At 33.6% G+C, this 144,179-nt stretch overlaps 7 protein-coding genes and 4 long non-coding RNA genes across 24 annotated transcripts; 6 read left to right on the forward strand and 5 right to left on the reverse strand.

The window, feature by feature from the left end:
* The first annotated feature begins 13,433 nt into the window (after window positions 1-13,433).
* Window positions 13,434-24,067, forward strand: LOC112291880 (DNA ligase 4). The gene is made up of 29 exons (XM_024539829.3): window positions 13,434-13,924; window positions 14,338-14,429; window positions 14,580-14,665; window positions 14,908-15,044; window positions 15,253-15,327; window positions 15,456-15,547; window positions 15,658-15,729; window positions 15,901-15,980; window positions 16,209-16,246; window positions 16,599-16,605; window positions 16,805-16,963; window positions 17,180-17,255; window positions 17,527-17,651; window positions 17,816-17,850; window positions 18,175-18,233; window positions 18,506-18,589; window positions 18,872-18,964; window positions 19,135-19,183; window positions 19,385-19,472; window positions 19,942-20,133; window positions 20,534-20,659; window positions 20,811-20,910; window positions 21,209-21,314; window positions 21,428-21,567; window positions 21,810-21,974; window positions 22,140-22,265; window positions 22,515-23,069; window positions 23,207-23,257; window positions 23,410-24,067. Exons 1-29 carry the CDS (start codon window positions 13,583-13,585, stop codon window positions 23,951-23,953), a joined length of 3,894 nt encoding a protein of 1,297 aa, XP_024395597.1. The 5' UTR covers window positions 13,434-13,582; the 3' UTR covers window positions 23,954-24,067.
* A 4,389-nt stretch (window positions 24,068-28,456) lies between these two features.
* Window positions 28,457-38,265, forward strand: LOC112291310 (uncharacterized). Of its 5 annotated transcripts, none has more exons than XR_016506242.1 (17): window positions 28,457-28,690; window positions 30,162-30,946; window positions 31,290-31,459; window positions 31,737-31,892; window positions 32,465-32,581; window positions 32,814-32,898; window positions 33,047-33,155; window positions 33,564-33,631; window positions 33,833-33,955; window positions 34,101-35,169; window positions 35,293-35,557; window positions 35,948-36,154; window positions 36,617-36,677; window positions 36,810-36,929; window positions 37,091-37,204; window positions 37,394-37,580; window positions 37,941-38,265. XR_016506242.1 is itself a non-coding variant. In XM_090255648.1 (17 exons), the coding sequence occupies exons 3-17, from the start codon at window positions 31,344-31,346 to the stop codon at window positions 38,001-38,003; spliced, it is 2,757 nt and encodes a 918-aa protein (XP_090111774.1). In that variant the 5' UTR covers window positions 28,457-28,693; window positions 30,162-30,946; window positions 31,290-31,343; the 3' UTR covers window positions 38,004-38,265. The 5 variants fall into 5 exon arrangements, 4 of the variants coding, with proteins under 4 accessions (XP_090111774.1, XP_090111775.1, XP_024394268.1 ...); XM_090255648.1 differs by having other exon boundaries at window positions 28,457-28,693; window positions 37,497-37,580; XM_090255649.1 differs by having other exon boundaries at window positions 28,457-28,693; window positions 37,497-37,580; window positions 37,948-38,265.
* A 3,005-nt stretch (window positions 38,266-41,270) lies between these two features.
* LOC112291917 (uncharacterized) lies at window positions 41,271-42,812 on the forward strand. 2 transcript variants are annotated; one of them, XM_024539906.3, is made up of 2 exons: window positions 41,271-42,227; window positions 42,411-42,812. In XM_024539906.3, the coding sequence occupies exon 1, from the start codon at window positions 41,410-41,412 to the stop codon at window positions 42,205-42,207; it is 798 nt and encodes a 265-aa protein (XP_024395674.1). In that variant the 5' UTR covers window positions 41,271-41,409; the 3' UTR covers window positions 42,208-42,227; window positions 42,411-42,812. The 2 variants fall into 2 exon arrangements, with proteins under 2 accessions (XP_024395674.1, XP_024395673.1); XM_024539905.3 differs by having other exon boundaries at window positions 41,271-42,200.
* Window positions 42,813-68,856: 26,044 nt separating this feature from the next.
* LOC112291206 (glycerol-3-phosphate acyltransferase 9) lies at window positions 68,857-71,817 on the reverse strand. The gene is made up of 8 exons (XM_090255535.1): window positions 71,156-71,817; window positions 70,891-70,948; window positions 70,531-70,582; window positions 70,157-70,272; window positions 69,965-70,050; window positions 69,593-69,712; window positions 69,305-69,397; window positions 68,857-69,138 (listed from the first exon to the last, which is right to left on the reverse strand). The coding sequence occupies exons 1-8, from the start codon at window positions 71,338-71,340 to the stop codon at window positions 69,078-69,080; spliced, it is 771 nt and encodes a 256-aa protein (XP_090111661.1). The 5' UTR covers window positions 71,341-71,817; the 3' UTR covers window positions 68,857-69,077.
* A 1,023-nt stretch (window positions 71,818-72,840) lies between these two features.
* Window positions 72,841-73,887, reverse strand: LOC149987805 (uncharacterized). Its single transcript, XR_016506245.1, has 2 exons — window positions 73,752-73,887; window positions 72,841-73,548 (listed from the first exon to the last, which is right to left on the reverse strand). It is a non-coding gene; the product is annotated as an uncharacterized LOC149987805 (long non-coding RNA).
* Window positions 73,888-74,003: 116 nt separating this feature from the next.
* LOC141046151 (uncharacterized) lies at window positions 74,004-75,985 on the forward strand. Of its 2 annotated transcripts, none has more exons than XR_016506243.1 (2): window positions 74,004-75,158; window positions 75,354-75,985. It is a non-coding gene; the product is annotated as an uncharacterized LOC141046151 (long non-coding RNA). The 2 variants fall into 2 exon arrangements; XR_016506244.1 differs by having other exon boundaries at window positions 75,359-75,985.
* A 979-nt stretch (window positions 75,986-76,964) lies between these two features.
* Window positions 76,965-79,648, reverse strand: LOC112291217 (uncharacterized). Its single transcript, XR_002972374.3, has 2 exons — window positions 78,011-79,648; window positions 76,965-77,740 (listed from the first exon to the last, which is right to left on the reverse strand). It is a non-coding gene; the product is annotated as an uncharacterized LOC112291217 (long non-coding RNA).
* A 5,968-nt stretch (window positions 79,649-85,616) lies between these two features.
* On the forward strand, window positions 85,617-87,574 carry LOC112291754 (uncharacterized). The gene is made up of 2 exons (XR_002972507.3): window positions 85,617-86,160; window positions 86,412-87,574. It is a non-coding gene; the product is annotated as an uncharacterized LOC112291754 (long non-coding RNA).
* A 3,363-nt stretch (window positions 87,575-90,937) lies between these two features.
* On the reverse strand, window positions 90,938-93,994 carry LOC112291950 (tRNA-specific adenosine deaminase TAD2). Of its 2 annotated transcripts, none has more exons than XM_024539980.3 (9): window positions 93,764-93,994; window positions 93,374-93,450; window positions 92,989-93,064; window positions 92,848-92,885; window positions 92,575-92,641; window positions 92,057-92,222; window positions 91,639-91,738; window positions 91,393-91,514; window positions 90,938-91,226 (listed from the first exon to the last, which is right to left on the reverse strand). In XM_024539980.3, the coding sequence occupies exons 1-9, from the start codon at window positions 93,854-93,856 to the stop codon at window positions 91,183-91,185; spliced, it is 783 nt and encodes a 260-aa protein (XP_024395748.1). In that variant the 5' UTR covers window positions 93,857-93,994; the 3' UTR covers window positions 90,938-91,182. The 2 variants fall into 2 exon arrangements, with proteins under 2 accessions (XP_024395748.1, XP_024395749.1); XM_024539981.3 differs by having other exon boundaries at window positions 93,750-93,946.
* Window positions 93,995-94,015: 21 nt separating this feature from the next.
* On the forward strand, window positions 94,016-98,665 carry LOC112291948 (uncharacterized). 5 transcript variants are annotated; one of them, XM_090255650.1, is made up of 12 exons: window positions 94,016-94,153; window positions 94,727-94,989; window positions 95,212-95,307; window positions 95,502-95,591; window positions 95,742-95,816; window positions 96,091-96,171; window positions 96,276-96,420; window positions 96,623-96,863; window positions 97,082-97,262; window positions 97,367-97,450; window positions 97,554-97,946; window positions 98,105-98,665. In XM_090255650.1, the coding sequence occupies exons 2-12, from the start codon at window positions 94,864-94,866 to the stop codon at window positions 98,309-98,311; spliced, it is 1,719 nt and encodes a 572-aa protein (XP_090111776.1). In that variant the 5' UTR covers window positions 94,016-94,153; window positions 94,727-94,863; the 3' UTR covers window positions 98,312-98,665. The 5 variants fall into 5 exon arrangements, with proteins under 5 accessions (XP_090111776.1, XP_024395745.1, XP_073395006.1 ...); XM_024539977.3 differs by having other exon boundaries at window positions 94,073-94,433; XM_073538905.2 differs by lacking the exons at window positions 94,016-94,153; window positions 94,727-94,989 and adding exons at window positions 94,304-94,433; window positions 94,561-94,645.
* A 12,451-nt stretch (window positions 98,666-111,116) lies between these two features.
* LOC112291235 (ABC transporter A family member 2) lies at window positions 111,117-118,928 on the reverse strand. 3 transcript variants are annotated; one of them, XM_024538377.3, is made up of 21 exons: window positions 118,842-118,928; window positions 118,354-118,558; window positions 117,259-117,530; window positions 116,873-117,101; window positions 116,445-116,614; window positions 116,083-116,268; window positions 115,811-115,906; window positions 115,437-115,637; window positions 115,110-115,269; window positions 114,766-114,884; window positions 114,509-114,616; window positions 114,244-114,304; window positions 114,051-114,107; window positions 113,733-113,809; window positions 113,497-113,586; window positions 113,152-113,295; window positions 112,731-113,033; window positions 112,437-112,517; window positions 112,012-112,185; window positions 111,662-111,896; window positions 111,117-111,505 (listed from the first exon to the last, which is right to left on the reverse strand). In XM_024538377.3, the coding sequence occupies exons 2-20, from the start codon at window positions 118,490-118,492 to the stop codon at window positions 111,675-111,677; spliced, it is 2,889 nt and encodes a 962-aa protein (XP_024394145.1). In that variant the 5' UTR covers window positions 118,493-118,558; window positions 118,842-118,928; the 3' UTR covers window positions 111,117-111,505; window positions 111,662-111,674. The 3 variants fall into 3 exon arrangements, with proteins under 3 accessions (XP_024394145.1, XP_024394147.1, XP_024394146.1); XM_024538379.3 differs by having other exon boundaries at window positions 118,354-118,675; XM_024538378.3 differs by having other exon boundaries at window positions 118,809-118,928.
* Between the last annotated feature and the right edge of the window lie 25,251 nt (window positions 118,929-144,179).

Raw genomic sequence — 144,179 nt, forward strand, 5'->3', positions numbered from 1 at the left:
TTTGACTTTTATCAGAGCAGTGTTAAAAGTTTTGTGAAAAGCCATGAGTTTAGTATAGCCAAATCGATACTTTTAGGCACAAAAGCTTTTTTGCACATTGCAAAAGAAGGACCGTCCTTTGTTATTTATGCTACACCCATTTTTAATGATTGAAAGATTCTAAGTGGTATTTCAAATCAATTTTAAGATTTTTAAGATGCTTTTAAGAAGAAAAATGTGGATATTCTTCTGGAGCATTGTCCATATGATTATTCAATTGACCTTAAAAAAAAAGTCAGCCACCATTTGGTCCAATCTATAGTTTATCACAAAATGAGTTAGTTGAATTCAAGAGGTACATTGACATGAACTTATCTAAGAATTTCATACATCATTCATAATCTTCTGTTGGAGCTCTTATCTTATTTGTGAAGAAAAAAGATAGATTACTACAAATATGTGAAGATTATTGAAGACTCAACAAGAGTACCATCAAAAATAGGTATCCTTTCTCATTGATATCTAGACTTCTTGATCTACTAAATCAAGTTGATATCTATATAAAAATAAATCTATAAAAAATATACAACTTAGTCCACATTAAAAAAAATAAAAGACTACATTTTGAATAAGGTATGGATATTTTGAATATAATATTATACCTTTTGGACTCACAAATGCACTAATTGATTTTAAAAATCTTATGAATTATGTTTTTTTATTGAGTTTCTAGATGATTTTATTGTTTGTAACTTAGACAACATTTTAATCTATTCTAAGAATACAAAAGAGTATAAAGGTCATGTTTGTCATGTGTCATAAAAACCTAGGGATGCGTGATTATATGCTAAGTTGAAAAAATGTGTATTCTATACTATTTAAGTTAACTTTTAGCATATATCATTTCCAACAAAGGACTTATGATGGATCCAAAGAAGGTTCAAACTATCATAGATTGAAAGATTTTAAAAAGAATAAGACATATCCAATGCTTTTTGGACTTCACCAATGACCATCAAATCTTCATTAAGAATTTTTTTAAAGTTGTGGCTCCTCTTACATGTCTTATATGCAAAGACAAACTTAATTGGAGTAAAGAAATTGAAGCATCTTTTGAAGCCTTAAAGTCAGCATTTATTTTTACACCAATCTTATATTGTATTGACTTTTTGAAGGCATTTTTTATGGAAACACATGCATCAAATTTTCCTATGGCTGTTGTTTTGTCACAAAAAAGAGAAGATGAAAAGCTCCACCTAATAGCTTTTTATTTCAAGAAATTTTTAGTAGCCAAGATTAACTATGAGATCTACAACAAAGAACTTCTTACTATTATAGATTCTTTTCAAGATTAGCATCATTATCTAAAAGGTGCTTTTGGTCTTGTCACCATATATATTGATCATAAGAACCTCAAGTATTTCATATTAGTACATGTTTTGAATCATTGCTAGGCTTATTGGAGCATGTCTTTGTGAAGATTTGAGTTCAATATCACTTTATTAGCCAAAAAAATCATAAGATTTATTTGATGCTATTTTTAGATATTCTTATTTTGTATCTAAAGAAAAAAATGTAGCTTTTAATCAACAAAGGATAATTTTATTGAAGCCAAAACAATTTCATCTTTAAGTAGTGAAATCAACATTTATTGTTGATTCAACTTTTCTCAAAAAAATTAAATCAAGTATGTCCTTTGATATTCTTATTCATGATATCAAGATTACTTCTTCTAAGTCTCATAATACTTCTAAGTTTAAGTTTAAGAAAAAACTACTTTATTTTGTAAGATGTTTATATATTCTAGAAAGATAAGCATATTTATGTGTTCTTCAAGCACATCACGACTTTCCAACATCAAGACATTTTAGATATAATAAGACTTTGGAGTTAACATCTAGACACTTTTAATGGCCTCAAATGTAAAAGGCTATAAAAGACTTTGTTCAGTCATGTGATATTTATTTAAGGTCAAAAACTCCCAATCATCAACTTTTTGGACTTCTTTAGCTATTATCTATTTTAGAACAACCATGATCTTCTATTTCTATGTATTTTATTATAGATCTTCTAGTCTCAGGTTTGTGTGATTTCATATTTGTGTTAGTAGATTATCTTACCAAAATGGAAGATTTTGTACCATGCACAAAATCTATCAGAAGTGAAGAAACTACCAAGCTTTTCTTTGACAATATCTATCAGTATCATAGATTACTGAAAGATATTATATTAGATAGGAGATTTCAATTTATATCAAGATTTTAGAGAACTATTTTTAAGATATTAAAGGTAGATAAAAATCTTTTTCTAGCCTTTCATCTTCATACTGATGGACGGATATAGTATATAAACCAAGTTATGGAGTAATATTATAGGTGTACCATCAGTTATCAACAAGCTGATTGGAAAACCTTCTTGCCATTGGTAGAATTTGCTTATAATAATAAAATGCATTCTTCTATGAAACAAACACCTTTGTTTGTCAATTATGGTTTTTATCGATGATTTGATACTTTTAACTTTTCAAAAGTTGATAATCTTGGAGCAAAAGATTTGGCAAATCATTTCTTTGAGTTACATGCAACAATAAAGGTGCAATTAAAGGAAGCTCAAAAACCACAAAAGTTCAATGCAAATGCATATTGAAAGGAACTATCACAATTCAATATAGGTGATAATGTATAGTTACTTTTTTGTAATATCAAGACTACTCATCCTTGTGATAAGTTAAGTAACTGCAAGCTTGGATCTTTTTTTATTTATAGAAAAATTAACTCACATATTTATTGATTATATCTATTAGAATTAATGAAGATCTATCTTGGCTTCCACATATCTCTTCTTGAATCATACAAGATTGTGAACATATCAAAAAGAAGACAAGTCCCACTTCCTCTTATAAAAGTAGACAATAATGAAGAGTTTAAAGTGAAAGAAGATTTAGGCTCAAGATGGCTCCAAAATAAATTAGAATGTCTTGTCTATTAGTGCGGATATGATATTAACAAACGTACATAAGAACCAGCAAAGAATCTTTTAAATGCAGCAAAGATAATATTAACTTTTCATCAATGACATCCATCAAAATCAAGATAAAGGATAGCAAACATTTATTATAAATGAAATATAATTCGAGAAAGATTACATTCTACCTTCTATTTTTATTTATAATTTTTATATAATTGTGGCATTAAAGAGATGGAGAATCAATAATCAGTAAATTCAAGATGAAAACTTCTCCTAGAAAAGAAAGAAGATCTAGATAAGATAATATTCTACTTTCTATCTTTGTTATAGCTTCTTTGTATTTGTCACACTAAGGAAATGGAGAACCAACAACCAATGGATTCAACTCAAGAGCCATAAGTTACTGACTTATTAAACAAGATATTATAATTATCACAGCCTTCAAGATGATGTAATAGAGATGAAGACCTTTAAGAATGACATGTTTTTCTTCAAATAGATGACAAGATACAATGCATTTGATGTCACAATCTGAGAAAAGAATCTTATTATTTGGTGATTTTATTGGAAGTAGGTACAACTCCTGATGGTGTTGTAAATTTTTTATTTGAAGGAAGCTATGAAGGTTTCAACAATTCTCAAATCATAGGGTAGTCTTCCCACTTTGAAATAAAACATTATCGATTGTTGAGACGACCTATCAATTGTCTTTAAAGGGAATAAAGATCAAAATACATGACAAATATAATTTGCTACATCTTAGTCTTCTTCAACATATGATCATTGCTTCTTGTGAAACTTGTTTTTAAAAAAGGAATAGTATCACAAATATATATATATATATATATACTATAATCATTACGTAGATATGTAGAATTAGGTAAAAGTAGATTAATTTCATAATATCTTGTAGAGAAGCTTTTTAGAAGCTTTTTAGATGTTGTTTTGACTTTACATATGTTTGTAGTTCATTAATAGGTTAGAAACTTAGTCAACATACTATCCATATGTTACATGTATTAGTAGCTTGAAGAACAAGCTAACTATGTGATGTCCATATAGAAAACTTTCCTTGCAAGTCAAGATACATGTCATACAAAGTCAAGACGTTTTTGAAGGTCCTATAGAATATTCTTTCATAGATCTTAAATAGATGATATATATAAAAGCATAAATGAAGCTTTTTTCACTCTTTTTAACTCCTTTCTTACTTCTAGTCTAGATCAAAGTGTCTCTCATTTCCTTGTCTTTTAGTAATAGCCATTTTAGTAATTTATATATTACTTTATTTCTATTTTATGACTTTTTTTAATACAAATTTCTCAAATTTATGCATTTACTTTCAATTCATATCTTTGATATAAAGCTTAGTATGTTAGAGAAGTTTGATGGAACAAGATCAAAATTTCAAAGATTTTTGCAACAAGTCAAGCTCTATCTAAGATTGCATTCCTTCCAATATCTCAATGGATTTACTTAAGTTGGATTTATAGGTATACTTTTATCAAAAAGTGCTCTCTCTTAGTTTGCAACTTTAATGAAAAAAGATTTGTAACTTTTTTATGATTTGAATTCATTTCTAGAAGTGTTTATAGCCACATTCAAAGAAAATGATCAAGAAAGCGTAACAAAGACCAAGTTCTTATCTTTATGATAAGAATTATGATCAACTACCATATATGCTACTGAATTTCAAAATCTAGCTTACGACCTTGACTGAAATGATAAAATCCTTATTAATCAAGTTTGATATGGATTAAAGAATAATATCAAAGATTTATTACTTACAGTACCAAAGGCAAAATCTTTGGAACAATTTATCACTCAAGCCATAATATGTGACAAATGATTATTTGGAAGTCATCAAGAATAAAGATTTGGCTAAAGAGGAACAAATCTAATAATGACAATAGTTCTCAAGTTTTTAGAAACTTATTCATTGATGGTAGAATTAATAAAAATTTATTCAGTACATTTTAAATCCCTCATAGAGTAGGAAAAGACTTAATGATGTGAAGAAGATTCATACTTTTATTATAGAAAATCTAAACTTAGTGCTCAATATTATCCAAAGAAACAATGCAATCAAAAAATGAGAAGTATGGTTGCCAAAGAGGATGAGGTGACAAAAAATAAGTTTCTTCAGCTACAATACGAATCATTGTTGTACTATAACACAACTAATATGTTAAAGGAGTGAAGAATCTATTATATTAAAGAAGATACTACTTCAAATATTGTAGCAAATTATCTTAGTAGATAGACAATAATAGAATTAAAGATTTAAATCCTATCTTTTGATAAAGTAGGCTTCTATTTATTTTAAAAGACCACAAATAAGATAAAATAAGATAGATTAGAAAAATAAAGAATATGAATATATATAAGAATAAATTAAAAATTGATTGGAACAAAAATTAACTCAAAAGGATAAAATTTAATATCTAAAGAAGACTGGTTATCAACTTGGATCGAAATCAGATCCTAAGGCACAAAATTGAGTACCTATAGTAATTTGGAGACAATATGGTAAATTAGAAAGTAGAGTTTAAAAGCAAACTTGGTAAGGTTTCTTGTAGCATTAATTTTGAGAGAATTAAATGTATAATGTATTTGCAAGAACTTTACAAAGTTATAGTTGTTTTGGGTGACTCTAGAATTTGTGAAATAAAAAGAGTATAAAGTTTTGGAGAAATTTGTGAATTTGGTAGTAGATCTATGGTTTAAAATTGGATGTCTTGTGAGAATATTTATCTAGAGTGTATGTTGTAAGTTTGAGCTTGATCGAATAATTGAACTAAAGGCTATCAAATTTCAAGTAGGTTGAGGTCTCAAAAATTTGACTTTGAAAGATAGTTAGAGTTTCTAAGATTTTTAACAATCTATTAGTTGAATTGGGATAAAATTTATATTTGAAGGTAATAGACTTTATTTTCTATAAACATTTGAAATTTGAGAATAATTAATTAGTTCAATAAGAAAATATTAGTACTTAAAGTTCAACATTTAGATTGGAACAAGAGGTAGGCCAACACCTAAACAAAATTTAGAATTTTTCTTTTATTTAGTAAGTGTGATTATCTTCAAATTTTGTATGCTTATTTCGAACTTAGTTGTTCAAATTTTGTATGCTTATTTTTGAACTTAGTTGTTCTAATGATATTAAATACTACAAAACTATTATGACCATTGATTATTACTTCTATAGGAAGGGTTTCATGAGTAATATCTCCAAAAGACAATGGAAGACCATCTATGACTTCTACATGAACAGGTTTAGTTTTCTTTACTAAAGATATTGTATGTCTTTTAGTAAATTCTTCATTTAAAAAACACGCTTAGGCTCTCGAATCTAATAAGGCAGAGACTTTGTAATATTTAGGTCCTAAAATAATATTTAATGTAAAACAAGGAGAGGGCTTTGAAGAGAGAATAGGACCTTTACTAGATGTTGTGCAAGGTTCCAGCCGCACAATCTCTATTATAGCTGGACAAACTCGTTTTCTGACATATTGTCTTCTTTCACAGCCATACTCCTTATTTTGTGATTGCGTCGTTTTTTTGGACATTGTTGAGTAGTGTGCTTTGATTCTCCACTATATAAACATAATCCTTCTTGATGGTGACGAGTCTTTTCTTGCTCAGTAAGAAGTTTGAAACGTACTGCATCAATTTGCATATCCTCTTTTTCCGAATGTATGTGTTCAAGAGATGTTGGTGTTGCCATTGAATTATAGTAATGTTGAGGTTCTCTTGTACAGTTCTCAATTTGGAATTCAAAAAGGTGATTATCGCACTTCACAACAAAGTCAATTGCTTGACTCAATGTTTGAGGATCAGGTAAGTTGAGCATTAATTTTTTTTACCTCATATTAAAATCCGTAGAAAAATTGGCTAATAAGTGTAGCATCATCTCACTTGATATTAGTTGCAAGTTGTCAAAATTGTGAAGCATATAACGTTACTAATCCATTGTCTTGTCGTAAAATATGGATCTTATTAGTTGCAACACGAATTGCATCATGTTCTCCATATATGGATCAAAACTCCGCCAGAAAAGCCTCTAGATTATCAAATATTGGATCTCGTCTTTCAAGAAAAGATGAAAACCATGATAGTGCTGAACCTGAAAGAAGCGTACCAATGCATCTAACTTGTGATCCTGGAGTTGGATAGCTTTAGGATTGAAGTTCAATCACAAGTTGCACTTGATTGATAAATCCTCGAAACTTGGATCTGGTGCCATCAAACTTCTCGGGTAGGACAATTCTTAGTTCTCTAACACTGGAAGGGTGTTCCACCATAGGAGAAAGGACATGGTTTGGTGCAGATGTTGAAGCAGCTCCAACCATTTCAATATCTTCACTTCCTTCTAATCTTGTTGCTCCTTGTGGTGGTAAATTGAGTTGATGCATCGCAAGCATTAACTCCCTCAATTGCTCTTGCATTTGTGCCATTGCATTCTTCAGTTCAATAAGTTCTACTATGATAACACTTAAAAAAGAGAAGATATCTAATATTGCTCAAGACAAATAGAAGAGAGGACTTGAAGACAAAGAAAATTCTAAGGACAATATCAGTTTAGAAGAGGGTAATCCGCAACTTCTAATATGCTTATATCTTATCAAGAAAAAGGGGTAATCCAGTCTTAATCAAGATTAGACAAAGCTGTGATATTGAAGGTATACTCTTGTCAATCTGTCGAGGACAAGAACTCGATGAAAAAGTAATTCAGACAAGTGAGCCTTCACTCAAAGAAATGTAACAAAATATAAATAAACAAGTATGTATATTGAAAGAGAAACTGGAATGGCTATTGCCAAAAGACAAAGAAATTAGAGACCCTTGAAACTAGACTGGAAGTAAGAAAGGAGTTGACAAGAGTGAAGAAGACTTCACTCTTGTCTCTATATATACTATCTAACTAGGGACTATGTGGCGATGTTCTATAGGACCTCCAATATGTGTTGACTTTGTAGGATAGATGCCTTGACTTACAAGGCAAGTTTATCTATGCATGGGCCACATAGTTAGCATGATCTTCAAGCTAACAACATGTGTGGCACATGGCTAACTTGTTGACCACGTTTTTAATCCAAAAAGTCAATTAAAGATACCTATGAAGTCAAAGCAGTGTCTATGAAGCTTCTAGAAAGCTTCCATATTAAATACTATAGAATTAAGTTACTTTTACCTATTTGTATATGTAATTACTAGCTTACATGAATATGTCTGTGATAATTACTCAATCAAGTCTTGAGATAAGAAAGACCAAGTTTATATAAATATATAAATATATATATAAATATATATATATATATATATATATCACTTTAAGGAATAATTATACAAAATATATTAGTCCTAAGTTTCCAAAAATATCCAAAATTTTATTAAAAACTCTAAATCCTTATACATCCTTATGGAGTATTATTTCCAAACTTCAACAACTCATATCTCCCAATTAGACCATTCAATCATACTCAAATTTTACATGAAGTACTGATATACTTTTAAAAATTATCATAGCAAATTTCAATTGCAAATTTATCATGAATCTTAAGATATTGCCAAAACCCTACCAGTAGCTCTAAATCCAAGTTTTTATATACTTGCATGCAATTTTCTTCATATCTCACAATCTAAGTATTTAAATACCACAAAATTTTTATATATAGCTTTTTAATATAATAATCTACCATCTTCAAAAGGTTTGAGCTAAAACTTCATCTAAAAACTCAAGCTATGGTTCTAACCATTACTATGAAAAAATCACTTACTTACTGCCTTTGATTTAGATGCACTGACTTCAATTCTCTACAACTTCTAAATCCAAATCCTAAATTCATCAAATAGTATATAAAAAGTGTAGGCGAGATACCAATTATACATCAAGACTTACAAGCATGATATATATTTTAATTAATTTTTTACATACTATAAGCAACTGTAGTATGACAATAAATGTGTGTGGAACTATCAAGGATTCAATAAGATTACTATTAAGAATAGGTATTTTCTACCTTTGATTTCAAGACTTTTTGATCAACTAAATTGATCAAATGTCTATATAAAAATAGATCTACAATGAGTATATAATGTGATATGTATTAAAGAAGGAGGTGAATGGAGAATTGCATTTTGAATCAAGTATGGGTATTTTGAATATAATGTCATGCCTTTTAAATTTACAAATGTACCAATTATTTTTTAATATCTAATAAATGATGTCTTTTTTGAGTTGCTTGATAATTTTGTTGTCTATTATTTCAACAACATCTTAATCTACTAAAAATATAAAATAATATGAAGTTCATTTTTGTTGAGTATTACAAAAACTTAGAAATGCAGGATTATATATAAAGTTAAAAAAAATACATATTCTATACTACTCAAGTTGACTTCCTAAAATACATCATTTTTAATGAAAGGCTAATAATGGATCCAAAGAAGGTCCAAACTATCATGAATTGGAAGATTTGAAGAATAATATGAGATGTAAAATATTTTTTGGACTTTGTTAATTACTATTGTATCTTTATTAAGAATTTTTTACAAATTGTAGTGCCACTTACATATTTGACTTGTGAAAACAAACTTAAGTGGAATAATAAAGCCAAAGCATCATTTGATGCTTTAAAAATGGATTTACTTTTGCACCAATTTTATATCGTGTTGATTTTTTCAAGGAATTTTTAATGGAAACAAATGCATCAGACTTTTCTTTAAGTGTAGTATTATTACAAATGGAAGCAAATGACAAATTCTATTATATAGCTTTCCATTCTAAAAAAATTTTAGCAATGAAGATTAATTATGAAATCCATGATAAAGAGCTCTTTGGAATCATGGATTCATTTTAGAATGGCTTCATTATTTAGAAGGCACTTCAAGTCTTGTCATTATATATACAGATGACATAAACCTCAAGTATTTCATGTTGGCACATCCTTTAAATTATTGCTAAGCTCATTGGAGAATGTCTTTATCAAGATTTGATTTTAAGATCACTTATTGACTTGAAAAAGAACAAGGTTTATTGGACATCATTTTTAGATGTTCTTATCTTGCACCAAAAGAAAGAGATGTATCTTTTGATTAAGAAAGAACAATTCTTTTGAAGTTAAAACATTTTTAGTTTTGAGCAACAAAATCAACATTGATTATTGATTCAATATTTGTCAAGAAAATTCAATTAAGTATGTCTTTTGATCCTCTTATGCATAATATCAAGAATAATTCTTTTAAGTCTCATAATACTTTTAAATTTGAATTTAAAAATAATCTAATCTATTTTAAGAAATAATTATATATTATTAAAAGTGAGACGTGATTACATAGTCTTTAAATTCATCATGACTTTCTAATAGTTGGACATTTTGGATACAACAAGATTTTGGAGCTAAAATCAAGAGAATTTTTGGTGGCATCAAATATAGAAGGCAGTTAAAGACTTTGTACAATCATGTGATATTTTTTCAAGATCCAAAACTCCTCGCCATTGACCTTATGGACTTTTTCAACCATTATTGATTTCAAAGCAACTATGGTCTTTTGTTTCTATGGATTATATAATAGATCTTTCAGTCTTAGGTTTGTATGATTTTGTATGTGTAGTAGTAGATCATCTTACTAAGATGACATATTTTGTACTATGTGTAAAATCTATCAAAGATGAAGAAATGGCTAAGCTTTTTTTTAACAACATCTATCGCTATCATGGATGGCCTATAGATATTATATCACATAAGAAGATTCAATTTATATCAAGATTTTAGAAAATTTGCCAAATCTTCTACGATATTGTTGGAGTTACATGCAACAATTAAGATACAGTTAAATGGAGTTCAAGAACAATAAAAAATTAATGCAAATACCTATTGCAAGAAACAACCACAATTCAATATAGGTGATGAAGTATGATTACTTTGTTGTAATATCAAGACTACTTCTCTTTGTGATAAGTTGAACTGTTATAGATTTGAGTCTTTTCCTATTAGTGAACAAGTCAATCATATTTTTCATCGATTATATCTACCAAAGCTTATAAAGATCCACCTTATATTTTGCATGTCTCTTCTTGAGCCATATAAGACAGTGAATATCTCAAGAAGAAGAAAAATACCACCTCTTTTTATAGAAGTAAATAATAATCAAGAATTTAAGATAGAAGAAGTCTTAGATTCAAGGCTACACCAAAATAGGTTGGAATATATTTTTCATTGATATAAATATGATATTAATGAACATGCATAGGAGCTAGCAAAAAATCTTACAAATATAATAAAGACAATTGAAGCTTTTCATTGACAACATCTATCAAAATCAAGATAAAAAATAGTAAATCTTTGCTATAAAAGAAAGAAGGTCAAAGAAAGATAACACTCTATCTTTTATCCTTCTTTGTAGCTTTTGTGTATTTATAACACTAAAGAGATGGATAAGGAACAATGAGCAAATTCAACTCAAGAGCTTTTATTTACGGACTTACCAAACAAGACATTGTGATTGTCACAACTTTCAAGACAATGAAATTGACATGAAGATCCTCAAGAACAACATGTCCATCCTCAAATAGATTGTGAGATACAATACATTTTGTATCACAACCTTACATGAGACTCTCGATGTCATTTTAGTTTAATATTATATCATCTTTGAGTGACTTTTTAGTTATTTTCAAAGATACAAGAGTGTATTGAGGATTTTTTTCCTTCAAGATTCAAGTCCTATATATATATATATATATATATATATATATATATATTTGCTTATATTTAAAAGAATTAAGTAGAAATAAATAGAAGTAAATAAATTTAGTAATATCTTATGGATAAGCTTTTTAGAAGTTTTTTAAAAGCTTTATAGATAAAAAAATTTGATTTTATATGTATTTATAAATAATTAATAGGTTAAAAAATTAGTTGAAAAGTTGATCATGTATCACACATGTTAGTGACTTATGATACAAGTTGGCCATGTGGCATATATACAAGAAACTTATCTTACAAGTTAAATATGTATTTTGCAAGATAAGTACATGTTGGAGGTCTTATAAAACATTGCTATATAACTCTTAAATAGATATTATATACAGAAGCAAAAAATAAGGCCTTTTTATTTTAATAAATTCCTTTCTTATTTTTAATCTTATCTCAAGAGTCTCAAATCACAATAGCCATTTTGATTTGAATGTTATATTATCTTTAAGTGATTATCTATTCTTTTTTAGTGACTCTTTGTTTCTTTGTAATTCATGTCATTGAAAAAACTTGAATTGATTCTAAAATTAATAATAATTATTATAGTAATATTTTTTTCATATTTTTTTTAAAAAATCACCTCATTATTTATATTTTATTTGACATATATCTTTTTTTAACTATTAATATTTCAATAATATTTTATTACATTAGAATCATGATAAGACATAAATATGATAAGAAAATTTCAATAATTATGTAAGAAATTTGATAAAATTTTAAAAAAAATACAAGGTTTCGTTTTTCATATAATTTTTTTTTAAGGGTAATTGCACAATTAATATTTTGTGTTCCATACATGACACAAAAGTTTGTGGTTAAAATAATACTACTATTTGCAAAAATTCTAAAGAATTATATCATAGATGAAAAAAAATTAAATATATTTTTTCTATTTTAATAATTTACATGTGATAACATTTAACTTAACAAATGTGTAATATAACTTAAGTTTGCAATGATCACTAATGAATGAACAGGAGCTGTTCACAACCGAAGGAAAAAAAGAAGAATGAATAACACATCCATTCAAGCACATCCAAACCCTTCATCCGTTCTTCATTTGGGAACCCAAGTCGGGAACGTGGAAGGCAAGTAGCGCGTGGTAACCGAGGCTGTGAGACGTACTCTTAAAGCTCCACAAGACACGGTCTCCTACACCCGCGTCCAAACGGACCCTTGACCCGTCGCTAAATAGAAAGCATTCGAAATCCCCCCTATACCCGCAGATTCGCGCATGGGTACCGGTCTCATTCAAACCCCGCCCCACCACCACCCAACGTTTCTTCTCCCCCCAATGGTCGCCCACTCACTCCCTCGGACGGTACTGGCCGACCCCTGGACACTGCCTGCATCCTCCAGCGGCCCTGCCAAGGCTTGGATGCCTGAATGTCTGCTTTCAACCATGAAACATTGCCTCGAAGGAATCGGTTCCTCATGGAGATGGGGAATTGTAGACGGCTTCAATTGCGGGAAAACGCTTCCCGACAATTCATGGAGTCCGTGCGGAACTGGGTTAAATTGAGCTGAACTCCGTGCGTGTCTTCTGCAGCGTCTGGAAGTCTTTCACTGAGACGGCTTTTTGGTTGTTTGGTTTTTTCTCTTATATCTTCAGAGGTTATTCGAGGATGTGTACTTGCAGGTGCGGTCGGTGTGGGTGTTCATGTGCCAAACAGCGAAGTTGAAAGATGGCAGTCCTTTCAGGTCGAATGATCGGGTGGATAGTGCTCTGGTAGTGTTTGGGTTATGGTTACAATGGTTGTGGAGGTTATTCATGTAGGTTGGTTGATTGGACGGTGGTGTTGATGAGGGTGGTGAAGCACGCAAGAGATTATTGTCCTTGCTAATAAGCCGACCAGGCTGTGGAAGAGAAAATGAAGAGGATGGAGGAAACTGTGGAGTTCGGAGTATTGTGTAGCATGTTTGAGGCCATCGTTAGGTGTAAGAAGGGAGCTCTGAAGCGGAAACATGTGCGGACGTTTTTGGAGCATGTTTACAATGGCCAAGAGCATTTTAGCGCTATGCGTTTGATTCTTCCCGACTTGGATAAAGAGCGTGCCAACTATGGACTCCGCGAGGCTGTGTTGGCCAAATTCTTAGCCGATGCTCTGGGGCTGTCTAAAGAATCTGAGGACGCTAAGAAACTTATCAATTGGCGTAAAGGAGGCCAAAGAGCCGGCAGCAATGCCGGCAATTTCTCTATGGTTGCGTCTGAGGTGGTTTCTTTTTTCCTGTTATGCCTTTTGACAACTGAGTACTCTTGGGCGCCACTATTGAACCCCATTTCACAGTCCCCGATTCGTCTAATTGAACGTTGGCGTCTAGGACAGCAGTGGCATTCATGGCCGTTAAACTTAATATAGCAATCGTACGTCATGGCCGAAATACGTAGTCCTTCGTCCACATGACATGATTTAGGCTCTGAGGATGAAGCCAACTCCCAAGCCATGCAAGTCAAACAGATGCTTTTACCTCATTCCAATTTGAAGTCACTCTATGAATATGAATCGATTAGCCTCGACCCACTTTCTGTGATCGAAAATTTAGGTGCTTCTCAGTACACAGAAGTGCACACTGATTGGCTTGATGGCTTCTTCTAAGCTATGGTGGTCGTATTGCTGGACTGCAGGTGCTCTGCAGGAGGCAGAAAACAGCACCTGGTGGTCTAATGATTAAAGAGGTCAATGATCTTCTCGATCGCTTAGCGGCAGCACAAGACAAGTACGTGTGGTCGTAGTCGGCCCCAAAAATCCTGGATTTTTTGTGATTAGTTTTGTGGTAGACAGAGTTGGAGGCATCCTACATGGGTAACAGAGCTTATTATAATCGATTGTTTTAAACCACGACTAAAATTTCGAACGTGCTACACAGGGAAGAGAAAACAGCTGTGCTAGCTGAGCTCATCAACAAGACAAATGCTCAGGAAATGAGGTGGATTATTATGATTATTCTGAAAGGTGAGGAGAATAATGCAACACTAAATCTTCATCTCTTCATTTCTTGGCGCTCTTTCATCAGTCTTCGAATCTACGTACACCGCGCTGTTCCTTGCTCACTGAAATGATTTCTATTGCCTTGTTTCTACCTTGGTAAGGATCCGAACGTCAGGCACTTCTAATGCCCAGGTTTCTAATGAAATGTCATGCGTTTGAACTTACTGCACTTAGCAACTAACAACTCACATGATCAATCGTACTAGATTTGAAACTCGGGATTAGTGAGAAGACAGTTTTCAGCGAGTTTCATCCCGACGCGGAAGATTATTTCAATGTCACATGCGATCTGAAGTTGGTTTGTGAAAAGCTTCGTGATCGCAGCATACGTTACAAGCGCCAGGTGTTAACCAAACTGAACTTGCTAAAACTCTTATTAGGGACGCTGAATCGCGTTCAATCTTGGAAGAATCTGGACAGATTTGATGTGAAGAAGCTATTTAGGATCATTCACAGTAGTCTCCACTTCCATCCTTTGAGAAGATATTCTCTGACGTCCCAAATTTGCAACTTGCCACTCATAGCATGCATGTATTTTCATTTATTGCCAGGATATCGAAGTGGGGAAGGCAGTGCGACCACAATTAGCCGCAAGGGCTGCCAATGTCGAAGATGCCTGGAAGAAGGTTGATCTCAGAGAATCGTCGCACATACTTACGACACCTTGTCAAGTACTTCAATGACTTTGCATTGGTGTTTAATTGAGATTGTCTAGCAGCAAAGTAAGCCTCGCATGTTCCTGGTTGAAATACAGATGCGAGGCAAAGACGTTGTGGTAGAATGCAAGTTTGATGGAGACCGTATTCAAGTGCACAAAAATGGAAATAATCTGAACTTCTGGTCAAGGTAACTAACTGCATCTGCAGAACTGATTTCAACACTTTGGTATGATCATGCATAGACCATGAAGCCCTCTCATGCGCACCTTCTGAGCATTGACCAACTCTTGGGTACAGGACGTTTAATGACCATCCAGAGTTCAAGGAGGCTATTGGTGACGTATTGTGTCAACGTATCATTCCCGAGAAGTAAGCGAGCATTTTAATGGATTTTTACTTGAAGATGATTGTGAAGAGATAAAATTTCTCTTTTTGAGTCGAGCTGCTACCCTCAGTTGCCTCTAGCATTTGAAGCTCACAACATGGTTTCCTTGATATTGTGGGTGTAACGTACATTGATTATAATACAATTGTGTATAGGTGTATACTTGACGGAGAGATGTTGGTTTGGGATCGAGTGTCGCAAAGATTTGCTGAGTTTGGCTCTAATCGTGGAGTTGGTAAGGATTTTTTGTTTTCGTTTTTCTTATTGCTACTGGAATGTATTTGTGGAACGAATTTGCCTGTCAGAGAATACGGGTGCTTTAAAACTGTATCTATGACTTCTGCGCATGGAACATCTGTGAATCCATGGTGGCATTTGGATTTTTGGTTTTGTCCTGAAATGCTAGGTCACAGTCTTGCAAATGTTCTTATATCTGAGATTTTCTATAAATTTTCTTGTACAGCAAAGGCTGCTAAGGATGGCTTGGATTCTGATCTTCAGGTACTACAATGCTGCTCTTACTGACTCTAGCACTGGGCACTGCCTCGCTCTGGAGTCTGATTTCGTGCCAACATAGCACCTACTCCGTAGTTGTTTGTTGGGGCCCTGCGTAGATTTGAGAGGGACGTGCTTTATCGTGTCTTCCCTGTAATTTTCACACGGCGTGAATGTTTGTACCTCATCATTGACTGTTACCTGTCTAATAGGCATTGGGATGCTACTGTTGTTTGTCGGTGAAGTCAAATTTAAGGCATTCCCAATCTCTATATCGCCTTCTAGCTGATACGTGCAAACTGTTGTTTAAAAGCTGGCATTTTGAGTGACAATTCTGTGCTGTTTGTTCCCCTTGCAGATTTGTTGTATCCTTCTTGGCCACTAGGAGCATCGGTGTTGGAACAGATGTCTGCGTGTTTTCTGCCAATACGTTCACTCAGGGTTATTACCTGAAGACTCAGATTTACTCAAGCCGCGAAACTTCAATTGAATGAATTAGTTTAGTAATCACACTCTTAATGAAAGAGCTACACTTAAGCTACTCTTTAACGACCAGGCATCCAGATGTTGCATTCGATATTCTGTATGATGGTGACAGCAGTGTTATCCATCGTCCGTTGCGTGAACGGCAACGGCTCCTTCAGAACGCTATTCGTCCTCTCAGTGGCCGTCTGGAGGTTCTTATACCTGCAGCCGGAGGGCTTAATGCAAAGCATGCTGTTGGTAAGTTTGCTTTGATGTTTCTCTATTTGCCAACTCAGTGTATCATCTGACTGATCCAGCCAATGTTCCATTTGTATATCAAACTAGTTTTTAATGGGAACAATCATACGTGTCATGGTAAGCACCTTAAAATGTTAGTTACCCAGAGCAGCTCCTGATGATGGAGCTGTCGTGAATCCGAATCTGGGTTCTAAATTACGTCGTTAATATGTGTAGGAGATCCGAGGTGGTCAATCTTGGCCACAAGTCCCGAGGAGGTGGAACAGTTTTTTCAAGAGACGATCGACAATAGGTTAGTCGTCAGTGAAAAGGTCTAAAGATGTATTTTTTAATAACTGTGTCCATAAATCTAACCAATATACCATATATATGTTTTTGGAGGAAACGAACTTTTCAAATTTAAAAATTTGATATTGACAACATAGAATTAATTTAACTGCAATAAATACTACTTATCATTTGAAGGCCTTCATGAGGTAGTGAACTTGAACACATTTGAATGTGTCTTCCGCCATAACGTGAAAATGAATTTGGTGTAAGCTGGGGTACATTTTCGCACGCAGGGAGGAAGGGGTTGTGTTAAAAGACCTAGATTCCAAATGGGAGCCCAGTGATCGTAGTGGAAAATGGCTTAAACTCAAGCCTGATTACGTTCACTCTGAATCTGACCTTGATGCGCTGATAATAGGTGAGCACATGGTCACACTTTATCGTTCCCTGTATGCTTTTGCTGGAATATCAGAAGCTCATCAGAGGTAGTTTGTTAAAGATCTCATAATGTTCTTTGTTTATACTTTTTTGCAAAATCCTTTGTAAGCTGTTAACCTTGATCATTTTAATCGAAATTCGCAGGTGGTTATTTTGGAACTGGACGGCGTGGTGGTGAGGTTAGTTGACAGTTGCAGCTTGTTCATCCATAGCTTCCACTTTAGTTTCTGTGATCTATCCACGACTGACTCAGTTTTTAGTCATTGCTGACTCCATTGCGTTGTGAACTGTTCTGGTGCATGCCTGCAGTGTTTAACAGCCCTGAATATCTCAATGCCTCATGTAATGTGCTGGTTACAGTTAACAACTTCTACAGTCACTAAGCAAGGAATTCGCAGAATTGTTCAAGTATTTGTTAGATATGCAAGAAAATCTTGCACACGCTACTATTTCACTTGATTTTGGAAACACTGTTTAATGCAAGGCAATCACAAATTTTTCAGGTTGCTCAATTTTTATTGGGATTGGCTGAGCCGTCAGAAGTGGGTGGCTACCCTACAAAGTACGCATTTTTAACTACCGTTTATTTCAGAATCTTTTGTATTGTGTGGATCTCTTCTATGTACGTATGTGTGTATGCTCCCGATTCATTCATATCCTATATGTAAATTTAGATTTTATGATTTGTTATTGAGGCCTTCATTTACATGGGGGCAGTGGTCTTTGGGCTATGATAAAGTAGATCTCAGAGTGGTGTACAGTATTTCTGGACTTTTAACATTCTCAGGTCAAAGAAGCATGCCGTCGGTAAGAGCTTACTTGCTGTTTGTGCAGATTTCGTTCCTTCTGCAGAGTGGGTACAGGCCTCACTGATGATGAGGCTGAGCAGTTAGTGCACAAGCTCAAACCCCACTTCAGGCAAGTATAAATATGAAACTATGGAAATATTGCCTTTTTGACTAGCACTCTTCGCTTGTTTTGTTTCTTATATGAATCAAATCCGGAAATTTTCGCGGGCACGAACTGAAATTAAGTTTTAGTTTTCCTACTGTAGGGAAACATCAATATGAGTTACCATAAGGTCCTACTCTAAGTATTGCTAGTTTTCTAACATGAAAGGAACGTCTGCTTTCTACCCTGCATGATCCTTCACGTCTATCCGCTGATAGGGACACATTAATTATACATGTTTGGTTACAGGAGGAATCATAAAAGCACCAAACCACCGAGCTGTTATGTGCTGACTAACTCATCCAAAGAGCGGCCTGATGTCTGGATTGAACGACCTGAAAAGTGAGTACCATTTGTCTAGCATCCCCTTCCCTATTTGTCAAAACGTTCCACTTACTGGCAAGTTATACATCAAGCTGTGCTGGATCAGAGAATTGGTGCAAATTTTAAGCATTTCAGGTTTTTCTTGTTCTGATAATTTTGAGTTCATTCATGATTTCTTCTTTCGACAGGTCCGTAATACTTCAAATCACAAGTGATATCCGAACCATACGCTCTGAGGTCAGTTTGAGGTTAAACCTGCCCCCGACTCTTGAGCAGAGCGCACTCATGTTCACTCTGAGCTTCAGAGCCAGGGACAGGGGGGGATATGTTGGACATTTTCTGCAGCTTCTCTTGTATTGGACCTTGAGGTTTTGACCCGAATGTCTTATTCGTGGCTTTGTTTAATACACGTTTATGTGCATCATTTTACATGTCCAGGTATTTGCAACGCCGTATAGTCTACGGTTTCCTCGAATCCAAAGAATTCGATATGATAAACCTTGGTATGACTGCCTCGATGTTCAGAGTAAGTATGTCTACGACTTCATGGTCAGTAAGAAAGACTGAGCTTGAGTTTTTGTCCGTCAAGAGTGGAGTGTGGTGTGAAGATAATTGTGATTATTAGTGCAAAGAACTAGACAACACCTGTAATATTTATCTTTTTCTTTCTCTTATCGTGTAGTTTTAAAATTGATTTTTTGGCTAGCACAACAGTCAGTTCAACATGTTATTCTTTAAGGGTGTTATTCTTTTAAGTATCCATCTGCACAGCTTATTCTTTGGAGTCTCTGCGGTTCTATTGTTAATGCAATCCTCTCTTGCTCAAGCATATATGCCTCCTGATAATCTCAGCTTTTGAAGATCCGGACAGGTAGCTAAGGAACTTAGATCTTCAAGTTGTAGGAGATTTATTAAGGCGACTAGTTTATGTGTGTATCTGCGCACATGCTGATCTTCGTGTTTTTTTTTTTTTTTTTTTTTTTTTACTGTGGCAGCATTAGTAGATACGGTACATGCAAAGAGCCAGAACGATGGTCAAGCGGAAGGTGGGAATCAATTCAAATATCGAGCAAGACGGGCCAAACAGGAAAAGCCTGAACGAGCATCATTGGTCCCCTCCCACATGTTGGTAACAGACGTATCGCATGTAAAGCAAGCCACTCGCATCTTCAAGGGCCTTGTCTTCTGTATCCTCTTCCACTCATGTTTTGCAGGTCCCTTAGCACATATTGAAGACATGAGCATTTATTCACGAGGCTTGAAATTGTCGAACATGATTGACCTTGGCTCTAGAGTCCGGATAGTTTGCGGTTGTATTTTCATTCCTCACCGAATCCAAATATGCACGGAATGTAGCAATCTTAATCTGCAGTTTGTTGCAAAAAGGATAAGCTGAAATTTATCCCGTTTACAACCCTATATGTACACGTGATATGTGCTACTTCCATTTTCATATGTAGACGACATTTCTTTCATTTCTGGTGGAGGAAGCAATTATTTGTCGGAATGACTGTTAAGCATACAAACTGTTGGAACCACGTGGAATTATGACCGTTTTCGAATAGATTGTCCTTGACTTTGTTACAGACGTTGCCAACACTTCCAGTGAGTACCCAGTTGAGAAAATTCACAAATTGGTTGTAGAGAATGGAGGCACCTTCTCTATGAACTTGAGCAGTACTGTTACTCACGCGGTCGCATTCGAAAAGAAAGGTATGAAGTCTTTTTAATGTTTTTTAATTTTGCCGGCGCACTTAGGAATTTATGCTTTAAAGTTCATGATGTGCTGATACGTACCCGCAGGTTTTGAGTGTACTAAACGGAAATTTCTCAATCGTCTGAATGTACTTGGGCTCATGTTCAGGACTCAAGTATCAGGCATCTTTTATGAATGGGGATGTCATTCATCTATCATGGCTTTTAGACTGCATGGCTCAGAAAGTACTCCTTGTAGTAAGCCCCAAGTATGTCGCGAAACTCTCCACTGATAGTTGTTGTCCAGGATAGTTTCTTATAGGTTTCGAAGATCATTTATATGGATGGGACACGCTGCTGGGAATCGGTTAATTGTTAATCACCAATGGTTTTTTTGTTGATCTAATGTTATCATGAATGGACTGAAGCAAGTTTTAGTATCTTTTTGCTACATCGGTGATGGTTGCAGAACAGGTGCTGCTATCCATTTCCTATCCTTACTGCTAAAGATGAGTATTGCAAGGATCTGTTTGTGCTTCTAACATTAACAAGGGGGAATTTGGACAGGTATTACTTGAATATGTCAGATGCCACAAAGGAAAGACTGAAAGGTGAAGTTGACGAATTTGGAGATTTTTACTGCAACGAAGTTGATGAAACTGACCTTACACAGGTACGTCAATTTGATTGACTGATTCTGAACAATGAACAATTCTTGAATAACTGATTTTGTGGGTGGGGAAATGTGCGAAGCTATTCTCATTATGTTGTCCTTCACGGGTGCAGATCTTCGAAAACATAGATGTGAACAAGCAGTACCACGACATTGACAGAGTGAATTACTACATCAAGAAATATTCCCCATCTCCAACTTGGTGCCTTTTCTCCGGCTGCTGCGTCTTCTTTCTCCGTCCTCTTCACTCCGCGTACAAAATTTCTCAGACTTTTGGTGTAGTTCAATTCTGTAGTTGGGATTTTCTGTAAACTTGTACTTTGTCTGACCGGAAGTGGAGGGTGGACATGCTGCAAGGTCACGAGTCTTATCTGTACGTGAAGTTTTTTTTATCAGTAGCAGCATCGGATTCCTTTATCTGTAGCATGTTTGCCAATCTGGACTACAGCAACAAAAACTTCCTTGGAGTGAACAAGCATTTTATGGTGTTTGCAGGAATGAAAATACTCTACAGGTGGCAAACCTAACATTGAGAAGACTTGCACTCGAGGTGGAGATGCACGAAGGCACCGTTTCTGACAAATTGACGCGTAGCATCACACACGTTGTGATGTATGTACCTACGGAAAGTCCCGTATCGTTCCAGATTATATTACGAAGGTATGTTCCAATAGGATGCGTGAGTTGCATCAGGATGTTAAGATACGATCGCTCTGCTCTCAGTTGGAGTAGGCACAAGAAATAAGTGTTTTTTTCTGGTTCTCAATTATTTTGATGACTACCGTTTTCTGCTTGAGTGGGATTCTAACAAGTTGATGAGTGCAGTGCGTCATCGGAGGAAAGAAGGCTGCTATTATCGAAGCGGGTCAAAGTTGTAAGCCATCGCTGGATAGAGGATTCTGTTAACAGAAGTATCTACCGTCACCCCGCAGACGAAGAGTATGATCTCAGGTTTGTATTCCAATTAATTCTTATTCAGATGATGTCATTCGGATTCTGAAACTTGAGAATCTTGTCTTCACCTTCCCATTGATTATGAATGGCAGACTACTCACTGACACTTTTAAATAGATTCTAATTCCTAGACCTACATGACCAGCTTGCGATTTCATGTGACACTGATTTAGGATCTGTTCCATCAAGCTCATAGGATTGGGGGTTATAGTTCGGCAATATTTTAACCTCTCGTGAATTCTTTAGCAGGACTGGAGAAGTGCTTTTGTCCGATGAGGAAGAAGAAGAGCTGGTGTCAAAAACTTCAGTCCCCATAAAGGCTGACTCGATGGTACCCATCACCCCAGACAAGAGGGTTGTACCTAGATCTCTTCGAAAACCAGCTACGCGGAGACGAGCCCTGAACCTTGGAAGGCCTAGTAGAAGATCCAAAGGAACAGAGGAGGAACTTCCAAGAGTAGAGGCCCAAAAGTCGGGCAAAGAAGAGCACGTAGAGGATGACAGAGCACCAACAGAAATAACCAATAAGGGAACCAGGAATGATCCGAAGGCAGTGGAACCTTTTCAATTAGATGATTCTGCTTCTCGTACACCAGAAAAGAGAGTTCTTAGAGTTACTCGAAGCAGGAAAAAAGACAAACCATCATCTGGGAATGAGCGCCTACCTTTAAAACGACGTCTCATTCATGATGAAGGTGAGGCATCTCTGACCCAACCTTCAGACAAGGCACTCACAGGAGCGGAACCTTTCATACCAAGAATGTCGACCAGATTGGCTGAGAAAAGAAAAGCATTCGAAAGGTACGGAGTTCTATTCACGTTATCTAGATCCTTCACAGTTACGAAAGTTTGCGATAACCATACTCATGCAGTCATGATAGGTAAAGCCTATGCTGATTTACCAGTCACTGAATAATTTAAATTTCAAACATGTGCAGCAAGAGAGAAGCCGACACATATAAGCTAGAATGTACTGCAGCGGATCTTCGGTTTGTGAAACTGAAACCTTAAGACCTACATGTTCTTCGCTTTTCTACATCTTAGCTTTTAGGCCGTGATACCAAAAGAACTACTGGTCTCACATCAACATCCTACCGCTTCCGAGGCCTTTCAGAGTTAATTAATTATGGTTGGTTTGCAGTGAGGAAGACCAAGAAGAGCCCGTGGAAGCTTCAGAATTCGAGGGGTTGCAGAACACCAGTTCTTTGAAAGAGCCAACTGGAAGGGACGACAGCAGATTACATTTCAACGATTTCGACCATCAAAGCCCAGCCATTGATGATATGATCAATACTCTACTTCCAAATTACGCCTCATCACAACAGGCTAACTTATCTCAACAAACGAACAGAGAGAGTGCCTTGCCCTCAAGGTCGAACTCATTTTTTATCAAACCGACGTTGGCCCCACAACCCACTCAGGGAGTTCTAGGTAGCTACTCTCGACCATATCTCCCTTCACATTGTGCATCTGAAGCCCTCCAGCCGGTACCAGATGCTCCAGATAACTCTGATTTATTTTCATCAGTGCATCGTTTGGCAAGTTCACAAGACCACTTGACTGGGACTGTGACGGTTGAATCATCCTCACAGGGGTTGGCAACTTATCTACCTCCGACCAACAACCCTGAGAAGAAGAAAAGAAGCTTTAAGGATCTGGTCAACCAGATGCTCAACGGTAACTGATTCTGAGTTAGAATTGTATATTACTTCCAGAGAAGACAGTTCTTGTACATTATGAAATGGCGAACGTTTCATTCGCCAGTTCGTTCTCTGAAATAAACACGTTATTCTTGCTAACCGAGTCATCCCCATCCCTTCGCTGATATAGTAATATTGTAGTACAAGAAAATACATTTGAGCTGATGACATATATTTCTGTGTGTGTGTATATATATTTATATATTTATGTGTTTATTTATCTATGTTTATATTTATTTATTTATTTATTTATTTATTTATATATTTGTGTGTGTGTTTAACCATGACTAGAGGAGTTTAAGTAATATTTACAATTGTGTCTACCCAATTGGTCTTCATTAAGTTTCTGTGAAGATTTCAAGTTTGAACAGATGCAATCCAAACTATGTCCCAACTTAAGTAGAAAATCTAGTATGATAATTAATGTTTCATGCAGCATCTCAATCCACACGATTGCTGACTTGGCTGGTTCAAAGATTCTAGACCTGAGAGCAAAGACTGGGTCCCAACCATCAAGTGTGAAGTTGTTTCACCTAACTAATCTTTTCCTGGCTATTGCACCACCCAAGCAGTAATGGTCTCCACTGTGAACACAGGCATTTTATTCAAGGGATAGAAATTTTGGTTTTACTACTCAACCTCGTTACTGTTTAAACGTTTTTCTCACATCTTACAATGGGAAAAAAATTTACACTCAGTGTTGCAAATGTGTATTGAAAAAATTAAATATATTTCAAAAAAAATTATTAGTAAATATGGTATTGAGTGTGTATATCATACTCTGGAGAACTCATTTAGGTGCTTCGTTTGGATCTGTCCTAAATCATGAACCATACCAAATTGCTCGAAAACAAACTTTCAACACAATTTCTTGATTACATAGTCATTGAAGTGTGTGTTTTTATACATGTACCCAACATTGATGTTTTTTTTTTTTTTTTTTTTTTTTTACGAATCTTCAAAAGAATAAAAAAGAATAGAAATATATAGAGAGAGAAGTAATAGGATTTTCTTATTATAGATATGTAATTCACTTAACTCAAATCAACATTATGGATTTTTATTTTTATTTTTAACTTGCTGGTACTTGCATCAATAGAAACATCTAATCCACCATTTTTCAATTTGAAATATTATAAATCTCTAGAATTTTCTTTTGGTAGTTGGTGTATCATTGTAATTATGCAAATATTGCTAAACTTTTTTTTGAAGATTTTTTTTTGTTATCACATTTTCTTGTTAATGCATGAATTAAAATTAATTTGTATAAATAATAATTTAGTTATCTGTCTAAAAAATAAATACCTTTTACAATATTGATTTTACAATTTGTGGTGGGATCTTTTGATGGATCTAATTTTATGCTTACTAAATTACTTATAAGACATTTAGATGTAGTTGATTAAACATAGGGTATTACAAATGCCACTATAGTTTTACTAGTGTCACCAAAATCTGCCATCCACCACATGTCATTACAATTTTTGCTATTGCCACCATAACCCACAACCTAATTGAAATATTTTTTTAGTTACTTATATTCCTATCAAAATTTAAAATATTTTTGATATATTATTATTTATAAAAATTACAAATTTTAATAATTTTTTAAAATTTAATAAGAAAATACATATATATATATATATGCACTTAATTTTTTAATTAAATAATAATATTCTTATTGTAAAAATATATAAAATATATATGATTTAAGCACACACACACACACACACATATATATATATATATATATATGCTGTTTTAAAAAGGGTATAGATGGCATGTGGTAGATGGGTTGTGGTGGCAATAGTCAAAACTATGGTGGCATTAGAAAATATCCTAAATATAATTTGTCTTCAAATACCTTTTAATTTCCCTTACTTCTTTTCACATTAACTAGTTAGTTTTTTTTGTGTTGCATAGCAAATAGATTTTAACCAAATTTATACTTTTGTAACTTATAACATTATTTAAAATAGCATCTTAAGCTTCATCATTTTCATCCAAATAAATCACTATATTTTTTTTTTTTTCCCTTTAAAACGTACATGCAAGAAACAAAACCATTCACTTTAACAACAACAACAGTTTCATAAAAATCCAAACTAAATTGTATAGTTATGAACTAACATAACTCACTTAAGTAATGCTAAAGAGACATGATTTAAGATGTTTGTTTTGTTACTTCACTGTTTTACTTACAGTTTAACAACAATATATTTATTATTTTCAAAACCATCAACAACTTGATATGAGTTCATTTGAAAGAATATAACAGTAAATTACATTACAAATGCCTATTTAATCATGTGTGTATTTGCTACATATAAAAATATGCTATCTTTTGCATGAATAAACAAAACACACACTCACACAAATACATGCATACACACACATACATAGCACCAAAAAATTCCTCTAAAGTGATGTGGAAATTATAAACCAAATCACAAACCTCAATTTCCTAAACTCATCAACAAGAATAGTAATAGTAGGAATGTGGGTTTGGAGTGCCCTACTCTCAAAGCTTCCAGGCCAAGGCAAGACATGGTAATTAAAGTCAGCATTAGTGGTAACCTCCATAAATTCGCAAGTACAACACGTCAACATTCCAAGTCTTTTATGTGGGGGTGGGGGATATATGCATGCACTACTGATCTAATTGGCATTATCACAACAACAAAATACTTACTTATGTGCATGTGGCATTCTATGTCCTCATCTCATGAATGGAATTTTCACACTTTATTCCTTGTGAGTGGTGAGTGTATCATTCATGCCTGCTGTGAATTGTTTTAACCACAATTTATAGTCAATTATTAAAATACAAAAATAGAATGAAATAAAATAAAACAATACACCAGGGGACTTGTTGGAATATTTTTAAAATGATTGTGAAAAATTGCCTCAAAATGTGCAGTATGTAGATATTATTATTATTATTATTATTAATTATGCATGATATTGTGTGTGGATACATCTATCTATCTATCTATATATATATATATAAATATATAGTGCATACACATACTATTCAAATATCATGATACTCATTTAGAACTATGCATAAGTCTGGTTCAGATAACATGAATGTATTTTTAGATTTTGTGTGTATGATTATAGCTTTTGGGATGCATCGCAGGTTTCTGTACGAGTTTATATTTTGCAATAAATAATGCATTTGCTCAATAGATTGGACATTCTTTGTCCAAAATGTAGGACATATTCTGGATTTTACTAAGATTTGTTTTGAAATATACAGAAGGGGTTTTTATATTATTAATATTATTACTATCACCATTTTAAAAATAAACATAACAATACAAATAAATTTATTTACCAAGTATAATTGATGATATTATGTTGGAATCCTTAATGAAACCTAACCAAGAATAGAAAATCCATTGAAACTTTGCACAATTAATAATAACATGCCTTATAGAAATCAAAATGCTCTATATTATTGTGGAGATGCAATAAAGTGCGTTGAAAAAACTCATCGGCTAATTTTCATGTCTTGTCATTAAAAAGTACCACGTGTATTATCAAAAATCATCAAATAATAAATTTTAGGATGGATGGCACAGAGTTGTATTTTCATTTTACTTTTTCTTTCTTCTATCAAATTGTACACTTTTACACACAAATAAAATTAAAGTAAATGCATCACTTAATTATCATAACATTGTAATATAAATTGCATTAAAGTATATGTGTCATTAGTGAATTTATTTATTCTTTTTTTTATACCACGCTTATTAGATTTCAACTTTGTAATTGATTTTGAACTAAAAAACGCACCTTTTCATTCAGTAAATATCTACACACAGATACCACACAATACTGATGCAGTGGATAGAATAATGTACTATTTTCTAAGTACCAAAGTGGTTACAAGTTTGTGCTAACAACTTCTCAACTAAACACCACTAATTATTTATTTTATTTATTCTTGTGTATTTTAATTTATTGTTATTTGTTTGTAACAACCCTTGCCAGCTCTAGCTTCAATGACTCTCCCAATCCCCCACACATGCACCCCATTCTCCACCCCCTCCTCATCCTCCCCTTCTGTTCGTTCGATTTATCATCCATCTATACGATCGGGTTTTTGTATGTTCCAATCGGATCGCTTAGGGGCACTCTTAACACAGTCACCTTAGATCGCCATATCATCATAGAACGAAGAAACTCATTCTCAGTTATATAGATCATTTTAACTTGATTCAGAGATAGATATGACCCTTAATCTACGTTTTAGCCGGATAGGAAATGAATCTGTTCACGCTTAGCGACGAAAACCGCTGTCGTTTTAGTGGAACTGTTAATCAAACAAGATGTAAGAGGGTGAGATGTTGTGGCGTAGTACATGAAGTTTGTGAAGTGTCGGTTTGGGGAAGAAAGTGAGGTTGTTCTGGCAGTGGCTCTCTCTCCGCCCTGGATCTCCATGGCCATAGCCACGACCTCTTCTTCCTTGCCCGTGCGTGTTGCGGGTCTCGCCCAGACCATCCTTCCCCACAGCCGCATCTGCTCAACGTTCAAGGCACGTGGTTTGCGCTGCGGTGGATTCGGACTCGGACGTCGATTTGAACGCGTTGGAGCTTCGTTCGGTGTTGGAATCTGCCTTCAACTTTGTTGCTGAAAACGTGAAACCTATGTTCGTGACAATATTATTGCCGGATTCAGGAGCGCTGCGAGTGGAGTCGGTGGAGGAAGTGAAAGGTGGTAGAGTTCTCTCCGTCCTCTCTTCGTTTTTGTGGCTGGTGCGGAGTTATGCTGGCTATCTGTTGTTTGTTTTAAATATATATTTTTATATTTTTTAGATAATTTACGAATAAAATCTGTTTCGATCAGTCGGAGTGGGAAGAGGCGGAAAGTGATTGGCATCAGCTTCGGGTCGAACCTTGAGGTTGTGTCTGCCGGTACTAGTTGTGGCAGGGATTATGCAAGAGAGATTCCTGCGTGGTGAATGTCAAGTAGTACGTATGTATGATATTGATTTCATATTTTTTGAAATTGTTATTATTGTTGTCATTGAAATCATTATTTCCTACGGTTTCTCGTTCTTTTTGTCCATCCTAAGTATTATGGTGGATTCTGCGATGTTTGGAAGGAGATGGAGATCTTGATGTGATCACCTCGCGTCGCCAGAGAGTCTTTGCTTTTCCTCTGTGACCTCCTCCGTTTTTTGGTAGTTATATTCCATCTCTCCCTCTTTCAGTATTGGGAGTAAAGCGACCCTGAAGCTCTCTACGTGTTTCAGAAAATTCCAGACTTCGGAAATAATTCCTCAGAGTGAACTGTATTAGCAGGTTTTACCTTGTTGGATTGTTGTTTGGAGGATCACACTTCTCTTCAAATTGTGACAGAGTGAAATTTAATGAGAAAACAGCTGTCCGCATGCGCACCGATTGTGTCCCTGAGTGCTGTACATATTTTTGAACCAGTCAAAGTGAATCTGTTCTAGATATAAATCCAAGACCGTTAGTATCTTTACCTATCTTTTCCAGAAACATCCACAGTAAGAAGCACTGTTTCTTACAGAAAAGGTGGCTTTCGCAACTCGTATCTGTTTATTCAACTTCCTCTATTTCTCTCACGGTAAGTGGCTTCATTCAAGCGCTTCCTGTTTCGCTGTGAACGGAGCCGTTCAACCAAACTGTATTTGATAGTAAGTAGTAGACACTATTCATGACTTATATACAACAGTCTTTAGTAGCTTTCAAAACACAGGTCGAGATGGAGAGTTTCGCTGTTGTCATTGCTGATGGCAACCTTGATGGCAGCAGGAACGTCAGTCGGCGTGGTATGTTTGTTTGATTGACTAAATCATTAAATGGAGGGAGCATTTCCATGGGGTTGGCCTTGGGGTCATGATGAGCAGGTCAACTTGTTTTTGGGTCTTGGTCATGGTATTGGCTTGCTACCGTACCGCAGTCGAAGCTGTTCGAATGCTCAAGCGAAATAATTTACACTCTGAAAATTTGAAGTATCACGACGCCTTTTAAATTCAATTCTTGGTGTGGTATAATGTGGCTCATTTACTGTGATCACAGTAAACGCAGGATTATTAAGTTTGTCAATTCATTAGTGGAAACTGTTTATTACAGATTATCGCGTGCATGTCAAAACGATGTAAATTCGTATCCATACTGTAGACGTTAATGACTTTTTTTGTTTGGTGCAAGTACAGGAATCGCGGTGATGAGCATTCTTTGAATTCGGCACTACTGGATTGATCTCGTGCATCCTGTTTGGTCATTTGTAGCTTCGTGATCCACCTGGTCGAATGTGTACACAACCAGGCCAGAGATGGGTGGTGCATTTTGGCGTATGTTTTCATATGCTGCATCTATTGTCCATGAGGAATCAGTGATTTTGTAGTGCTAGCCGGGCTGCACCTACAATATGTTGAAGTTGTGAAATCTTTGGGCGGAATTATCCTGAATTATGTAACGGTACTTCCTTCGACAGATTAAAACAAGGTCACACAGCATGATATTAGAGAAGCGTTTGTTTTGTATGGAATCAATATTTTTATGCAAATTAGCTTGGATAACTGAATAGCAGGGGATGCTGCAGTATCCTAGCTGGCTCCAGCGTAGGTTGTTCATTGAGAGTGATTTTATTAATTTTTGCCGGATGGGAATACCTGGCGGCACACTTCGATGTATGACACGCATGCGTGACTTAACTGAGATCAACGCTGGGAACTCATATGCACAGTTGTAGCGAGGAGGCTTCTGATCTGTTCTGGTATTATGGTTTGAGTTACTGTTGTGTCTGAAAGGTTGGTGCCTATCGTTTGGCCACCGTCTTTGGATTTTGCCGCCGAGGTGCTCACAAATAGCTACCGAGGCCCATATTGGCATACGATCTCAGTGAAAACAACCGATGAGACAATTTTCGTATTCAGCAGGGCTAAGATTTTCACATTCCAGGACCGGAGGGTTGTCGATGACGCTTGATCACTCACAGGTCAGAAACACTAATACCTTGTGTTCGTCTGCGTGGAATTTGTTTCTGTGAATCTTGCCATAACCGATCGCAAGAGGAAGTTGTGTTATGGCACGAGAGATGCTACTCGGCATTCAGTTGTAGATCCTCGCAGCTTCTGCGCCTAAATTAAAGTGAATTGAGAGGATTGAAGCGACAGGATGTATACAACACGTAAATACGCAATTGGAGATTCGTACATATCTTATCTGTTCATGGGTTCGTGGGGTTTATTATTATTATCATTATACTCTTTCTTATTCGAGAAACTGTTTTTTGCTGTCGACTTAACATGTGCAAATGAATGATATAATTCTTGAAACAGGCTGCATTGATGTTTTAGCTAGTCGAGGGTAAAGAAGCGAGTCACAGTGTAGGCATGATGCCTTTTTGGCCGGATGAGTCAAGAGGATCCTCAACTACCTCAACCTCAAAATCTACCCACCACTCACTACCATGTGGTCGATATCATCCTTATTCTCGGAAGAAACAATTGTACGGTTTTCTATCACCTTAAGCTGAAAGATTTAAAATATTATTCTTATCTGTTTGTATTGATCCTGCTTTAAGATCCCAAAAGTCTTAACCGTCTTCTATCTTTAAAGTTAGTCATATGATAGCTGCGGGTATCTACACTTCTTTCAGTTCTTCCTACATGAACTATGTTTGTGATGTTTTTCCAGCATGTGGACTATTATGCAATAAGTCCCAAGCATTCATTCACCAATAAAATCGGACCTTGTATTTATGCTATATGTATGGTTCATTACAGAGTTGGAAATGTGACGTCGTTGTTAGCATGGAGGGAGGTAGCACCAAGGGTTAAACGGCCTGCCAGGAGGCTATGGGGGGAGGCTGCTTCTGGAATTGTAGTACACGCAGGACCTCGGTTGGAATCAATCAGTGCGGAGTTGGCGCTCACGTCATGGTTAGCTCTTCATCTGCTTGTCCTACAGTCAAGATTTCACATCGTTTAGAATTTCAGCCTAATCCATTTTTTGGTTTATGGTATCGATGAAAAATCCACGCTTTTCTTAAAGTCGCCAGCTTTTTTATTCATGAATTTCTTGTTGTTTCAGGTCGTTATTGCTTCTGTGTGCTGTTAATTTAATTAGGGTTTTTTAGTTAGTATTTTGATTCAGTGTTGGACCTCCTTTATTGAATTTCAATCTCCTGCTTCTTTTCATGCGCTATTTTTCAAGCTCTTTCATTAATTGTTCAATTGAGTTTACGTGCTGACGTTAACGAACTAGCTAAATTATACAATATTTGATGTGGAATCAAGTTCTATTGATTTTCACCTTCGTCATTTGTCCTGTTTCTAGACAAAACATTTGCATTGCCAGAATATGGTTTCTGTACTGCTGCTGCATGCTTGTTGCTGCAAGCAGTTTGTTGGTCTTTACTTGAACGTTCAGATACGGTGCAGGCCTATACGGTTACGAACTAGAATCTCAGTTTGGTCTTGTATTTTTTAGCTGACTCGCACAGGTTCTACAGGTTGGAGGCCGAATCACTTCGTCATTGCACTGCCAAATATTGCCCTCTACAACCAGCCCCACGGTCTACTATAGCAGCAGCTTTCAGCCCTGATGGCAACACCTTGGCCTCTACACAGTAATCGCCTAAGCTGTCGTTCTTCATCTCTGTAGATGCACAATGCTATGTCGATGAATCTGTGTGCTAGGCCGCCATGGCAATAAAATTAAATTTACTTTGAGTCCTTGTTCTCAGTGTATTTTTTTTGTTGGAGTTAGAACTTCAAAGACGAGCAGCATGAAAATCTTACGTCATGACATATTTGTTTATGCGGAGGACCACCCTTATCAATTTTAAATGCTCTGTGCAGTGGCGACCACACAGTAAAAATTATCTGCTGTAGAACTGGCCAATGTTTGAAGGTTCTAAGTGGACATCGGCGAACACCGTGGGTGGTAAGTATTTTCGCGTCTTCTAATTTTAGCCTGTTGGAAAAACATTATCTTATCGATGCCTACTCGAGTTTGAAACAGTTATGTTAAAAATTATGAACTGAAGTGCACGTTACCATTGGTTTGAATATTGTTGTGTTTATTTCGGTAGGTGCGTTTTCATCCAGCAAGCTCGGAGGTGCTAGCTAGTGGGAGCCTTGATAATGAAGTGCGGTTATGGAATGCCAATACAGCCGAATGTGTAGCGTCTCATGACTTCTGTGAGCACTTATGATATTTATAATCAGTTTTTTGTTTTGTTTTGTTTTGTTTTGTTTTGTTTAGTTTTTTTTACTTTTTTTTGTATCCTTTATATTTCTTTCTGAATTGTAGATTGATTGAAGCTGGTAACATTTTAGTATACCGTTGTAAGCAAGTTGTTGCTTTGTTGAAGACGTTATTGTTTATTATGTTTAATGTTATTCCTAATGTTCGTAATTTTAGTTTTAAATCTTGTCTTTCTTTCTTGGACTACCTTTTTCCGTGGGTTCAATTTTATTTGTCTCAACAAAGGAAATCCTCAGCTGTCGTATGTCTCACCTTCAAGTAGGAACACATTTTTTTTTCGATTCACAGTACCTATATTCATCTCTAACAGGTAGTTGTCATGTGGCGTTTTTCTGATGTAGATCGACCAATAGCCTCACTTGCCTTTCATGCACAAGGGGACTTGCTCGCTGTTGCATCTGGACATAAGGTAGATTTTTGTTTCCCTCCAGGTTGTCTATATTCTTTTCAATGTTCGATGTGTTAAGCCTTAAATGTTATCCTGAGCTTTGTAATCGCTAAAAATTACTCAACTGGTTTATTAATTACTTGGAATTTATTTGAGTTCGAAAGTTGGCTTTTTCTCTATGTCTTTTGTTCTTTCATCTAAGGTGTTTCAATCTACGCGCAGTTGTATATATGGCAGTTCACGAAAGGAGGGGGTGCTGCACCGACCATTGTCCTTCGCACTCGCAGATCTCTGCGGGCTGTTCATTTCCACCCGCTTGCTGCTCCTCTTTTACTTACTGCCGAGGTGAGCTGAATTCTGTTTATTTTATTTTGTTTTATTTTATTTCTCTTGCAACTAATTTTATGTATCCCATCTGGTTGTTCTGTTTATCCTTATCTTGTTTTCGAAATTCTATTCATGTTTCTAAACCTGTGAGTTACTTTGGCAGGTAAATGATTTGGATTCTCCAGACTGTCCAATGACTATAGCCACATCACAAGGCTACTTGCACTACCCACCCCCAGCAATTCATTTCACTCCGTCCACATCAAGTACTCTGCCATCCAACTCGTCTCTGTCGAATCAAGCTTCTTTTATGCCATTGCCGAGTTGGTTCTGGCCGGTGCTAGCAACTGGCTCGGACCTGATGTTCCAGTCAGATCCTACTGTAGCTGTTGAAGTTAGAGATGATGGCAATACAGAATTTGCAGAAGACTCTGTAAGCCCAATCACTGAAACCGAGTTGAATATAGACACAGGTAGGCCCTCGCTGCTGACGGAGCTTCAATTTCCCGATTCTTCGTCGCCTGCCCCCATGGACATCTCTCCGCGGCCTGTGCACGATGATGTTTTTGGCGATGCAACTGCTAATGATGTCTCAACTAGTGGTCGGGAGCCCCTAGAGGAAGGTGAAATAATGGAAAACAATGTTACAATAAATGGCTTTGATTCTCAAGGCAGATCACAGGCACATGATCGCGTCCGTGGAGCTCCTTGGGATTTGGAAGGTTCTCATCCTTTTACCAGCTCGGCTGGATATAATAATACAGGCTCAGCAAGGGGTCATTCCAGCACTCCCATTCCTATTCCCACCTCCACATCTCCTCGACAGGATAATGGGGTTGAAACGCCAGGACCAACTGCATGGCCTATGGGTGCTTTTTCAAATTTGAACGCTCAAATACTGGCAGGAGCTTCTGTAGGTATGCCATCCTTTCAGAATTTTCTTCCAGTCGGAGAGTATCCAGGTTGGGAGTTACCATTTCTGCATGGATGGGTTCAAGGTCAACAAGCACAAGCTGGAACAGCTCCATCGGGACCCCCATCAAGCGTCCCTGCTCCAGGGCCTTGGCAAAGTGCCCAGGAACAGCAACAGCAGAACGCAGCTGTATCAGTTGCTTCTGTTGCAATTGCAGCAGCAATGGCTGCTGCAAGGGCAGCTGCTCGAGCAGGTGCAGGAATGGTAGGAGCAGCAAGCGCTAGCTTGGGGGCTGGAATCGGAGCACAGATTGGAATTGGCAAGTTTTTCTCTTTTAAAATTTCTTTTGAAGAGTTTGGAGTCTGGAACTTCATCCAGTTTCTGATAGAAAGAATTCATCCTGTGTCTTGTAATCTCATGAATAGTAGCTGTCGACCTACAGGTACTCCAATGGGGGCTGCGACAGGATCAGGAGTTAACGCGCGAATTGGTCCAAGTCACGGCATAGCTATCCCTGGAAGAGGAGGTGCCACCATTGGTGCTGCTGAGGCTGCGGCTGCGCAAGCAGCAATGGCAGCCGCTGCTGCTGCAGCTGAACTTCCCTGCACTGTGAAGCTGAAGATATGGCCTCATGATATCAAGCGTCCTTGTGCACTATTGGATCCTGCAACATGTCGCCTTGTCATCCCTCATGCTGTCTTGTGCAGGTAATTGCTAAAGAGATTTTCTTTCTGAAGTTGACATTTCATTTACTAACCGGGGCTATCTCCTGAAGGAAAAAACTTTGTCTTGTAACTTCTCAAAATACTATTGCTTAAGATCAATATCGAGCACTTACAGTGTGAAGTTATATGTTTACTCATTTGGTGCCTTTGTATGTCTAAAGTGGCCATTTGCATGTTGTAAGTGGCGTTTGCACGTCTTAAGTTATGAATGTCATAATGCTTTGTTGTCAATATTTTATACTTGCGTGCTTGTTCTGTAAATCTCTTGGTGTTATCATGGTAATCAGTCAAGCGTGTATTTTTGAGAAAATTTGTGATAATTCAATCTATTTGATACCTTTGGTGGTTTAATATTGTGTGGTGTGGGAGCAGTGAAATGGGTGCGCACTTTTCACCGTGTGGTCGGTTTCTAGCTGCGTGTGTTGCTTGCGTGTTGCCTATGGTTGATTCTGAGTCACGTCGTGGAAATACGACGGGTTCGCCAGCTCCTGGATCGTCAGCTCACTCTCCCACTCAGCATCCTATCTCTTCACAGCAAGTCATATACGAACTACGAGTATACTCTCTTGAAGAAGCCACGTAAGTTAGCGTTGTCTAGTTATTAGCTATTCGTATCTCTTAGTGTCATCCTGAGTCTGGGCTTCAGTTTTTACTGTCCTCTTACTTTGAGTACAACCTATTTGTCTGAACGAGTTCAAACACGGAGTGCCTACAAATATCATATTACTGTCTCAAAACAACATATATTTGTCCGGAAGTGGTTGCTTCGATGTTAATTATGGATTAGGGATTTTATAGGGACTTGATCATATGAGATTAGGGACTTTGTTGTCAATCCAGAAGCTTTTCCAGCTGGAAGATATGAAGATACTAGTGACATTCTTCATGTAGGCACCGTGAAATAACAAGTTTGTTATCCTGTTTCTTCTTGTAGGGTAGATATCACATGTTCTTTATTCATATGATTTTACGAGCTTTGGGTGTGATTTTTTGAACCCTCTGATACTTTTTCTATAATTTATTTATATGTTGATGTTTCAGATTTGGACAAGTTCTTGCTTCAAGAGCTGTTAGAGCTGCCCACTGCCTCACCTCAATCCAGGTTTGTTGTTTTTGCCTGTGAACTATGTGTGATTTTACTATTTTTCCCACCGGCTGCACTGCTTACCATATTGTGCTGAACTTGTTGATGGTGTCACCTTTTGACATTAAGTTTGTGGTGCTGAATGTGTAGTTCTCACCCACCTCAGGCCACATATTGCTAGCGTATGGTAGACGTCATAATTCACTTCTGAGAAGTCTTGTTGTAGACGGCTCAGCAACCATTCCGATTCGAGTCTATACTATTCTCGAGGTTTGGGATTCTTTTCATTCAACCCAATAGTCTTAGTGGCAAGTAACTACTTGTGTAACTTTTAAAAAATTTGACAGTGAACGTCAGTTCTATATTCCTGCTTGATTCAGTTAAGTAATTTTACTTGGGCCAACCACTGTCTCTCTCTTGTGTTTTAACAGGTTTACAGAGTTTCAGATATGGAGCTTGTGAGGGTATTACCTAGTGCTGAAGATGAGGTGAATGTGGCGTGCTTTCATCCCCAAGTTGGTGGTGGTCTTGCATATGGAACAAAGGTGAGTTGTGATTCCTCTGTTTTTCAAGCCAGTAATAAGTTATCACATTGTAGGAGTCTCCTTTTGTTAGTAGATTTATTGTTTAAGCTGGAATATTTTGACGTAGTGGATAGCTCGGCATGAAAATGCTCACAATAAGTTTCTCTCCAGCATAAATCATATTATCCCTCTTAATGATGTATTTCACAGGACAGTATCAGTCATAGAATTCTTACTTCAAATCCAAGCTGAGATTCCTGTTGGACGTACGTGTAATTTGCGTGCTTATGCTCAAATTTCGGCTTTAATACAGGAGGGAAAGCTTCGGATACTAAGACATGACCGAACACCGTTGCATTTGAATCCTCGCTCAGGTTTAGAAGATGAACTGCTTGAGGTACTGCAACTGTCTTGAGCCCGAAAAACGTCTGTATCCTAAACTTGCTTTTGCAATTGTCCTTATATATATATATATATATATATATATAGAGAGAGAGAGAGAGAGAGAGAGAGAGAGACATAAATTCACACACATACATAGTTATTGCTTCCGTCTCCGTGCTTGTTTTCGTGTGTTGGCTTGGTCTGCACATTTTGCTGGCCCACCAAGTGTACGACCTCTGTTGGGTTGTATATTTCCTTGAATTGTGGTGGCTTCTGTTGCAGATTTTCATTCAGCTTCCTTTAAGACCTTGTTAACGTGCTGTTAAATGTTCAGCAAAAATTTATAGCTATTTATGAGTTTGTGGTACTGAAGCTTGCAGAGACTTTGGATCCAATGAGCTTTGGCATGGTCCCCGCCGTCGAGGATACCCACTGATGGAAAATCTGAACTCCCAGTATTCTTGTGCCAGAAAAGTGCATAGGTGTGTATACTTGCCAGGTCTGGTGACTCCTTTTTTGAAGTAGGCTTTGTTTGTTTTAGGCTACTGAACACACCCCAGGTGAAGGAGCTGTATCGGGAATGTAAAAGTTCAGAATGTAGTATTATTCAGAATATTGGACGCAATGTCTATCAAGAAAAAGAGAAACAAAAAAGAACGCAATGAAAAGGGTTGGAGCACAATGATCTGATTACAGCATTATGGCCTACTAAGCTGCATCAAATACCTCACACTATCCATCATTTTGTCTGATGCGCTATGCTGAATTTTGTTACTCTCAATTCTGGCACTGTAAAGGTCTTCGATAGTCTCCCATGCACCACGCAGGCTTGCGAGTTGTACGTAGAGCTTTGCTTTTATGTTTTCCGAAAGTACATTGACTTTATTTCACAGGAGTTGAACTCGAGAGAAATTTTGTTCTTCACGAAATCGTAGAAGGTGTAGTTTTCGTGGTTCATATGGTACGCCTGTTTCGTACACCAAAAACTACACATATGGTTCTCGAGATAATGTTCGGGCTTATAACAAATCTATTCAAGATGTTTATGATCTCGTACATTCTTTCCAAAAGGTGGTCTAAGGTTTTGGGAAGTATCCCAGTAAGTATGAAGCATCTAAGTTAACGTATTTTATCGAATGAAATCCGTACTGAGTGAATATTATGGTGTCGTTGGATATACCACTTTAGCAAAAGGATTTTGTGAAATCTTAAGAAGCTAATAATCCATGGATTATAAAACTGCTCCAAAATCACCCAAAGTAATGCTCAAGTTTTAAAATATTGGATAGTTATATCTCCTAAAACTGAAAGACTCAACTTAGATTTCAAATTTTAGAAAAAATGGATGCAACCAGTGAATTATAGAAGATTGTGACTAAATCCGTTTCTATACAAAACAAGATTATTTCTTCATTTTGATCATATGAAAAATCCAAATTTTGCCAATTATTCAAGAATACGTCAAAAGTTAAATTTTGACATAAAATGTTGCTGGAAAAAGACATTAAAAGTTTTGCATAAGAATAAATTCTGTTCGAGAAAATAAGATTGGTTTATAAATAAGACATTTAGTGACTGGTTTTGAATTTTAACAATGATTGAGAAGATGAAGTACATAATACAAGATTTAGTTATATAAAAATTTGTTCAGTATTATAAATCTCAACTGAAATTACAATGAAGAGACTTGAAAGGTACAAAAAAGATCGTGGAGATGGTTGATAGATGAACAACTATAAGAATATTATGCCAGAATCAAATCAAATAAGTGATGTATTTGAATGTAAAAAGTTTTTTTTTTGGATTTTTTGAAAAAAAAAGAGAAAGCTAAATTATACTAAATTAAGCTAAAATCACCAAAATGATTTATTAATAAAATCTAAGGAGTTTCTATTTAAAGAAAATTGAAATAAATTACATTTCTGTAATGACTTTTGTTGCTAGTGTATATTTTTACACACACTAAGATGTTTCTAGAACTTGTGCTTTTAGCCTAAAAAAATATCCAAGTTGGATAAATAAGTTTAAAATTTGGGCCTTTGAGAAACTGTTCAACATCTTAGTTAAAGTTTGTCATGGGATTTCGCTTATCAAAGTGTAGCACATCATCTTGCTTCTTGCCAAACAATCAAGTCCTTCTGAACTTGTACTAGAGTCTTGGGGGCTTTGCATTGTTTTGCAAGATTGTTTTTGTTGCAGTTAAGTTGTTTTGATAAATAAAATAATAATTTAATACAAAAATGTGGTCATTTTCAAATTGTTTAAGGCATGATATATAATGTTGGGCTTGCTTTAATTTTTCTTCTAGCAACAACTTTGTATGTATATTTGTCTCTAATTCTTAATATGTAATGACCTTGTTTGGATAGTGGCCTATGACAATACACAACAATAACACACAATTGATGTATCTTTGTTTGTCAAGCATTAAAAGTTCTATTACAATATGTTATAATTAAGTCTTTTGTGTGTCAATTTTATTGTAAATAAAATTGTGTACCTTTCAAATCTTCAATGCAACCTTCACCACTTTTATTTTATTTTTAAAGACAAATTAAAGAGACACCACATTGCAATGTTTTGATCCCTTGAATATTCAATTGGAATATACTTATATACATACAAACTTATATTCAATTATGTAATTAGATATGTTAGAAAATTATAATTATCAATAAATATAAGGAACTAAAGCTAACATATATATATATATATATATATATATATAATAAAAAACTAGAAAACACAATATACACTTTGAGGTTTAAAATTTTAATTTTTCTTCTAGTAATACTTTAAATATTTTTATTATTTTTGTTATTTTTTCAATATTTTTACTAATTTTTTTCAATTTTTAAAAATAAAATAAAATGTAGATTAATGCAAATTATGATTTTTTTTTTTTTTAAATTTTATTTCCTTAGCAATTTTTTGTAAAAGAAAAGAAAAAATATCAAAATATGACCACTTAAGTATATATTTTTTTATTCATCAAATAGTAACCATATAATAATATTTATTTTTATTATTTTAATTTAATTAATACCACTAATTAATATAACTCAATTGTTTGAAAATTATAAATATAAAATAGATTAAATATTATTGATAGTTTTATTTTCTAATACTTTTGATTTGACAGTAATTCACTACCTTTCTCCAGAATGCAAACAAAAGAAAAAAGTAGAAAAAAGTAGAAAAAAAGAACCACAATAAAGTCCAAGAGAAATTTTCAACTAAAAATATTTAAGATATATGCTAAAGAATTAAATCAATGCTAAGCCTCTACTTATGAACAAATAAATCTATTTCCCCATAGATACATTTTGAATATTCACCCAAAAAAATTAAATTATAATAGATATATTATTAAAGCATCCAAATTAAACCTTTGAAAGGCATATTATTTCGAACTGGTTTTTATTCCATGAAAAAAACGAAAGGGGTAAAATATAAAAAAGTGAGAAAAAAATCGATCAAAGAGTATCTGCATTCGATTGTCCTACTCGACATGCTTTCCACAAAAGGTCATGCCAGCTGGTCTCTGACGTGTTCACAAGATTGCGGACTTCGAGTGGGGACCCCATTGGGGGACCTCGACCCACATCTCGTCATCTCGAACAGCACACGGAACGAGACCTCGAGTCCCGTCCCGCAGCCTTCAGCGGAGCTGTGAGGAATGAGGAATCCGAAGGCGAGGCGAGTCCAGTCGAGGTTTGTTTGATCTGCTCGAGGGGAGATTGTCGCAGTTGTTGCTCCAGGATCACAAAGTAAGTGAGCTACGAAGCATTAGACGAGGTGGGTTTTTGTTGTCTTTTGCTGTGAGCGGAACAGAAATAAAGATGATGGCAGTGTGGATGTATCCCATCTCGGGATTCTATTTCTTCTTCCGGAATGTGCATCGTTTGTGGTGGCGCGTCGCGAGGCTAGTGCTGGAGCTTGGGGCCGCAGTTGTGGGCACCCTCTTTTTCCTCTTCTGGGGTACCTACGGTGGACAGCGAAATTTTTTGCTGAGGTTTCTACCTCACTGGATGGGGGCGCCCGGCGCGATTGGTCTCATCCTCCTCGAGACCGCGATTACGATCGTGGTTTTGTTCCAGTATCGGGTGGAGAGCGTGCAGCGGAAGCTCTTCATCGACGTGCTCGCGATCCGTAAGATTACGGTGGAGCCAGCCACGCCTGATGAGCATGCGTGGTTACAAGAGCGGCTGATTCCGCAGCTGGCTGGGGTGCCGACTGAAGCCCCGATGACGCAAGTGTCGCGGAAGAAGAAAGCGGAGAGTTATTTGAGCCAAATTTTGACGGAAGATGAGCATCCCATCCTGAATTTCCTGATCACTCTTCCGCTCAATTTCTTCCCTGTCGTGGGAAATGCTATGTTTTGCTACTTGAATGCGTTCCCCACCGCCATATCCTTGCACCACTATTATTTTACGGAGATGAAAGGGTTGACCTCTGAGGAGTTCTCCGCTGTGGTGCATGCGAGGAAGCCTCATTACCAGTCCTTTGGTTTCGTGGCCTCTGCGCTTAGTCTTATTCCCGGCCTGGACATCCTGCTTATACTCACGAACGCGGTTGGTGCAGCATTGTGGGCTGCCGACATGGAGAAGACGCAGGGAAGCGTCAAAACCAAGTACTGAACAAGACTATCTCCCTCCCTGTACATACATTTAAACCTTTGGATGCCCCTTTGTTTGTAAAACCCGTTTTCTTCTTTTGTCGATCATCTCGCGTAAGGAGCATGTTCTTTCGTATGCACTCTCCATCTTCAGGGCGACTTCATCATGTGGAATAGAAGTATGCAGTTGAATGATAGAGGGATTTTGTCCTTGTCCATCTGCAGATGGCGATTGGATTGGTTTGACAAGCATGTGAAGACTTACGGTACTTTCAGCAGTGCCTCGTCGTCAGGAGAGTCATCCCAAGTCTAAGCCAAGCTTCAGAAAGACCAACGTGGGATCTCATATGAGCGATCTGGGTTAGCTGATCTGATTTGAAGATATCAGAGCTCATGAACTGAAAAAATGGCCCTAGGAAAGGAAGCGGGGGTAGAAGGATTCTTCCTTCGTCTGTTTATGTTACGAATTTCGATCAGCTTAGCTCCACCGTTAGTGGGGTCGACTGCTCGCTTTTGTAAAATAGCATTGTTGAACCGTGTAAATCTCTGGGTTGGTTGAAATCGACTGTGGCCAGAGGCTCGGTCCGTTATTCATTTTATGATTGGAAATGCTAGTCTTTTTCTCAATTTGGTTGCAACCAGACCTCCTGCCATGGGATTAGGGTTAGGTGTCGAAGCGTAATAACTAAGTTTTGTGTGTGGTGTTTCTCATTCACAGGAGGTTGGAACCGCTGTGCGTATTTCTGAGATGCTGCCCCTCTTTCTTAAACGTCGATATTCCTTGAATGTTGCTTTTGGTCTTCTTCTAGCGTTGTCAACTAGTTGTTTTTGTCTATGATTGATCGATGAGTTTTCCTTATGGTATATGACTCCGCTATGGTTTCACCTGCATATTTATTACTGGTTTCTTATCAAGCAGTTTATTTATTTATTTATTTATTTATTTATTTTATTATGAACACTAGAATAAGATGGGTTGTTGCTCCAGTGGTCCTGTTTTACTAACGTTCTCAAGAGTGAGTTTGTCTTTAGTAGTCTTCCATTGAGCGGTTTTGTGAAGTTCTGAAGCTATAGGCCAGTTTCACTTTAGAAAAGATCATTTTTTGGTCGTATTATTGTCAATGATTACTGTCAAAATAATATGTACAATGTAAATCTTATATCTCAAACTACGCTAACTGCTTCAGTTCTGCAGACCTCTCGCGTGTGACCTCTGATCAGGAGATGAAGAGCACCCTCAGGTATTTGTTGCAACACTCAATCAACTACAATTATTTTCTGTTACATGTTCAACACCACTAAATAGACATTCTATGCTCGGGCGTTTGCTACGTCAAGATGATGCATAGAATGTCGACGCTGGAGCAAGTTAATACCCTGTGATAGAGATTTTTTTTAATATATCGACCAGATTACTTGTCTCTACCACTGCTTTGGGATCATACGAAGCTCCAATGCATGCTGTGGCTCGAGACATGATCTAATTTATGGAAATAAAAGTGCTGATTACGGTGTCAGAATTGTGAATTATTTCTCATTGAATGGGGCACATCAATTTGTGATTCTTATCACTCTGGTGAAGTAGATTCTTGCCTCCTGGTTTAAGTGCTGGGGCTTTTACAACAACACCAATTTTGACATCCTTGTTGACAAGTAATGCTTCTGTCTACATGGGTGAAGAAAATCATGAAAATTGTAGTTTTTATTTGTACTTCTGACACAATTCTACGTAACCAATTCAGGACAATAGTTGGAGGATTTTGACACATATCAATCCTAGAAACTATCTCTGAACATTATCTAAAATAGTTTTATACAAAGACTCAAGAAAACTTAATTTTGAACTAAATTTTGAATTAAGATTGATATTAGTCCTGTCGACTCTTTTGACATGAAATCATGGCCATGCTTTTTTCTTTGTTGACGATTTAATAAATCTAGAACCAATTCTTTTTGAACTTCAAATCTTAAAGTTTAATTATTTCTTTTAGGAGTATTTCACCTGCGATTCTAAATTTGAATTAGTCAATTATCTGTGGAATATCCACATATTTTCAAGACACAAGGTATTGTTTTTTGTTACTAGGTGTCCCATAATTACAACAATTATCATTAGTTAGGTAGAATGATAAAATATTTTAAATTTATAAATGACTTAGTTAAACAATTTAGAATTATATAATAAAAATAAGTTTTATTTTAAAAAATTTAATTTAATATTTTAAGACTTCTTTAATAATAGCTAATAAATTTTAAACATCTTAATAATTAATTTGGCTTGGCTTACATCATAATAAATCAACACTACAAGTATAGGTTTGTTCAAATCTTAATCTAAAATAAGTTTAATTAGTTCTAATTCTAATTTTATCTAGTAAGCCTTAAATTGAAACAAAAAAAAAAAAGGAAGCAAATAGCAAAACAACAAAAAAAATGTTCAAATGGTTTTATTGATTTACAATAAAACAATATAAAAATAAAAATAAACTATTAATAACAATTGTAAATCAATATCAAAAGATAAAATTTAAAGACATTCTTAACAACATCAAAAGCATGTAAATTAGACTTATTATGAATAAAGTAGTTATACTAAGTAATTAAAAGAAATAAATACACATCAATAGATTAAATACAATAGTAGCCATATTGTATTTGTTAAGATTTTGTATTTATTAGATATCAATCAATAAGACTCTTAAGACCTCAACAACACTTCTAACTTTTTAAAAATAGTCAAAACACTTAAAGTATTACAACTTTTAATGCTTTTTGTTTTTAAAATGTTTAGTATTAAAAAACAAAGAATTTACTAAATCTGAGTTAATTTGGATCCAAGTTGCCTCCAATCTAGTCATACTTTCATTATCTCTTTTTTCACCTTTTTTTTTCCACTTTAAAAGAAAATCTAAAATACATACATGTGTATATATATATATATATATATATATATATATATAACACTGATTTTTTTCATTATACTATTCTTGCACTCCATTCTTTGAAAATTGACTTTGTGATATATTTCATCTATAAAACAATTTAAAATCATTTCTTTCTACCCATCTGTTTTCATCTCTTTATTTTTGTTTTTATTTCAAATTATAAAATTTTAATATATTGAAAAATTAAATTAAATTTAGCAAGAGTACTATAGTTGAATTCTTGGGAAATCTTTGGCGATCACACTGTTTAAAATAAACATAATCATTTTTATTCAAGTAAAAATATATATACATATATTTTTTATAATTACGAGTAATTAATTTTTAATTGATAAATTTAATTGAAATTTTTTTAAAATTAATTGCTAGACATAACCAAACTATCTATAGAACTTTATTCATTCCAAACTTCAAAAAATTTATTGGCAAATGCCTATATTACCACAGTTTAAACTAAAGACTTAATAAGTAGATGTCTAAATTTTAGATTAAGAGATGAATGTAGTGTCAAAGTTTGGATACAAGTTCCTACAAGTACATGTTTTATTTTTGGACTAGAAGATATTTATTTCTTTTTTCTTCTTTAGTTTTTTTTTTTTTTTTTTTTTTTTTTTTTATCTTTTGAACTAAAAGTGTATTTAGATAAAAATATATTTCTAACAAGCATAAATATCTAGGTAAGTATTTTTTAAGAAATGGTATTTTTATATAATTAAGAAGTAATATGATGGATTGAGGTTTTTTTAAAAAGAACATTTAGAATAACTACTACCAAATACATATGCATATATAAACAATAAATTTTATTTATTTCTTTAGTATAAAAATTTTAATATATATTTTTTTTCTAATATGGTATATCTAAAGATAATTATAGATCTAAAGTACTTTTATCAAAATATTTTAATTTTTTTTTCAAGATACAATCTTTCTTATAATTTCTATTTTTATATTTAAAAAAATAATATAGATATTTAAATTAAAATAATAAATATAAAAAATATTTAAAAAAATAACCATATATAATTACAAAAACAAAATAAAAGATCAAAAAAAATAAATATTACTAATATTTGAAGCTATTATAACTCTTTGACTACAAAAATGCTTATTAAGTATATGTGGTCTATTCTTACTAATTACATAGTTATAAGACAAAATTATAAAAAAAAATCCAAATCAAACTTAAATTTTTATATTTTACTATCATTTAATAATTTTAAATTTATAAATAAAATATATAATAGCTAAAAACATACATTAATATAATTTTATTATTTTTGTTTTAAAGGTTATTTTAAGTTAAATCTAAATAAAAATTAGTTAATTTTAAAATTAAAAAAATCATAAAACTTAATTTTGGATTAATATAATTAATAAAAAAATTCCAAATATTTTTTTTATTTTTTTAGGAAATTAACTTAAATTTAAATAATATCATTGAAAATAATTTAAAATTATATTCTTCATTAAAGCTAAGACTATTGTGTACACAATCAGATTTAAGTCTTGTAATTTTTTTTATTAATAATACTTGATTATGTATTTATCCTTTCATAATTTTTTTATTTTAAGTTTTTATATATCACTCCAAAGTAAATTAATTTTTAATGGCTAATTTAATCTTAGTTTTTTTCTATTATGTTATTTAATTTTTTTATATCATAGATGTATGAATTAGATGTTAATAAAATAAAAAATTACTATATAGGAAGATTGATTTGAAAATTTAAATAAAAATTATCAGATTAAATTTCATATGATTTTATATGAATTAAAAATTAAATATAAAAATTTATAAAAATATATACTTTGATAAGATTTATTAAATATTAAAAAAATTATTATTTATAAAATATTAAACCAATTTATAGATTTTTAGAATTATAATGTATAATTATATCTATTCATGCACCAAATAACTTCCATCTACAATCTATCTTTATAGTATAGGCTTTTAATCGTATAAATATTTCTTTATTTTATTTTATTTATTAATTGCTATAAAAATTTAGTTGTATTTTGTGAACTTGAATTCAGTTAGCTTCATAAAATGTTAATAATCCTATTTGTTTCTATTAAAGAAAATAGTATTATGTTGCATTATGATTTTCTATTTACATAAATTAAAGCTTAAAAATTTGTAATAAAACATTTATTCATTTTTACAAGTTACAATTAGAAGTCTATTTTTTCTATTTATTTAAAATATTAGCTCTGTATTACATTTAAGAAATCTAATTTCAAGAGAAGAGATTGGTTAGAATATTTGACCCAAATTATGGATTCTTGAATCACAAAAATATTATCTAAGATATATCTTAGAGACAAGAAAACTATTTGATTTCAGTTTATAAATTTTGTAAGGATTTTTTATAGAATAATTTTGGCAAAAATCTTATATAATGCACTAAGTAATATAATCAATGTTTAATTAATAAAAGCAACTATATCTTTATTCTTATATATAAGAAAAATAAATTTTGTTAAAAAATATATTTTTAGAATTTTTCTTTAATTATATATCATTATTTATATTAAAAGAAAAGCCTATTCTAATGACCTCTTAATCAAATTTAAAAATTCTACCTTAAAGTCATTTACATGCAGTGATTTTTGGTTTATTATCTCTTTTATTATTTTGTATAATTCTTCTAGTTTAATTGGTTATATAAGATTAATAGTTATTTTCTTGAATACCTTTAAAAAAATCTATTTTAAAATAAATACTTATATATCTTTTTGATAAAAATATATTTAATTAAAGATAAGATATATAAGAATAAAAATTATATTATATTTTATTAAAATTAGTTGTTTTTTAATTATTTTTTTAAAAAAATTCATCATAAATTTAAAAAGATTTAGAATATTATCTTCTTTCTTTGAAAATCCTAAAAATATGTCTTAATATATTTATTTATTTTTAGTTTATAAATTATTTGTATTAAAATTTATTAATATGTATTTTATATTATATCAATATGAGTTCCTTTAGCAGATTTTGCCTACCAATTTTTTAGTAGCCTTCAAGAAAGGTTCAAAGAAATGACAAGATTGTTAAAAAAATAGTTCATCCCTCTCCTTAGCAAAGATGCCAAGGCAGTGGTTCTATGTATTCTTTGATAAAATCAAATTCATGTGTATTCTATAGTAATCAAACCTTGAACTTTGAAATGAACTACTTATATTTTGTTTGTCTTTTCCACTAGATTTTATGTGTTTTTTGTATGAGCATTTGTACTTTATTCTAATAATTGATATGAGAGTGTTTTCACAATCTAGTGGTAAAATAGATTATTTAGAACAAGGATGTAGCAATAAGTGTGTGGCAAATACTAGGCAATGGACTGCCATTAGGCCTATGAAGTTGAGGTGTTCCATTATGATAGTGCACTTGTATGTGACAATGAAGAAAAAAAAGGATTGGATTGTGACAAAGAGCTTCACTATTAGGCTAAGATAGTTTTTGAAGAATGTTGTGCCAAAGTGCACAAAAATAGTAGTGTTGATATATATATATATTTTTAATTAAAAAAAAAATTAAGGATAAAAGGAAGGAAGAATGAGAGGTGTTTAGTAGTAAAATTTAATAAGAAAGAGGTGCTTACAATGGAGTATTAGATTCCAAATCTTAGTCAAGAACTTAAATTTTTAAAAAACAATAGTAGCAAAGCTCTCAAAAGTAAAATTTGAGAAGGAGAAATTCAATGAAAAGAATATTTTTGAACTTTTTTCAGCTGAACGTAAAAGATTTGCTTATACATCAACAATTGTATAAGGCATTAGAAAAGAAACTTACAAATGAGACTAAGAAAAAATAAAAAGAGATTCATTTAAAGACTACAAGTACAATTTGCCTAAATCTTACAAATGAAATAATGTAAAATGTCATGAGCAAGAGCTAAAAATCGAAATTGTAGACAAAACTAAAGAATCTATATATAATCAAGTCCTTGAAGAATCAACTATATTTGAAGCAATAATTCTATACTTTGCAAATAAAGAAGAGCACTAGTATTTTAAATCACTTAAATACCTTCAACAAAGTTCTTTATAAATTGATCAATATTGTTGTCAAATTAGAAGATGAAGGTAAATCTTTATTGATATTGACTTCATTACCTCTCTTATTTGAGCATTTTATTACTATTCTTATATATAATAAAGATACCATTGTATTGAAAGTGGTCTATTACCACTCTTATTAAACTAGATAAAAAAGAAATCTAATAATAAAACATCACAATCAAATGCCTTATTTGTAAGAGGTAGGACTATACATAGAAAATAGAATATATGTATATTTAGATTGAAATTTCGATTTAAATTTGATAAATTAAAGATTGGATGTTTTAAATGTAAAAAATTAAGACATTACAAAAATAAGTGTAAAAATAAAATATAAGATTTAAGTAGAAATAGAATTCAATTTTTTAATTAAATTAGTATTGTTGATTTTGATAGAAAATTCAATAGTGTTCTTAATGTAACTATTATGAAGTATAGATTTCAAGATGCATAGATTCTTGACTTTTAATATTTATACCATATGTATCCTTAAAAATATTGGTTCTATACTTATAGTTCATACAAATGTAGAACTATATTAATATGACTATACTTCTTTAAAAGAAACAACACTGCAAGTACTATCCAATCATGGCATACGTATTTGAATTATATGAGTGAAAAAAGACTTTTGGAATTGCATAAGTACTAATTCTTAAAGAATATAAAATATTGTAAGTTAAACTTTTACAAATATTGTGTATTTAGAAAGCATTGTAAAGTAAACTTTAAAAAAAAAATCCATCAAACTAAAGGTATATTAGATAATATACATTTGGATGTATGAGAATAAACATCAATTGCTTTCAAATCTAGAGTATTGTACTTTATTTTATTTTTAAATTATTCTTTAAAAAAATGGATTTATATGTTGAAGCAAAAATTTGAGATATTTTCTACCTTTAAATAATAAAAACTGATGTTAGAAAAGCAAATTAGTAGGAAGCTGAAGCGTCTTAGATTTGATAATGGATGCAAGTAAAACTCAAATGAATTTGATACTTTTTACACAATAAAAGAGATAATCCATCACTTCATTAATCTTGATATTTCTCAGCAAAATAAAATGGCAGATTAGATGAATAAGATCTTGTTAGAGGAAGATTGAAGTGTATCAAATAATGTAGGATTAGAAAAGAATTTTTGGTTAAAAGCTATAAACATAGCAAGAATGTTGATAAATTTTATCTATCTACAATTACTGATTGTAAGACATCAAAGGAAGTTTAGAAAAATAATCTTATAAATTATTCAATACTTAGAATTTTTGGATACCAAACATATGTCCATTTGCAACTAAAAAAGAGATCTACATTGAATTTTGACACTCAAAAATGTATCTTTTTAAGTTATAGAAAATCTATAAAAGAATATATGATATAGGATTTAAATAAAAACAAGATTATGATGGGAAGAGATACAAGGTTTAATGAGATCTCTATATTGAAAAACATGCACTATTATAGAAAAGTTAGATTAGCTACATCTAATATGCTTGAGGTAGAGTTTGATATCTCTAAACCAATATATTCATAGAAGAATGTCTCAAATATTTATGCATTTGAGATGGTCAAAGATGAGAATTTACAACAACCTCAACTTTGGATGAAGCCATAGATGATAAATGTCATCAAAAATCAAAAAATAACAATAGAAGAAGATATAGAATTTCTTTGTAAGAACCAAACATAGAATTTGGTAAAATTGTCTATAAGAAAGAAAGAAATTAGTTATAAATGGATATACATGATGAAATAATGATATCTTGAAGCTAAAAAAATCAAAGAAAAGATTAAGCTTTTAGCAAAAGAATATATTCATAAAAAAGTATTGATTTTAACAAAAAAAAAATCTTGTAGTAAAAAAAACTTCTATCTAAATTGTACTAATTACTATTATAGATTATGTATAAAGGATAAGAACTTGATGAATAAAAATAAATAAGTGAGACATTTTTTAAAGAAAGAAGAATATATATATATATATATATATATTCAAAAATAAATTAGAATGATAAAAATACCAAAGATCCTTAAAACTAGATTAGAAGCAAAATAAAAGTGATAAGAATGAAAAAGACCTTATTATTATTTCTATATATACTACTTAATTAAAAATTACATAGTGGCATACTAAAGGATCTTTTATATGTGTCCAACTTGCAAGACACATGTCTAATTTGTAAAACAAGTTTCTTAGATGTATACTGCATTTCCAACTTGTATCTTAAGTAGTTAGTATGTCAATACATAGCCAACTTATTGGCCAAGTTTTTAACCAATCAATCACCTGTGGACACATATAAAGATAAATTTGTATCTATTAAGCTTATAAAAAAATATCTCATAAGATATTATTAAATTTATCTACTTCTATTAATTCTTATTTATTTATATTATCTAGATAATTATTAAGATAAATATATATATCCGTGATGTTATCTCCTTTCTAGGGATGAGTTCCATAAGGAGTAATGATTACATATTGATAAAGTCTAAGATGCAATAAATTATATTTGTTACATACTTTGATATTTGTTCTTTGTAAAGTTAGTTGATAAGTTTTTTTGGCTATTATTAGTATTTTATACTAGCACAAAAAGACCACCTAAATATTTGATTATTATTGAAACCTTTATAACTTTCAAACAAAACATTTGAAATACCGTCAAAAGTAGTATCTACTTTCAATGATATCATCAAACATTAGAAGTCTCTCCTAAGGTTATAATATCAAATGCATTGTATCTTTAAGAAAAAAAATATTGTTTTTGGGAGTCATCTTTATCACATTATCTTAAAGGTTTTAATTATTGCAATATTTCATCTAATAAGTTAAGAAATAATAGCTCTTCAGCTAAATTTTTTAGTTTTTGATTCTCTATCTTTTTAGTAATACAAATATGAAGAAACCTTAAACAATAATATAAGATAGAATGAAATTTCTATTGAACTTATTTTGCTCTATAATAAAGATTTTATTAACTCCTCATCTTGATTTTGATGGATATTGTTAATGAAATGCATTGACTTGAATTACTTTATTTGCAAGATTTTTAGATGGCTTTTATGTGTATTCACTAATACCATATCCGTACAAATATATAAGATACTCTAACATTTTTTAGTACTGCCTTGAATCTAAGATCTCTTCTATCTCAAATTTTTTATTACTTTTCATTTCTATAAATATATATATATATATATATATATAGAATTTGTCTTATTTTTAATTTATGTATTATCTAATAATGGCTCAAAAAAATACACAAAATACAAAATATATTTTTATAGATTTTGATAGATATAATCAATAAACAATTAGATAGATTTATTTACAAATAGGAAATGGTCTAAGTCTATGGTAATCCAATTTGTCATAAGACCAACTAGTCTTTGTATTATGACAGAGTGTAGAATATGTAAATAAACTTTGTGATAAGTTACTAGTTGGTTATTGATAACCTTGAGAATTACACTGATGGTTAGGTAGTTTAGTTGATAACAGTAGGTTGTTAGTAGAATAAATGGTTAAGAATTCAAAAGGTCATAACCTTTGGAATCTACTAGCCGACGGATCATCTTTTTGGTAGGATAAGGAGGTTGAGAAAAGAGAGATTAGAGCCAGATTGTGGTAGTCGTAAGCCGGAGCAAGCTTGGTGCTACCTCTTTTTGTTTCTTTGTTGTTGATGAGTAATGGATAGTTTCTAAATACTAAGAAGTTAGTCTAGAGTGTCAGACTGTGAGAGTCATAAGCCGAGAATCAAACTGTGATAGTCATAATTCTGTATGATGAATTGAGAAACTGAATACAATAAGTAAGCTAGAGATCAATAATTGAATATATATAAACTACAAAGAGAGTAAGAGGGAGATGAACAGATAAGAATATGAAAGTATTGTTGAATTGATAGTCGTAGAATGGATTATGTGTTGAATTAAGATGGAAGAAGTAAGCCTTGATGTTTTGTAGTTTGATAGTTGATTTCAAATAGCTAGAATACAGTCAATTGTGACACTAACAGACCCAATTCATATAACCAGTCTTTTCCTGTGTTCGAATCTACTTCTATTAGTTCAATTGCTTTGGTATGTTGAAGCTTGAACACAATAAGAACAATATTTTGGCACTGCTGCTGGGGAAATAATAACAATATGAAATATTAGAAATTGATTGTATGAGAGATAGAATTATATATTGAATGAGAACGTGAGAAGAACCAATTTTAGGATTACAAATATGTGAGTTATAATTTTAGGCAGTATTGATTTTATAAAGAAGAATGAAAGATTATGAGTGATAATCATAAAGGGGAGGATTATCAAAGAATTAATCGACAAGCAAAAAAAAGACATGATGATTATGCATAAGAAATCTCCTACGGAAACGACAAAAAAGAATTGTAGGTCCAAGTAAAACCAAAGGAAGAAAAATTCAGATTCAAATAGTAAGGAGACCAGTGATAACATCAATGGCCACGAGAATGCAAGAAGTACCAATTGTGGTACAAATGGAAGCAGTAGGAGACCACACCACAAGTGTGGCACCATTACCTATTTTTAGTGGTTGGCCGAGCTCTAATCTCGATCACCATATATCTCAATTTTTGACAGTCTGCGTGGCTAATAATGGTAGAACTAAAGACATTTGGTTGAGATGGTTGCCAACAACTTTAAAAGATACAGCTTTTGAATGGTATATCCGGCAACCACTCAGTAGATTTCTCAATTGAGAAACCTTGAGGAATGCCTTCCTAATCCATTTTAGACCAATTGGATTTAAAGATCGGGTTAGAGAAAGTTTTATGAATAGTAGGATGTTTGCAGAGGAATTAGTAGAGTCCTATTATGGCCGGATCACAAATATACTTCGTAAATGGATAAGTAATCAAATGCCAGATGCGTTTATATTGTCGATATTAATCAATGGTTTGCATCCACCAGAATTAAAAATATTTGTAAAAGAGGCTCGACGAGCTACGGTAGAAGCATCGTTAGCACGAATAAAGGTATGGAAAGAATGTCATTATGACCAATTGTTAATAGTGGAGGCCACGATGATTTCAAGTTCTAAAAGCCAACAAATACAATCGGAAAATGTGTCAATGGATAATTATCCACAAATGGCTGACTCCAACATAAAGAATGTTATGTTGCAACAACCAATTAATGCTACACCACTCCAAGAAATAGCGCCAATAACAATGATATCTTATTTTACATTGCCAACCTATCAACAACTGGAGTTGTTTACAAATGCAATACTTAAAGATCCAAATGAAGCCTTCTAATTAAATCTAACAAAGAAGATGGAAGAATTGATTCTGAATTTGGCTAAAGATAAGGAGAAACGACATAAGCCTTCTAATACGAGACCTAATGTATGGTGTAATAATTGTAAGGGACAAGGACATTTTGATACGGAATATCCATCACTTAGACAAATAGGTGTTCAATGTACATTTTGCAGAAGAAAGCACCCTACCCAAAATTGTTGGCATTTACAAAAGCAACAACAATTCAGTAATTAGACCATGATTCCACTGACTTATTGAGAATTCAATCAAGTTCAAATGGAAAATACATATGGATGGAATGGAAATCGATCTAATTGACAAAATTGAACATTCAATAACTTTCAAAGTGTGAATTTTAATCACAGATCTGCATCAAACTCCCAGAATTACGGAAAGGAGCAGCAGAGGTATCAACAATATGTTCCACCAATGTCATCGAACCAAGTACCCTCCGTACTAGTGGAACAACCAAGATCACTTTCTAATCCTACATGGAACAAGCCTAGTAGGTATATACCAGTGGAGACACCCAATATGCCAGATGGAGGTACAAGAAGACCACTTCATTGTTTCCGTTGCAGGAAAATTGGTCATTATACCAATTAGTGTCCCAATTCCAGAGCCAGTGATGATTATGTACCAGTGTGTATAAATTGCAAGCAGTCGGGACATACTTATCAGCAATATATTGCTCCATTCAATTTCTATAATCAAGATTAGCAAATTCAAAGCCAAGAAAATATGGAGGAGATAAATCAAGGTCCTTAAGATTCACTAATTCATCGGGTAGAAGTAGTCCTAGCTGTCCATGCAAGAAGTCAGCAAAAAAAGAAAGAACCAATTCAACATTTGGATGATCCTAAAGCGAAGGACCAATTGGACCCAATTATGGGGACATCCAATCCAAGTCTTGACATGGGCCCCTTACTCAATATAATACCTCAATCGGTTATGCATCCTAATGAGGTACCAATTACAGAGGCTTCAATTCTGTGTCAAGCTATTCCGTTCTCTACACAGTTTCAAAAAACGTCCTTTTCGTTGAAAGATCCTCTCAGAGACATGAATTCCAAAAAACCAATATCAGCCCAATTAGGAGAACAATCTTACTCGTTGAAAGAACCGATTTTACAAGCTCTATCAAATTCAGTTCTAGTAGCTTTACCAATTTTCAATATAGAGAAAACCAATTTACATGCGTCGGTGTCTAGGATTGAGAAGAAGAAACGGACATTAGAAATTATCAATAATACAAAACCATATAATATTCTAAAAGATTTGGGCACCATACAGTCCACAATCTCTATGAAGTAACTATTGGAGATAGCACCTAAGTGTCAAACTATCTTGAATTCTTCATTAATTTGTCACAGATCTCAAAATAAAGAAATCCGAGAAGTAAGTTTGAATCCCGATCCAGGTGCACCTACGATTGATGTCTCAATTGATAAAGTATTATTATCAGGAGTGCAAGTAGACGGAGGATCTAGTGTAAATCTTATGAATGCCAGTACAATAGAGGAGTTGGGTTTGGATCACTTATTGCCTACTATAGTAGTTTTAAGAATGGCTAATTCCACTTGAGTTAAACCTATAGATATTTTATGAAGTATTGATACATTAATTACAGGGATTACCTAAAAAATTGATTATATTATTTTTTGATTGCTAAGCTCTATATTGTTATATCCAATTTTATTGGGGTGATTGTGGTTGTATCAAGCTAAAACTCGAAATGATTGGGGCCGTGGTACATTGACAATTGTAAATGATAAAATTATGCTTCAAATATACCCCATCCAATATCATGGAGAAATTCAAGTTGCCAGTTCAAAATTCACGTCGGATTGTGAAGATGAGTCTATAGAAGAAGAAATTGGTGCACGTGACCTAATTTATGCTGATACAAGGCAAGTTGTTGAGCATACTAGAATGAACTACCAGTACAGGGGATTGGAAAAGTACTTAGTTCCTCCAGATATTATTGATGATTCTGATCATATGATTGCATATTGGATGAATAGACAGGATATTAATCACGTTAGTTCTATGGAACTAGAGTTCAAAAGTTCTAATGTGTTGGATTTTATAAAAGATTTTGAAATTGAGCAAAACATTATTCTCGAGACTCTTGAAATTCCACGATGTCAATCAATTAATTTAGGTATAGGAAAGGCTTCCCAAATCATTTAGATTTATGACGGTATAAAAGGCAAGGAGAAAGAAATTTGGGTGGATTACTTTTTAATGCATAAAATTATTTTTACATAGTCATATGCAGATTTGAAAGGAATTCTATCTAAAGTTTGTGAGCATCGAATTATATTGGAGGAGAACGTTATACCAGTATGCCAAAGACAACATCGACTTAATACAAAATACTCACTTATGATAAAAGAAGAACTAGATAAATTCTTAGAGGTTGGATTTATCTATCTAGTTCTTTTTAGTGAATGGGTTTCACCAATTGTTATGGTACCAAAAAAGAATGGAAAAATTTGAATCTGTCAAGATTTTTTAAAATAAAAATCCTGCTACCAAGAAGGATTATTTTTCTTTACCATTCACGGATAATATATTGAATGTTGTCATTGGATATGAATGTTATTCATTTCTTGATGGATTCTCCTGTTATAATCAAGTTAAGATTGCAAAAGAAGACTAATTAAAAACTACTTTTACTACGGATTGGGGGACCTTTGCCTATAAGGTTATGCTGTTTGGGCTTTGTAATCCACCAACTATATTTTAAAGAGTAATGATACAAGCGTTCCAAGATTATCTACAAATTTTAATGGAAATATTTCTAGATGATTTCTGTACATTTAGTATGAGAGCTAGGCATTTAGAATGTCTCGGTCAATGTTTAAATCAATGTGCCAAATATAGAATCTCTTTAAATTCAGAAAAGTACCAATTTGGTGTGCCTTCTCATAAATTATTGGATCATATAGTTTCGATGGTAGGTATTGCTACAGATCCAGATAAAATAAAGATTACAATAGAATTAAAGCAACCAGACACTTTTACAGGTGTTCGAGCATTTGTCGTCCATATCAGTTATTATTAGTGATTTATCTATCTATTCGTAGTTATATGTCTTTTTTTCACAAATCTCTTGAAGAAACCACTAACCGATGGGACCAGTCTATTTTGGACAAAAGAATGTACAATTGCATTTGAAACATTGAAACAGAAATTGGTTTCAGCACCAATATTGGCAGCACCTTGTTGCACAAAACCATTCCAAATTTATGTGGATGCATCTAATGTCATGATTGGTTCTATGCTAAGCCAGAAAGATGACCGGGGTTTTGATCACCTTATTTATTATGCAAGTCGTCAATTGGTAGTAGCTGAAAGAAATTATACAACAACCAAAAGAGAAGCATTGGGAATGATTTATTTCATACAAAAGTTTCGACATTATCTTCTTGGTTATAAATTTCTTTTCCATGTCGACCATGATGCTTTAAAATATATGATTAATAAGCCTCAATTAAGTGGTCGTATTGCACGATGGGTTTTACTCTTCCAGTAATTTGACTTTATTATTCAAGTAAGACCAGAAAAATCACATTCCAATGTGGACCATTTATCTCGGTTATCCAATATATTGGGTAATGAATCCATTAATGATGCAATACCTGATGCGGAAATGTTTATGGTAGATATAATTACTCCGGAGTATAGTGAAATAATTCAATACTTGACATTTCAAACCTTCCCACTCAATTTTAATGAAAAGCTTAAATAACGCTTAATATTAAAATGTGCACTTTATACGATGATTGATGAAGCTTTATATAAACAAGGCAAGGATGGAGTTTTGTGACGCTGTATTTATCAAACTGAAGTACATACTATATTGGAAGGTTGCTACTTGGACAATTGTGGTGGACATTTTGCAGGGGACAGCACGGCTCGTAAAGCTTTATAGATTGGTTATTGGTAGCCAACAATGTTTGCAGATGCCCACCAATTCGTCCGTCATTGTCACCCATGTCAGAGAGTGGGTCGACCTACTGGAACTTCAATAATGCCATTGGTACCAATTCTGGCTCAAGTATCTTTTGAAAAATGGAGAATTGATTTTGTGGGACCAATTGCATCAGCCTTGAGAAATGGACAAAAACAATATAAATTGGTAGCAATAGATTACGTAACAAAATGGGCTGAAGCCGTAGCTACAAAAAGCTATAGTGTAAGTACAGTAGCAACTTTTTTGTATGAACATATTATTACATAGTTCGGTTGTCCACAAGAATTGATTAGTGATCAAGGAACTCATTTTATAAATAATACAATCGAAGCACTTATGGCTAAATATGAGATAAAACATCGTAAGACTACACCGTATCACCCTAGAGCCAATGGACAAACAAAAAAGACTAATGGCATTTTAGGTAAAATCTTAACAAAAACAATTTCAAGAGCGGGAACAGATTGGGACACTAAGTTGTTCGCAGCTTTATGGGCAGACCATACTACATATAAAGTTACTACCAATGCTACCCCTTTCCAATTGGTTTATGGCTAGGAAGCAATATTACCTATTGAATTGGAAGTCCAAAGATTACAAATTGCTATAGATAATAGATTGGGAGATCAGAATTCATTACGGCACCATTTAGAAGAATTAAAAAAATTAGATGAAACTAGAGCCAATGCATTAATGATAATGGAAACTACACAAAAATGAAGGAAGACTTATTATGATAGTAAGCTTAGACCAAAGGCTTTTATGCCAAATGATTTGGTACTTCTTTATGATAGTCAATTTAAAAAATTTCTAAAAAAATTTCAAGTTCGATGGCATGGGCCATATCGAGTTATTGACGGATTTCCAAATGATTCAGTACAATTGGAAGATTTTATGGATACTAAATTTACAACACGGATCAATGGCAATCGGCTTAAACTTTAATATATATAAACTTGAGACGGGTTTTCTGTTACAAAAGGAGGGGGGATAAATAATGATGATGATAGGATATTTCATCATGATGAATCGTGGAAAATAAGGGAGAGTCGACCCAATTGATTGGACCATAGTCAGAAGTAGGAAGGGGACTCTTGACAAGCATTGTGTTTTCTTTTGTGGTTAAGGAGAATATGGCAAACATGGTGTCTGAGAAAACAAGGTTGGAGACCGATTGGAAAGAACGGTAAGAGCGGCTGCAAGTAGAGGTTGCGATGTTAAAGATTAAACTAGTCGCATTAGCGAAGGAGGCCAATAATTTTGTGCAGACCAATACACCAGTTTCAGCGACAACACCTTAGGAGATACCTTTGAAACTGACAAAAGAATGGTAGAAGATATAGAAGAGTCTGACAACCAAATTACTAATGTAAGTCTTCAGTACGGATATTGGATTTGTTGAATGAAGATTTGACGGCACGTTTGGATAGAGAATCCTTGAATATCGAGGCAGACGACAAAGATGTAGCAAAGGAGAAGGTCACCAATTCAAAAGGTGGTAAGCCAATGCCATTGACTGTAGAAGCCAACGCTGCTACGTCTTTATAAGTTGAGGCTAAATAATGTTTGCAAGGATGCTGCACAATTAAGAGTGGGACTATATGTAGAATAGATAAATAAACTTTGTGGCAAGTTACTAGTTGGTTATTGATAACCTTCAGAATTACACTAATGATTAGGCAGTTTAATTGATAACAGTAGGTTTTTAGTAGAATAAATAATTAAGAATTCAAAGGATCATAACCTTTGGAATCTACTGGCCGACAGATCATCTTTTTGGTAGGATAAAGAGGTTGAGAAAAGAGAGATCAAAGCCAGACTGTGATAGTCGTAAGCCGGACCAAGCTTGGTACTACCTCTTTTTGTTTCTTTGTTGTTGATGAGTAATGGATAGTTTCTGAGAAGTTAATCTAGAGTGCCAAACTATGAGAGTCATAAGCTGAGAGCCAGACTGTGAGACATGTAAGCCGAGAGCCAAACTGTAAGAGTCGTAATTCTATGTGATGAATTGAGAAACTGAATACAATAGGTAAGCTGTAGATCAATAATTGAATATATATAAACCACAAAGAAAATAAGTAGGAGATGAATGGATAAGAATATAGAAGTATTGTTGAATTGATAGTCATAGAATGGATTATGTGTTGAATTAAGATGGAAGTAGTAAGCCTTAGTATTTTGTAGTTTGATAATTGATTTCAAATAGCCAGAGTACAATCAATTGTGACACTAACAAACTCAATTCATACAACCAGTCTTTTCCCATGTTCAAACCCACTTATTTTAGTTCAATTGCTTTGGTATATTGAAGCTTGAATATAACGAGAACAACACAGAGCAACCATACTTTTTTGCTAGCATAGGATATTTTTTTTTGCAATAGATATTTGTATTTATTTTTTGTTTTTTTTTTATTTTTTTTAATTATAACTTCATTGTTGAATGTAGCACTAATAATACAAAATTTCCAAATCTTTCAACATAAGATTGTAAAATTTTAAAAAGTTAAAAACATCAAATTATGAATAATAACCATAATTAATATAAAAAGATGATTGTTGAATAGATAAATGTATTGTATTATTATAAGCAAATTTTACCAAAGATCAAAGATTTATCCAATTATCTTGATAGGAATTGATGGTACATCTGACATATTAGTCTATTATAATTTTTTCTTTTTTATCCATTACTTGAAGAATAAAAAGCCAAAGATAATTTTATGTCCACCTTCAATATCTTAAAAAGGATTCTTCAAAACATTGATACAAATTGAATCCTTATATCTAATATAGTATCTTTTGGCAATCCATGATAGCAATAAATATTATCAAGAAAAAGCTTAGTCATTTGTTCACATATGATAGATTTTGTATATGATATAAAATGTGCCATCTTGGTGAAACAATCTACTATCATAAATATAGAGTTGTAAAATATTGAGATTGAAATATCTATAATAAAATCTGTAAAAACTAAAGACCATAGTTGATTTGGTATAGATAATAATTGGAAAAGTCTAAAAGATTGACAATGAGGAGTTTTTGATCTTGAATAAATATCATATGATTTATATAAAGTATTTGATTGTTTTTCATATTTGATGTTATTAAATCTTTTTTTAGATTAATTCTAAGATCTTATTATATGCAAAATATCTTACATTTAAAAAGTTGTGACAATCTTGAAGAACTTATAATTATGCTCCACCTTCTTAAATATAAAATCATTCCTTGAAATAAAGTATATCGTTCTTGAATTTAAACTTAAAATTATTATAAAATTTTGAAGAATTTTTCTTAATATCACACATGATTAGAGGATTAAAGGACATACTTAACTAAATTTGCTTAAAAAAATTGGATCAAAAGTTAGCATTGATTTCATTGCTCAAAGTTGAAATTTTTTTGGCTTCAAGAGAAGTATTTTTTTTTAAATCTAAAAATACATCACCTTCTTTTGGCACAAATTAAATATATTTAAAAAAAAATCTAACAAACCTTATTTTTTTTTCTTCAAAAAATTATTTTAAATTTAAATCTTGATAAAGATATTCTCCAACAAACTTGGCAACAATTCAAAACACATGTTAATATAAAATACTCAAGGTTCTTCTAATCTGTGTATACAATAACTAAATTAAAAGTGCCTTCTAGATGATAATTAGTTTTAAATATTGCTTTTGCTTCTTTATTTTACTAAAGTTTGTCTTTATAAGTCAAATATATAAGCAGAATTATAATTTGAGAAAATTTCTTGATGATGATTTAATAATAATTGACAAATCTCAAAAAACATTGCACATCTCTTATTTATTTTGAGATCTTTCAATCTATGATAGTTTGAACTTCTTTACAATCTATTATAAATCTATCATTTAAAATAATGTATGTTAAGAAATCAACCTGAATAGTGTGGAATATATACTTTTTTATCTTAGCATATAGTTTTATATCTCTAAGTTTTTATAACACACAAAAAAGATAAAATTCATACTCTTTTTTGCTCTTAGAATAGATTTAAATGTTGTCCAAATAAGAGATGACAAAATTATCTAGAAATTCTGAAAAAACATCATTTATAAGATGTTAAAAAGTAATTCTTATATTTGTGAGTTCAAAAAGCATGAGATTATATTCGTAATGATCATAATTAATTCAAAACTTAATCTTCCATTCATTTCTTTTTTTAATGCATATGAGGTTGTCTATTCTTTAGAGATCTATTTTGATATAGATCTTTCTTTAATTCAATTGATCAAGAATTCTTAATATCAAGAATAGAAGATATTTATCCTTAATAGTAATTTTTTTGAGCGGTCAATAATCTATACTTATTTGCAATGATCTATCTTTTATTTTTTTTTACAAATAAGATTAGACCTTCTGTTGGAGATTTAAAAAGGTTTGAAATGCATTGTGTTAATTTATACATCTTTTGCTTTCAAATTTATGTATTGAAAAGACGTTGGTATTGCCATTGAATTATAAAAACATTCAAGCCTATTTGTGTGATTTTTGGATAAAAATTCAAATAGTCAATTATCATATTTAATAGCAAAGTCAATTACTAGATTCAATGTCTAAAGATTAAGTTGACCATCAATTATTTTACTTCATATTATAATTCATAGAAAAATTTGCTAATGAATACACCATCATTCTACTTGATAAGAATTGCTAGTTATCAACATTGTAAAGCACATAATATTATTGATAAATTATCTTATTAAAAAATACATATCTTATTTGTTACAACAAGAATTGCATCATATTTTCCATATGTGGATCAAAAATTTGCTAAATTTTTTTTTAAATTATCCAATATTAGATTATGTCATTCAAAAAATAATAAAAATTAAAATAAAACAAAATCTAAAAGTAGTATTGACATAAATTTGATTTGTGAGCTTAGAGTTGGATAACTTTGGAGTTGAAGTTCAACCACAAGTTGTACTTGATTGATAAATCTTTGAAATTTTGATTTTGTGCTATTAAAATTTTTAGGCAAAACAACTCTTGGTTTTCTAACAAGTGAAGGCTATTCTACTATAGCAAAAATAATATGATTTGGTGTAGATATTGAAGAAATTCTAATCATCTTTATATCTTCACTTTCTACCAATTTTCTTATTCTTTGTGATGGAAAATTGAATTCATACATCATAAGGATTATCTCTTTCAATTGCTCTTAAATTTGTATCATTGCACTCTTCATTTCAACAAACTCTATCATAATAATATAATAATAAAGAAAATATTTAATATTACTAAAAAAAAAGTAGAAAAAAAAAAAAAAAAAAAAAAAAAAAAAAAAACTTAAAAATAAAGAAAATATTAAAAATAATATTAGTTTAGAATTAGATATTCTAAAACTTTTAATATACTTATGTCTTAAATAGAAATAAATAATCAATTTTTATTAATTTATTAAAAAAAGATAAAAAAACTAATATTATAAGTATATTTTTATTGATTTGTTAAAAAACAATTTAATAAATATAAATAAATAAGTAAAATATATATTTTTTTTTAATTTATATATATTTATATATTAAAAAAATAGAATAGCTATTGTCAAAAGACAAGAAAATTAGAGATTCTTAAAACTAGACTAGAAACAAAAAAAGAATTGACAAAAGTGAGGAAGGCCTTACTTTTGTTTCTATATATACTACTTAATTAAGAACTATGTGGTGGCATACTATAGGACCTTTTATACACATCCAACTTATAAGACATGTATCTAATTTGTAAGTGAAGTTTTTTTGATGTATGGTACATGTCTAATTTGTACTACAAATATTTAACATGTTGATATGTGACCAATTTGTTGGCCAAATTTTCAACCAATCAACCACCTATAGACATGTATAAAGATAAATCTGTATCGTTATGGATATCCGTATCCGTAATGAAAATCCTTAATGATATTTTTATAATTAATCAAAATGATAGCAAGAGTGACTTTGATTATTTTCTATATTTCAAATGAATTAAAAATATTACTCTATATAGTTATATCATCTTATTTCTTTATATAAATAATATGTTCATTACAGCTTATTAGAGATTTAAAAATAATAGAATAAAAAAAAAATTAGATAGAGAATTTTACATAAAAAACTTTGAACTTGTAAAAAAGATATTAATCATTTATAACTATAAAGACATAAAAATGTGAAAATTGTGGATATTATAAGAAAAGTTGAGAAAAAATTGATGATTTTTTATTTAGAGAATGCAAAAGTATTAACTATTCTTATAGTAAAGTCAATATTAATTAAAGATAAGAAAAAAACTCTATAAAGCATGTCTTTATATTAATTAGTAGATTTATAGGTTGGAAGTCAATTTTATAATGTAATATAGTACTTTAGAGCATTAGTTTTGAAAACATAGCTATATTAGAAGTAACTAAAAAAACTATTTGATTGAAGATGTTTGTGAATAAGATTGATCTATTACAAGATTAAGTTCTATTATATTGTCACAGTCAAAGTCCAATACATTTGACTAAGAATCATTTATTTTACTTGAAAATAAAATATATAGATGTGAAACATTATTATATCAAAGATATCATTAATAATAAAAAAGTGTATTTACAAAAGATAGATATATAAGAAAATTTTACAAATATATTAAAAAAAAACTTATATATATTGAGAAGTTTAGATTTTACTTCAATTTTCTTAGTATTAAGAGCATTGACATAAATACATCTAACACATAGATATGATGTTTTACATAGATGAAAAAAATACAAGAGATTATTAATATGTATCTTGTATTATGTCAATATGAGTTCACTTGACAAGCTTTGCTTGCCAATTTTTTAAGATTTCATGTCAAGGATTCAAACAAGAAGGCATGATTTATTAAAAATAGTCCCCTTGTTCTTTTTCTTTCCACCTTTTAGTAGGGATGTGGAGGCAATACCTCCATAGATCTATTTAGATCCAAATTTAAAGTTAGTTTAATAAAGGTGCTAAAATTAGTGATAGATTTTTTTAGGATTTTATCAAAACCTTATATGAACATAATTGTGATGTAAAATGAGTACTCTCTAGTAAAATAAAAATTCATGTTTGTATTTTCCGATAGATGTAGTCTCAATTCTAAAATAAACCACTTGTATTCTTTGTGTCTTTTCTAATGGATTTCATCTATTCTTTATACTCTATTCTAACAAAATTTAAAATCTTTCTTCTTTTTAATGTTCAAATTTTCCAAAGTATCTTTAGACTTGTCTCAATCTTTGTTGTATAGATCTACTTTAGAGATTTTTTTAAAAAGATGCATAAAAATATATTTGTATTATATTTTATTAAAAATAAATATCTAATTTTTTCATAAAATACTAGTAATCTTATTATTTTTAATACATAACTAAAATTGCATCAAATTCGAGAATCTATTATCTTCTTTTCACTTCAAAAATTGTAAAATATATTGCTTATTATTTCCATGATCTTCTTAATTGGCATAAAAATTTTGATTATGCTTCTAATATTATATTAATTATTTTTAATAAAAAAGATATTAAAACATAAAATAAATTAACTCTAAGAATTTAAAAAATAAATAGATAAAATGTCTAATTTTTTAATAAACTTGATTATATCATATTGAATTTATTTTTTATTATTGATATTTTTTCATATTTTCTCACAAAGTATATATATATATATATATAACCATCAATACTTTATATTCAAAATTTTATTTATAAATTTTTATTTTTTAAAAAAATTACAACTTTCAACAATATTTTTATAAAAATTATATAATTGAATTATTAAAAATAATTAATATATTTAGATATTAAATATATATATATATAATTTATTTTAAAACTAAAAGTGGTTTAAAAGAACTAATTAATAAGAAGATCCAAAAAAATAATATCTAGATACTAAAATGTAGGTAAGAGATATCTGACTTATTTACTTATTGCTCAATTATCTAATTAATTTAATATTTAAGATTTATATTTATTAAAATTTTCAGATATATATATATATATATATATAATATAACTTTAATTATGTTAATTTATAAAAAATAACTATTGAAATAAAAATAAAAAAATGAATCCATTAATTCATTAATCAAGATATTCTTTTTAAAATAAAAAGATTCCATGATCCATCTTAAAAGCAAAATTAAAATATAAATAGAAAATATATTATGATATTATAATTATATAAGAAAATTGCTAGGTAGACACTTTTTTTTTACTACATGGGTACTTTATATGAGATTCTCTTAATTTATTAAGAATGTTCTTAAACAAAAAATATTATTATACTTTCATTCATTTGTGAAAATTGATTGCATAATTTTATAGCTTATTTTTTCTAAATTTGATATAAAACATACATCTAAATTTTAACATATGATATCAATCATTTAAGCACAAAGATAAGCTTCTTTTTTCTTTTTTTTTTCATAATCCTTCTCAATAGTAACAACATAATCATTAAAAAATATTCATCTAGGAATGATATTATTCCATATATGCAAGAATGTGTAGTATGGGGTTTCAATATAGTAAAATGAGATGTTTACCTTATAATTCCCTTGTATAATTTTATTAAAAAAACTTTTCTTCAAGCAATGCTCAATTGTTTACAAATTACACTTTGATTTTATATCTCCACATTTGAAGAATTGAATCAATAATTACAAACATTGTCATAATTTTTATGATCATCAAAAATTTTATTTTAATTTATAATACATATATATAGAGAGAGAACTTTCCAGTGCCTATATATTTAATATTTATATACATATAGAGAGAGAGAGAGAGAGAGAGAGAGAGAAATATTGAATAGACCCAAGTTTTTACTGAATCAACCCATCAATCTTAACCATCATGAAAGAAAAACAAATGAACTCCAAATTCATTTCTCAAATATTAGATCTGCAACCAGTAAAAACCAATCATATTCATCATGATTACCATATTCTCTATCAAAGGTGGGTTTATTTAATAAAACCATAGGTCTAATTAATATTCCCCTCTATAGATAGAGGGAGAGAATTATATTGAGAGAGAATAGGTTGAGAGAAGTGGTAAGGACAAATCCATGTAACCCACATTTCAAGAGAGAATCTTTTGCTATCTTCTGATCTTCACAATCCATCACAGTGTAGACTTAATATTCAATGACATGCTTCGATTATAGAGTAAGAAACAATGAAGCCACACTCCCACCCCCCGAGACAGAAATCGACACAATGCCACGTCAGCAAGCCGAAGGCTGCCACGCTCAGTAAGAAAGCAAGCAGTTTGTAATGGGGGGGGGACAATCGAGGCTCCCAGAACTGAGAAATATCCACCTGGTAGGCCAAATAGGGCGGGAAGGAAGGGTTTTATTATCCCAGTCAGCATCTCCCGCCCGCTTCCACACATACATCGAGGCTCATCTCAAAGCGCTCGGATTCCACATCGGGAGTCCCGTCCCACGTGTGGAATTCTCATTGGCACTAGACTTGCATCGCATTTTAGTCGGTTAGGGGAGGCCAACACCGGCCAATAGAGTTCTGAGCGACAATTACTTTCCGCCCCCCAGTTCGGTAAAATATCCCCCCCCCCCCTCCCTCCCCTGGGCCGAGTACGACAATGCGTACTTGGCCACCAACCCACCCACCCGGTCCACACGCCACCCGTGCCCAGTAGCCCGCATGTGGGTTCCTCCCAGCCTTTTGACAGGCACCGGGGACCGAAGCCACACAATATAGGACTTTCCAGTGCCCCGAGTATTGGGAAGCGAATCACCTAAATTCTGCCTTTTGAAAACAGTGGGACAACAACAAATATTACTTGGATTCAACTGCAGCCTTGCGTTGACGGCCATGGAAAATGGATTCTTAAGTGGTCTAAGGACTCCCAATTGTTTGCAGAGAGCTTCTCTGCCGTGAATATCTCATGTGAGCTTGTGGGTAAGGACTACTGAAGCTGGGGTGAGGTGTGTGGGCGGTGAGGGGCATATGAAAAAGCTATACAGGGATTGCAGCAGACATGGCTGGGGAGGTCGTGTGCTGTCTTTCATGTTTCTTGTGATCTACGCTTCTGGGTTTTATTATTGTAGTCGGTTTGGTTTCATTTTTTTAGTGGAAGCTTTTACCCTTTGCCGGAAGCAAAAGCCTGTTCTTCGAAGTGATCGGATAAATTATTTCGAAGTTACGTGTGGTGGAGACTGGAGGCAAGGAATGATGTTTCCATGCCAAAGTCAAACTGTGCCACAGAACTGTAGGAGATTTTATCTACATGGGGAGAAGAAGTTAGCAACAGAATACCCATTTGTTTCCAAACTAATTAAATATTCAAAACTAAATGTGTATTGTGACAGAGTTCAAGAGCATCTTTCGCTATCCAGAAATCCTCCTGTCTGTTATTGCAAGCCCCGAAGTCGGAGGTCATAGTGGATATACAAGTGCAAGGAGGGAAAAGCACGCTTGATGTATGCGAGTAGCTCACGAGTCTCATACAACTAATCTGGCAGGGAAGAGTTGACAAGTCTTTAGTAACAAGGGACAATAAACTACACCGGGAAATCAACAAGGATGTAGCGCTGGTGTCTACAGTTACCATATTTGTTTGCTAGCCTCCAACCCCCTGATGACAGATTCTGCAAAACTTTGTTGCCTGTAACACAAGGTATAAATAAGGAATCAGAGAAGGATTCGTCAACATACATCTCAGCCAGACTAGAATCTATATGCTTGAATCAACATTAATAACCTTGAGCTCACAGATTGCAACCGGTCTATAAATAGACCCCGGATCCTGAAATGCACCAAGAGAGTCATACTTTTTATTTGTGATTTTTGGGCTTGGCCGATAATACTTGAGGTAACCATCCCAAGGGACTCTTTTTAAAAGAGCCAGAATAAACTCACGCACCCTGCCGCAAGCAGCTCATCAGCAATCTTTACAAAGCTTTCCTCAGATCACATAAAATATGTTTATGACGAAGACCACAAAGATACATTACACTGCGTCGTGAAGCACATAAAAAATGACCCGATTGGTAGCGCTAATAGATTATCTGCGGTGCATGCTACGGATACTCGAAAACCCTTGACTTCAACACACGTACCTTTCAGAAAATTCAATTGGAGTCTCACCAGGGCGCAATGTTTGAGGTTCCAAGTACCAGACATAACACACAACCGCCCAAGATGTCATCAGGCGCATCAAGTGCATTGTAAATGACTGTCTGGGCACACCAATGGACATCTTTAGTGGCAGAAACAGTAAACATGCGATGCCTGTCAAATCGTGACAATGACACATGCAACTTACAGAGAGCATATCACAAATTTAAATATGAATTAGAAATCACTCAATAGACCAAACAAAAGAATATGAAGCATAGAGTACATAATTTTCTTTTGTTGCTGAATCCTCAGCAAGGCTATTGTGCAACGCTCAAGTAAAAGTGAACAGTTTTTCAAACGAAGGATCTCACTTTTTGCTATTCCAAAAAGCATCAACAAAGATTTTGTTATACTTGATCGCAATTGGGCACACCATGCAGTCAAGTTCAAACGCGCCCTGCACGACATAGCGGTTCAATAAGCTACACAAGTAAGAACAAAAAAGTATCACAAGTCGCAAACGTAAACTTTTGACCGCTACATTTTCTTAGGACTGATGATACCTTTTTAAACATGCAAATGTACTCGTTGTTGATGCCTGTGCCTTCAGGAAAGATCAGCAGTGGATTCGAGTCTGGGTCTTTAATGTGCTTTTTCAGCCTGCAACAAAAGAGACTTGCTTATCTAGGCCTTTCTTAAACGAAGTCGGTAATTATTTCCAAGAAGGTATTCCTTGAAACCTGATCGTCACGGCAGTTAATTGATTCCTGAGAACAAAAAAACTTCGTTCCGAGCTAAAGAAGCGCCTAAAACTCAAAATGCATATAAGTAACAGGAGCGGCCCGAGAGAGTGCATCAACAAGCACTGTTGTTATCAAAGTTCTCCCTAATCTGTTGGCGGATAGATAAATTATATCTGTGTCCCAAGAACGGTTTCAGACGTTCCAAGGTTCAGGAGCATTAGACTTAAAACATCTGGTGAAAGAGTCCTGCATGCACCACACATTGCGATTCAAACAGTCGTATACAAATGTTTTTTTGTAGACTGACATACATACTATGGCTACAGGCAACAAAATCAATCACCAGTATTCATCCTTACATTATCCCTTACCACATCAACACAAAGTAAGGTTGCGAACTGGAAACGCAGGATTTGTAAATCACTATCATATTTCCACCGGGGGAATCGTCACAACCTCCTGAAGCCTATATTGATCAAAATGCAGAATACAAGCTGTGTGAGCGAGTTGACTGCGAAACCAGAAGCTTAGCGACATGGAGGAAAAGCCCATACGTCAATAATGGCGCTCCCCGCTTCGCTAAGAACTTGTGAGATGTCCAACAGGTGTCGCCTGAGTTCACCAGTAAAATTGCACGTCACGCTCAACTCAGTTATCTATAAAAACTAGCCTAGACTTACTGGTCCAGAACACGTAGAACGCATCCTCCAAGTTCAACTCAAAGAACTTGAAAATAACCAAAGCAAGTCAAAACGAGAACACAGACACGAACACGAAGAAATTGCATGAACAAAAGAAAAAAACACAAAAATAACTCACAGCTGCATGTTTTTGTCATGGAGAGGAAGCGCAGGGGCATCGCCGTCCGCATTGCCACCCAAAAAATGCCCCATGCTCCTCCTCCTCCTCCTCATTCCCTCCCCCTCGCCGTTCTCGGTCCGCCATTCCACCTCTTCCCGCTTCCCTACCCCGGACTGGTACCCACCCTCTCCGAGACCCTCCATCGACGTCGCTCCTAAAAACTATCACACAATCAACATCTCCCCCCACGAGCTCCAAAGCCTAAAGCCCCAAAATAAAACTCCCAACCTCAACCCTTAAACCCCCTCTAAACCCATGGCGCAAATCCTCCTCCGCTCCTGCAACAGCATGCACATGCACGGATCGAAGGACGACATCCACTCAACGGCGCAGTCCACCTGCTCACTCTCCACCGCCATCGGCCACAACAGTAAAATCAAATTTATTCCCGCAGTACATTGATCGACAGGCACTCTCACTCACAGCGCCACTCCCAGAACTGCTGCCGCTGCTGCTCATCATCATCGTCCTCATCAACCTCGTCAGGCTGCTCCATCGCCGCACACCCCACGAGAGCTTCAATCCCTGCAGGCGCTGATGCTGTCCACTGCCGACACAAACTCCGTGACACTCGGCAGGTGCCGGTGGATTGATTTCGCTCGCTGGATCGTGTGGCCCGGCTCTCCATCATGGCTGGAGCGAGCGGGTTGTATGGTGTGGGGGTTCTGTTCCGACGCCGAATCTTCTAGATTCTCATTCTAACTGCCCTGGTCACTGTGCCCAAGTGTAGCACTCCTCGGTCCATGTGCCACCTCATCTCTCCCCCGCTTCTTCAGTCCCACGTGGCTTTGGGATCCGGACCTCGCAGATACCCGGCGTGCTCGTGCCCTGGTCTTTGGCTGGCGACGAGAGCACGGTGGTGGGAATATTATTTATTTATTCTTTTTGGGGGTATAATCTGGCCACTGATTCTGCTTTCACACTGCACTTGATGATATTTTGGGGGTGTCAGAACTGGGGTTGGTGTGCTTATGATATTTAGCCTTCTTCTGCTTCTTCGTCTTCTTTCTTTTGTCTTCTTGTTTGTTTTTTCTATTCATAGAAGTGGATCTTCGACATTTTCCTCTAATACGGAATTGATAAGAAAAGCTAAAGCAGCATGTCCATCACAAGCCCAAGCTATGTGAAAAGACTTTGACCAAATGCACCCTTGAGATGAATTTTTTTGTTCATGGGCTGCTGTGCAATGGGTTGGGATCCATTGCCCATGTTTATTGTGCATTACAAAAAAAATTAAAAATAGATACACTAATGGACATAACAATAAAACAAAACACAAAAAAACATCAACCAACTAACCAACCAAACAGAATGTTGTCATGTATGATGATTAGTAGTGGCATTAGTTGCCTGCATGGAATATTATGTGACATAATTTCTCAATTTCAACTTATTTTACATTAAACAGGTTTTTGAAAAATAGTGAACTCGACTAGATGTGAGTAATGAATGGAATTTGAGCGAGGTAAAAACAAAAACCAAGAGGAAATAAAAAGGTATAAAGATGAATTGAGAATTGAATGCATGATGGCTGGAGGATCCATCCCATGGCAAAAAAATTACAAAAGCAAGATAATATTCCCACTTTCTGCAATTTCAAAAGCTTTTCTCTACAAATTTAGAATCCCCTCTTTTTGCATAAATTATTGTTTTTTGTTTTTATAAAGTATAACATGCAGATCATCATCAGCTGCCCAAAACACCTTGTGTGAGCAATACCTTCCAAATTCCACTCTCATAGCAAGGATGGTTTAATGAGGTGTGCTTCACACACAAAACCATAGCTCTAATTGAAAGCCCAAAACCACCACTCTCTTAATATGAATACAACACATACCTCTCTCTCTCTCTCTTTTGATCTGTACAGCTCTAGGGGAGACACACTATTCCTTTCCATATCCCAAAGGCTTTGCTGTGTGTGTTTTTGTTTTTGTTTTTGTTTTTTTTTTTTTTTGTGCAAATGTGTGTGTGCTACAGCCCCACTTGTTGGTGTGGTGGTTTCACTTCATACGCCTTGGAAAATTTTATAAGCCCCACTTTTGGGGCTTCCTTCCTTCCTTCCATCCTTTGACCACATGGCCACAGAAGAAGAGAAGGGGTTGCCTCTCCAGTACAGTAGCTACAGGAGGCAGTGGTCAAAATACACGTGAAGTTTGCTGGGCTATACACATAGATACACATGTATGTTCTATTAACAGTAATAAAATCAATAAAATAACAACAAGTGGAGAAACATGATGTAATGCAAAGTGAAAAAGAGAACTGTGGAAAACTCACATTCCGAATGTGAGTCAAGGGTTACACGCACCATTTCACAAATCTTAAGTCCCTCTCTCTATCTATACATCAATCTGTGCTTGGTCACAAAATGGTTCACGGAAGTTCCTTCAGTACAATTCCAAGTTGAAAAAGAAAGGACAAGAAGGTTGAATTATTATGTATTTCACAATGCCATGTGAAGCTGACAAGATCCCTCATTTCTAGTCATAGTGGTTGAAGCTTAGTGAGAAGGAGGAAAAGAAAATTTTAAAAAATAAAAAATAAAAAATAAAACCTTGGTTGTGGTTGTAGTTGAACAGGGGCAATGCTAAAAGACAATGGCTTTTTCCTCCTTTTTTTTTTTGACTGTGCTTGTAACCAAATTCAATATCAGATGCATGGAAGCAGCCATTTTTCAAGTGGCTCATCACCGGGCTACTTTGAATTAGGGCTTTCCATGAAATACCTAATTTATCTTATTTTAGGGTGGTGGCCAGGTTTCATTTTAAGTAAATTAGGGATGGATTAAATTCATCTATAGAGCTGACTAAAATCATTCATCCTCATCAAATTCAACATACTTTGTCAAACTATTTCAAATGTAGAACACTCTTGAGGAAGAAGTTGGTAAGGCATTGCCAATACTTGTCTTTCTTTCACTCAATCATAGAAAAGTTGGATTCAACAATGCTTGTATTAGAGAAAATGGAGGCCAACCTAGCACAAAATCTTTGAAACCAGCCATTGTAATAAGCCCATCCGACTTAAAATTATGTTTTCAAATCAGAGCACTTATTGACAATATCCTTAAAGATAATTTCTTCATAGTAGGCATGCACCATGACTTGGTGGTTGTTCTCAATATCTTTAATTGATTGAGCATCCCACAGAGCCGATTCCAACTGCATCATGTGCCTCTAGATAGAGATGTCCGCAGTCTACACAAATTGTAGGGCAAGACTTTTAAAATGTCCTTGTTGCTAGCAAAGTTGTTGTAGTTGCATTAGGCAACAATGGATGCAATGTCATTGACAAAACTAGCAAATAAGGCCACCACCAAATGAACCATAGCCTCACCTTTGGCTATGAGCAACAAAGCCAAGGTGCTCATTGCAAAGGTACCTTAATCTTCAATGAAGGCTTGTGCACTCATGAGAGCCACACACTAAGATATATAAATGTCCAAGTTTGGGAGGTTGTAAACCATGAAAAGAGTCTCTACTTTATGTACACCTTGCACTTAGCAAAATGAGACGAATGACTAAATCAAGCCTTTGAGATGGGCTTTCTCTTGATTCAAGAGGGTATTGAGTTCTTGAATCATATCACATTGGTGGAAATTACTTTTCAAATGTTGTTGAGAGCAAGCAATATCATCTACCAAAAAAAAAGGGGATATATGCGGGTTGATTTTGTGCAAGATATTTGCAAATCACTATGTGCCTTTGCCACAAAAAATCAGATAGTATTTTTTATGGACAATCATTGCAAGCCCATAAATTTTAAGCATGTAGAACCTATCTTTTAGATAAGATTGAGCTCTTGGCAAAGTTAAGAGAGAAGGCATATTAAGATGTTGATAAATTGGTTGTCATATAACTTGACGAACTTGACTTGGACCAGAAGGTGAAGTTGATGCAAAGCACACCACACATGTACAATTCCATCAGCAGCCACATTAACCATCCTTCTTACAACATTAGTAGGTTGCCCTATCATTCTCTATTCATGATCTGTATTAATACCGATGAGTTGTGTCTTCTATTTTTAAGTAACAATATTTAATAATTTTAAACTTACAACAAAGATTACTTCAACTATCTTGCAATTAAAAAGAAGAATGACAAAAAGATAGAGGTTGTGCAACTTTGATTGATGTTCAAATCAAATTTTAAAGTCAAGGTATGAGGTGCTTTGTTTTATATTAATATCAAGAGCAAGCAAAAATATTCAAAAGATGTGGAGGATTTCCAATTTCTTCTATAAACTCAGAAAATAAACGATCTTGACAAATAATATTGCACAATCTTCACTACATCCATTCAAGTAGTCCATGAGCGACATGATCTTAGTGACATCCATGAGACATGTTTCCATTTGAAACGAAGTTTGACAAGAGATGAAACTAATCACAAGACAAAACAAGAGCAAAGATTTAATCTCCACCTCGTATGCTTTGTGTTTCAGATCCTACTCTCCACTAAGCTCAATCTGGTTGTTTGTATCCTCAAATAATTTGAAAATCAACAATGTCTATTCACGAGTTGACAAAAAATTCCTTGTCGTTGGCAATGAACAACATGTCACCAATAACCATGTTGACAATGTCTCAATTGATTGTAAAGATGAGTGCCTTCTTGGTGTCAAAGTGAGCTACAAGGGTGTTTTTAAAATTCATATGATCAAAGAACTACTTCTTTGAAACATCAAGAAGGACATTGTATTTTTCTCATGCCTTTGCATGGTGCGACTTCATGTGTGTTGTGATATTATCAACCTGAAAAGAAATTGTAAAAAAAAATCACATTTTCTATCTGGTCTTGCTTGTTCCTTGTAAGATCTACTTCTTTGTAATCAAGCTTCTCAAAAAAGAAGCATTGCACAAAGACTATTTGATCTCTATTCACCATAGTATATTTTACATACATATCTTAACATGACTGCTATAACTGCAGACTGCATTATGAGGCACCTCCCCTACCATGTGAAAAAATATGGTTGACCCCTTATTTTAGGGCATTTTCCCAATCTTATTTTAGAAGAATTAGGATTTTTTTGCAAAAAATACTAATTTAAAGTGGCTTGCTCATCACCCTTCCAATGATAATGTACACAATACCTAAATGTTCAACAAGTCTTTGAAAAAATTAAAACAAAGATACAAGGTTACCAAAACAAAAGGCTTGTGTGTGACAAAAGATAAGACAAAGAAATTGGAATTTTCCTTTTATGAATTTCTACATAGATGTACTTTTATTCCTTTTTTATACTTTCAAGTTTTCAATTCTTTTTCTCTTGTTTGTTTTTGTCCGTAGTGGGTTTTTTTTGTTTCAACCTTGTGCAAAGAGATCAAATGATTTTGTGGATGTGTTAATGTTAGACGGTGAGCAGACACACAGACAGTGAGTGACATGGATTGGAGTACCACAACATGCTGGAGGCCTCTGACATACATGTGCAAATATGTTATGGAAGGTATAATATTATAGCAAACACATGCACACGCGTTCATGCAGGATTGGAGCAAGACAATAGAGAAGAGCTATCCTTCTTTCCTTTTTCCTTCCACAACTGAGATAGAGAGAGGGTCTTAGTGAGACAATGAATAAAAGCTCCACTAAAATGTAGACAAAGCCCATGTGGATGACATGACACTCCTCTCAAAGCCCTTTTACAAGTAAAACAATTTTTTTTCTCTCATCTACTCAACACCAATCATGAAGGAACTGTTTATATATATATATATATATATATATGTATAAATAACCCATATTTTCTCCAAAAGAAGTAAGCTTGGAAGAGAATTTTTTGTATTAACTGATCAACCTAAAACTTGCTTTGTATCCTTCCCTAGATTTATGAAAGTTCCAAAACTTGAATATGTGTTGTGCCATTGCCATCTTTTGCTTTAAGAAATAAAGATTTAATTACAAAGTTGTGGAGCACAATTTTCTCACATTGGTGCAGCATTTGGCAGAATTTGATGAACTCCAAATCCAATTGTTGCTTCCCTGTTGCCATGCTTGTGGCTTTGTTTCGTTTTGTTTTGTTTTTTTTGTTTGTTTGTTTCTAGTCTTTGGAAGCTGCAGAGGAATCCTGAAGACTGTTACTGGGACGCTGCTTTGGCCCAATACCAAGTTAAACATCACATTTCATTATTTTTTATCAACATTCACATTTAATATGTATTTTTTTATTTATTATTTTTTTACAGTTGTGGTCAACAGATATCAAAACTGAAAAAAAGCTGCTCCCAGCTAGGCCTCACTGTAATAACCCCATAGTAGTAAAAATTATTATTGTTATTTTATAGTTTTGGTTTCAGGTAAAAAGAAGTGGCTTTGAACGTTTGTGTGGTGTTTTTCCACATCACCCCTCAATTTTTCTATTATCTATGCTGCTTTCATAGTGGCCAAACCTCATGGGAAAAGGATACACTGGTATTGGGGGTTGGTCCCTTTCAATCCCAAACACATACAATTTGGCTTTATCCTGTGGAACTCAATTTCCATCTGGAAATGCTCTAACATAATTTTTGCAATGGGGTTCTCTAGATCCACCCACCTGTAAAGTTTGGAATAAGACTGCTTTTCAATGTAGGCCTCAGAAATTTGAGTAATCATAAGTAATAATAATTTTAATTTCAAGAAGCTACCATAGAGACAAAAATAAAAATTGAGTGACATGTTCTTATACTAAAATAAATCTTCACAAGTTTATATCTCTACTCATTTAAAATAAAATTAATATTTTTTGGTTACAAAAGAAAAAAGACCATTGATTATATCTATCTATATATATATATATATATATATATGTGGTCAAAGATCTCACTATTAGGATTTGAACTGCCCACTGTACAGTACCAACCTGTCACTCTTCCAACCCTTTGGACTGTTTAGGACCATTGGGGACCAGGAGCATTATAAAATTTCACAGTCAGAAGCTCCCTCAACAAATCTACATGAAGTAGAAGAAAAAATAAACTAAACCCAAACCAATTCATTTGAATAGGTTGCAGAGCATAAAGCATCTCTCCTGTCTAACTCTAATCCCGCAACATCCATGGAACCTTTTTGTCTGTTTGCATCATGGTAGCGTATTAGTATAACAAAAGATGAAGGCACTCTTATAAATACAAGTCAGTGTCACCAAATAATCTTCAGTGGTTTGTGTTGTCTCAAGCAAGCACAGAATGTGATATTCAAAAGTGTTGTGAATTTTACATGGACAGTAATGTGAGTCTGTGATGGAGTTCACTTTAATTTTGTTTAAATTATGGTCAGGTTTGGTTCTTCTATCCATTGAAGGTCAGCATCAGTTAGACTGCCAATTAAGAAATCACCAGCTTTCACTTTTGCACCCTTAAAATCTCCAGATTATGATTGACTACTGCACAGTGTGTGATAGCCAAGAGTCTGGACAAACCCAGCAAATGAAATAAAATAAAACATAACAAGAAGCACGGAACAAAAAACAGAGACATTGATATTGATTTCTGCATGACTATGTGACCACATGTAGGCTCCCCTCCTACAAGTCTATATCTCCACCACACCACATCCCAGTTCCATAAAAGACACAACAAATAGAAACCCTATCAACTGTCAATTGCAAAGCTTAAAAATAAAATTAAATTAAAAAGTTAAAAATTAAAACTACTCACAAGAGGGCCATGAAAATGTTTGATATCCACCGCATCATAACGCCCGGGTATGCACAGCATCATCGGCTGGGACGCCCCCACCCGAGGGCGATGAAAACGTTTGATATCCGCCCCATCAACACCGGGTATGCATAGCATCGACTGGGACGCCATCACCTGCAACCGAGAGCACAAGGCTTCATTGACGGAGAAGGATGTGTCGGCTGACGATCGTTCGTCCGAGTTGGGCGTAGACTCCGAGACGCCAATGATTGATCCCTGCAAGGCGCATCCGGAAACGTGCTTCGTGTAAATATATTTGTTTGTGCTTGCTCTCTTCTCCAACGAGTTCCTTGGGGGAGGAGAGGAGCGTTTGCCGTGTCTACACTGCAGCATTTGCTTCGGTGAGGCTCTCCTTTGCCACCATGGCGGAGGAATCCTCGCTCCCACGGTGGCTAATCGTGAGAGGCTTTTTCGTTGCAAAGACGCCAGTTTTGTCTCGTGGGCGTTGGGAGATGCGTGCTAATCCTCAGCTCCCCCAGTAGCAAGTCAAAAGCAGTTGGGTCTTCTGTCCCTCCAACTCCATTCCTCAAAGCCCAGTCACGTGCCTTCGTGGTCGTAGCTGTTCACCTGTCACAAATACAAAGGATAACACGGTGTATGCAACCGTGGAAAACAAAAAATATCTGGTGTGAACGAAATGTGACTACTTCCATGCCAGGAGACGGACAATGTGCTTCGAATCTTTTAATACCCATTTCCCTCTTCATCGGCGAGAAGACGTGAAGCTTGTGGCTTCGAAGAATCTTGACTCTTTTGACGATAGCAGTGCGGTTGCATGAAACTCCACGAAGGGTCGTAGTTTCCACCTCTTTTTTTCTTATTTCAAATGGGCAATTTAATAATATATGTTTTCTCATTCCTTCGTGCTTGTGTATCTAGGAAGACTTGCTCGTCTTTTGTTAGTTATAATCTTAGATGTCTCCGCTACTGTTTCCTGAATGCAGAGAAGGGTACTGTAAAACATGTAAAACAGCACAGGTCATAAATTAAAATGAATGCATGGAATTAGATTGGAGGAAATTAACAGGCTCGAGATTTGACTGTCTTGATAAGTAAATGGAAATTACAGTCGTTGTATTCGGGATGCACCCCCAAAACAGTATAAATTTCATTCTTATACATTTGTCTTGATATAGGACGTAGATTTTATTTTCTTTACTAGAAAAATTGTGAATAAATGAATGTAGTTGTTGAAAATTTAGTTGGGAGGATTTTCAATAGGAGCTAATGTTCTTAGTACCATAATTTTTTTAAAGCATAATTATTTGGACATGCATATTTTATAATGCTTTGTCAGGAGCACCAATTTTTTTTCTTCCAGTTTCACTTGTTTCCATGACAAAAATTATTTTAACAACTTTTTTATTCTAGTTACTATCCTTTATATGCACCCCTCAAAAGTTTGATGCATGTTTGTTCCATGTTTCAAAAAGCAGGTTGTGGTACTTCATTAGATTCATCTTACTAACTTTAGAACAGATAGGTTTTTACAGAAAGTATGGAAGATGCTGGAAGAGCTTTGATCTTTTAGAGATCACATGCTGTCAAAATATTCCATGTTACCAAGAAATGTGGAATTGTAATGAATATTAAACCAAAAAGGACAAGGAAAATTAATGTGTGAGAAATAAAGTGTATAAATATTCAGAAACATGTATGGCATTTAAAAGGGAAATACAATTTTATAACAGAAAGTAACAAATCTTGTGATATATGAATAATTTTGTAAAACCAACACTGAAAAGAAAGAAAAAAAAAAAAAAAAAAAGGAAAAAAAAGGAAAAAAAAAACGGTTATATTATTTGTAATTGATACTGTAGGAAGAAAAAATAAAAAATAAAAAATGATTATTCATCTAGCATGTTTATCATCAATCAAGACGAGCAGCTATAATGAAATCAGTCTACATGCAGGTGAATTGTTAGAATATTAGTAAAAAAAAATTGAATAATGATAGTCAAGCATTTTTATTCTTATTTACTTATCTTTCCTCAATTAAAACGTTCAGGCTGTTTCACTTAAACTTACACTATACACAGCATCTAACCTATAGTTCTACATCAGTACTTTAAAATTAAAATTAAATTAAATTCACACACAGACGCACACTCACTCAGTTAACATACAAGATGATTTTGTGATGTATTCAATGCAACATTTTTTGTAAGATTATCAATTTCCTGCAATTCACATCAATTTGAAGTTAAACATTGATGTGTGTTGAGTTGCCAAAAACAGACTTAAACATTGCAGTAGCTTAAGTAATATATGCATGTTTTGAGATGAGCAACCTATATTGCATTATAACCAATATAATGAAATATGGTTATAATGAAATATAGGTTGTCAACCAGCTTTATGATTAAAGTTTATGTCTTTAAATTGTAGGTAAAAATATGTAAAATAAAAACACCCCTTCAATCCTAATTACAATTAATATTTGTTGAGATCTTTAAACATAAACAATCAAAGCAAAGAGGGGATAATGCAATGATACACAAGATCCAGAGGACATTGGCATAAGACATTGGCATAGCTTAAGAAATATTTTAACAAAAATGATCATTTTCTATGGAGATGGGACATGTCATATATAGCCAACCAAAATAACAGAAAACATAATTAAAATATTACTTAGGTAGCATATTAGAGTCCCAAGTAGCAATCTCACCATACACACACAAAAATGTAGTGTAACAAAAAGAAATCTAATTATCACCCCCCCCCCTTCTTATTTAATTTTAATTTCATTGTTTTGTAACATACCTTGTTCCTAGGTGTTAAAATTGTAGATACTAGGCCCTAGAATGTGTGTTCCCTTTTCTCTTTCTGACATAAGAAATGGGTTCATCCCATCCATGTAGAAAAACTAGAATAAATAATAAGGAAAAATAAATAAATAAATAAATAAAAAATGCATCCTGGTGGAGCTCCTTCACCACAGATTTCTTTGCATTTGCATTTGTCACAATGACCCATTTTTTGAACACCAACATCGTCACATTATTGTTCTTGATACCCAATATTGCAAAGTGACTCCTTTTTTGCTGCCATGCTTTGAAGTCTTCACAAAAGGGCTTTTCCAGGTTGAGCTAGCCTGCCTTGGATGAGGGGGTCTGTGCAATGTGGAGTTTAACAAAAGCTCTCACCCCAGCTCAACCCTTCCCATAAATGTTGGTTTGGAGCCTTTCATGTTTCTTATCCAAAGGCCATTGCATAAAAAATTAGCCACCACTTTCCATATACAGGGGCCCACATTTGATTTAAGGGGTTACATTTGTTTGAAGGTTTTCTTATCCAAGGTCACTCCAATACCCCATCGTCAAGCCCATCATTCAATTCCACATCACCCCCTCCTTCACTAACCCCACCTCAATGGCATGGTTTCATTGGACAAATTACCTTGATTAACAGTGTTAGCCATCCAACAAAGTGAGAGCAAATTGTGTTTCTTAATCCTGATGCTTCCACTGTCATGCAAGCAATATAGCTCATATTAATGGAAGTCATATTGCTGAGAGTTTTCTCCAAATAAGAGCTGATATATCAGAATAAATGATTGTATAGAGAAAAATAGGGTATGAAAGTACTGTTCAGTTGGGCTTATGATAAATGGCAGAAATAGAATGACAGCAACTTAACTATTTATAGTTTTGGTATCTGCTTGAAGTGAAAAATCAGCAAGGGAGGAGGAGGGGGCATCTTTATGTATTGCAGGTCTTAGTTTTGACCAGCCCTACTTCGGTGTTTGAATGGAGTGCAGTTACAGGTCTCAGCATGTGAGACTCTTGTGCTGCAGCCCTGGGCTTCCCAAATTCCATATGCCAGGAGGGCAACACTGGTGCAGTGACAACCCACAAGCAAAATGTGGATATTCACTCATTTCTACAGAATCAGCCATGTGAATTTTATTCACACTTGGTGTGTGGGTTCACACAGCATCCCCTCTCCTTGATTCCAGGTTCCATGTTGGATACCATGTCTGACCTGGACATACTCTATTTTGGATGGAATTCCAGAGGCTTCCACCAGCACAGCACAATGTGATGAAATAATGTCACAATGAAACAAAGTTTCAGAAAAATGTTGCGAGCACTACTCATGTTGAGGAGGGTCCTTGCAGGCTTGTTTCTTTTGGAGAAGTTGGAGATGGGGACAAATTCTAACAGGAAATGTGCCTGGTAAAGTTCCATCTCTTGGTACAGCAATGCTGAATGCGATAATTCAAGGGAAGAAATTACACGCAGGAGTGCTTATTTTGTATCTACTACGATTCATTCCTGAACGACCACTCAATCCCTCCTTTTCACAATATGCATCATCCAATTGGACAAAATATAGTACAGGACTCATCATTTTCTCAGCATGATTTGTCCAGGGCACACACTGGAAGAGAGTGGATGTTTGTAATTGTCTGTTCCATTGCATGGAGAGAACTGTGTTTGTTCTAATACACACAAAGAAAAATCAAGTCTAACATGTGTAACACCATAATCATACACAACCCAACTTTGAAACCCATAGGTTTAAGTTGCATGACCTAGTTAAACCTTCCTTAAAAAGTAATATATAGTTGCACCAAATATATTTCAGATGAAGTTATGCAGAAGCTTTCAGTGCAAGTCTGATGAGGTGGCTGGGCTTGCTTGAGTTTATGAACCACCTGCTGGGAACTAGGAGAGCAACATAAGGGAACATCACAAGGGAACAACAGAGTCTCAGAGGCTGCAATGGTCAAGCCTGCTTCCATTGCTCTCCCTGTCTACCTTGTCCAGTTTGTCTCTATTTTTGCTTCTCCCCACAAGCAACCAACAACAGTACATGCAACTTATCTTACAGTTCAAGAAAAATGGGTGTAAAACAAGAATAAAATACTGATAACAGGGGCTGAAGAAGGCACTGTTTATTGACATGTGGAGCAAACCCATTGATGCAAAAGTTTGTGAAGTGGGGCTTAAGCTTTGTGGGGGGCTTGATAATTGGGAAGTCGTGTATGTCCTAATTTTAGTCTATGCGTTTATAATGGATTAGCCATTTTGCCACCTCCACCTATCTTAGTAAGGATAATGAATGTAACAATAGTATGGGAAATATATATAGAAAATAAAAAGTATTTGAGGTCTCACACAACACAAGAAAGCACAGGGAGCATTGGTGGTACAATTGGCAAGTACATTCCCTGCATATATTATGCTTCACCCCATTGGTATGTATGATGCCACAATATCAGTTGTGAGTCATTGACAATGACCATCCCTGCATCAACAGCTTGGCTAGCTCCCCAAGGACTTCCCTGTTCCCTTACCAGTTCTATCTCTGCCCTAAATTAGGGTTTACCACTGTTGGGATACCAGATCTTTAGTTCCATTTTTAAAACCACACTATTCCAAACTTTTGAAAAATCTAGGCTCCCAAAATGATTCCTTCATTGGGTCTCCCTCCTTAGGTGCACATTTTGGTGGGGATTAGAGGTGGAATGGTCCAAATGGATTGGGAACAATGACATTTTTGACAAGGGAACCTTGGGTTACCAAATTTGATGCACTCACTATTCATCGGTCATAGGATCTGGTGCTGCACATTGCTTTGATTTTGCACTGCATGGTTGGGATAATGATAATCATTTTCAGACTATGTGTGAAGTCAAAGTTTGCTTCTTGTTGTAATATTGCACTAGGTTTGCAGGGTTCAAGGGTAATCTGTCTGTAAACATCAAAATTATAGGTTACTATATATATATATATATATATTTATTGAGACACATACACATACACACACACACACACACACACACATGCACATTGTAATACCCACAAAATAAAAGTTGTTTACTTAAGTAGTATTTATTTTCATAGAGTCATTATTCTAAAATAGATGCAAAAGTGTTAAATTATGTTCGGACTCAAGAATGCTAAGACAAAATTGCAAATTGTGACAAATCGTTTTAAAATGTAGCAGAAGAGAGTCTCAGTTCCAAATCGATCCAAAACTCAAGTGCATTAACAAAATCGGTAACAACTGCAGTACCTCTAGTGGAAAAAATAACACAATGATCAAATTATCACACTATTTCTTTCACTTTTCTTGTTGAAGCCGAAGTAGGCTAATATATATAAATATAAATATAAATATATTGTTTTTCCACTGTTCTAGGGACGTTCTTTGGAAGATGATCCAAAAACATGCCCGTAAAGCAATCACTACTGTTAACCCCTTTTATTTTTTTTATCCTTTTAGAAGTGAATACACCAAAAACACCCCCCAAATGTTTAGATTATTTATAGAAAAAGATATAATTTCAGAGTAGAGAGGGAGTAAGGAACAGGGGCATGGGACGACTTGGCAGCAATGATCGAAGAGCTCGGTACCTGCCAAGGTCCACGTGCAGCTCACCTACCGGCGGGGCAGTAGAGAACCCGGTAGGAACGGAAACTAAAACGAAACGAGTTCTAGAGACCGAGTGGGGGCATGATGCCCCCGCCCGATACACGGTTTTATACCCGGGTAGGGCCCGGTGTATCAACGCGGTCTTGGCTTTACCGGGCCACTGAAAACACCGCAAACGCGTCGCATTACTTTCCATTACTTTCTCGTTTGCTTCTCGCCTCTTGTGATGTGCTGTGTCCATGGATGACGCTCCCCCGCCCTATATCGCTTTTTCTTCTCGCTGCAGCTCCCCCGCTTCTTCTAATAGCTCTGAGCCTCTCCTGACACCATCACTTTCATCTCCTTAACACTTCTGACCTCGGGGAGCGGTCTCTACAAGCGCCTCTGTACCAGAGTGTAAGAGTTTGGTCTATTCGGTGCTTAGATTTCCAATAACTTGCACATCTGTTCTTTAGTTGGCATTGCCTGAACACACCGTCGCGTTTCGGTTTGGCAGACGTCTACAAGGTTTTTGCAGCGTTAGAGTTGCTGTATTTGGTTCAATACACGTGTTTCTTGGTTAATTCTCCAAGTTGCTGGAAGAAGGCTGGTTTAGTTTTGAGGTTGTTGGAGGACGCTGAGTGAGAGTTTGGAAACAGGAAAATAGAGAGACTTGTGAAGATAGTCGCACTGCGGAGATTGCTATTTTGCGCACAATCGAGTTTGTGTTTCGGCCGACTTTTACGTTGAAATCTGCAGTCCAATTTTGTGCCAGTTGCCGTGACTGGCGTTTCTTCGCTCGACAGTGAATCTACCCCCCTCTCCCCCTTTTTTCGTTGGAGGGAGTCACACGCTATTTGCTCGAGAAAGTCTCCGCCACTCGTCGTAGGAAGTCTCTGCATTAGTGCTGGTAAGCTAATTTCGCGATATCCAGGATGTATGTGTGAGATGTAGGCAGGCTTTCATTAGAGAGAGAGCGGATTGTACTTTGAGATAATTGAAAGAAACCACAAATGATCTAAGAATTCATTTATTCATACACACACCTTTAATGAGAGAAGGAACAATCTTGTGTAGCTGAATCTGTGTGCAGTTTTGTCTGGTGATATTTTCTGGAAAAAGATGATCAGTTCTGATTTTCCTTCCCTGTCTTTGATACAGGACGAAGACTACGTCTTCAAGAAGCAATATACAGGCTCAACCTCCATGACAACGATTGTAAAGTCCAATACCGTAACTGTTGCGAAGCTGTGGAGGAATTTCAGCAACATCCGCCTCAACCGTAGAGACACGGAGCTTCTGGATATGACGAGGGCTCATTCATACAGTTCGCACTCTTATACCTCTCTTAGAGATGTTGCCGGGTCGCTCCCTACAGCAAGCAGCAAGCAATGGAACAACCAACTCAGTTCCTTTCAGTCACTTCCCGACATTCGTCATGTGCACATGAGGAACCCCTTGGTGGAAAAGGCCGCCAGAGCATACCTAGCTACAGCCAATCGCACTCAACATGAAAACAATGCCTCTGGGCTGGCTTCAAGCTTTTCATCTTTCCTAAAGATTGTTCGATTTCCATTTCTTAGCACCCTTAGTCTCTTGGGAGGTGCCTCGGCTTGGTTCAAACAGCTAACGATTAAGATCTAAAGAAGTACGCTCACCAGCCTTGGGGGTGGAGTTGATAAAGAGCTGATGAAGTGTGAAGCTCAATTTTGGAGTTTAATTTTGGAGTTTTCGAGAGAAGCCATATCGGTTGAAGAAATTTTGTATGCAAACGGAGGCTTGTGCTGGTGCAAGTGATGGGTTTTACCGAGAGGAGGGTCGACCTCCTGCAGCCCTGATGCTTCCGATCCTGTCAGGTTCAATGCCTGTGTGATATTTTATACATGTACTCTACGTTCTACATAGAGGTCAAGACTTCAGACGAAAAGTCCGCAGTTTTCCTACCGAGGCACTTGATCCAGGAGGAATAACTTACCGGAGTCGATGTTGTGGATTTGATTACAGTCCCACACCAGCCCGGCGCCAAGTTCGGGTTGTATATATGCATTCATTTGAAGCCTATTATTTTGCCATAGAGATTTGATGGGATGCAAGGGCATAGCGGAGTTGTTCATCAGACTTTTCAAGGAGGGGATGTTTAGATAGTCTTTTCTTCGGCATATAGTGAGCGAGTCCTTAAGTTACAAAAGCTTTACTTACCGATGTGTGCCAAGCACTCCGCTATTTGTCTTTTCCAGGAAGGGGCTTCTTGTCTCATCACCCAGCACTAATTTTGTATTGTATTGAAGTTCATGAATATGATACCTGCTGGTCGATTGCATCTACTCTCGTCTCCTTTCTCTACTTTCCAATGCAACTGCCTTATTTTCGTCATGCATGGTCTGGTGTACTTGCTGAGGTTCTGATGTGCATCGAGGTCGATTTGTACGTAGCGTCCATGTGAAATATATCTACATTTGTTACAAAAGTTAATTTGCAACAAACACATCTACATGTGCAAACTTTTTGATCTGTAACCCCATTCCGTATAATCCCTTAGGGTGGATTAAGAGATCACCTTGCGAACTTAAACTATAATGTGCTGTGTGCTTCATATTTGTGCCAAATCTTTTCAATTGTGGGTGGTTTCGTTAACTGAATCCCAATTCATTGTCCGCTGGGACGTTTTTGGAGAACGAGTGAAAACTGAACATTGAAACGTACCGAGGATAACTAAGTGAAATGTATGCATATGAGAACTAAATCTAAGTTACCCTCGAATGCTCCGATTTTATTTAAAAGGCTAGCTGCTCTGCCATCTGGTATGGAAAAGCCCCCTATTTGTTTCTTTTAATGTCATGTAGAGTTGTCGCAGGATATCGAGTTTGTAGTATGAAGAACAGAAAGTATTCTTAAAATGTATCATATGATTGATTCCCCTGGCTTCTTTGAATATGTTCCTTACAATGTTTCTACACATGTGTCCCTTAGGGTGGGTTAAGCGACCACCTTGCGAACTTGGGATCGCATTAGTCAAGATTATACCTTAACATGCGGCATGCGAGTGACCTTCATAATGATTCAAGGCTTCTCCATCAGTTCAGGGCTTCTATTGTACTTGGTAGCACTGCAAGGACATGCATGACTTCAAAGTAGATAGACTGTTTGTGGCATGTGGTCTACAGACACCTTTCCCACGAATCCAGCCACATTTAGCAAAGCAGCAATTTAGCCTCTAAAACAACCAAAGTAACTGAATGAACTAATGATAACTTCAGAATTTAACACCACGTAGGGACATCATCGTATTATTTTGTTCAAGTTTGTTTTAAACAAATCACCAATTCACCACATAATCAGCAACTTTCTGTATTGAAGCGATGAGTTGACGAGAATTCGGTCTATTGTTATTACTGTGTATTTATGTAATGTTGACAACAGATGTTATGTAAATGAACTTGACCTGAAGAGAAATCTTTAACAGTTCCTGCATTTTCATGATAGGAGCATTGAATGGAGTTACATGCGAGTGAAAATTGCTGGGAAAACTTTCAGTACTCTTATAAAATACACACTCGTTTAAGAAACTTCATAGCAATGCAACTACGAATACAGCATAATAACAATTAGTCATAACAGAGTAATAATCAAATCACACATTCATAACTGCCGAGTATCTATTCAAAAATCTCAATCTACATCAATTCAAGACAGATATAAAATGTGGAAGAGTCCTGGAATGCTTGTGCAAGTTCGTTCGTGGCATAGGACATAGGTTGATAAGTTACGCTCATTCTCGAACTCACACGAGCATGTCCACGATCCTTTTCACATCGCATAAAAGTAAAACAAAGCAAGACAAGCTCAGAGTCCAACCAACAACACTACACGAAACTAATCCGAAGAAAATGTTATGGTTGTAAACAAGAAGCAGACGCAACCTGTACGGCATCAAAACAAGAACTGGGTCCATTACGAGTTGAGCGTTGAAGCAGGCTGAAATACGATGGTAAATGGACAAAAGCACTAAGAAGGCAAGCGCACCAGTGCCAAGCGCAAGGAACTGGGATGAAAATATGTCTATCCAACGGCTGCAGACATATCTGTATTCAACTGAAGAGAAGTCTGTCTATTAAACAGCTAGGTTGATATTGTGTCACAACCTTGCAGGTTTCAATCGTACTCTGTAAAACCTGCTCACTCCCTTGTGGAGTTCGTTAAGAGTTGCAACAGCCAACTCACCTTAATCGAAACATAACAAGTACGCCAATTGACTTATTAGTGACAGCATTGAAATATATATTACAATGTTGATTTAAAAACTTACTTCACTAACTCTGCCAGATGATATTATGGTATCGTTTATTCCATTAATTCTGTGAAGCAAATTTGTAGACACCATCAATCACATAATCCTGCTTCTATGAAAATCTCCTCAGTAATTACGCATACCTAAGTGCAGCAGACAGTGAACCCAAAGTAATGGAACATTAATTCTTCCCCAATTAGGTGTCCATTAGCATGCGTACCTGATAATGCTAACGACCATTTCGATCCTGTCAAATCTGACAACATCAGAAGTACGGGGACAAGATGCTTGTAAAGCTGCTGCGAATTGTGAAACCACAACTCAAATAGGACACTGCAAAGGACAAGACCAGACTTTCTGCTGACAGAAATCTAGTCTGGCAGGGGCCCTGATTTCGAAGAGTAACCCTCATTCGGTCTCAGTTGCCTAAACTACACATCACTTGTTAGATCACTAATTACAGAATCCTGGTAAGTTAAGATTTTTAGCCTTTGATCACATGTTTCTTGTAGTGTAGGTCTTTTCTAAAAATCACTTCAACCGACTCTGTCTATGGCCCTGTACAACTGACCCAGATCATGCCTTCAAAAACACTTGCAAGCATGTCTTTAAACAGAAACTAAGATTTTAAAAATAAGTAAATCTTCTGCAGAAAGGCGACGTTGAGTCAGAGTGGTACTCTTCGTTGAAGCCCGGGACAAGAGCAAGGAAATTTTAAAAACTGCACACAATTCACCTCTCAAACGGTCACTGTATATCATACAAGGATGTTGTACTGATACAAACAAGAAAAGGTAAGAACAGAAAAAAACAAGTACGATGTCTTTCAGAAAATGTGTTAAGTTAATGACGCTTATAAATTGATTAATTACATGAGCATTGATTAATACAAATTCCAAGTTCAAACATATACCTCAAGCTGATCCTTTGGTAATGATTTTACCCATCGACTTTTTCTGTGAGCCAACAACTTGCAAATCTGCTCTCAAAGTAGTCTTCATCAGGAAACGTATGCAAATTTGGTGTACACTTTCATGGTTTTAGAAAGCCTGTGCTCTGTGATTGGGAATGTTGAATATATACTTACCCTCGCTCGAGAGACTGGCTCCACTTTGTTAAAGTCTATTACTACACCACAAGCACTTTTCACTGTGGCCACTGCCACTTCAACGACTTACATGCACTTGATTCCAAAAGAAGACTTTAGCACATTAACATAAAAACACACGATTAATGAATAAGGTCATTCCATTCTTCAACGTTTATTCATCTCATAGATTGGTCGAACATTGTAAAAGCAAATCAATTAATTCACTAGCTTCCCTGCTTTCAAAGCAGCTTTGCTGCATAGAGAAAGACCAAATAAGGAAAAAGCCGCAGTACATAAAAGGCTTAGAGATAGACATACAAAGCTGCTTGTCTGCATACATTTTATAAACAATTCCAAGATCTTACAATACTCCTCATTACCTTCCTCTTAGTACATTTCCAAAATTTTCAGCCTGGTTACATGCTGCCCTTGTTTCCTTTCCTGTGGCTCTCAAAGTCAACAATCGTTTCTTGCACCGACAATAACGAAAATGCTGGTTTTATATCAAACCTTTACCAGTTATATCAACTTCAAGTTACCTATGAGGATCCAAGTTATAGGGATCTCTCAATGCGCACAGGTCTATGTGGCCTTGGAGCTGTACAAACACAACCACAATACATCAAGGTAAATTATCAGCGTAAAAATGGAAAAATTGTTCATAGACCTTATGATTCTCAAAATTCCAAAAGCAGTACGTGTTTGATGTCCACAACCATCAGGATACGGTAGTCCAACTCAAATTGCAGGGAAGTCATACTTACCATTCTGATTGCCTTGCTCATAGAAGCCCCGAAGAAGATTCACTGCTTCATCAGCCATGAAACCACCAACGCACTCGAATCCTTTCGTCTTTTGCTCTTCATGTTCTTCAGCTTCATTATGACTGGAAACAAATACGAAAAGGCACACTATTAGCGATCAACAACTCAACCTATGTTTTCGCTCTTTGACAGGTTAACAGTACTGCTTACCAAATTTTTCACTTATTTAGAAAGAAAAGGAAATACCTCAATCCACAAGGTGCACATCCATCAGAATGTATGTCCAGGACCGATCCGCATCCACCAAAACGTTCATTATCACATCCATAATATATCTTCCGGAATCCTGTAGCAAAGATAACGCATGCATGACTACTTTACCAAACATATCATCCTTCAAATATCCTTTTTTCAAATACTAAAATATTAGGTAACTAAGCATGAGTTTAAGAGTTATCAACGAAAAGAGAAAATTTTAGGGAAGCCTGTAACTTTAAAAGAGACAAGAAACTCTAATATGGTAAATCTAAGCTAAAGAGAAGGCCACTAATATGAAGCACAACAGTAAAGGCACTGAGAATAAACTCCAAATATTAACTTAAATTTACAATAGGTTTTCTTTTTTGCATTTTAAGGCCAGTAAAACTCTCTACTTAATATGTACCTGACAATGAGAGAGCAGCTGCACACATGATGCAGGGTTCACAAGTGACATACAAGTCACATTGTTGGAACCCTTCAGTTGATGGGTTAACATTGGGTGTTGCAGATAACTGTTGCCACTTGGAGAGCACCATGTCGATGGCCACCATTTCTGCATGTCTTGTGGCCTGGTATTGCATCATAAACATGTGCAAAAAATTTAGATGGATGATGGGAGGGAAATGTGTGCAGCTGCTCTGATACCAACTATAAATGGCTATTATAGCGGGCCTATAAAATTTGAAACATCTCTAGGTGAAAGACTCCTATTTCACACAGTAAATTAGTACATGAACAATTAGTTCAATCCGTTCGCAAATGATCAGGTTACAACAGCAAATAAAATGCACTTAGCTGTAACGACCAACACAGGATGGTATAAGCAATGTGTAATCCATAAAACAGGTTATTTTTGTAAACTCTAGTTTAAGTTAACACAAATGTTGAAAGTGTAAGCGCCAATGTAAGATAAGAAGGTACATTTCTTGTCTCATTAGTGCAATTGCTCCCACGGCCAATGACCTCCCCATCGTTCACAATTACGCACCTGCTCATCATCATCCCTACCAAATCATCAACTCCACAAAAAATGATTTGAAACTATCAAATCAAAATTGTAGTTCCACTACCTTCATTTGAACTACTATCTCGGACAAGGTAATGAATCTAATAGCAGAAGCAAACGCCTAAAGCATGTGATTAGCAGACAAAAGAACACTAAAAACTATGTAAGATCCTGGCCAGTGAACATACCCCACAGGCACTTCAAGCCTTGCGAGTGCTTCCCTAGCCTGTGTCAAAGACCACTAATCGTCAGCGTGCTCTACTAAGCACAAAGGTTCGTCGAATCAAAGAGAGACAGCAGCAAACGCTGGGAAGAACATATCAACATACCTCGATAAAAGCAAGCTTCATAAACTTCATAATCGATTCGTCGTCAGCTACTCCAGCCATTCTTACGCTCTCCAATCTGCATGTGAACTACAATAACAGTCAATGCTCGATTCACAGTATGGTAGTGACTCATTAACACGAGGCTGAATTCTTCAATTAGCATCACGTAATTTGCATGACGAGGCAAGAGCTTTCACTTTCAAGCCAGAATCAGCGACAGAAATCCAACCTGACAAGCACAAGAGATAGCATGCTGAAAATAGAAGTTCTAGCACGAATAAAAGGAGAAAATGCAGAGATCTGATTTTTCCTCGCCAACATAACAAAGTGTTCATTGAAAAGGAAGAGTAATCCGATATTGTGTGGTAGATGTCCAATTGCTTGCCTCTCTGAAATGGGCGATGTAGGCGATGTCTTCAGCTCTGCCACAGCTTCATCCTCTTCCCTAACACCATTTAGAGCCTGCAGGAACACTGTACTTAGAAATGCCGTGTGTCTCAACAAGAAATAACCTAGGGTTTCAAAATCCAGAAACGTATGAACTAGTGGGTCAATTAGAACTCTTAGTCTAAAATTCTAGAGTTATCTTTGTGCTGATCACTTAGACAACACCACCACAACCACCAAACCTTACGCAACTTGAATCTCACCACGATGACATATTTATGCAAGTTCATACAACGACCAAATGTTACCCGCGCATTAGAGCTCAATCAGTAAAATGGTGACATGTAGAGCATGGAATTCGTGAAGAGACGTACTACATTGTCCATACCTCTTGAGAATGAGCAAGAGGTGATGGCGGCGAGGATGATGATCCACAAAAAACTAGCTCCCCACTAGAATTCGCTCCCATCATGATTCTCATGCAATTAGTTGCTTGTTCACAGACTTCACAGTAACCTAAATATGCATAATTGCGAATCCCTCACACCCTTTCTATAGTGACTCCATATCTCCCTGCCAGATTCCTTCCACCCCGACGCTTGACGATTTCTTCAAAAACACTGCTAAACCCTGGGCTACCCTTCTGATTCGGAAAAGCCCTCCAAGTAAAAGTTCCCAAAATAAGCATTCGATGCGAACGTGTGAAACAGACTTTTATCAGCTTGTGTCCACAGTAGAGGATACAACAACCTCCTGAGGGCATCTCACAAGGAATTTGGTAAACCTCACCTTTGAAAGCCGGTATTGTTGCAGAGTCTTCTAGAGCTCTGCACACTGTAATGTCCAGTGCTGAGACTTATGGCTTGAATATTATTCAGGAATCTTGCTTTCTGGGTTCCTCTTGAGTTTTTGAGGAGGCTAGGGAACTGGACGCTACGGGTTGCGGGGATTTATGTTGTGTCTTCATTATTCGCGTGTTACGCCTGTATTTGGTGGAATCTAAACCAAATGCAGGGGGAGGTGAAGTCCTGTCAGCTCGTTGGTGTAGCAGCTGATTGGTATGTCGGTTTAATTTGTAGTGGAATTGATACATGCTGCAAGTTGCTGCAATCTAGAGGCTGCTTTGAGTTGATAGATGGGTCTGATTTGAAAATTACTCGTTGAGGAGGTGGTCACTGATTGCAGGCTTTGGAGAAAAAGATTCATGTTTGAATTTTTTGATAGCATAAACCCTGAACCCTGCTTGGACGAGTATACGTAGAAGAGCATGGTGAGTGAGACTAGAAAAACTTTGCAACCTTTTGTGTGTTGAATTAGATTGATGAATCATCGTTCATGTGTTTGGTTGTAGTGGACTTGAATCGGCAAGCCAGGAATTGGGATTTCGATCGCGATTTGAAGTAGGAATCGGGAATTTTTGATGAATTAAAGGAGAAGTCAGTCCTCTTTGTAGGCGTGCATCCAGCCGGGTTGTGTGAGACTCTCAGGATGGGGTTATCAATGTATACAGCGGGGCAAGACGTCTCTGACCTGAAGAAGCACGTGAGCGCAATTGCCACTTTCCTGAGAGGACATGAGTGGCTATGGCGAGCGCACGTTGTGGATTTTTTCCAAGTGAACCCCCATCCTCTATTTTGGTTCCTCTCTCAAGAACTAATCTTTCAGAGACACAATACTCTATTCGTATGGGTTTCCTTGATTTGCTCAAACTATTCTATATGGGTGATGCTCAGCTGTGTCAATGAAGTGAGGGTGAATATCTGTGTCTCAGTCACGCGACGTTCACTCTGCTATGTTTCTGACGTATTCGAGTGAATGGTACCTTCCAACGTGCAGGCAAAATTATGGCAAGGCGTGGACGAGCAGTGGAATAGTTGCCTTAGACATATCTCCGTGGAAGCTTTGTTGCTACTACCATCTGGGGTTATCCAGGTCAGAGCTCGCAGTACAATCTGAGAGCACTGGCAACTAAATTTCTCCTTTGCTGTTCATATAAACGGAGACCACTTCTTTGTTTTTTTATTTTTGTTTTCGGTTTTTTTTTTTTTTTTTTTTTTTTTTTTTTTTGTTTTTGCTAATATTCATGAGTTTTAGATTGTTGTTTTCTGACGTTTGTTATGTGGCAGGAAGAATGGCCTAATTCTTTGAAAGATTTTGTGCAAACAGCGTTCCAGCTTTCCCTTTCTCGGGCACAAGTTGACAGCTCTTCATGCATGGTACTTGATTCCCTATCAATCTTCAGCATCTCGATTTACTAACAATGTAGCCTTATCAAGCAATCTCTTCTTTTTTTGCTTTGGTTCAAGTGATTCAATTCCTTGTATTCAGCTTTATGGGATAGTTTCACTGATGAATCGCCATTACAGTCCCTTTCAGGGGTCTCTCAGGCTCCCATTGGCAGTGTGCTCGGCCAAGGGATGAGTGTGAAGAAGATTCACGAGGTAGGAATCAAGCAGTAATTGCTGTATTTGATTCATGCACTTCTTCCAAACTATAGATATCATTTGTTGCTCACATCTGGTGCACAGAGCCTCAGAAACAGAAGCTTCTTTCTGCCTCAATCTTTGAACTCTGCGACGAAGTATCAGTTTTCCCCTCTCGGTGAAATCTCTTCTTTGTCTATTTTGAATAACTTTCGTACGACATTGTCTTTCACAACGCAATCTCATGAGTCGAGAAAGTTTGGTGATTAAATCGGTGCCATTCAGTGTGCAGATTGGAATACTGGCAGCACTAATTGCAGCAACTGCGAAATTGAATGGAGCTAAAGACGTGATTGATGTCGGAGCTGGTCAGGTGTGCAGAGCCATCCTTCATTTCTAGTTGGACACAAATTTGCAGGTTCAGAATGTTGAGTACCTCTAATGCCTGTGGACTCTATTGAAACTGAATCGTTACAGGGTTATCTCGCACTAGTTCTGGCGTTTGAGTACCGGCTATCAGTAATTGCCGTGGATGCGTGTGCTCACCATGCAGACGTGACAAATAAGCGCGCTCTGCGTATCCAAAAGCATTACGATGCACGTTCCCGGAAGTCGCAACACAGTAAGTCTGTTTTTGTTGAAATGATTCATAATTCTCAAGTTTTGGCATAACTTATATATCAAGAGCACTTCTAATTCTTTTCCTGTTCCTCTCAACATCCACGGGCTGGATATTGTAAGGTTTTAGTGCTGGAAGACGTGTAGCATATTTTCTTTGATGAAGTGAAGGATAAGCAGTATGTGTTTTAATGGTCTTTTTGCAGACAGTTCGACCTACCCTGACGTGCGTGCTCCTCGAACAGTCACATGCCGTGTTGGCGTTGGGGAATCTCCAGCACCGCTTTCTTCTTTGTTGCCAGCAATCCAGGAATCTAATAATCTGTTACACGTTTCCGAGGATACGATTGTAGATCATGGTGTAAAATCTGTCAGGGAAGCGAAGGATTGTGGTGTTGTGTTAGCTGGCTTGCATGCTTGTGGAGACCTCTCTGCTACGATGCTGAGGTTTGGAACTTGTATTCATCGAGATGTTTGCTGTTAGGCTGATATAGCAACGATAAAATAAACAATTCCACTTAATAGTACCTTGTCCATGCATTAGGCTAGTATAGTAGAACTATACCATGAGTGTCAAACATTCATCATTCTTCGAGGCGCCTCTGAAATCTCTTGCTTTTTAACTAGCACCTAGCTCATGCACAAAACTTGCTGTGTACGTGCAGGACTTTTATTGAGTGCAAGGAGGTTGCATCTGTCATAAACGTGGGATGCTGCTACAACTTGCTATCGGAAGAAACCAGCAACGTCGACAAGAAAACACCCGTACTTGGGTTTCCTATGAGTGAAGCAGTTGCTAACTTAGGATTGGATTTGGGAAGAAGTGCTCGTGATCTCGCCTGTCAAGTAACTGATCTCATCACCTCTCTGCATAGCAGGCAAGGAGTCATTTTGATGATGCTGCTCACAATCCATGAAAATGACCTTATGTATGGTCTGATCTTGTGCAGAGTGCCGACAGATGGAAAGAGCACCATCCAACAAAAGCTGCTCTGACTTTCGAGCTCCATGCGTTCCGGGCTGCTTTCCAGATGGTAAGCTTGCAAATGCGAACTGTACTAGAACTATTTCCCTCACTCGATCAATCTCCTTATATTGAACAATTACATATATGTTTTTAGTCCCTTATTCTGACAGGTTCTAGAGCGATATTACCCTGAGACAGCCCGAAGTAGCCCATCTGTAGGCCGACTGGGCAAGTCACGGCGTAGGCGTCAAGCACGACAATCAGCAATGAAGCCCGTGACCACCACCAAAGAGTCGTCTGCGTCTTCATCTCGCTGCAGTTGGGATGAACCTTCTACCGCTTCTCAAGATGGGGATGTTCTAAGTTTAGAACATGGAGAGGAATCTGTCAAAGTTGAATTTCAGGTGGAGGATGTCAGCGATACCAATGGAACTAGCGGGGATTTTGAAAAACAGGCACAAAGGTTTGACGAATATGCTAAAGCTGCATTGGACCGCCTCGATCTATCTCCCCTTTCGTCCTCTGTCTTCCATTCCATCTGGAGAGAGGTAGCTCCGTTTAAGGTATGCGTTGAGAATATGTGTTCTATGTCAATTAAGCTGTGTCAATTCAGCGTGCAGCTTCATAAGATGAATGCGATGTATTCAGTCATGGAAGCTTTTGGTAGCTGGATAGTGTTCTGTTGATTTTGAAGCCCGAGGTTGTTTTCGGTGGCTTGCAGGATCTCGTGGGGCCGTTCTACTCTTTGAGGGCCGTGTTGGCTTCAGTGATAGAAACGTATGTTTTGTTGGACCGGCTGTTGTATGTGAAGGAACAAGCCGAGAAGACTGGTGCCAAGGAGCGCATAACCGTCGAGCTTGTTCCTCTCTTTGAGCCTTCCATCTCCCCTCGCAACATGGCCATCATAGCCCATCGAAGTGGAGCTTGAATTCTGGTCTAGTAACTACAGAATTCAACAGCTCTCAGCACCATATCTAAGGTTAAATTGAATAAACCATCGTCAATGAAGGAACTCCAGCAGTGACTCATTTTTGGGGCTCTCACATGCTTTGTTGTGTATCAAGTCAGGATGCATGAATTGGCAGTTCATTTGCAACTTTCGCCTGAAGTAAGTACACAAAAAGTTTGTTAGTGGCACAGCAACAGATAGAAAGATTTCTAGCTTGTGGGTCCACATATACACACAAGTGTGTTGGTGCACCACAAACTTGTGCTCGACTTGGTGAGCTCAATTTATTGTTTTGCAGTTGAGATGAAGTCCACCATCTCTCTCTTTGGACTACCCTCCAGGCTTCATGTTCTTATTACTTGTATCAAATCTTGTCTTGCAAAGCTCCATCACCTGCCACCGTCGCTGCAAGGCATCCAAGCAAACTGTACTGGTGGGGTGCGTCCGATTAAATTTATTTGATTTAATCTTGATATGGCTAACAATTTGGTGCCACATCGTATTTGTATTCAACAGGATGTAAATGTCTATATTTATGACATTTTATATACCATTTTATATACCATAATCCTTGCAAAGGTCTGGTACAATGACTTAAAAACAAACTTCAACTCATTATGTTGACAACTGCCAAAAGATATAAAAAAAACTTCTGTACTTTTGGTAATAATAATGGTATGTTACATGTAAATGAAAATAATTATAAATTGGAATTCCATGTTGTTTTCTTCGATATTATGTTTTTTTATAATTTGGTCAAAAGTTTAAAAGTAATGAAAAAATTTAAGTCATTATTGGAAATAACTAATTAGATTTAAGTATTCTATGTACATTGTTCAAATTTATCTAATTTGTTTGTTTGTAATTTATTTTTTCTTTTATATACTTTTTGTTCTTTTATTATATATCTATAATTTAAAGATTGTAAATTAAAAAAAAAAACCAATTAAATTTATAGCATTGTATAAACAATTAGTTTTAGATTAATCTCACATTAAGAATTAAAAAATGGATGGTAGTACATATAAAAAAACCTTTGCTAATTAATACAATTTATTACAAGATAAGTATTAATTACAAGAAGTTATTAGAATTGAGAGTGTGACTTCTCTTCTCCCTCTATCTAAAGATACAATCAATAATATTCTAAATATATAAAAAAATGAGAATATGGAACATGCAAAACTTGCAAGTAAATACATTAGCATGAATATTTTTTATGAATAGGATATTACTTTCACAAATTGGTTGCTTCAATGTCAAGCTTGCTTAGTAGTTTTATTAGATAATTTGATTAAAAAAGAAAAAAAAATCAAAAGCAAAATTTTGCCCATGAATTGGGCATTAATAAGGCTATTGAATTTTCTAATAATTGGCTATCAAAGTTCTAAAGTCAAGACAAATTTCAAGGGGTGAAGTCACATTATGAAAGTGGTTATGTTACTAGTGGAATCATTGAACTTGAAATGCATATATTATAAGTAAATGTAGCACAATATAAAATCCAAAATATATACAAAATATACAAAACTAAATTCTTTTATTGTATGGCAGGTGACAAAACTATTGTTCAATGCCAAATTAAAGATTTAAAGAAAGATTAATCTAGAATCATAATTGATTTTATTATTAATGTAAATGGTTTTATTATCAACAAAAGCTTTATCTTGTGATAAAATATAAGGAAGTATATTGTTAGAATAGAAGTACAAATATGTGAAGAAAAGAGAACTAAAAATTGCTTACAAAATGAGCTTTGAACTTGAGTTCTTATACTACTAGTTCAACGTCTAATTACATAGACTTTCTAGTCTGAATACACAAACAACTAGTGTGGTCAATGATATCCAATTAACATGTGGACATTTGTCTTATTAGGTCATATGACGGCTTGGTAGGCTACAGTGGCTAAATGGTATTACCACCAATAAATGGTGGTTACAACTTATCAACTGACAAAGTGGTGTCAACTGTCTATTCTATATTATATCTAATATGAATTACATACTCTATTAATACTCTTATTTAATGATATATTAAACTAACTCAATTTGATGATATCCATCATTTCCTTGAATTTACAATGTTTTTCATAAGTTAAACCTTTGATCAAAACATCTACAACCATCTCTTGAATTTTGCAAAAAACTAAGTTGATATTGCTACTTTTCATCTTCTTACAAATAAAGTGATCTTGAATTTCAACATGCTTAATACAAGCATAGAATGTTGGATTCTTTGGAAAAAAATGTAACTTTGGTATCATTGAAAATAGTCTAAAGATTGTCTTGTCAAAATCTAATATCATTAAAAAGCCTTTGAAGCCAAATTGCTTCTTTTATAGCATGAATAGCTGCCATATACTCTACTTTAGTAGTAGATAATACAATCATTGGTTGCTTCTTGCTATTTCAACTAATTGTACCATCAGCCAACGAGAATGTATAATTAGTAGTTGAATGTCGTGTATCAATATTTCCTACATAGTTTGCATTACAGTAACTAACCACTTGTAAACTCAAAGAACTTCCACCATATTGTAACATATGATCTTATATATCTTGAAGATATCACAAAATTCATTTCACCACTATCTAATGTTGTCGACTAGGATTTGCCATGTATTAGCTAATAACTCCTATTAGATAGGAAATATTGACCTAAATGTCTACCATTGTATAGATTAAACTGCCAATTATATTTCGGTATAGAATCTCTTTCATTGCTTCAATTTCTTCAAGAATTTTTGGACTCATGTTTCTTGACAATTTTCTGTTAGAATCTAAAGGTATAGCCAAAGATTTACAAGCTTTCATGCCAAACCTTTTAAAGACATTTTCTACATATTTTTGCTGATTGAGGTGGATTTTACAAATCTTTTGGTTTGTCCAAAATATAGTAGATTTCTTCCAAATCCTTCATTTTAAACCTCGTAGCTAAGTTTTTCTTTGTTTTGAAGAGAAGTTTTTTGTTACTGGACACTTTAGAAAATGCTCCCATGAAGAAGTGAAACAAAGCTAAGTTAGTCCAAATCCAATGGGGTCAATAGACATAAGAATCTAAGGCCACATCATCCACTAAGGTTGAAATATAAAAGAGTTGATGAATATATTTCGTAGCCTCTAGAACCTTTCTTCAAATGCCATCTAATAGATGCACATTTTCAAAAATGTATCTATACAATATAGTTTGATGTATAAATCACTGTTGTTTGAGCGGCATTAAGTTTGCAAATAGACTAGATTAAATATCATTTAAACCTACTCATTTTAGCTATAATCTCTATTTTTTCTAAATTGGATTTTCTTCCCTTTTGAGACACCACAAGACCCCCTTTTGTACTGCTAAGTATATTTTGTTGAAATTTAAAGCAATTCCTGTTTTTTACATCTTTCTAAAGTCTCCTCTACATGTTCTAGATGGTCCTTGGTATTGGATTGGGTGCTAAAATCATCTATAAATACCGTCATAATTTTTACAAAGACACTTATTTCATATGAATTACTTGGATATTAAAGTATTTAATTAAATAAGTATATAATAATACAAAACATGATATAAGAGATTTAAAAATATATAGATATTATAATATATCTTTGTAGGTCTTTTTAAGCAACCTTTTTCTTAAGATAAAAAATTAAAATACTATTAAAAATAATTATAAGATATTATACATATATTTTTAAGACAATAGTTGAATTTATCAAAATAAAAATAAATTAGAATAGATTTTTTTAAGATAAGAATTTATTTATAAAAATAATATAATCTTCTAAAAATAATATTTTAAAGAAAATTTAGTAGAAACTAAATATAATTACCTATTTTAAAATAAATAACATATAAAATATATATATATATATATATATATATATATATATTATGCAATCAAAAAATAAAAATAAAAAATTAAAGAGACCTTTAACTTAAAAAATAATATTAAAAATTCAAACTTATGTTTATTTAAAAAATAAAAATTTAAATAAAAATTTAATAATTTTTTTAAAATAATTTAAATATTAAATTTAGATAATATTTTTTTAGACCTATAAAAATAGAAGGACTAATAATAAATATAATAAAACTTTAATAAAAATAAGACTTATCCATTTTTAAAGATTATGTGATAAAATTAAAAAAAATCCAAAATAAAAGATAAAGTATAAACTTTTATCAATATTTTAACTAATAAAAATTATTTAATTCATAGTGATATTGAACCAGAATTTTGTAATAACATTGGTCTTTCATTAAAATAATATATTCAAATAATCAAAGATTTATTGGATTGAATGAAAAATCGTTAAGAATTTAGAATCATACTATAATTATTTTTTGTAAATTTTTATGAATTAAAAATAATAAAAAATATAAATAAAATTTATTTTAACCTTAAACTTAATATGTTTTCAAAGAAATTTTAATAAATAGTTCAATTTTCACTAAGTAAAATAATAGATTAAGATTAAAATTTTATTCTTTTTTTTTAAATATATCTTTGATAAAATTGAGATGGCTTATAAAACAAATGATAAGATTCTATCTTTTGAATTAAATATATTCTTCTTTTAAATTGAATTCAATAAAATGCAATGATTATGTTTTATAAAATTTTATCATCAAATCTATAGAGGCTCTATGATTTGGTCCTTGTTTTAAATAAAGATTAATAATATTAAAAAAAAGAAGAAATAAAAGCTATTATTAAATTAAATAAATAATTATTCTTAGTTCAAAAAACATATGAAAAGAAAATCTACTACTTCTAAAATTCTTCTATTTCTTCCATTTTTATTATAGAATAGATATGCAACTTTAATCTTAAATCTACAAAAACTTCAATATTATCATATAATAAGACTAATTTTGAATAGGTAAAATAGATAGTTTTAATTATATATTTTTGGCCACTAAAATCTATTTTATTATAATTTGAAAAAAAATACTTCGGAAAAAATAATAAACTAATGTCTTAAAATAAAATTTCTTTAGATAAGAAAAGAAGCCAATTTTAAAGTTTTCGTTGGATGGTCTATTGTAAAGTAATGTACGTTCAAATTATATTAGAGCTCAAATTTCCATTAATCATACAACTCAAAGATTATTATTTTTTAATTAAATTAAAATAAATAAAATTAGATTTCTAATATTATAAATATTCTATTGAAATTTTTAAAAATATTACAATATTAAATAGGTTTTGGCTTTAGGAATTGTAATTAGAAATTGTAAAGTGAGATAGGGTAATACACTTTTAGTTCTATTCAAAGCTAAAAAATTTTAAAAAAATCTAAAATAAAAAAATAGTTTTAATTTGTACATATGGCTTAAAAAAACATTCATCAATATATAGTGGTATAAATTAAGTAATAAAGTTAGTAGATTTTTTATTCTAAATATATAAATTACAAATCTTCAATAGCTAAAAGTATTTAAAATAATTAATAAATATACTATATAATTTACTTTAAAAAAATTCTTATTAGGTTTATTAAATTTTTTTAATAAAAAATTAGATTAATTAATCAAGATAAATATATTTTGACTTCTAAATAATTTGTACTCAAATTTGTATTTTAGCTAAAATTTATATTTTAGCCATGTCTTACTCCAGCACATGAATGATCTTAGTAAGGCCATTTGGCAAGTAATAAATTAATATAGCCTAATCTTCTAAAATCCTCATTATTAATGAAGATGACATTTCAAGAGAGTTATCTAAAATATCTATAAATGATAGAAAAAAGTAACTACTTAAAATATAGAGTTAATAACCTCTACATATATGTTGAGATGCTCTATTAGGTATAACTTTAGTATCTACATGAATATAATGCCTTACTTTAAGCCCAACTTCTAACACTATTTCTAAATAATTATCAATGCTTGAAAAGAACTTTATAAAGATAACACATTCATTTGGTGGATGCCAAAAAATAAGAAAATTAAAAAAAAACTAATAATGAATGAACTAATTCTTTTAAATTTTTTCATAAAGTCACAATTTTCTACTATTATCAAGATATTTTTCACATATTCTATAAGAAGGAACTATGTCTTTACAATATCTTACATGAACCTCTAGAAATGGTGAACCATATAATTCCACAAAAATATGACATAAATATCAATGTTTTATCTAATAGAATCAATTGATAAGATAAATTTATTGCTAATGGATTGCAACAAAATAGAATATTTGCTAACATAATCATGGCAACTATTGCAATTTTCATAGAAATGAATTCTTTCTTTTTTCACCATTAAACCACCTCAATTTAAATAATATCTCTTCAATCTAATTATCTAAATTAAAACAAAAAAAAATTATAGATCAATTAAAATATTATAATTGATAGTATCAATCACAACACACTGTAGAAACAAATGTGAATAAAGAGGTCTAAGCCTAATGTAAAAATCAACTACAATAGCTATCTAGTATAGCCAATAGTTTGCTCTATACTCCTACTAAAGTAAAAATAGTGAAAATATAAGCTTTAAATTCTAGAGTATTTAAACCTAGCTTTTAGAAAATCAGCTTTCCAATCATGACCAATTGAGCACCAAATTCTATTATAACTTGTAAGATGTAGCATAATTAATATTTCCACTAATAAAATTAACAATAAATACATTGTTATAAACCAATTACATCACTTATAGATAAATTTTTTAATATTTTAAAGTAGATTTAGCTACAAATTCAAATAAATATGCTATTTTTGTAGCCATATGTATATTAAATGAAGGACCAAGTTTTTTTTATTTGCAAAGCAACTTCATCTAATGCTACAATAGTTTTTGCTACAAGATTTGCTAGGAATTTAGGCAAATCTTCATTTGTCAAACAATTAATGACTATTTGAACCTCTTCTAAAGATAGCATAGGTACCTTGACTTTTAACATTTTATGAGCCAAATAAAAAATCCATGTTAACTTAAAATCTAAAGTCAATAAATCAACATTAGAAAAAATAAGCATTCATAATATTTTATAAGCCAAAGTGTATATTGTATTTCTAATAACACTCTTTCAATCTTATACTGAAATTGGAATATAAGGCCTTACTACAAAATCAATATTTGCAAGGCCAAATTAAAATGACAATTAAGCTTGAGTAATAAGATTTGTACAATTGCTATAATGGCTATGCAAACTCTCTAATACTTCATTTGTGGTGTATATCATAGTCTTGATTGTTATTTAGGGACATATAGCAAATGCAACTATCAACTATTTAGACACACTAAACACATAAATATCTAAAGTAAAAAAACTTGATTTAGTCTAAAAAGTCATATGAAATGTAGTTATATGGATTTGTAAAGCTATACTATTAAATCTCTTTTCCAACTTTGTAATTTTTGATTTCAAAGTTTTTTTCTTATCCAAAGCATGATAATTATTTAAATATAAAACAAAATAATAATCTTTATTATAATTAAGTTTAATACAATGAATTTGTTTCAACTATATATATATATATATATATATATATATATATATTTTTTTTTTTTCTTTAATTTGACCATGTCTATTTTTTGCTCAAGCTTTTCTAAATTTAAGATGTTTTTTTAAAAATATTTTAGAATACTCTTGGTGTGGCCAAATTTACTATACTTCTAATAATATATAATCTTTTCAAATTGAATTTCTACTAAGCTACTTATAATCCTAGCAACCTTCTTATATCTAAAAATATCAATCCCCTAGTTAACTCAGTTTTATTTTAAGTAAAATTTTAGTAGAATTTCTCTTCTAATTCTTATAAATTATATCTTGAATTAATCCACAATCTTAATTTTTAACTCCAAGGCTAATCTCTAATTTGACTATGATTAGAAAACTCAAATCTAATTGCTCTATCTTCCTAATTAATTTCAAGAATTATAGTTGAAATTTAAATGGATTAAAATTTATAAAATCTAATTGTATGATCTATTTATAAAATTTTATAAATTTTATAAATTTTGTAAATTTTATAAATTTTATAAATTTTATAAATTTAAATGGATTAATGATGATCTTTAGAAGATAGAGATGATTTATTTTTTATGGTGGAGTTTTCTCTCATAGTGATTTTTATTACTACTTCGAGCTAAAGGATGAAAAAATAAAATAAAATAAAATAATCATAAGCGTATTAACTCAAGGCCAAATTGAAATTAGAAGTTGTGATTTACCAAGAATTTTTACTTAAGGGAGTTTAAATTGAAGAATGGTGATCATGAAGGCTTTGATAGCAAGAATCCTTAATGATCTCCTAATAAGGATACTTAGAATTAGAATTATAGTTGAAATTTACAACTAGATTAGCAAATTAATTAGTTTTAATGATTTAGAACTCAGATTTGAGCTTGTAAATAGTCAATCTTAACATAAAAATGTGTTTTGAACACATTTGTGGTGCTAGTTTTGCCAAAAAGATATTATTTTTTGGATAATGGCATTTCGAGCATTGAAATCGGATTTAGGCCTAAGATTACTGTAGGTTGTAGATTTAGATTAGGGAACTTAGAAATCAAGGGTGGAGATGTGGCCACCCTCCTACAAGCCTCCACTCAATTGTATAAGAGTGGCTTGGTTTTCCAAGCCCTCTCTCTCTCCTTTTTTATGGCGAAGCTATGCCAATTTTTTTCCTTTTTTTTTTAAAAAAAACTCCTTCTATTTTGTAATTGCTTAGGTTTCCACCTCTCAATATCTTAGTTGTATTTTTTTCTTGAAATATTTTTTAACCATCTTCTTCTAGTTACTAGCTTTCTAAAGACACATAATTTGGAGCTTTAATGAATTGTTGGCAGAATCTCAAGTAAAGAAGGGTGCATTGTCATGGCCTCAGAGAATTGCCAACTTCAAAAAATTATTTCTCAATGATTTCTATCTTTCTTCCCAAGTGGTTTTTAATTTTAATTGAATTCTAAAGTCTAGTTTTTAGAATTTTTTTGATTAGAATGTTTGAATCTTTTATAAATTTTTAGTGAATTCTTAAGTATAAAGGGGTCTACTACTAGTTGGTACAAGGGCAGTGCATTAGAATTAGCTTTGGAATTTCGTAGCACTGTGCTTGTCAAAGATCGTTTTGTAAAAATTATTGCAAAAAAGGAAAATTAAATTCTAGTTCTAAGAAAAATTTAAGTTGGAAATTTTGAAGCTTTTATGAATCTTTAGTGAATTTTTAAGTGCAAGGAGGTCTGCTGCCCTATCAGTTCGGGAGGCCAACTTTAAAAAATCATATCTCAACTATTGCATATTGGAATATTGCAAAAATTGAGAGATAGGAGCTCATCCAAGTGAAGGTTCAGCACAAAAAAAATTCACACTTGTAGGAGCTAAAAATTCGGCATGATGAAGATAATCTTTCTTTCCTTATCACCTCCTAATTACACTTGTTAGTGCATGGATTGCTAGATTGACTCTTCACTCATCTTATCATCTCTAATTAATACTAATTTAGTAAACCTTTTACCTCATCTTGATAATTAATTAATTTTTAACTTCCAATTACCTTCCGACCTTCAATTTTGAACCTTATGTTATTTCAATCTTTACTTAACTTTTAACTATAAATTCATCTTTTTATCTTCAACTTTTGACCTTTATGTTATTCCATTTTTACTTAACTTTAACTTTGACTTTACTTTTTATCTTCAAATTTTTACCTTTAGATTATTTCATTTAAATTTAACTTTTAACCTTAATTTATAACTTTTACTTTTTACTTCCAACTTTTAACTTGTTATTTATTTTTTTAATTCTATATTAATACTGAATTTTAATATTTGAAGCTAATTATTAAAGAATTTCCAACTCTAGATGAAGTTTTTCCATCAGAACTTCATCCATAGATAACTTCTTGGATACAATTCTAATTTGCATGGTTGATACTATTTTAGAAAGCCCTAGACTAGCATTCCAGCATGGTACCAATTTTTTTCATTTTTTATTTTTATTTTTACATATTGACATGTTAGCCAAGTTTTCAACCTATCAATTGCCTACAAATATGTATAAAGACAAATCCATGTCTATATAGCTTCTCTAGAAGATATTATTAAATTTACTTACTTCTACTTATTTCTATCTATTTATATTATTTAGATAATTATTGGAGTAAAAATGTATGTCATAAAGACCTTTAATATTTCATGCTAGCAAGTGTCTGAAATCAATTCCAAGACTATTAAAATGTGTCTTTATTATAATTTATAATTAATATTATATATTATTTCAAAAAATAACAATTCATATTATTTGATGTAATCAAAAATATATATCTTATATCAAAAGTATAAGATTTTATATTTGATAAATAATAAATAAATAAATAAATAAATAAAATTACATTTTAAAGCTATAAAGTCAATAATTTCAATTAAACCTTTATTTTTTTATGAATATTTTTTAAGAGGATCAATAGACCTTCTTATTTTTATGCTGTAAAACATATTTATGATAATTTTAATAATTTCATTTCCAATATTTAGAAATTTAATATACTTTAAAAGATCAAATATAATTATGTGCCTTATAAGTATGACATGACTTTCCAATTGTAAGAGATTTTGTAAAAACTAAAATTCTAGTTTATTTTAAGAGATTTTTTGTAGCCTTAAATATAAAAAGATATCAAATTATTTGCAAAATCTTGTGATAATTTTTCTCAAATAAAGATTCTACATCAACAATATATATATATATATATATATATATATATATAAGTATTTCATAATTTTAAATAATTTTAATCAATATTTTTTATGAACTTTAGCACAAATCTTTTAATCTTGGATTTTTACAACTTTATTTTTTTAATTGTGGATTTTATTACCAAAATGACATATTTGATATTTTACAAAAAATATCTTAGAAATAAAATACTGTTCTTTTTTTAATAATATCTATTAGCATCATAGAATTCTACCTAATGTACTATTGTATCAAGGATTTCAATTAGAATCAAAATTTTGGATTATAAAGGATTTAATCTATTCATTAGTAAAATAATATATATATATATATATATATATATATTTATCAATAATTCTAAGACCAACTATTGACAACAAGATAGTATAAGATATAAAAAATTAAGCATAAGAATCAATACTTTACTGTATCTATTCTAAACTATTTTATAGATTTTGATTCAATAAGATAGAAATCCAACAAGTAATTTTATCTTTAAAAACTTTTTTTTTTTACAAAATTACAAAATGGATCATTTAGATTAATCTAAATATCTTAATCTAAATGTCTTAATTTTTGTAATTTTGTAATTTGTCTTAATTTTTCTTAATTACAAAATTTGTAATTTTTCTTAATTATAAAATTACAAAATTACAAATTAAGATATTTAGATTGTCTTAATTTTTACAACATTGGAATATAGGTAAATAGTGTTAAGATAGACAAATCTTTTCTTAAACTATTAGTAAAAACAATGTATATAGTGCCACAATCTTAGAAGAACCATTCAATTCTTGGTAATATTTTTAAAGATTGGTACTATTTGATGGCATTTTAAATATGCTATATTATAATAATTCTAAAGGCCCAAAATAGATTAATTATTAATTGGTTTTTATGATTAAATACAGAACATTTTTAAATGCTTAATAAACTTATAAAAAACTTTTAAATAAAATATAAATTAGAACTTGTAATAAACACCATTCAACAAATCTTAGACTTTAATAACTTAAAAAAAAAGTTAATTTTTTATTATACAACTTGTCCTCTTTAGAATATATATATATATATATATATATAATAGTTAAAAATACTATTGAATAAATAGGAAGAAGTGAAAGTATACAAAAATATATTAAATATATAAGTTTTTAATAAAAATATTATAATAATTCTTAGTTGAAATTAGATTTATAGATTTTTTAGATGTACCTCTTTTAGATTTTGTATTTTCCTTCTAACATAACATATTGTATTTTTAAAAGCTTTTTTAGATTCATCCCTTTGACAGTATTATTATTTATTATATCTTTTATTATTATTATATTATATGTTAAAAACATAATATATTAAGTTGAAAAAAAAGCTTGAATAAGTTTGCATCATAACATTTAAAAAATTCTGTTTGCTATGCCATAATAAAAATATCTTCCTAAAAATAATATCAATAAATTAATGATTAGAAAAAATAATATGAAAAAGCATGATAATTTATTGTAATTAGATTTTACCTTCACTATTATTGTCTTTAGAAATTTTAATAAGAGACAATTTTTTGAATTTTAGCTTAAAAATCAATATTTTATCAAAAGTTTGTAAGAGTTATATTCTTGGATAAATTGGTTTATGTAATCACTTTTTTGAAAAACCAATCAATCAACACAACAATGAATTGGTAGGATTTTGAGGTTTTCACAATAGTTTGTATCATGAAAAATAATAAAAAATGGAATTGAGTCAATTTTCTTTTTTCTTTTATTTTATTTCTCTTAATTTTAAGATATTAATAACAATGGTAGTAGTTGCTTTGGTCATTTGTACATAGTAAATAATTATGACCTTTTATCAATATTTATCTATGAAGTGTTTTTATACATCTTTGAAAAAATTACGTGCGTGTGTGAGTGTGTGTATATATATATATATATATATATATATTCATATTAGCACATGCACATGAATAAAAAAATATAGATAGCTAGATCACAATAGTCGGAAATCAGATTGCACAGGGTGATGGTACAACTGCCGAAATAGAAAACAAATCAATTCATTGTGCAGAAATTTAGGACTCTGAGTTTGAGAATGCAATAACGAAAGGAAAGGCCCGATAAGGTGTATGACAATTCGTAACACCATAACGGCATCAATTAGATTCCAAGTGTTCGACAGAAACACTTTGTATCAACAAACACATAAAAGATGCGTTACAGTTATCTTGAGCTCAAATCTTACGAACTACCAGAATTAACGGTAAATACTGCAACTCTAGTATCAACACAACTACTTGGCGCTTCTAAGAAAACACTAACCTTCTGAAGACTCAATTTTCTTATTTTAAAACATATGCTCATATTCAAATCTACAACAATTTTGGAAAAGGTTCCCAGAGAGACTGCGACATGTACTGGTCGCAGGGTGAAGTTCGTGCAGGCGACTTAATTATCCAGGCCCAATTCCATCATCAGGATATGTGCACACTGCAATAAGTTAAGAGTCATAACTTCAGATCATCGATACCCACTTCAAGAAGGAGAAATAAAGTTGGTTGACTTGATTGATAGATCAGACAACAAACCATAACCCATCCCAGTGTAGTGCAATAACGATTCAAGCGACTTGTACACATGACTTACCTCAGACAGAGTTTCATTGCTCTCGAAGACTTCTCTGGTTGTGCAACGACGTCGACCGCCAAGATTGACCGGGGTCCGAATCCAACACTTCGACTGCAAGTTTGGGCTCACTATGTCTTGCTATTTTCAAGGCCCCAACATCATCTTGTTGCCAGAAGACTTCAACCATTAATCCATTTGGAGCAGCGTCTGAAACCGAATTGGGTATTCTTACTTGCTGGGCTCCAACAGGCACCTGGGCAAATACGCAAGGAAAGAAATTAAAAAAATAAGTTAAGACAATATTGCACTAACGTCGAAGGAAGGCCTGCAGAGTGATGAAATTAACGAGGGTTTGACAAGGCACTAACCTGCAAAGTTACCCCATTCACAGTCAAAGTTTCAAACCGGCCCTCTGCAGCAGCATTTTCCAAATCAGCCTGTCTGGATATAGTCAGAAAAACTTCCTCCAAAGTTGTGAGGCCCAATTGAAGATCAGATATTCCAAGCTGCGCCTTTCCATCTTCCAACAGCTTAAAAAAGCCCTGATAATCAGTTCAGGAACCTTATTAGCACTTGAAAAAGCTTCACAATATCAAATCATAAGTATCATGGGATACCTCATCAGCAGCTGTTGAAACTATAGAAAGACAAAAATTGATAAAGATGCAAGAAAGCTGGTTTCCATAACGACGTCAGTCTCAAAAACTCGAACTGCATGTGACGTTTTGAAGGTTGCAAGCGGCCCAAAGTTAACAATAGTTAAGAACTAAAGCAGGCAGGAAGAAAGACGTACCGGCAATTGTGCTTCTTTCTCCCGTGGAATTGTGAATGTAATGTATGCTTTGTTCTCATCAGTTGGAACAATTTGAAGTTGCTGCACAGAGTTCGAACATACTAGAAATTAAATACAAATTCAGCTCAAAGGTACTAGTTGTCAAACACAAATTGGTAATGTACCAATTCCCGTCAATGTCAGTTTACTTACTGCATAAGTGCAGGTATAGTGATACATCATTGACCAAATAGTTCTACGAATTTATAAAACTGAGCTAATTCTTTTAGAAGCATCTCATGGAAATGAAGGTACCTCTTCAAAAAATCTCTTCACTCCTGCCCTTCGAACTTCCTCCCGAGCGGCTTCCCCAGATTGCTGCAAGCCATCTTCCCTTCTCACGCTCACGTTTACAAGGTAACCAGCGCCAAATTTAGTCTTCAAATGGATCGGAGTGCCGATACAACGAAGCTTGCCCCGAGCCATAATTGCGACACGATCACCTAAAATATCAGCTTCTTCCATGGAATGTGTAGTCAACACTATCGCACGTCCCTTTTTCGAAGCTTCAATAATATCCCACACATGCCTCCTAGTGACTGGATCCATACCAGTTGTCTGAAAATACCAGATTCAACATATGAACACATAATGTAATAAACATAAAAGTACAACAAAGACAAGAAATTGCCACCACCTCCTTGAAATCGAAATTATAAAAAACAAGAGTACTTACTGGCTCATCAAGGTAAACTATCTTTGGATCGCCTATAAGAGCGATGGCAACACTCAATCGTCTCTTCATACCACCACTGTAGCTTCCTGCCCTCACGTTCGCAGCTTCTGCCAGTTTCACCTGCGCTAAAAGTTGACTTGTTCCCTGTTGTCACAAACCATGTGAAATGCTAATTAATGACTAACATTCTCCGAGATAGAACTTGATGGTTAATTTGAACAACAATGATAACCTTCAGCATTGCAGCCATTTCAATTCTACGATTATCAAGTCCCACTACTATCAATCTATTTATTATTAGGAAAGGTACAAGAGAACGTTAAGTGTTGGCATGCTTTAACTTACGTCTTTAATATCTGACGATGATAAGCCTTTGATGGATCCAAACAAGTAAAGATGTTCGCGCGCGGTCAATGCTTCCCACAACACATCAAACTGTCGAAGAAAACAGTGTAAGAATAAAATCTGCCCAAACTAAGAATCTCTCTTATGCGATAAAGCAAGTCTAAGGCTACAAGAGAAGTAGGAAAAGAACAATTACTGTGTACATTCAAAAAATGAATCTCAAGAGGATTATGCACCTGAGGGCAAACACCCATGTTCTTGCGTATGCTTGCTACACCTGAAGTACTTCTTATCGAATCTCCATACACCAATGCTGTCACAGATAAATAATAGATAAATTACAATGCATGGATCATAATAATGACACTCATCAGCAGACAAGGAACTCTAAAAACCAAATGATGCATTCATACTCACAGTCTAATATTTAATCACCACACAATCTGTACCACAGAACATCGCGACTTAAGGAGGCTTGCTACTAACGAGATACTCAAAAATATTCGCGGAGAGATCCTAAACGAAGAGTGCAATTGGAATAGTTTGGATCTTACCATCACCAGCTGATGTTGGAATGATACCAGTGAGACAATTGATAGTTGTTGTTTTGCCTGCACAAGCGTATGAGTACATGACCATAACATGAGAAACTTCAAAGTTGAGCGGATGAGGGGATAGAGGACATGAAAAATCGGAAGGGGGAAGGGAGAAGGGTTTCGTAAAGAAAAGGGATGTGCCTATATTTACCTGCACCATTTGGTCCCAACAAGCAAAATAGCTTATCTTTCTCAATATTAAACCAAGACCCCTGAAAAATGAAACAAGCAAACCAAGAAAAATGAGATAATTGCAAGCACTTAGAACATTATTGAAGATATTACTAATTTATGGATTGCAGATATTGACAAGGTGACTACCTAAATTGCAGGATAGTGCATGTATCAGAACTGACACGGACACAATCCACTTCTTAGAAGAAGCACATTCTCTTAAGTAGAGAAGAGAGCCAAACCTTGACAGCATGATAAGGCTTTGTAGCCTTTAGCCGACATCCAACACATTTGTGGGAACCAGGATAGGTCTTCACCAGCCCTTGCACATGCACTGCGACATTTGGGTCCTGCAAACAGAAGATCGTAAGTACTTGAGTCATCTAGATATCTCCACGACGTAAACGTCATGGAAGCTTAAAATAGTTGGTTTTCTAGTATCCGAATCCGAAATGATTACAAGATGTGCGCCAAAAGAAAGAAGGAAGCTCCAAACTACCTTGTAACCATTTTCCTTCTGCTCCTTCACAATATTTGCTTCGGTTGCTACGTCGGGATCATCATATTCTTGAGAATCAAGAGGTGGAACAGACCCAGAGCAGTTGCAGCAACGGCCACCTATGGTACAAACAAATATTTTAGAATATTCTACACCAATACTTTCTGTAACAAAACCATAAAGGATTTTGTAAAACAAGATGTCACGTCACAACTCGCTGGAAATATCAAGGAGACCCACAAAAAAATCGTATGTAAATGGTCAAGACAATAAGTAAAAAAGTAATAGTTGACGTTACATGCTGTTCAAAAAATTACTAAAAAAAGATACGGGCTAATTTGTACCTTCGAAGAGTTTCACCCCCTCTCCAAGCCAATAGGATGGGGATAGAAAATAGAAGCAGGGCTTACGCACCCCGTTAACATCTGGAAACACGTTGTCGAAGTAGATTGCCAGCACGAACCAGATAAAGAAGGTAGCTATCAACCAACCATAAATATCGTTCTGCTTGCCAAATAACAGAATCAGCTCATAGCTAATTTGTACGCATTGAAATGAGAGCCAAGAAGAAAAGAATTGGAGTTAAGTGCCAAATATGTGAAAGGTAAACAGCAGGTACAGAACTTGCAATAATACGGAAGAAAAAAAAAAGGATGCGCAAAGAAAATGACCATCGTCAAGACACAGTCTTCACTTCGATATGAACATTTAGCACGATCTTTCCATTGAATTCCTGGGTCTTGTGCAGTAGAAGTGGCCTGTCCCAGATAATTTAGGGCGGCCGCGAAAACATTCGGTGGAAACAAAGACCAAAGGCCCCGGAGTGTCTTCGAGAACTTTTTATCGTAAGGAAAGCCAACAATGGTCACAAGCTGCAAAATAAAACACATAACGTAAACTTCTCCTTTCGAAAGTAGACACGAGAGCCTCAGTACCAACTTCGTATGACCTCATATAATTTGAAAACTTCACAGAAAATTGCTTGATGAAAATTCAATTAGACCCAGGAGGTTAGAAAACAAAAGCTTGAGTTCTGTGAATAAACCTGTGTGAGGAAACCGATGATGAAGACAAAGAAACCAACGTTTGTAGCCGAGGTGGACTTGCTGACAAAGGTGGATACCATGAATGCCAGACCAATCTGCAATCAAAAATCCAAATGTCACAATAAAGCCAGATTTAAGACATGCATGCAAGGCTCTTATATCCATATTCAAATGTAATCCAATTCAGCATAACTAACAAAGCAAGAATTAAAGATCATTGCTTAAGAGACTTGAAAAACAAACTTGAAAGTTCACTTCGAAAAATATTTACCATGTTCAATTGGAACAAAAAGAACAAGAAGAAGAGAATGCCGAAATTGTTGTTGATGAAAAAGTCGAACTGAAACATCATGCCGAAGAGGACAAGGAGGAGGGAAGACACCAGCACCAACACTACCTCCCACAAGAGCCACGTAATCCAATACGCAGAATCAATGAGTCCCATGGTATTCATCATCTGATGCATCACAATTTTCACTATTGTTAGTCTTCTTCAAATTGAGAGTTGGAATAAACATATGAAAGATTAGGCAATGAATTACTAGTCCGCTGACCAGCAAAGATGGTTGTATCCGTATTGGCATGCTCTTCAAAACTGAAGAAAGTGAATGTTGATGAGCCGTAGCAACATACCTGTCTCAACCGGAGCTCTTTTTCAGTCACCAGATTGCTCAGTTGAATAACAAAACCAAACATGGTTGCTGCCAGCAGAAAAGCGGGACCGACTCTTCCCACCACAGAAACTGCGTTAATTGCTGGATGAGCGAATTGGGAGAATGCGACCTTCCACTCAAGATTTGGGTCTGAAGTCCATTCACAACATTCCAAACAGCCAGCTCTTCATGAGTGTCACACAAGCTTTTCGGTCCAAATGATTCACTTCTCAACCTTCCAACAACTTCTGTTGGTTCCTATGGAAAACACGGAAATGTATCCTCTAAAGGAAATTACCGTGCAACTGAAAGAAGCAAAAAATCTCAGAATGTAAGAACGTAACTTAAGAGTGGCTCGGTTATACTTAAAACAGCATTTCACATCACATAAGACCATTTTTCAAGTACCTCCTGACACAAGTCGTGCTATTTCGCGTTCAGCAGCTACTTGCAATGGTATTTGATAAGTGAAGTTGGGGTCTTCAAATCGTCCATGATCTCCTGTGGCAGTAGAATTCGTCTGAATCCCATAAGCTATAGTACTCCCCCTCTCTTCGAAGTATAAAGATCCTGTGCATTGCATTGGATTTGCCAGCAACCATGCATCCGAATCCGCTGTTGTGGCAAAACGCCTCACCTGAGATCACCCGTCATATGTTCAACTTCAAAAGGGTTGAGTTTGACTTCATTTTGTAGCAGGTTAAGCTCCATCGATAAAAAAGAACGAAGGGATCTAACTCTAACAAGATAAACCGTATACCCAGTGGCTGAGATCCTATAGCCTCCACTCTTACCTTATTCTCTGGGATTGGGCGATTAGGATTGTTCTTCCGAATATTAGTAACCAGCAGTTCAAGACGGGGGGTTGACGATCCAATCCAGATAAAATCATAACAGCCCTTCTTGATAAAAAAACCATCCTCACAAGCGGGAATCCCAGGAACTACTGTTGAAACAGGATTGAAAAGATTCTTGTAATTCGTCGTACTTCTTTGTAGTGCTTTACTGGATAGGTCCACACAGAAGATAAGGAAGATGAAAAAGAGGGATGATCCGAGCTGAAGCACTGCGACAAGAGGTTTCAAACAAAGGGTCAGCAAAACGACTGCCATGAAGTGTGAGGTCTTATGAACTTGGCTTTTCACACTAAGTCCTATACGTTTGAAGCTCCACAATTGAAAATCATAAATTGGTAACCCACTAACCCTAGGTAAAACACTTCAAAGCACACTCAGACTGAAGGCATAGCTCATAAACATCACTCAGGACTTCTAGCCAGTGGCTTGTAACCGCATGACCATATGGAGATGAATCCATTTCAGCTTCAAGCAACCTGGTAAAGAAACCCTACAACATTACGTCAAAAACGATAAATGAAATAAAGTAAATTTGAAGGAAAAGAGAACGAGGAAGACCAAGAGATTTTAGGTCCAAATCAAGGTGATGATCCCTTAATTCCATATCAGTCGGTATTGATTAATGGCACTGTCACATGAATTTATAATGACAGTGATTCCATATCTGAATCCCCTTGATGTCGTGACGATGAGAGGCGCTCTTTGTAAATTATTCGTCGAAGATGTGAATTACATCTTCAAAGACAAAATGTTTTATCCCCTTAAGCCCCGTGTGCTAATCTGAAACAGTTTCTTGCTTTGTATTCAGGTGGGAATATATGAATAGGAATAGCACGCAGCGTACCGCAAGCGGGAGTGTCTCCATCAACAACCATTGAATTCATTCACAGGTTGCGATGCCAAATTATGTTAAATCGAGAGATTATCGTATGATTTTTAGGGCAAGCTGTAATTCAATGCTGCTCAACTGGACCGTTTGCAGAACCAGACTCCCAAACACTGGGATTGTTTCAGACCAAGAAAAAAAATTACCTGTAGCACGTAAATTGCGTCGCGAAAGAAGAAAATTTTTGTAAAAAAGCGCCCTGCACTGCTGAGAAAAATTCGTCCATCCCGATTTCGTATGCGGCGCTTTCGGCTTCCTCGACAAGGACGACTCCTCCTCTGCCATTTCCTTTCGCTTCCTCTACGCTTGCATCAGACGAATCCTCAACTCGGAAGGCAGAAGACTGTATCACTGCGATAGGTAAACGTCACCAACATGAAAATTAAAGAAGACCAAAAGCAGAGCGGAAAGCACCGCCACTTCAAAAACATGCGGCGGCAGTAGATTCGGGTCCACAAGTCACATAATCTGCATCCTCAAGACGACTCACACTTCAGAGATCAGGACGTGACAACGCCCCTCCGTATTCAAAAACCACGCAGGAAAGATATACTTCATACTGTCAAATCCCGCAGTGTGCACAACTGCAACCACGTCATACCTCAATCCAACACCAAGAACTCGAAATCCTTACCACAGCGCTAGCGTTGACTCTTCCTGTACCGCAGAAAGTCTTCTCTCAGATTAACAATGACAAATCTCACGCCTCATCCTTGCCATGACGTTAAGTCCCAGTCTTCTAATGACGACGATTCTATTATAGCCTTCTACACGCAGACACAAACAGGCTGGGAACCGTTTACACTCGAACTGCACGCCATCCAAAATGCCGTGAGGAGAGGTTTCATTTCGAGGAAGAAACTAGGATGATGCTCGCAACAGATGCAATCTCACTGTCCACGAGCATTGTACCGGGACGATGTCTGCTTTTCCATCACTCTCTTTTTCTGTCTGGACAGAGTCCAAATGAAGACAACCGCGTGCTACGGAGCCTGCGGCAGACTCCTGCGTCGAAGAGGAAGGGATCTAGAAGCAGCACACAGAACTGTGGAGACTTCAATTCGAAACCTCGCGGAATTAGTTCAGACACTAAATCCAACAAAAATCTTAATATAGAATCCGCCAGAGGCAAATTGACGATTTATCAATAAAAAAATCCCGTAAAAACTGCCCCGCCAGTGGAAGCTCCACCACCTCCTGTCTTTTTCTCCCTATTGTTCTCCAACAGCAAAATTCAGTACAGGGATCACATAGCTCACACACCGAGAGCACGCATTCTCAGAAGTTGCTGCAGAGTTTGTCTTTAACACGAAATCGAAACACACGAACCGGCTTGCTCGAGAACAGAGTTGCAAACCACTCGCACGAATCGTCAACAGAGCTTTTGACAATGTTGTCACATCAAAGGCACGAATCCCCAACTCGGAGACTTGACCTTGCCTACTCTTTTTCACTTGTAACTGCGCGGAAGTTTGGCTTCGATGAATTTTGAGCTTGACAAACGAATTTTTGTGAGCAGGCCGGTCTATTTCACTGTTGCATCGAAGGAGGAACCAGTCAGCATTACAAGAGCAAAAGAGTAGGCAAGGTTAACTCTCCGCAATACCCACTGTGCGGCATTTTCTTCGAAACGAGTTATCCTCACCGATCGTCAACAGAGGAAGCACCTTGGTTGCCGAATCAATGGAGGTGGTGGCGCTCTCGAGAGGCCGACAGGGAACTCCAAATTCAAAGTCCTTTCGCAGCAACAACAGGGATTCCAAAATCACAGCAAAAAGCAAAAGCAGCGAGGCTGCTTTGGGACGATATGCACGGAGGAGTAGCCTGCCGCGAAGCCTGCATCAGACTTGCGTTGCAGCTTCCTGGGGGAGTCCAGGCTGGACTGGGGTGGACTCGTCCATCGTGCCATCACAGCACTGCTCCCGCCATTTCTTATCTGCCCTAGCTTAAATATTTCAACCTACTGACCGTCGAATTCTTTACAGGTAAAAGGTAAATAAAGTAAAAAGATAAATAAAGTAAAATAAAGTAAAATACTTTTCCGCTGTGGTTGTGCCCACGCTTCCCCTTCCCATCACGCCGTGGTTGACGTTCCTTCGTCGGACCATCCTACGTGGCATATTCCATAACGGGTCGGAAGTAAAATTATTCTCATTGGTATGGAAATTAGAAACAAATCACAAAATAGTAAATAAAGTATAAGTATAAGAATAATAAAGTAAAAAGATGTTTGTTGTAGGTCTTCGTTGAAGATGGTTCTCTTTCAGTTGGAAGTTTGTCACGATATAAGTGCCAAAATGTGAGGAGGATTGACTTTTTAATTTAAAGTAAATTGATTCTTTAATGCAAAAAATATATATTGCTCTATAATTTATACTATTATGATTAAAAGATAAATAAGGCAATTTTGGACTACTTTTAAATGATTAAAGAATGTACTTAGATTTGGGACTTGAAGATCAGTTCTTTTAGCCTTACAAAGTGCGACAATAATGGCTTTATGTTGTTCCAAGGAAATTAATAGAGATTGAATTGGAAATTTTATTGAGAGTTGGAATATTATCCTATGGACTTTGAGTAATTAATTTTGTGGTAAATTAATTATGTTATAAAAACATGATTGAGTTGATATTTGAGCAATAAAAATAATACACATAGATGTGAAAATTCAATAGAAGTATAAGGGAGAAATAGAATGGCCAAAACATTTAGACACAATTTTTTAGATAAAAAACTTGTGAAATAAAATATCACTTTAACATATTGGTGATTGTATATCTACAAGACTTATATTGTCTTGTAGATGTAAGTCTAGCCTATTAATATTTGGTATATTAGCTTCACAAGATAGAAAAAATGAATACATATATAGAAACAAAAATTATGATTTTTATTATGATATTAAAAAATATCTATTATATTTCTTAACAATAAATAATAGAATGCATCTACAACAATTATTCATGTTGAAGAGAAGATTATTAATTAGATAAAATAAAGGTGTTTAAAGTATTAATTATAAATAAATAAAATTACATGTATTATCTTTATTATTATTTATTTTATTTTTATTAATATTTTTATTATAACTACCATATTATTTTAGAAAAAAGAATATATATATATAATTATAATTATTTGGATTAATAAAATTACAAAAAATAGATGAATTAGGTATATTAGATTTTTAAAAAATATAATGATAAATAAATAAATAAATAATAGTATAGATCTTAAAATTTTGTATTTTAGTTTATTTTGTATGTTGATAATTAGTTTCATGAATGGTATTAGAGAAAAAGGCCAATTATCCAAAAAAATAACCAATTTTTAATTCAAGTTAAAAGATGCCTAATTTAATGCAATTGATAGATAACTTTTAAAAATCTCATGATATATTATTTAAATTGCATCTGTAGTCAGTAAATAGATGTAGTTTATTTTTTATAAAAAAAATCTAATAAATTTCATGAAATTTTGTCTAATATTATTTTATAAATACCACAAAAATAGCTTATAATTTACATATTAAAAAATATTGTTATATAATTTGGCTCAATAAATTAGCCAAAATTTCTTTATATTTAATTTTATTAATATTATAATAACATCATTATTATTATTTAAAATAAAAAAATTGAATTATTCATGTTAGTTTTGGTCTTTTAGAAATAATATGTTAAGATGCTTTCTAAATTATAGATAAGTTGATGAAATTCTTTTGAATATTTTAAATATTTTATTATCAAGTTTTATATGAATACATTATATGTTAAATGAATTGATGAGAAATATTTATCAAAGATCTAAAGCTACCAAATTAAAATTAAAGACTAATTCTTATAATTTTTAAAAAAGTTTTATTTTTATGTTTTTTAATAATATTTCTTTGGATGTGCTTAAATATAATGTTTAGCTATAAGTTTTTCTTTTATATATATATATATATATATATATATATATATATATATATATATATATATATATATATATATATATATATATATATATATATATATATATATAAATATTTATCTAAAAAGTAAAAATGGAAGCATCTCAAAACTTGAAAACTTGGCTTGTAAGCCTTTTAGTATTTAGAAATCTTCTATATGATATTTATATCAACCAATATATATAAAAATATATATAATAAAATAAGCTTAATTTAATCTTTGGTCTTATCAATGTCTTTTATGTATATCGGTTTTAATTTAAGAAAATTTATTATTCTATATCAAATAATAATAAATCTAATATCTTCCTTTCTTACAAATATACATCATCTTGGATTTTTTTCTTAGTTGTATATGAATATACTTTATTTTTTAAAATTTTATTATATTCATATCTTTAATTATTATAAATAAGATTAAAACCAAGAAAAATTATATTTTAGGATGAAAAGACAATTAATATTATCATGTTATGTAAATTCTAGCTTGAGAATGTGTGAATTATTTGGTTGTAGAAGAGATGTATTTAAATCTTACAATTCTTCTTATAATTAGGAAAATTGAATGACATATTTTAAAACAAATGTCTTAACAATCTTAATTCTCTTAAAAATCCATAATTTAATTAATTTTAAATTCTATTAATTTTAAATCAAAAATCCAAGTAGTACAAAAAAAATTTTGAATAAATTCTAAGAAATCCTAAATTCAACTTAACAAATTCTATAAGAATATTAAGTTCACTCTATATAAAATCTAAATAAAATCCTAGTTAGCATAAAGAAATTATAAAAAAATTCTAAATAAATGCTAAACAATCTTAAATAAATTCCATTTATTTTTTAAGTAACTACATAATAAATCCTATCAATTCTTTAAGAAATTCTAAGTAAATGAAAATTAAATCCTATCAAAATATATAAAGTTTTTAGCCAAATTCTTATCAATGTATTCTTTTAATGTATGCAACTTATTCTGCAATAAGCTATAGATTGGTCTAAATGGCGATTGAGCTTCTTCTTATAAATTAATTGAAAAATCATAGGATTGATGTTTTAGAAGAATATCTATATTTTTTTTCCATAAATGTCTTAAAAATCTTGATACTAGCTAGGAATATCACTTGAGGTCTTTCTACCATCAAAAATAGACATAGCATATATAATAAAAGATGATCTTCTTTTGCTACATGTAAGAAAGTTCTTGTATCTATTAATAAGGATTTGGATGTACAAGACTTATGTATTTCTACTTAATTATTAGAATTTTAGATTAAATTATAAAAAAAATTAAATTTACAAGAAATCTAATCTATTTGATAATAAAGATAATATTTTTTTTAAGCACAATAATTCTAAAATAACCAAATTAGAAGGAGATCTTATCACATTAAATATTATTATTCTAATATGATCTTTAATTGATATATCTAAAAGAACAATCTCATAGGTGACATCTTTAGAAGACAACAAATAACTATCTATGACTTTTATATGTAGAAATTTAGTTTTCTTGACTAAAGTTATTTCTTATTTTTTGACAAAATCTTTGTTTATAAAAGAAGGTAAGGCTCTTAAATCTAATAATGCAAAGACTTCATGATTTTTAGGTCTTAAATATATATCTATTATAAAATAAGGTGAATGATCTAAAGAGAGAATAAGATCTTTACTAGGTATTGCATATGATTTTAGCTACACGATGTCGTGATGTAATACGACTAAATAGTGAAATTATAATCAAAATTAAATTTCTAATTAACATCTAACTATCTTAATTCAATTATAATTTGAGGTATCTAAACATGGCTTTTAGAAAAGCCTCTTAGGTTATTTTCTTATCTTAAAAGTTAGTAGATTGAAGGTTAATTAGTAATTTTATCTTCTAGGTTATAGAGACTCTTCTACTACCTTAGAAAAACCATAAATTAATAAAATTAGGGTAGAAGAGATAAATGGTTGGTATGGTTGATACTAGGGTTAAGTTAAGGATAGAATTGGGCTAAAAAATCCTTAAGATAAGTTAGATTGATACCTGGGGGTCGACCATTTGTGAGATAGGGTCAAAATCAGACATCTGGTCACTAAAATGACCACCGAGGGCAAGTTAGGGATTCATTTGAAGATCGGAGGTTAGGATTTGAGAGCTAGCTTAAAGTTCTTTCTAGAAACATAAGAATTGTTTTGGAATGGTTTTTGAAGACTTATCAATTGTTGTTCAAAGTTAGGGTTTATATCAGTGATTTGGGTTTTATATAATATAATTAGGGCTAGCAATTTTGGCTAGTTCGTGCAATTGGTGTAACATCTATGGTTGAAAATTTGGTACTGTTTGGATTATTAGACGTGCTAAGTGTATACAAAATTTTGTGATAATCTAACGGCGTGGTTTAGAGATATCTAGTTTTTAACACAAGAGGGTTTGGAAGGTGGCAGTTTGAGGTTGGATAGGGTTTCTATGATATTTGAAGATCTATCAGTTGGATTAAGGTGAAAATTAGCTTGGTATTGAAGAACTTGAAGATCAAGCTACACACCAATTTTGAAACAAAGTTAACGGTTGGAAAGGAAGAAATCACTATTGAGATTTTTGCTTTACTTTTCAAGTTGGCTGCTGAGATGACATCAATGCAATTTTTGGAGGTTTTCTCACAATTTATAAGTTGAATTGGGCTAAAAATTCTTGAGCATATAGAAGACTTACATTGACAATTGCATGCAAAATTCCACATCAAGTGGATTGTTGAATTGGATGTTACAACTTGTTAAAGCTCACTGATTAGGATTGGGGCTTATAAGAAAAAATCTAAATTACTTAAATATGAAAGTAACAAGGTAATTGGGATTTATGTATGGTTAAGACTACTAAAAATAGTATTTTTAGCACTTTTGAATTGAAATTTAGATTATATTCTTTTCGTATGGGTGAAACCTATTAGGGTTTCTTGGCTACTTGTGAAACACAATCTCACCTTCCACAACTAGGTGCCCGGTGCATTCTTGAGCAAGACAACACATAATACGACAATGATTCCTATTGTGGCTGGAGAAACTTATTTTTTAACATGATGTCTTCTTTGGCAACTATATTCTTTATTTTGTAGTTGCATTATTTCTTTGGACAATGTTGAGCATTGTATTTAGCTTTTCTACAATATAAGCACAAATCTCCTTGAGTCTTTCCTACTTTATGAAGAATTTAAAATATATTTTATGAATTTTCATTAGTTTTGGCCATGATGAATAAGTTTTTGAAAACTTAAGAACTATTGTCATTAATTGAATAATAAATTATTTCAAATGATCTACTTTTGATATTGTTAATAATAAATCTTTGATATTATCTTTCAACATATATCAAAATTAATTGATAAGAACTTTATCTTTTAGTCCATATCGTAAGCAAGGATTTAGAATTTTATAGCAAATATGATAGCTGACTATGATCTCTATTGTAAAAATAAAGACTTCATTTCTACTACTCTTTTTTTATCACTTTTTCTAAATATGGGTATAAAAACTTTTAGAAATGAATTCAAATCATAAAAGAATTATAAATCTTTTTCCATCAAAGGTGCAATTTAAGAAAGAATTTTTTCACATAAAAGTGCATTTATAAATCCAACATGATTAAATCCATTGAGATATTAGAAAAGATATATTCCTAAATAGAGCTTAATTTGTTGTAAAAATCCTAAAAATTTTGATCTTTGTCTATCAAAATTCTCAAGCATACTAATCATTGCCTCTTTTGTACTTATAGAAGTGAGATTCCTTGAATTTGGTTGTGACATCCATCTTTTTTTTTTTTTTTTTTTTTTTTTTTTTCAAATACACAACTTCTGGGTGTAGATTTTTGACTTCTTTCATAGGTATAGGTATAATACTTTTGTGGTTGGTATTGGTGATGTATGAAATTTCCATCCTAAGAGTATTGATAAGCTCATGAAAATCTACAAAAATTACAAATCTATTCTTACTTCTACCAGGTATAACATTTATGATTTTTTCTTTCATTTTAGACAACTTAATAAATCCACAAGTCAAATTAGAAGAAAGTAATCTACAACCTCTAATGTCAAATGAAAATTTCTACAAAGAGAGATGATTTTTTTAAGGTAATTTAATTTTTTAACACTAATTTTTTAACACTAATTTACTTTTTTTAAGAAAAAAATTAGTGTTAAAAAATTAAATTCTTTATTTAAAGATGGATAGTCTGCAATCTTCAAAATACAACAATAGAAGTGAAGTTATCCACTTACTTCTAAAGCGAGACAAAAACAATGAATTAACACTCTTGCCAAACTATCAAGGATATGAATCAAAACAAGAAGCACCTTAAAACATTCTTGTATAACTCAAGAAGAATAAATATTTGCTCTAAAAGTAATATAATATTAAGACTATAATGACTATTCATAAAAACAAGAAGAATATAGACTCTTGAAACTAAATTAAGAACAAAAAAGGCATTGATAAGAATAAAAAAGGCTTCACTATTGCCTCTATATATACTATCTAATTAAGACCTACGTGACAATATTCTATAGGATTTCCAACATGTATCCAAATTGTAAGACATATGTCTTAACTTGCAAAGTAATTTTTCTATATGTGCACCACATAGTCAACTTATTCTACAAACTATTAATATATGTGACACATACCTATCTTGTTGATCAAGTTTCTAACCTATAAACTTATATAAAATCAAAACTGCATCTATGAAGCTTTTCTAGAAGATATTATAAAATTAATTTATTTTCATTTACTTCTATCTAATCATATAAGTAATTATTGAAATGAATATGTATATTTGTGATAATATATACTATCTAACTAGGAGCTATGTAGCAACATTTTATAAGTCCTCCAACACATTTCTAATTTACAAGATATATGTCTAATTTGTAAGATAAGTTTCTTATATGTAGGCCACATGGTTAGCTTATAGCACAAGCTATCAACACATACAACATGTGACTAAATTGTTTTTCAAGTTTTTAACCTATTAATCAACTACAAATATGTCTAAAATCAAATTCATGTATATAGAGCTTATAAGAAGCTTTGCCATAAGCTATTACAAAATTTATATATATTTATTCTCTATCTAATATTTTTTATTCAAATAAATACGTATATAATAAAATTCTTTTGATAGTATTAATCTAGGTGATATTTTAATATTATTTTATTATTTTATTTATTTATTTATTTATTTATTTATTTATTTTAATGCAATTAAGAAGGAATTGGTCTACTTCTATTGCTTTGAAAGAGAGGCCAAAGGAGATACCTATCAACTTTAATACTTCATTCTTATGAATCATTGCCACTCCAATGAATCTAATCAGCCAAGTTGAAGCTTTATTCTTATGCTCTATTAATATGTTAGACTAACCTTTATTAATGAGGAAGCTAGATGCATAACTAAAGAGATTCAATGCCATCATGGTTTTTTAGACCATTGCTTTGTCTTCTTGTAGTATCATCAAAGTATCCCTTTATAAATTTAAAATGACTTAGTGAAGTGGCCATTTATACAAACTAAAGATTTTGCATCTTAAAAGAGAACTTTGATCATAAGAATGAATTTTACAAGGAAATCAAGTTTTTCTATAATTTGAAAAAGAAACTAAAAGTTGACTTTGTTGTAAGCTTTGCCAAAATTTTGGCAAAATTTTAGAAACACAAATAGTTGATTTGTACACTTGGCATGAAAGATGGTTTTATGTATAAAAAATATATTATTAAGAATAAATTTCATCAGCAAAAAATTAATTGATCAAGTGTCATATTACGTGTTGTCTTCTTTGCAAATGCACTAGACAATTGACTATAGAAGATGAAGTTGTATTTTACAAATATTCAAAAAATCTTAATAAGTTTCACTCTTATAAGAAAAGTGAAATTTGAATTTTAATTCAAAAGTACTTGAAGCCAATACAAAGTGCTAAAAAATATTCTTCTTAGTAACCTCAATCATATACAAACTCCAATTGTCTTATTACTTTCATAATTAGGCAATTTTGATTTCTTTTTGTAAGCCTTAACTTTAGTCAATGAGCTTCAACAAGCTATGACTCCTAATTTGATCATTCGCTTGATACAAAATATTACATACAAATTCTTCTATAAGTCTTTTATATGCTCAAAAAAATTCAGTCCAATTCAATGTACAAATTGCAAAGAAACATCCAAAAAATTGTACTAATATAATCCGGCTGCCAAGTCAAAAGTTAATATAAATGTTCTAGTCACAATTTTTCCTTCTCCAATTGTTAACTTCAATTTAAAATTCTTGTGTAGCTTGATCTTCAAGTCTTCTAATACCATGCCAAATTTCATCTTCTTTCAAATGTATTTGATTTGGAGATCTACCTCCCATGTTGATCAATATAATATGAATGAAAAGTTTTCATCTTTAAATATCATAGAAATCCTACCTAATCCTAAACTTCCAACTTTTGATACTCTCTTGTATCAAAAATTAGATATTCCTTAACCACACCTTTAGATTAATATAAAATTTTATGTACACTTAGCATATTCAATCAAACAAGCACTGTTAATTTTCAAACTACAGATGTAATATCAATTGCACAAATTAGTTAAGAGTGCTAGCCTTAATTGTATTGCATAAATCCAAAAGTCACCAATACAAATCCTAATTTTAAATAATAATTGCAAAGTCATTCCAAATCCTATAAAAATAAGTCTAACATTTTTAAAACAAGCTTGAAGCTAGCTCTTGAAACTTAGTCATTAATTTCTAAATGCCTCTATACTTTGCCATAGGCAATTATTTTATTGATTAGAGGTTTGATTTTGATCTTGTTCCACAAATAGTCGACCCTCAATTATCAATCTAACCTATCATAGGAAGTTTTTAGTCCGATCCTACCTTCAATTTTATTTTAGTATCAATCATATTAATTTTCAACTTCTTCTACAATATTTTTATCAATTTATGGCCTTTTAAGGCAGTAAAAGAATTTTTATAGGCTAAAAGATAAAATTACTAACCAATCTTTAATCTATCAGCTATTTAGATAAAAAAAAATAAACTAAGAGGCTTTTATAAAAGCCATATTTAATTTTTTTATATTATTATTAAATTAAGATGATTAAGTATTAATTAGAAATTTATTTTTTATTATATTTTCACTATATTATTGTACTACAACATGACATTGGATTTACTACCTCTATGAAGATGGATTGTTATTGTAATTGAAAGGCTTTTGCAAAAAGATTATAGGATGTGATCAAAAGTATGATTGAGTACTAATTATTGAAAAAACTATGCCTCTTTTTTCTCCCCTCTCTCTCTTTTATACAATAGAATAATAAATCTAAATGTAATTTCATAAGAGAAGTTACTCGTTATAATGGTATTTTAGAGCATTATTAGAAAATTAGGGCCAAAGATTGAACACATTTGTTTAAATAATTTTGCTATAGTATTATCTAATCTAAGAAATTTTTGCTTTTCTTTCTTATCTAGGACGATGGTTAATTCAACAAGCAAGAGAGGTTAGCAAAATATGGCATGCATGGCTAGCATGAAGAAGGGATTGGCATAGGCAATGACCTATTCATATGCTATCGTATTGTAATACGACTATATGGTGAAAATATAAATAAAAAAGATTTTATTAATATTTAGTCATCTTGGTTGATAAGAGCTCAAGACAATTTAGGAAGGCTTTATAAAAGCTTTTAGAGTATTTTCTTGTCTTGATAGCTAGTAGATAAAAGCTTGCCATTAAAATTTCTTTCTAGATTGTAGAAACTACTTTACCACTTTAGAAAGGCCATAAATTAGTAAAAATAAAGTAGATGAAGTAAAAAAATGATATGATAGATAATAAGGTAAAGTTAAGGATAGGAAAGTGCTGAAAAACCTCTAAGATAAGTAGGATTGATATCCGGGAGATGACCGTTTGTGGGTCGGGGTCGAAACAAGACCTCTAGCCACTAAAATGGCTGCTTAGGGCAAATTAGGGAGGCATTTGGAGATCGGGATTTGGAATCGGAGAGCTAGCTTCAAGCTCCTTCTAAAGATGTAAGACTTAGTTTCATAAGGTTTGGGAGGACTTTGTAATCATTGTTCAAAGTCAGTGTTTGTATTGGTAATTTGAGTTTTTTGCAATAAAATTAGGGCTAATACTCTTGACTGTTTTGTGAAATTGGAGAAACATCTACGGTTGAAATTTTAGAGGTGTCTAGATGGTTGAGTATGCCAAATGCATGCAAATTTTTGTATTAATCTAATGGTATGGGTAGAGGATATTTGATCATTAGTGTAAAGAGATATCAAAAATTGGTAGATTAGGGTTGTTTAGGGTTTTTGCAATAACTGGAGATCTACCAACAAGAATAAGGTGAATTTTGGCGTGATAAGTCGAAGACTTAAAGATGGATCCGCATACAAAGTTTAAATAAGAATTAACGGTTTGAAAAGGAGAAATTGTAATTCAAAGTTTGTCATCAACTTTCTAGGTGGCGGTCAATGGACATTAGTGTGGATTTATGGCATTTTCTTGCAATCTATAACCTAGATTGGATTGAAACTTCTTGAGCATTTAAAAGACTTGCAAAGACACTAGTGGTAGAAGTTTTACAACAATCGGACGGTCAGATTGAGAATTATAGCTTACCAAAGCTCACTATCTAGAGTTAGGGTTTAAAAATTAAAAAATTAAAAAAAATAAAAATTAAAAAAATAATACTAATAATAAAAAAAACTAAAAAAGTAACAAAAGAATTTATGCTTATAATAGCTTGAAGTTATTAAAAATAGTATTTCTAAGCACTTTGTATTGGAATTAAGCTTTACATTGAAATCCGAAATAGTTTGTATTTAGATGGTTGAAACCCACTAGACTACTTGGATACTTGCAAAACATTGTTTTATCTTCCCGAGCCAAATGCCCGGTGTGTTCTCAAGCAAGATAGCATGTAATATGATAATGCAATTAATATATTTGATTTCAAGATCCACTTCCCTTATAGATTATTATAATATGAGTGGAAAATTTTCTTGAGGTGCTTTTAAATTTGGTAGACCACCCTTGTAAGGTTCTCAGTTTTGTTAAGTTGATGGAAAGGGATGGTGGTGCTTGACAACATGATATAATTTTTTCATTCTTAAATCCTTCCTTGTCTTTTAGCACATGAGCAATTGTAGCTATTGGCCTTTGATATGCATGATTTCAAATTTAATTACTTCTTCTATAATCTCAAATAGTCAAGTCTATGTATTGAAATAATCCAAATTTTGATAGATAAGTTCTTGAATTTGCTGAAGGCATGTTCTAAGCTCTTTTATTTTTGCTTGGCACTTAAATACTTTCTTTAATCTTAATTCTTTGTACCATTTCATGAGGCAAAAATATTTGCTAAAACAATTAATTTGCGTAGAATATTATTACTATAGTGCATGCATCTATTTGATAGTTGATTTGTTGTAGAAAGATTCAATGTTCATTTTGTATTAGCTACTAGTTCCTTTCTCACCTCAAAACTCTACATTGAATGTAATTGGTAGTTGAATTCATAAATAATATTTATCCAAAATTTTATAATTGGTTATATATTAGTCTAGGTTCTTTTGGGCATTTTGAAATACATAGACCTAATCAAGATGGACTAAGTCTTGGAATCCATTGTCCTACCAATTTTTCCATGTATAAATGAAAGGACCATTATAATTGAAGAAATTAATTATTTGAAAGTACAATTTTAGTAAATTTAATTTAATTTTTTTTCAACTTGATAACAACCATCTACATATGAATGAATTATCCTTTGTAACCTCTACCATATTTCAATTACCATACATTACACACTACCTATTAATATCATTGTGGTAGGAATCAAATTAATTATTGCTAAAGCATGATACAATCGTATGATATATGAGGCATGTACACATTAAGCTTTACTACATCTTTTCTTTAAAACTTTCAAAGTAACACTTACTATGCTAGGTTACTTCCTACTAGCTTATAGCCATGTATCATGTGTTGAATTTTTAGAGAGTTAAATATATCAATTCTTTTTTTTTTTACTTCAATTTAATTTTTATTGTGATTTTATCTTAGTGATGCTTCTTGACCTAAGAACTTGACTTGTTTTCATATTTTAAAGCCAAGATCTTAATATTTATTATTATAGAGTTTGTATTCTTATAAATATAGGATGTCAAGATTTCAAAAATTACTTTGAAAGAAGATTTGTACTTTCTATGGGGCTATCATATTGTTGACTCCATTAATGTTATAAGAAATGAGTTATAATTTCATAACCATGGAATTGATGCCTATCACTTCTATCTGCCAAACATGGAGCTATTTGTAGCCCATAATATTCTTTTGGATCTTGTTTGATTAGAGTTTCGAGAGTTGAATTGTGTTTAATAGCCTCTGAGAAAACTTGATTGCTGCTTGACAAGTTAAGTGGACCTTCTTGAAATGACTCTACATAGTTGACAGAGACAAAACAAAGAGAGTTTGTTTGTACTTGCTTAGGTACTTAGTAAACTTTAAATAGATTTTAGATAAGTCGACAAAGTAGTTGAATAATAATAACCTTAGATGAAACATGACCAGTCTATCTCAAGTGTTTAAGATCCTTCTAATCAATAGCAATATAGAACCTCATTATAAGATAAGACAAATTGGACTTGAACAAAAGTGAATAGATTCAAATAGAATAGGACACAAAAGACAAAAATGAACAAAAAGAATTAAGGCAGAACAAAATAAAACTAAAAGATACAAAATCTAATTATGTTAAGAAAAAAGGTTCAAAGTTACACCTAATCAGATGCTCTAAAAAGTCCTAGCTAGTCCTATTTATACTTTATTTTACCACCTTAGACTTTTTAGAATGTTCCTAGGTGGTGGATCCTACTTAGATAACCATCTTAAATTCCTTCTAGAAGATTCTATGATAGGCCCCACCTAGATATCTATCTTAATTTTTTTTTTTTTTAAATTTCATGGTAGATTCTACTTAAATAATTGCCTTAATTTTTTTCTAGAATGTTCTATAATAGTTTCTATCTGATTCACTAATCTAATTCTAATTTTAGAAACTTCCATTTTATAAATATCTTATTTATATCCTATTATAGTTAATCCTTCTCTATTAATGCAGAACATCCTTCTTTGCTCCCTATGGTATTTCCAAATTGTCTCTTGGCAATAGATGAGGTTTTATATACGTTCCCGCATTGCATTGTGAATAAGACAACCTTTCCAAAGAACTTTGTATTGAAATTGTAGATATCTATTACCATGGCATTGGTAGTGATGCTCCAAAATGCTGTCTACTTCATATTCTTATTGGTCATCAATTATTACTGGTAGTGGTAGTTGATAGTGTTCATCCAAAGAGTGCTTTGGTTTAATACAAAATTTGTTTAGTTTTGAAATATGAAAGATTGGATAGACTTGAATATGTGGTAAAAGCTCAAGATAATATATGACATTAGAAATCATTGTAGAAATATAGAAAGGTCCAAGCCACTAAGGTGCTAGTTTATAAATTTGGGTTGATGTAGAAAGTGGCAATTTGGCATTGGAAAGTAACATTTGATCACTATCTCAAAAAGACTTGTATTATTGAAGGTTGTCTGCATAGTGCTTTTATGGATTTTGTATAGTAAAAAGGTGATGTTCTACCTCTTGTAAGACTATTACAAGCTGTTGTATAAATTCTTCCATTGTCAGATTATTGGTATTGATGGGATAATAAAAAGTTACTGACATAATCAGATATTAATCGGTATTAAAGAAAAATAGTTAATGACTAGTACTTTCTTGAATACTATCATTGTAAGAAAATTCCAAGGGCATCAAGTTTTCATTCCAATCATTATCATGAACCACCACAAATGCTTGGAGTATATCTTCTAAGGTTTGATTTGCATGCTGTTATATTATGTGAAGTGATGCTTGAAAGTGCATCAAATACATGGTTGTGGAAGGTAGAATAGAAATTATATTAATAAAATCATAATTCTAATAGAATACTAAATAAATTCTAATTAAACCTTAATAATTCTAAATAAGCTTTAATCAAATTAAAAAAAAATCTTAAAAAAATTACAAAAGAAAAAATTATAAATCTTAAAGGAGTTGAAAGATAAATCATAATAAATCTTAAAAGAATCCTTAAGAAGTTCTAAAAAATATTAAAATAATCACAATATATCTTAAATAAATCTCAAACAAGATCTAATTTAATCCTAATTAAAATCCTAATAGATTTCAATTAAATCCTATATAAATCTTAAACCCTAAATCAAATCTTAAAACTTTAAATTCTAAACCAAATCCTATACAAATTCTAGACAAATTCTAAATACTAAATCCAATTTTAATCAAATCCTAAACCTTAAATCAAATTCTAAACAAATTCTAAATTCTTAATGAAATCCTAATCAAATTCTAAATTCTAAATCAAATCTTAATCAAATCTTAAATCCTAAACCAAATCCTAAACAAATTTTAAATCTTAAATTAAATCCTAACCAAATTATAAATCCTAAATCAAATCCTAAGGTAGTTTAGAACCTTGATAACTTTTGTTTAATTTATTGACCTTATTTAAAATTTTACCCACCTCTCAATCTCTTTGTTATAAAGAAGTAAAACAAATTTGAAGACAATCGTACTTATCAAATAGAAGAAAAATCCTAAAATCTTCTTGGATATTGGTTAGCCTCCTTTTCCAACCTTGATGTTGATCTTCTAATGCTAACATCTCCCTTTTGCACTATTCAATTCATCTCAAATTCTCATATATATTGAAAAACAAGTCTATTATCCATATACATAACTTTCACTCTAATCCAACTAATAAATTGTAAGAAATCTTAGAAATCCTTAATAGACCTAAAATTCTATTTTTTGAGACCTTAACTCACTTAATCCTCAATAATCTTCAATCCAATTATTAAATCATGCTAAAATTTTTAACACATATTAAACACAACTATAACCATTGATACACAAAATTTCATCTATAGATATACTACAAAACTTCTAAAACTGTCCAAAATGACAATCTTATTTTATTTCACAAAAATCCAAGTTATTTGAACCAATCTTGACTTTGTAAAGCTTTTATAAAGTCATTAAAAATCCAAATCACACAAAACTAATGCTCATAGAAACCCTATCAAGTTTTCTATCAAATCCTACTCTTCAATCTCCAAAAGAACCATGGTGTCACTATAGGTGTGCAGTTTTGTGCCTAGAAGTCTGATTTCGACCTAGGTTGACAACCGGTATTCTATAGGTATCAATTCTTCGCTTCTTGAGGTAAGTTTTATTAAAATTTACTCTTAATTTTCTCCTACACATGCTTATATCATTTAATTTTTCTAATTTACTTTGTTTTGCTTTCTTTATGGTCCTACAAAATAAATAGAGCCTATTTTATAAAAAGCAATATTAGTACTTTGTAGTTTTACTATCTTTTTGACTATTATCTATATTTCTAAGATAATTTGCTATAATATTTTAAACTAAGATCTTCTATAATATAATAATTTCTACATTCTTTTACCTATTAGTTGTGTTACATCATGACATTAACCTCCTTAAATCTGTATATCCTCTAGCATGCAACAATGATTTTTGAATATATTAATGTAGAACGCTCTTCATCTTATTCAAATTCTTGATCTCGAATTTGCTTATCTACTTCTATCTCAATATCTTGTATTAAATTTTTTTCTTCATCAAAATAAATGTCTTTATCTCTTTGTTTAAATAACTTAATTTGTTTGTCTGCTATAGATATCTTTAATTTTGTACCATCAAGTTCTTGTAACAAGTATGTTCCATTGTTGTATGCCTTTTTGACAATATAAGGCCCAAACCATCTCTTTGTAAACTTCTTTGTTATGCTATGTTGATTATCTAAGCTACTATCATAAACCAAAATCCAATCACCATCTTCAATTGCCTTAGGTCATAATCAATATTTTTTATCAAATCTTTCTTTATTTTTTTTCTTTACATCTTTCAATTTTTCTATTACCGCTTTAATATCATTAGGTCTTCTTTCTAATTATTGAATTTGTAATGCTAAAAGTTCTTCTTTATTGAGATCATTCTTCCAAAATAAAATACTCCATGTAGGTATTTGTCACGGACACAAAATACAGACTTGAAATCTAACAAGAAGTTCAAGAAGAAGTGGCAGAACTAGATTAAACAGATGAGTACAAGAACAACACCAGAAAGATGAGCTAGAACTCCAAGAGATGTGTTGTCGAGACTGAAGAACTCTTCAGCCTCGACTCCTATATATACTACTGGCCTATGGTTCTAAGGAAGCGCATCAAGAAGCTTTCCAAGAACTATGAAGCTTCTCGAGCAACTACCCAAGAGCTAGGAAGCTTCTCAAGTAACTTCTTAGAATCTATTAGAATATTCTAAGAATCTTCTAGAGCCTTCTAAGGGAATCTTTAAAGAATCTTCAAAGAATCTTCAGGGGATCTTTGAAGAATATTCTAAGAGAATATTCAAAGAATCTTTTGGAAGTTTCTAGAGACTTCTTTCTAGAAGGTTCTAGAAACTTGTCTCTAGAAAGGTCTAAGGACTATGTCCCTAACATCACCTCCTCCTTTAGCTTCGAGGTCTTCGAGAAGCAATATTATCGTCAGTCAATACCAACGCAAGAAAATGAAGATCTGTCGCATAACCTCTGCTATGAACTCCAATTGTTGTTCACGAGACAAGTGATTCAATGGTCCTTGAAGCCAACGGTAGTGGCCCACGCCTTCAACTTCTGACCAAGCATGAACCTCCGTGTCTTCATTGTGAAATTGTCCTGCAAACACTCCTTCTGGCTGACCATTGTAGGCAGGCTCGACCTCAAATACAATCACCAGCGATCCGTTGCTCGAAATCCTTCGACGTCGTCGTGGTGCAGGCGGTTCTTCATCTCGCGGTCGTCTTCATGAGCTAGTTTCTTGAGATGACATGACAAGTGTAGTATCTTGGCTATCCATATTCAAAGGCTAAAACAATAAGAACAAACTTGGGCTACTAACAAAGTTCTACACTATCTTGGAGAGAATGACTACATCAACTATGGATTTTGGTGGTGCTCTCTCCTCTTTTCTGTTTTCTGGATGAGCAAGCTTCAGTAAGAAGCTATCGTCGAACCGGCTTGGGTTTCTCAGGATATCGTCGATGAAACTCCTGTACCTTTTGTGGCGCATTCGCGAGATTTTTGGCCGGCTCCCATGTTCGTTCATTAATATCGTAACCGCTCCAATGCACAAAGTATTCTAATTTATCCCGTCTTTGCCGTGAATCCAGGACCTTTTCCACCTCGTATTCTTCGTGGTTCTCTATTTCTATGCTAGGTGGTGGACATTGTACTCTTCCAGGAAAAGACGATTCTCGATAAGGCTCCAACAAAGAAACATGAAAGACAGGATGTACCTTCATAGTAGCTGGTAACTCCAAACGATACGCTACAGGATTGATCTGCTTCTGGATAACAAATGGTCCCAATCTCCGATAGTCCAATTTGTCACATGGCCGCTTGGTCTTAATATTTCGTCGAAGCAGCCAAACTTTGTCTCCAATCGTGAATTTAGGTGCCTGATTCCGAAATTTGTCCGCGGACGCCTTGTAAGATTCTTGGGCAGTTTGCAATTGAAGCTTCAATATAGTTTGAAGTTGCGAAAGCTCCTTCACCAATCCTTCAGCTGCCGGATTGTTAATCGTTGACGAACTCCATAAGTCAAGCTTCGGATGGTATCCATAATTGGAAAAGAATGGCGTTTGTTGAGTTGACGCATGAAGGGTGTTGTTATATGCAAACTCGGCTAGCGGTAGATATGCGGCCCAATCATCTTGTTGATAGTTGATGGTGCAACGTAAATATTGCTCTAAAACTTGATTCACTCGTTCTGTTTGGCCGTCTGTTTGAGGATGAAATGCTGAAGAAAGCTTGATATCCACCTTCAATATCTCAAAAAGAGATTTCCAAAACTTTGACACAAACTGGGTTCCTCGATCCGATACGATATCATCTGGTAGACCATGATATCGATACACATTATCAAGAAAGAGTCTTGTTGTGTCTTCGCTTGACGATGTCTTCTTGCAAGGGACAAAATGTGCCATCTTTGTAAGCCGATCTACGACAACAAAAATGCTGTCAAATGAATTCGATGGTGGTAGATCCGTAATAAAGTCCATGGAAACCGAAGACCATGGTCGGCGCGGAATAGGCAATGGCTGTAGAAGTCCATAAGGTCGATGTCGAGGGTTTTTGGATCTTGAACAAATGTCACAAGATACAACAAAATCTTTCACATCCTTCCACATTTGAGGCCACCAGAAATCGCAGGAAATAAGTTCCAAGGTCTTATTGAATCCAAAATGTCCCGCAGCTGGAAAGTCATGACGAGATTGAAGAACTTGGAGTCGTGTTGGCCCTTTTGGGATATACAACCACTCTTCGAAATATACTAGATCTCCTTCCATCTTGAATTTATCATCACTAGCATGTTGCTTGATATCAAGGGCTAGAGAATCTTCAATGGTTGCGGCCCGTACCTGGTCGAGGAAGTCAGCATCAATTAGTACAATAGCTGCATTGAGTCGAAATTTCTCTGGCTTCAACAATGTCGTGCACTGTTGATCAAATGCTGCATCTCCAGCCTTTGGCGCGAGATATGATCTCCTTGATAATGCATCGGACAACCCTTGTTGCTTCCCAGGCCGATAAGTAATAACAAAGTCGAACCTGGATAGCGACATACTCCACCGAGCTTGACGCCGATTCAAAACCCGAGCCGACATAAAATACTCCAAATTCTTGTGATCCGTATATACGATCACTGGATGTGCAGTTCCTTCGAGAAAGTGGCGCCACTCTTGGAAAGAATCTACTATAGCAAGAAGTTCGTTATCGTGGATCTCATAGTTGATCTCAGCAGCAGAGAATTTTTGAGAATAGAACGCAACTAGATGGAGCTTCTCATCTACGCCCATCTGTGAAAGTACAGCTCCCAAAGCAAAATCCGAAGCATCTGTCTCCAAATAAAAGGCCTTTGTAAAGTCCGGATGTACCAAGATTGGAGCTGTAGTAAATACCATCTTCAAGTCTTGGAATGATTTTTCTGCGATAGGTCTCCATTCGAGCTTGTCCTTACACGTTAACCGAGTGAGGGGGGCAGCAACTTGAGAATAATTCTTGATGAAGATCCGATAGTAGTTAGCAAATCCAAGAAAACATTGTACGTCCCTAACCGTCTTCGGAACTTCCCAAGTCATGATTGCTTCCACCTTCTTTGGATCCATCTTCAATCCTTCCGTAGTCGCGATGAATCCCAAAAACTCCATCTCAGTTTGGTGAAATAAGCACTTCTCCAATTTGGCATAGAGTCCTCGCTCCCGTAGTTTTTTGAGTACCAGACGAACGTGCTTCTCATGTTCTTCCTCGTTCTTAGAAAATATCAAAATATCATCTAGATAGATGACAACAAAATCATCTAGATGCTCTCGAAAGATGTCATTCATCATGTGTTGAAAGACCGCTGGAGCATTAGTAAGACCAAATGGCATGACATTGTATTCAAAATGGCCATACCTTGTTCGAAAAGCTGTCTTCCATTCATCTCCTTCCTTGATTCGCACAAGGTTGTAAGCTCTCCTTAGGTCAATCTTTGTAAAGATCCTTGCACGCCCAAGTTGTTCTAGAAGACCAGAGATCAAAGGCAGTGGGTAGCGATTCTTTTTTGTCACCTTGTTGAGACCTCGATAGTCCACGCACATCCGTAGTGAGCCATCTTTCTTCTTCACAAATAAGATTGGTGCCCCAGCTGGCGACTTCGAATGACGGATGAAGTTCTTGGCTAGATTCTCGTCAATGTACTTCCGCAACTCAGTCAACTCCGTCTGCGACAAATTGTAGATTGGTCCAAAAGGTGGTTGTGCTCCTTCTTGCAATTCAATGGCACAGTCATAGGGTCGATGCTCTGGCAGCATATCAGCATTCTTCTTTTCAAAGACATCTTTGAATTCTTCATACTGCTTTGGAATAACCAAAGTCGGAGTTGCATCTTCTCGAGTCGGAGTTGCAAAGATGACAAGAGGTGTATTTTGCTTGGCTTCCTTCATGAAAGCCCTTGCACCTATAAACAAGGATTTGTTTCTAGACATTGTCTTGGCAGATTCCACCTTCAAGGAGTTTGTTGGAAATGTCACTTTCCGCAACTTCCAATCTATCAATGGATTATATCTATCAAGCCAAGATAGTCCCAAAATAATAGGACATGAAGGGGTCTTGATAACATTAAACATAATATTGCTCTCATGGTTTTCAAGACGTACCTTCAATGGTTTAGTTACATGGATAACATTGCCCGAAGACAATGGTCGTCCATCTATGACTTCTACATGGACAGGCTTAAGTTTCTTTACAAGAGAAATATTGTGAAGCTTGGCAAACTCTTCATCTATAAAGCAAGCGGATGCATCCGAGTCTAATAAAGCATCGACTTGTAGTTCTTGAATACCCAGATGTAAAGGTACCATAAAACAATCTGAAGGTTGAGCTGAGAGAAAGGGACCTTGATTAATTTTGGATGTTGAGATGTCCAGCCGCACGGTCCCTATTGTGGCTGGGCGTCCTTGTTTTCCTGCATGCTTGTACTCCTGAGTCTTGTTGTTTGAGGCTTCTGTTTCTTCCGACAATCTACAGCTTTATGGCCCGCTTCTCCGCAATATAAACACAAATTTTATTCAAACCGTCGCTTCCTTTCCTCAGCTGTGAGGGGTTTGAAACGTACCGCATCAATTTGCATGGGTTCAGGATCTGTGGAGTGATTCTCTGGACCTTTTGAAAATGTAGCAAATGCTCCATCATTTCTCCAGCCTGATCGTCTTTCTTGTCGTAATTCAAAGAGGCGGTTGTCACAAATAATTGCCTGAGATATAAGTTCTTCTAAAGTATCCGCCTTAGGCATGGTGATCAATAAGTTCTTGACATCATCTCTCAGTCCATATTGAAATCGTGTCATGAACGCCTTATCATTCCAATCAAGGTCACATATAAGTTGTTGAAATTCTGCAGCATAGATTGCAGCAGAACGTGATCCTTATCGCAGATTTTGTATCTTTCTTTCAGCCACTCTTTCTCGATCGCTATCTCCAAACGCAGCAGTAAGTCTCTCTATGAAAGCCTCTAGGTCGTACAATATTGGAGAATCCTTCTCCAATAGTGGAGCAAACCAAGAGCGAGCATTTCCTGATAGAAGAGTACCTATGAAAGCAACCTGGGTAAATCCATTCGGATAACGAGAAGGGTATAGGCGTAGGTAAAGCCGTACTTGTTGCACAAAACCTCGAAAGTTGGCTCTTGTTTCGTCAAACTTGTCTGGCATACTCGCTTTTGGTTCTTTCATACTAATCCTTGAAGTATCTATAGGGGTCGTATGTGACACAAGTCTTGCTTCTCTCAGCCGAATAATCTCTTGTTGTAGGCTATGAATTTCACGTCTAGCTTCTTCGGTCACTAGATCAATTTGAGGTTCTTTACTTGGATTGCGAAGAAATGCAATCTCCTTTCGTACACTATTCATAAGAGCTTGAAGATCTGCAAGAGTTGCCACTCTATTGTCTACTTGTGGAGATGCACTGTCTATGACCTGGTCTACTTCCATATTTAGAGAATAGATGGATTAAAATTTTGAGAGAAGAAGAAATTGCTAAGTCTCTTAGAGAAAATTGTAGTACTACCTGTCACTAAAACCTACTCGGAGAAAAGGAAAAAAAAAACACTAAACGATTTCAGTTTTAGAGGAGGGTAATCCGCAACCTCTAAAAATGCCTCAATGCTTTCGAGAAGAGGGGTAATCCGCACTCTATCAAGAAGGCAAAGCTCTGAAATCGATGTTAACAATCTTTTCTACTAGCTATGCTAAACAAAAAGAAGGAATTAATATCAGTCCAAGAGAGGGTAATCCGCAACCCTTAGAACGCTCAAGTATCTCCAAGGAAAGGGGTAGTCCACTCTCTGCCTCAAAGAACTAAGCTCTGATATTGTGATTGAGAAAATATCAGTTTAGAGGAAGGTAATCCGCAACCCCTAAAGCGCTAAAATACCTTCAAGAAGAGGGGTAATCCGCTCTCAAACAAGAAGGATTCAGCTCTGATATTAAGATAAAGGTAGTCTCGACAAACTGTCACGGACACAAAATACAGACTTGAAATCTAACAAGAAGTTCAAGAAGAAGTGGCAGAACTAGATTAAACAGATGAGTACAAGAACAACACCAGAAAGGTGAGCTAGAACTCCAAGAGATGTGTTGTCGAGACTGAAGAACTCTTCAGCCTCGACTCCTATATATACTACTGGCCTATGGTTCTAAGGAAGCGCATCAAGAAGCTTCCCAAGAACTATGAAGCTTCTCGAGCAACTACCCAAGAGCTAGGAAGCTTCTCAAGTAACTTCCTAGAATCTACTAGAATATTCTAAGAATCTTCTAGAGCCTTCTAAGGGAATCTTCAAAGAATCTTTAGGGAATCTTTGAAGAATATTCTAAGAGAATATTGAAGGAATCTTCTGGAAGTTTCTAGAGACTTCTTTCTAGAAGATTCTAGAAACTTGTCTCTAGAAAGGTCTAAGGACTATGTCCCTAACAGTATTATTTCTTCTATTAGTATTATTGGTTTTTGCCTATATATTAATTTAAAAGGCATATAACATGTTACTGAACCATGAATTGTATGATTTGTCCATAGTGCAAATGGTAGTAGTCTAAGCCATTCATGTCTTTTGCCATTGCATGCTTTTATTAATTCCTTAACAATATGTAAATGTTTATGCTTCCTCTTACCATTACCTTTTGGATTATATGATGTTGTTAAAGAAAGTTTAATTCCTATTCTATTAAAGAATTCTTTTGCTTTCTTCATATCCAATTCACCCCTATCTATTGTAATTTTTTTAATACAATCATAGCAACAAATAACATCTTCTAATAGAAATCGACATACACCTTCAATATTCTTTGTTCTTAATGTCCATCCTTCAACCATATTTGATAAATCTTCTTGTGCAAGTACTAAATACTTTATTTGTCCAAGTTCCATAGGCATTGCCACTAAATCCACCATCCACTTATAATATAAAGTCAAAGGATATGTTGGGTGTAACCCATCTCAATGCCAAATATTTGAATATACTTGGCAAGTCTCACAAGATCTTATAAAATTTGCTACGTCTTTGTGCATACTCTTCTACCAATATTTTTCTCTCAACTTAGTAAATGTTGTCCAAATATCTCAATGCTTTACTCATAAACTTTCATAAAATTCTTTAATAATCTTTTGTTAAGCTTCTAAATCATATATCACCCTTTTTGGTACTTCTTCTCTTTTCTTTGGATGCTTCAATAAATATCTATTATGTAAAAAATATCCATAGACTTTCTTATGGAATTTTTAAAATTCTTGGTCTGTTCAATCTTCTTGTTGCTTTAATATACTTAAATATTCTTTAATATCTTTCCATTCATCTTTATATAAATTTCTTAAAAATATTTCCAATGGTATATTCAAACATACACCTTCTTCCTTTGATAATGCATCACTATAAAATTTTGTATCCACATCATCTTCCAAATAAATCATCTTTATTTCATCATAACATCTTGCTCTTGATAACATATCTGTGACTAAATTTTCTTTTCTTACAATTTGTTTAAATTTTGGATTCATAGATTTGGTATATACTATCTACTTTAATATATTAATATCATAATTTACTTTCTTCAAAGAAAGAGGTAAAGAAAGAAGTTCTTTCAATTTTTCCAAAGTTTTTCTTTGTTTTTTTTTTTTATTAAAATTTTTGATTCTTTTTTAACAGCTCATACAATATGTTTGCTATATGTCCAAGATGATGTATCCATATATAATAGAAAATACATGCTCCTAAAAATCTTCTCACTTTCGTTGTATT

The sequence above is a fragment of the Physcomitrium patens genome, chromosome 14, assembly GCF_059467195.1.
Source record: "Physcomitrium patens ecotype Gransden chromosome 14, ASM5946719v1, whole genome shotgun sequence".
NCBI classification, from domain to species: domain Eukaryota; kingdom Viridiplantae; phylum Streptophyta; class Bryopsida; order Funariales; family Funariaceae; genus Physcomitrium; species Physcomitrium patens.

Excerpts from the sequence above, each read along its gene's own strand:
- LOC112291880 (XM_024539829.3), top strand. The coding sequence starts at position 13,583 with ATGAAGAGGATGGAGGAAACTGTGGAGTTCGGAGTATTGTGTAGCATG. Across the intron at positions 17,851-18,174 it reads CTGGACGGCGTGGTGGTGAG|GTTGCTCAATTTTTATTGGG; the intron begins GTTAGTTGACAG and ends CAAATTTTTCAG. Across the intron at positions 21,568-21,809 it reads CTCCGTCCTCTTCACTCCGC|GAATGAAAATACTCTACAGG; the intron begins GTACAAAATTTC and ends TGGTGTTTGCAG.
- LOC112291310 (XM_090255648.1), top strand. The coding sequence starts at position 31,344 with ATGATGCCTTTTTGGCCGGATGAGTCAAGAGGATCCTCAACTACCTCA. Across the intron at positions 32,582-32,813 it reads AACACCTTGGCCTCTACACA|TGGCGACCACACAGTAAAAA; the intron begins GTAATCGCCTAA and ends TGCTCTGTGCAG. Across the intron at positions 33,632-33,832 it reads CTGTTGCATCTGGACATAAG|TTGTATATATGGCAGTTCAC; the intron begins GTAGATTTTTGT and ends ATCTACGCGCAG.
- LOC112291917 (XM_024539905.3), top strand. The coding sequence starts at position 41,410 with ATGATGGCAGTGTGGATGTATCCCATCTCGGGATTCTATTTCTTCTTC. Across the intron at positions 42,201-42,410 it reads CAGGGAAGCGTCAAAACCAA|ATGGCGATTGGATTGGTTTG; the intron begins GTACTGAACAAG and ends GTCCATCTGCAG.
- LOC112291206 (XM_090255535.1), bottom strand. The coding sequence starts at position 71,340 with ATGGAGGGTCTCGGAGAGGGTGGGTACCAGTCCGGGGTAGGGAAGCGG. Across the intron at positions 70,051-70,156 it reads ACATTTGCATGTTTAAAAAG|GGCGCGTTTGAACTTGACTG; the intron begins GTATCATCAGTC and ends TATGTCGTGCAG. Across the intron at positions 69,139-69,304 it reads CCAAAAATCACAAATAAAAA|GCAACAAAGTTTTGCAGAAT; the intron begins GTATGACTCTCT and ends CTTGTGTTACAG.
- LOC112291950 (XM_024539980.3), bottom strand. The coding sequence starts at position 93,856 with ATGAGAATCATGATGGGAGCGAATTCTAGTGGGGAGCTAGTTTTTTGT. Across the intron at positions 91,739-92,056 it reads AGCTGCTCTCTCATTGTCAG|GATTCCGGAAGATATATTAT; the intron begins GTACATATTAAG and ends TCTTTGCTACAG. Across the intron at positions 91,227-91,392 it reads TGAGCAAGGCAATCAGAATG|CTCCAAGGCCACATAGACCT; the intron begins GTAAGTATGACT and ends GTGTTTGTACAG.
- LOC112291948 (XM_090255650.1), top strand. The coding sequence starts at position 94,864 with ATGGGGTTATCAATGTATACAGCGGGGCAAGACGTCTCTGACCTGAAG. Across the intron at positions 95,308-95,501 it reads TACCATCTGGGGTTATCCAG|GAAGAATGGCCTAATTCTTT; the intron begins GTCAGAGCTCGC and ends GTTATGTGGCAG. Across the intron at positions 95,592-95,741 it reads TTGACAGCTCTTCATGCATG|TCCCTTTCAGGGGTCTCTCA; the intron begins GTACTTGATTCC and ends TCGCCATTACAG.
- LOC112291235 (XM_024538377.3), bottom strand. The coding sequence starts at position 118,492 with ATGGCAGAGGAGGAGTCGTCCTTGTCGAGGAAGCCGAAAGCGCCGCAT. Across the intron at positions 116,269-116,444 it reads AAGAGCTCCGGTTGAGACAG|ATGATGAATACCATGGGACT; the intron begins GTATGTTGCTAC and ends GTGATGCATCAG. Across the intron at positions 114,108-114,243 it reads GTTGGGACCAAATGGTGCAG|GCAAAACAACAACTATCAAT; the intron begins GTAAATATAGGC and ends ACGCTTGTGCAG.